The sequence below is a fragment of the Physeter macrocephalus genome, chromosome 14, assembly GCF_002837175.3.
Source record: "Physeter macrocephalus isolate SW-GA chromosome 14, ASM283717v5, whole genome shotgun sequence".
In the NCBI taxonomy this organism is placed as follows: Eukaryota; Metazoa; Chordata; class Mammalia; order Artiodactyla; family Physeteridae; genus Physeter; species Physeter macrocephalus.
In genome coordinates, this window is record NC_041227.1 from 115,423,602 (window position 1) to 115,566,624 (window position 143,023).

Below are 143,023 nucleotides of genomic sequence, written 5' to 3' on the forward strand. Positions count from 1 at the left end.
AGTACTGAATAGGAATCCATCATAAATTAAGTTTACTGGGTCTCTCTACACTAGGGCAACATAAAGTTCTATTAAACACCAAAACATATCTACTATAATAATTTCTTCCCATGATTAAGTTAAATATGAAAACTCTAAGGAGACCAATTCCTTGATTTTTCTCCACTCCTGTCCTGCAACAGTAACACTGTAGCTCTGCAGTTAAACTCTCCCCAACACTCCCTGTCTTGATCTTTATGGGTAAATTAAAATATTTTTCCCATAAGCATAAAAAGAAATCAAGGAATAGACTAAACTGAAGACCTTAGGTAACAATTTCATCCTCTGCAACTAGTTGGCAAGCTTCCTGAAACTTCTGTCTCACCGTCTTACAATTTCATCCTTCAAATGGAAATGAACAAAAACACCAAGTGAGATGTACACTGAGCTGTGAGTGATCCCAGGTCAGCCTGATTCTCGGCCAAAAAAGGCCAGGCAACATTTACTCTTCTTGCTGTAGTTTCTTTCTCTTTCTTATCCCCTCAAAAAACCTTCCCGTATATTACTATACTACTGTAATTCACCTGTAGCTACGATACTTCACTTCCCAAAGGAACCACTTCCTGACACCGACTACTCTCTAAAGACGCTTTCGGATGTTTTATTTCCTCACCCATTCCTTAATTCCATTACTATAAACCTCTCTCGCCAGAGGTGGAGTTCTTAGAGACAAAGAGACTTGAATGGATTTTAAGCCTCTCAGACGTTCGTCCCAATCTCAAAGCCTGTACACGTCTAAGAGCTCCCAGAAACAATGAGCTACAAAAGTACAGACTAAACGGGAAAGAAGAGGAAGTATCAGAACAATACCCAAAGCAAACAGCACCGAAAACTGGTCGTCTCTATCATCTCAGTCTACCCCCCCCCACTTCCCTAGTTTAACCAAGGTCTCGCAAACTCGGAGAAAAGCCCCCTGGCCCATAATTTCCCCCCTCGCTTCACGAAGAAAGTGGCAGAAAGAAAAGCTAGCTCCCTCCTGTCGATCGGAGCTGTGATGCTTTTTCTGCCGGGTGAAGGGAGGCAAGCCAAGGGTTGTGTAAAGAATGGAAAGCTGAGTGATACTGGGGGGAGGGGGAATTAGGGCGCCAGAGCTAATCCCCCGCCGGGGCCCCGCTGGTGGAAGAGGCAGGAGGCGACCGGTCGGGAGGAAGAGGGAAGCCGGGCTGCACTGGGCTTTCGGGTCGCGAGAAGGGGGAGAGAAGTCTGGCAGTCCTAGAGGCCGGGAGGTGACGGCGCCAGACAAGGGAGGAGGTTCGGTGCGGAGCGAATTTTTCAGGGCACGAAAGAGGGAATCGCCTTCCTCCCGCCACCCTAGCCCCCTCCAAGCGCACACCTCAAACCTGCTCTTGGTCACTCCGTTCACGTCCCTCCTCATGGGGCCGGCGGGTGCGGCCGGGGCCGGGCGCTGCGGCGTGCGGAGTGCAAAGACTGGGGGCCCTGGGCAGGCCCGGGAGTTCCGGCACCGAGAGGAGGCAGAGGTGCTGCGGATAGGGGCCGTCGGCGGGGAGGAGAGACCTCTCGACTCCGGTAGGGCCTCCTCCACCTCCCGCGGTGGTGGCGACGGCTGCTCCTCGCCAGCTCTTCTCTCTCCTCAGCCTCAACTTCAACCCAAAACAAAAACACTCCCCACCTACCAGCAACGCCGCTCCTCATTGGGCAGAGCCGACCAGGCCTCGGAACTGCGTGGGGAGGGGGAGGAGGAGGAGGAGCGCGCGGCAGCGGCGGCGGCGGCGCAGGACCACCCCTCCCCCATCCCCGGGCGCAGCCGGCGACCATCAGCCCGGGAGCAGCCTGAGCGCGGCGGCGGCGGCACGAGCCTGCTCTCGCCTCCAAGGCAGGAAAGCCCACCGCGAGAAGGAGAGGCAGGGAAGTGCCTATGTGTCTGTGTGTATTTATGTACGGGAGGGGCTGTGGGGCGGATGCGAGTGCGCGCGTGCTCGCCGACCGGTGAGAGAGAAGAAAGCAGGACAACTGCACACAGCACCCAAGCCCCCTCTCCTCTCCTCCGCGGGCAAACAACACGCACCAACTCACCAAGCACTTGAGCCGTCTTGTCCTCCCAGCCCCCTAAGTCTTGTCGCTTCCCCGGTAGCCTGTGCTGGCACACATGTCCTTCCCAGCCACCCAACTCCCTTCCCCTATCACTCACTGTCGCCTTGAACCCAAAGTGCAGCAGGCGGTCCCTGCTCGGAGCCATTTTCCTCGTCTCTGGTTGTCTCTAGATTGGGGCAGTGCTGCTGCCGCCGCCGTTGCCGCCGCCTCCCCCGCCCCCGTGGATTGCATTACCGGGTGTTGCAGGGAGGCTTGGGGGGCCGCTGCGGAGCGTGGATCTTCCTGTGCATGGATCAGGAGGACAGGGGGACAATTGTGCTGCCCTCTGCTCCGGGGACGTGCGGCAAGGCCGCACCTCCACCTCGTGCCTTGGGGTCAGGGGGTGCAGTGCAGGAACTGGGCGACCATTCCTTTAGCTGGGGGAGGGGCGCGCTTTGGTGGAGGTGGGGGCGGGTGAGGCAGAAAGGCCTTGGCTTCACCCGCTCCGCCGCCCGACCGCCGCTGGCACCCAATGGGCTCTAGTGCCTACCCGCCCTCCAATCAGGGCTCTGGTTGGTGAGAACCTGATCCTGACGCCACTTTGGCGGGAGAAACAAGCGTGTCTGAAGGAGCAGGCGGGGGCGCTTTTCCAGCCGTAACATTCATTATGACTCTTTCTATAGAAGCTAGATTGTGTCATATTATACTTTAGCAACCCCAGCCCTCAAGGTCTCAAAACTTATGATCTAATTTCTATGAATTAACGAATAAGAGTTTACCCTTAGAGCGACAAACTACAGAATTATATCCCAAAGATAAAATATTAGAAAGATAAAATACCATAAATTCTAGCAGTCCTGGCTGGACCACTTCTAATTATATTACAAAGTAGATGAGTTTGTCTTCATACCTCTTTTCACTTGCACATTCAGTGACTGGATTATTAGGAATGTCTGATTAAGAGATGAGCTTATTTAAGAGCAACTAGTGCTGGAGATCTTTTAAAATAGGCGTATTTTAGCTGGAAGGCTTATTAACCAACTCTTCAAGAACTTTTAAAAATTAACTATTTTATCCTAGAAAGGGCTTCCTAAGCAAGGAACCCAGCTTCAGAAACTCATTCTCAGGCCCACAAAGCCAGGTCTAGATGTTACAGCCTCCTCCTGTCCCAGATACTTTTACCGTTATTGCTTCACTTCAGTCAAATAAGAACAGCCTTTTGGTTGCATCTCATCTAAGAGCAGTTTTCTCCCAGCAAGCACTACTGATGAATTTAGTGACGAAGGCCTGCAAAAGTTAGTAAAACTGGCTTGAGCAGATAAATCAGATGAAAACTTTCACGGGTCTGTCTCCCTAATTTCAATTATACTTTCCAGTTAAATTCAAATAATACTCAGGAAAGACTTTTACTTTGTTAAAATTTTTTGACTGGACTTTTAAAAAGCTGAATAAACAAAAATTATTCAAAGGTTAAAAATTTATTACACATAGGCATGTTGCTTTTTATCAAAGAAATTTATTTGCATGTAAATAAACACGTTTTTGTAATGTTTGGGGAAAAAAAATCCCACAGATTTTTGTCTACTTTCAAAAAAATGAAAAACCCCAAAGTATTTACAGAACGGCCATATGCACAGAAAATCAAATTTGAAAAGATTTTAGAAAAGACCCTCCCATCTGCTCCTGATGTACATTTTTGAAACAAAATTTAAAGCTCAGCTTTTGCAACTGAGCATGTTTCCCAACCTAGCTTCTAATATGTTAAGTACTTCCTACCCCTCAAAAAACTAACTCAAGGGTAGAAATCAGAGGGGAGGGAGATTGGGCGGGGGGGGGGGGGAAAGGTAAAAGAAAATGAGATTGCTTAGGGATTGTGAATAATGAGCTTCCTATACTGGCATCTGCTTTAAGTGACTCAGCTGGATACTATGACTCACTGGCTCCCTGGAAGGTTTCTTTTAAGAATTCATAATAGTGCTGCCCTAAATTTTCAGACCTAGGTCTTAAGGAAAATCCTTCCAAGAGCCACCCACCTCAAGCCTAGTTTTGGCAATTATATCCTGCTTCATTCGCACCGCCCTCCCCCCCAAATACTTGTTTTAAAAGAAATTGATTTTTGAACCTGGAATCTTCATGTACATCAGAGCAGGTTTTGACCAAGAACCCCTAACATGAAGCCAAAAGACAGAAGAGGAATCAGGTCAAACTAAGAATACATAAAGACTCCAGCAGCAGAAGATAGGTAGAAGTTGACTTCATGTCCTTGCCGTCTTTTGAAACAGGAGAATGAGTACACCTAGACAGGAGGGAGGTGTCCCAGGCTTGGTTTATTCTGCCTCTTCTCCTCCACCCTGTGGAGAAATGCAGTGCTCCCTGGTTCTCAGGCAGGGTGAAGCAGTTTAGCCCCGGCTCCCTGTTAAGCAAGTTCAGATGCTGGGTCAGTGTGTGGGGTGTGCCCATCGACAAGTCAGGGGCTTATCCTTCATCCAGATCCTAACTCGGGATTCTTTGATCTGGGATGAAGACAGAAAGAGAGAAAAAGCTTCCCAGTTTACTCATTTTGGTATTTGTTGGCTCTGCTTGGGGGAGCTGAGCCCCTGATACTATGCAGTACATTCCCCATAAGATTTTCCCCACCCAGACAAACTTTAAAACCTTTTTTTTTTTTTTTTTTTCCTGCAGAAACCAATGGGATAGGATTCAAAACTAGGTGAGAAATCCAACCTGGTTGTATGTCTGAGAGGCTGCTACTGTATCAGCATCACAAGATAAAGCACTCTGGTATCACCTTGCCCATGTCCTCCTTAGTGTCACCCAAGACATTTGACTCTGATACGGTAACCGATAACTTTTCTTGCTCCACTTTGCAATGTTTCGTTTCCTACTTCTTATTACCTTGGGACACAAAAGTGGCAGAGTTGTTGTGAGCTGATGACCAGAAAAGGGAGAACACTAAAGGAAATCAGAGACAGTCAGGAAAGAAAGCCAAAGCTGATTTTCCAACTCTATGCTAACTCCAACCTGCAGAAAGGGATGAATATAGAAATCTTCAATATCTGATGAAGTCACTCCATTTATCACACACACATACATACATACATACACACACACAAATGAATCACCTGGCTTTTTTTTTTTTTTTTTTTTTTAATCCAGAAGAGTTGTGCTGGGGATCATGCCCCATCCTGCTGACACAGAACCTGAATGGAATCATCACACACACATACATACATACATACACACACACACACACACACACAAATGAATCACCTGGCTTTTTTTTTTTTTTTTTTTTTAATCCAGAAGAGTTGTGCTGGGGATCATGCCCCATCCTGCTGACACAGAACCTGAATGGAATCATCAGGAATGGCACAGTGCAGGTGTCAAAATCAAAGTAAGGCCGCAGAATTTTGAGAGGACCCTCCAAATACTGAGAACTTGTGTTGCACTCAAATGGTCTCCTGGATTTCTATATTTATGAGAAGGGCTTCTTATTGATGTCCCCCAGAATCCAGACTCAGACCTGTTTCTCCAAAAAGGTCCAATTGTGTTGCTACATAGTAGCAAGGGTTTATCTTCATACCCACCTAGCATTCCAGGCCCCCATTACTTCAAGTGAGCTTGAAACTGTTTTAAGTGAACTATGGCTGCAAATTTTTTTACTGTTTTATCTAAGGGAGCATACAATGGAATAATTAAAGTCTGGACTCCTTATCCTTGTGATGAAGGGAAACAAGGAGCCCAGCTCTCAGGAATGGCATCAGTTCTCCTACAAACAAAATGCTGGGATGTGGACTTTTGGCACATTGTAGAAATAGGAGAACTATTAATTCTGTACTGGTTTTCATGCCACTGGATCAAGGAGGCTGTCCCACTTTTAAACCTCACTGCATCTGAAAACACGTTTACATCCCAAAAAGCCAGCCCAGCTTTCTTTAAAGGAAAAAGAAACTGTAAATCAATACCTCCACAGAAAGATAACTCTTAATATTCCTATGATGTCTGAACCCTATGAAAAACCTCCTAAAACAAAAATACCATTTTGGTTTTCTACTTAACTCCAAAGGTGGACTCCGACTAATCTGCTTCAGCTTGATACTGCAGTACCAGCACAAGCTACAAGCTCCCTACCACCAAATAAGCCTCGTTCTTCCACCTCCCATCATTTTGAACCCTGAACCTCATAGAATTAGAAAAAAAACACTGTATAAAAGCAAACAGATAAAGGATTGAAATATTACAAATAAATAGCTAAAATCATCTTCCCTCCCCAATCACTCCTAAGAAACAGAAACCAAACATTACTTAAGTGTCCAAAATGACCAAAGTCCTTCATTTGCCCACGCCTCAAATGGACAACTACCCAAACAAAGGTGAACAACCTTCATGCAAATGCATCAAGGAATGTATTGCTTTTTCATTTTCTGCCCAGCCCTTCAAATACATGCACTAAAATGTGTTTAAAACATGGCCTAAAAATGGAAAAAGGGAGAAAAAATATATATGAATATTTCCCACAAAACTGTTTCCCACCCTTCCCTCTCCCTAAGCCCTTCCCACCCCCTCCCTTTCATAAGCAAGTATTTTAACTTTTTTTTTTTTCTGGCAAAGGAACAAGTGATTCGTGGTAACCAGAATCAAACCCTATGGTCTCTTTAGTAGGGTCTGGCTACGCCTTTCTAAACTCACCCCACTTGGTGTCAAAGCCATGCCATTTAAGATTCTTAAAACACAAAATCAGACCTGTCTCACTCCTTAGGTGATCTGCCTATACACTTAGTTTTTCTCTGGCCATGGTTTTTGCTTTAAAATGTAAGGTTCCTAGTTGCCAATCAGGGCCACATCCATAAGATCATCATCTTCCTCCCCAATCATAAAGTCAGGGCTAAGCCTTGAGGGCCTGTCTGTAGATAAGATTGTGTTACTTGTCATAGACAAGGACTGGTCTGAAGAGATGGGTGATTTAGACCAACTCTCTGGCTTGATGCTATGAGATTTTTTCTTGTCTCGGTCTTTGTCCCGGTCCCGGTCCCTATCTTTGTCTTTTACTTTCTTCTTTTCTTTTTTGTGCTTCTTATGCTTCTCTGTGCTGTACTCTGGAAGAGGTCGGATGCCATCATCTGAGCTGGGACTGTTCTGATAAGACTTCTCTGCTATGGAGGAGCCTGACTCACTCTCACTGTCCAGATTCTGGGGGGTATATGCTGGTGACTTACTATGACTGGGAGAGCCACGCTCATGCTTTGGAGTGGAACCACTGATGAGTGGAGAGCCATAGTTTTTGGAAGAGGCCATCTGAGGCCTCAGCCCTTCTCCACTACTTTCCCCAGGTTTCTGCAAAGTCACTTTGGCTTTAATGCTGGGGGATCCCCCATCATGCTTGCTGATGATAATTTTTGCCACACCCGTGCTCCCCACATTTTTGGACTCTGAGGTCTTCTTAGATGAATCCACCGAGCCCCCCAGGGTGGAAACCTTTGATTTGTCTTTATCACTTTTCTCACGTTTGCCCTGGAACTCTCCTCCTGACATGTTATGTTTGGAGGACACAGGATGGCTAGAAGAATTTGTGCTCACCCCCACCTGGCCGTCCATTGGGTCTTCACCCCCAGGGCCACTGGTGACAACCCCATGCTTCAGTTTATCTATGACAGCTGTTAAGGACGGCTTCTTATTTCTGCTGGGAGATTTCCCTTTGGAACTCCCATGCTGGTTCTGAGAGGATGACATGGAAGAGCCACTTGAGGAAAAGGAAGAGGAAGATGCTGTACAAGAGTTAGATGATGGGGGAGTTTTCTGAGACAATGAGCCTGAAGATCCTAACCCTGAAGATGACTTCATGCCAGTGCTTGAACTAGTTCCAGACATGTGAGAACCACCAGAACCTGAACTGATGGGAGACTTGGCTTTAGAGGATGGGGGAGTCCCAGGAACAGGCTTCATTGGAGAGGCAAGCTTATCAGAGCCTCCAGGTGGCCTTGAATGGGAAGGGGATATGTTTGGTTTACTCAAAGAAGGATTCATAAGTGATGATGGCTTCCCTTGAGGTTTCATCTTGGTGCTGCTGGAGCCACTGCTCAGTCCATGCTTGGTAATAGGAGAGGAGCCAGGCTTCCCCCCAGACTGGGATGAATTTTTGGACTGGCTAGATCCCGAAGACCCCTGGCTAGAATATATATTGCTACTTAACTTGGAACTTGATGAACCTTCTGATTTACTGCTTTTCATCTTGCCTGAGTTGGAAGCAGAAGATGAGGAAGAATGGCTATGGTGGCTTTTACTTCCTGAGGAAGACACAGAACCACTGCTGGTATACTGACTGTGAGAGGAGGGCTTGCCCACCATCACGGTTCCCTTAGGAATCTGAATAGTGATTTTGGGAATGGGTGGTGTGGCAACACCTGGGGGAGTCTGAGATCTTCCTGAACTGCCTGGAGATTTGGATCCACCTGTACTAGTAGGTGGGGTGAAAGGTCGGTTAGAAGAACTGTGAGATGGAGACTTTCCCTCAGTGTCTGCCTTCTTCCGTTTTGGAGGCTTATCTTTGCTTTTGCCATCATTAGAAGGGGTTCGACTGCGCTTCCCTGGTTTGCTGTCTAATCCTGGCCCTGATAGACTACTGTTACTGGTGCCATTGCCTTCCTTTACTCTCTTTTGAGTCTTTTCTTTCCCTAAGTCCCCAGTGGTCAATAAAGGACTCTGGCTACCACTGTGATGCTCCATAAGATCTGTAGGACCCAAAGCCTTACCAGCCACTGCTATTATACTGAAATCAACTGTGTCAGCTTGGCTATTGCCTTTAAACTTAGTCTCCCCATTATCACCTCCAAGCATTGGCACCCCCAAAGTATTTAGTGCCTGAGATGTGAATCCTTTGAAATCATCATTATCTCCACTTTGGCTGCTTTCATCAAAATATTCTTCTCCAAAACCACTTTGGCTCTGGCTGTTCAACAAATCAGGATTGAAATCTACTCCATCAGGAAAAAAATGATTGGTAGGAGAGTCACTACTGGGGCTTCCAGCAGCATCTGCAATAAGGTCAGCTGGATCAGTGTATGGATTTTCATTATTATTGGCTTGAAAGACATCAGGGTCAAAGAGGGCACTCTGAGAATGCCCAGAGCTTGAAGAATCTCGAACAGGGGTGCCAATGGGTGGACAATCGTCACTAGTGCTGGGAAGCTTAGAAGCTTCTTCTGCAATGTCTGAAAGGATATCAGTTACATCCGGGCCAATGCTGTCTGAACTGGATAGTCGGACCATCCTTTGAATACTGGATTGGGGATGAGGTACTGGTTGTGGGTAAGTTGTTGGGGGAGTGCTACACTGGCTTGGAGCTGGAGTGATGTGTGGCGTATCCAGTGTGTCAGCTGTCATGTTGACATCAAAGATAGGGTTCTGTGAGTCAACATCCATTGAAAATAGCTCCCTCTGAAAGTCATCTTCAGTCTGGTGCTTGGGTTTGTCAGGTGGTAATCTTGATGACTTCTTTTTCTTTGCCTTGTTGCTTCCCGAGCACATTTCCATCCGGGGTGAGCCGGAAGAGGAGTTCTGCCTTTCTAAAGGGCTGCTTCCATAAAGGGTTGAGAAATCCTGGGCAGGATTATCTTTAAGAAGGTTCATGAGCATCGGGTGGTTCTTGGTGTTGCCGGCCATCGAAGAGACAGGTGGCGGCGTGTGATGAGGAGGGGTCGGACTCGAGCCAATGGTAGACCCCCCGTTCCCTGTGATTTGCAACAAACTGGTAAGAATTGGGTTCTGAGATACCTTGCTGAAGTCCTCCCCATGGCCCACCGACTCATGCCGATCTTTGATGCTCATGCTCATATTAAACAAGGTGGTAATGGGACCCCCCGGAAAGGTGTTGGTTGGTGTAGTGGTACCACTCATTGGGTTGTTGCCTGTGGTCATGCCATACCCTGGGCTGCTAGCCGGGGGCAGGTTCTTTTTCACCATGTCTTCAACTGTCTCTGCAATGAGGGACAGTGCTGGAGTGTCGGCCTGAATGGTTTCAGCTTTCCTCCGAATAGCCCTCATCGTCACAGGGATGGACATACATCTGTAAAATAAGATGGAAAAAACAAAGTTAATATTGCACTAGCTGCTAATGAAACCAATTTTTTATTTGGGAAAACAGGCTTTAATTTTGCCTGAGACTTACATATGCCAAAAGGTTTACAATAAGCAGCTTTCAGGCAAGGCAAATAACCCGCAAGGCAGGAGCAGTTCTATGAAATGCCAGAGCTTTGGGTAAACTCATTCTAAAAAGAATCTGGGGGCTTCCCTGGTGGTGCAGTGGTTAAGAATCCACCTGCCAATGCAGGGGACACGGGTTCAAGCCCTGGTTCGGGAAGATCCCACATGTCGCAGAGCAACTAAGCCCGTGTGCCACAACTACCGAGCCTGTGCTCTGGAGCCCACGTGCCACAACTACTGGAGCCCGCGCACCTAGAGCCCATGCTCCACAATAGGAGAAGCCACCTCATTGAGAAGCCCACGCACCACAACAAAGAGTGGCCCCCGCTCACTGCAACTAGAGAGAGTCCGCGCGCAGCGACAAAGACCCAACGAAGCCAAAAAAAGATTAAAAATAAAAAGAATCTGGAAGGAATTCCCTGGTGGTCCAGTGGTTAGGACTCCATGCTTACACTGCAGGGGGCACGGATTCGATCCCTAGTTGGGGAACTGAGATCCCACAAGCCACACAGCGCAGCCCAGAAAATAATAATAATAATAATAATCTGGACCAGAGGCAGTCATCAACCTCTTCTGACGTGCCACCAAATAAACCAACCATAAACAAAAGTCCAAATAATTAGACATCATACTGAACTAAAATAAAACTGTAATAATGAACTCAGTAAGAAAATGTCCTCCTTTTGGGCTTTACATGTGATTAATGGTATATATAATTTATCTTAATTGAAGAACCATTAGAAAAACCTCTTGACCCATCAAGTTCTAAACTTTAATGGCTTAGATCACCCCAAAGCTATACTGTGAAAAGTGCTACCACTGGCAGGAAATCTTTTTTATTTTAAAGCAAAGCACTTTTTATGTTATAGATAAATTTATGTTCATAAACATGTATGAAAATATTTTGCTCTAGAATATGTCAGCAACCTTTCTTAAAGGACCAGATAGTAATGTTTTAGACTTTCAAAGATCATATGGTTTCTGTCCAACTACTCTGCCATCTTAGCTCAAAAGCCACCATAAACAATATGTAAATGAAAAGATGTGTTCACTTACAGGTATGTTTTATTGTGTTCCAATAAAATTTATTTACTAAACAGACCACTGGTACCTACTCCAAAAAAATCTTGAAATTACATATTAATGTCTATGGGAAGCTGACTGGCTTAAGGATCTTCCCACATACTGCCATTTGACACATTATATGTGTTTGAAAAAACAAATGACACAGAGGAAAAAGTGGAAAAAGATCTACATCTTATTTCAGCTCTCTCCCTCATAAAAGAACCCTAATTCGGGGCCTGAAGTTACCTACCTTACTTCCTATTACTCTCATAATGAGATTTATAAAACCAAAAGCTCATATTGCTTCCGATCCAAAAGCAGAGAAGGGTGAATTCAAAGCAGTGACTAAATGCTTTCCTACTAAATTTCCAATTCACTCTAATACTGAAAACAACATTCCTTGTACACCTCTTAATGGGACTCTGATGGAAAAGGGCCAGTGCTACCTTTGAACAACTTTGGCAATGAAGTCATCTGTGCAGATGAGTGCATCTGACAGCCCCTTGTAGAGTTTACAGCTCACATGTGTTGAGTCCTGCACATCCATTACCACTGAAAGACAAAATATGTAGGAGGCATTTAAGATAGATTCAGCTTCAGCTTTTGACTTTTCAAAAAAAGATAAAGGGACCAAACTGCTGCCCTGAGAGAAGTGCTAGCCACCCACATAACTCACCACACACCAGGGAGTCATTCACAGGGTGCTGAAAAGATATGCTGAAACGGGATTCTGAGAGGGGACACACTTCAAATTGGAGGAGCCCAGGAGAATCTAAAAGGCAAAGAAAAGGATCATAAAATAATCAACCAAATAAAAGACTTGAGACATGTAAATGGTAATTATTAACTATGAAATTTTCTCTCCCTCATTGGAAACTAAATCCCACACATTTTTTAAATACACCAAACCTACTATGTCACCCACAGGTAACTAAAGGTATCAGATTCCAAGGAATCTACCAGTATATGTTACAAATACTCCAAAACAAATAAGTAACTAAACTTCAGTTTTCTAAAATGAAGGCACTTAATCCCAATTGATAAAGTCCTTGGCAGATATAAACACCCTGCCTTGAAAGTGAATTCTGAAATTAAATGTGGCCAAGAGGAGTTTCTCATTCTATTTGATAAGCAGACATTAGAACCACTACCATAAACCCTGCTTTCTACCAGTATACAGCTGTTAGCTATACACTTCATAGTTTGATAAGCACAGATGTAGGCGCTACAATCTAAAATGATATATTTATGCCAAATACACTTATATATATATATATAAAACTATTATCATTGGTTTCTAAGCCAAACAGGCTGACAGCCCAGAGACAAGGATTATATACTTTCTTGGGAAAAAGCATGCATCTCTGTAGGACTAACTTCATAACTATCTCACAAAAACTCATTTTTAAATACCGTGAAGCTATGTGGAAAATTCTCCTAGGATTGAAATATATGAAATAGAAGAGTCATAAGGACACTTGCACATGCTCTGTGTCACTACTCCAACTTTCTAAAATTTCTCATTTCTAAAGCAATTCTTACTCCCATAAAAGATATCTCCTGATTTACCTTCCATTTCTTCTTGCCTACCATTTGCGCTGATACAGCTCTATCACTGAAGTGCTTTACAACTAAAGTAAAATATTAACTACAGTTAACTAGAGCAACCAAAATTCATATCAAGATTTCTAATAGCAAACTGTTTGAAAAACATCAGCATCCTGGGAGAAAAAAGAGAAGGGCACAGGTCTCATCCTTTTTTAAGCTATATGATTAAGTTCTCCAAAGAATGGGGAGAGGAAATATACTCAGGACTAAAACGTGGGAACCACTGTCCTAACAACCTAAAATTTAGATATCAAGAACTCCTCTCTTCCTGCAGAATCCCAAATTCTACCTTATATGTCTGCTGCAAGGTTCAGGCCCTTAGGTACCCAGTTACATTGCTGCATGCAGAAAAAGAGTAAGTCCATTGCAAAAAAATCCAGTGGTTTCCAAATGCCAGTTTACAGACTGGTTCCATCAAAATTATTCATGGAGCTTGAACTAGATTCCCAACTTCTCCCACATTAAGTTCATTTGGGTATGAAAACCAAATATATGTAGTTTTAAAAGCTCCACAGGTGATATGATGGGCCACAAAATTAGAGAACTACTAGAGTAATCAGTTTCCATTTACCAGTAAGTATTTCAAAAGGAAAGGCAGTACCTTCTTTCAGAATAGTTCTTTTGACACAGCTTCCAATTAGGGTGTTATAGGCCACTTGGTGTCTGATCAGATTCAGGATAAGAGGAACCCGGCCAGGGTGCTGAAAGGTGATTTTGCTAACAAGGGTTCCCTGTAGACTTCTACCATCTGGAAGAGGAGCATCCTTGTTGAGGAAATAGCAGTGCTGCTGACCTGGAAGAGCCTGGGCAAAAAGAACAAAGGAAGCGAATGCTATTTACTCACCCACTGTACTCCAACCACAAACTATCCTTAAAAAAACCCTACTCCTCAAAAATCAGCAATTTCTTGCTGAATATTAAAGCTCCACAGACAGTTCTTTGGTCAGCTCATGTTAAATGCCAAATACTCGCTTGGCTGAAAAGACCCCTTCTTTGTAAATGTTCTGCTAGTGGTTTCCTAATCTAGCTAACATAAAAATTACCTCAGAAATCTGTATAAAAGAGGTCCCTGGACCACAAGTGCAAAATCTATATTTTTAATAACACCCTATATAGCTATAACAGAGCCAGAATTTGGGAACTATTACTTAATCCAGACTACTGTCAAACATTCAAATAAAGTCCAGATGTGGTTTTAAAACGCTCCTTAATTTATTCATTCCAGTACTTTCTTCTCCGTTAAATACTTTGCAGATTATAAGCTCATGGCACTTGAAAGAATTAAACAGCAAGAACTCTTAATACCTACTTATATGCTTGTAAAAGTTCAGAATACCATTAAGACACTTTCACCTGAAATTTCAACAATGAAATGTACGTTGTTTCCTGACTTGGAAGCTCATGCTCTTTCTTCAGTATGTTTCAGAGATTTCTGTAATTTCCTGTCTGACTGAGGAAATAGGACATGATCCAACGGTCCAAAAGAACATCATCTGACCTCAGTTATCCTATAAAAGGAAGATTCTAATCTTGGGTCCAAACATAATCTACAACAATTCAAGGGCCTTACTTACAGCATAAAATCGCATGTTGTGATTCAAAGGTATAGGGTCAGGGTCCTTTGACAGCTCAAATTGAGTGATCAGTTCATAAAGGGGTACATAAGTTGGTTGGGTTTCAAACAATGGAATTCCTAGAAAAACAAAGATCAATACAATGATCACAGTAAGATGAAAACGTTGACAGCTCAGTTTTCCCTTCATGAATTCTACTTCATTTGCCCATTTATTCAAAAAGTACTTACTAATAAGCAAAAGCACCATGACATCTACACCCATCAGTGGTTTTTTGAGGCCAAGACTGAAAGAGGTCTAAGATAATCTGAATGTGAAGTTTGCTTTTCACTTTTATAACAATTATTAGCTCCTGATGCTTCTTAAAACTCACCTGTGCAGTTCTGAAGTTTCTGAACAAATGCTCTAGATACTGGGATTGGCTGGGGAAATTTCAAGAAGAAACAGGCAGGAAGATCAACACTGTTGGCACTGGTGATTGAGGAGAAGGAGGGAGTCCTTCAAAAAAAAAAAAAAAAGGTGGAGGATTGGGATTTTGAATTGATGTGAAAATGAAAAATCTAAACACTCATTCTTAGACATGTCTGTATCATATAACCACCTACTCAGAAAACCTATCAAAAGTTCACTCTTTGAACTTCCTTCCCCCAATTCCAAAATATCCTGTTTGTTAACCCTAGAGTGTCTTATCAAACATCTATCCTGAGGCAAGTTCTCTAATTATTATTCCAGCATAGCTCTAAATCAACATAAAGTCCCATAGGAAAATCCTGTAGAGCAATCATTAAACCAGTGCAAGTAGCACAGTTCTCTTCTTTCTCTCTCAGGATAAGAATGTGTTCTATGAGCAGACTTCAAAGAGGAACATGCAAATATTGAAAAGAGAAATTAAATGGGTAAAACAAAAAGCCCATCTCTAGAAAGTCAAGTGGGGAAAGAGCTAAGTCAAAGTAATACCTGTTTCTTACTGGGCTTAAGGTTGAAATAAATGGACATTGCTATCCTAGAATTATATTTAACTTACCATTTGTTGTCAACTGGATGTGACCCCATAATTAATGGTGCAATTGGGAGTTTATACATAGCAGATGTTCCTTCGATTGTCACTGATGCATTCATGCCCAAAGATCGAGTAACTGAGAAAAGGAAAGAAAAATGGTATTCTCCAAAGTAACACGAATTATAAGGATCTTGGGTTTCCCTGGTGGCACAGTGGTTAAGAATCCGCCTGCCAATGCAGGGGACACGGGTTCGATCCCTGGCCCTGGAAGATCCCACATGCTGTGGAGCAACTAAGCCCATGCGCCCCAACTACTGAGCCTGTGCTCTAGAGCCTGCGAGCCACAACTACTGAGCCCACGTGCCGCAACTACTGAAGCCCATGCACCTAGAGCCCGTGCTCCGCAACAAGAGAAGCCATGACAATGAGAAGCCCACGCAGCACAACGAAGAGTGGCCCTGGCTTGCCGCAACTAGAGAAAGCCCGCGCACAGCAATGAAGACCCAACACAGCCAAAAATAAAAGCAAATAAATAAATAAATCTATTTTTTTAAAAAAAGAAATTAAAAAACTTATAAGAATCTTAACATTTAAAAAAAAAGCTAACTTCTGTATAATTTGTCAGCCCTAATTTGTCAGATACTATAATACCTATATAACTCAGAAATGCTACAAGTTATCTTTCTAACCAACCAATATTTCTGTCAGTAAATAAAACAAAATACAGGAAACAATGCAGTCCAAGGAAAAAAAAATTTTAAAGGCTCATTACCAATATTTACTTATTTTCTCCAACTTCAGAAAGGATTTAAGTAGAATTATGATTATAGGATAGTCAATGATTGAAGTTAAAAGGGGACCAAATGAGGTATTAGGCCATTTCTCATTATGTTTTAGTCTATTAAACGTGCAAATATAGGGAATTCCCTGATGGTTCAGTTGTTAGGACTTCGGGCTTTCACTGCCAAGGGCAAGGGTTCAATCCCTGGTCTAAGATCCATCAAGCCGTGCTGCGCGGCCAAAAAAAAAAAAGTGCAAATTCAAAGTAAGATCCATTATTTTAGTTCTTTAGTAAGTTGGCTTATTTCTTTACCTTTAAAGTAATGATTAAAGGGGATTATTTCAAGTCAGATGGTTTACATTTTTTTATTCACTCATTTACTTATTCAAAAGGAATTATTAAGTTTTTATTATTATGTATGTATATGTACATATAGATATGTATATCTGTAGGAGTGTATGTGTATGTATCAGATGCAAACTCTGGTAGAAATGGAAAACTTTGGTAGGGATGGCAAATTTATTTGGGAGTAGCAAACCAGAAAGTACAGGCAGGTCTGGGCATTCAAATTTTTGAAAATATTTTTTAAACACTGAGCAAAACCTTCAGTTACTTTACAGTGAAAGTCTTACCGTTATTCTCATGCAAAATGATAGGGGATGTAGTCTTATCATCCAGCAGGTCAGAAGGAGAGGCATAATACTTCAAGTTCATTAAATGACCTAAGCAAAATAAAATTTATCACTACTTTTTTATCAGGTAAATTACAAATAAAGAAAACCATTCCCATTCCTATAAACCTATATACAAGAAAAGAGTTTCAGATATGAGGACTAATGATCCAAAGCAGCTTATGAAATATGACGGAAGCATAAATATTGATTCTAGCAGCAACAATTTATTTCACAATTAAAAAAAACACTAGGGGAGAGCAGGTGTTGACACCTTAGAAACCATTAAAAAAATACACAAATGAGAGAGGGATAAATTAGTAGTTTGGAATTGGGATATACAAACTACTATAAATAAAATAAACAACAGGGTCCTACTGTAAAGCATAGGGAACCACACATAATACCTTGTAATAAACTATTATGGAAAAGAATGTGCAAAAGAAAAAAAAATACATATATATATACATACACATATATATAACTGAATCACTTTGTTCTACACCAGAAACTAATACAACATTGTAAATCAACTATATTTCAATTAAAAAAAAACAGAAACACAAATGACTGGTAATTTTCACCTTCTGCTTATAAACCCAAGGTGAAATTGTAAGTAATAACCCCTCAACTAAAATTAGACATTTTTCTAAACAGGCAAAATAGAATCACATACCCCCACTTCTTGGAGTGAGATAGCCAACACTTCCATGAAGAATCTTATCCAAGGGACCAGCATTGGTTGCTTTCCTGCAAGACAAATGATCTATGTTTGCTTATATTTAAGCCCTGAAGGTATTAGTGTACAATGTGATAATGAGTTCAGCTCTTAAACATCTTATATTCTATCCTAATGACTCTATCTTTGTACTTGGGCATTTAACAACTGTATTTCAACTTCAAAGTGAAGGGATTATTTCTAAGAATACATCAGTATATAATATGGTGAACAGAAATTACAACTATACTATTATTTATCAGAAGGGAGGCCAGGTTTGTTTGACAAGTCTTCTGATAAAACCTAAGGAATACCAATCAACAACTTAGGGATAATGATACTCAGAAAATGGAATGCAATCATTTGGGAACTGAAAGGATATGGACAAGATGTACAATACAGGTAAAACCCAGATGCATAGTAACATACATCTATAATATATATTTAAAAAAATAAGAGCCTAGTAACCCCATAGACGAAAAACTTTAAGAACAAGGTCAAACAGAATTGACACTTTAGCCAGTCTTACCAGTACATAACTGCCATTTTAGATAGATCCTGTTCTAAGGATTGGAGAGCCAAGTACATTTTAGTCTTTAGTTTGCTAGAAAGTAAATAAAGAAAATAAGAATTAAATAGTTGACAAATATACATGTATACACACACACACAAACATGAAAGCCTAGAGAGCAAGTCTACCTTGGAGGTAACTAAGATATCTATTTAAAAAACAAAATAAAATTTTAAAATGTTAAAAAAAAAATCATTACTGATCTACCAGAGCTAATTTTTATCTCTACTTAAAAGAGCCAAGCAGGTATACAGAATCCCAGGTAGGTTAAAAATAAAAGTGGCAACCCAGTTCCATAACAATTTCTTTCAGCCTAGAAATCAGTATGTTGAAGATATCTCAAGGATTATCTTCTGGCACTATAATGCATTAATGCAGATATCTGTTTATTTAAAATACCTTTAAAAGACATTAAGTTGGAAGCTGAGCTATACATTGTCAGTATGAGTAGAAATCACAAATGAGCTAGGGCAGAAGACTTGGCAAATTACTAAGTACAAAATGGTTTATAGATTTATACTAATTTTTCCCAAAAAAGCAAAGAAATAAAAATACTTACTTGTCCCCTGGAAGGTTATAAAGATTAACAAGACCCTTAAGGTGCTTAGAAAATTCATCAAAATTTTTTTCCCTATAAGAAGTTCAAGGGAGAGGGAAGAGAATAAAACATACAATTACTATTCAGTCTTATCAGCAAAGTGCCAAAAATCATGGCTATATAAAACTAATCTTAATAATTTGCTTTACTCTTTTTCCCCCAAAGTTTTCTAGAATCAATCAAAAGTAGGAAAAGAAAATGCAATGTATTCCTTTCTCTGCTCCATTTTTCTGGAGGAGGTGCTAATAAGCAGTATAAAAGATAGTAAAAAAGATCTGATAACTCATATAGTAATTCGCTCTTAAGTAATGAGACTTGGTTTAAATAAATCACTTCTTCTCCTCTTAATTTGTAACTGAGATGATTGAATGTCATGAGGAAAAAAAACATTTGGAGAGAAAATGGAAATAAATAAATTGGGAAGATAGAACACTTTTCATGTAGACAGAACATTTTTCATGTATACAGCAACATAAGAGCAAAGAAGGAAAATGAACACTAGGAGAGAGATGGGAGACCTAAGGAAAAGGGGAATGGGTACTGTGGAGGCAAACCACATATTCCAAAATGTTCCTATGACTAGCTTTACCCCAGGAAAAAGTAACTACTACCATGAACCCCTGGCTTCCTAGAACCTCATATTCAGCCATGGATTCTTAGTCAAATAAGCTTTTGTGGGCAGGAATCCAACATAACTCAACAATTCTAACTCTACATCTTTTTTCAAACTTAAAAACAAAAAAAATATCTCTTGAAAGCTGTACTGCTCTGATAATATCAGATACTTGGTCAGGCATTTATTGAACACTTACTGCCCAAAGTGCCATGAAGATTAAAAGGAAGCAAGAGCAGCAGCAAAGGGCTTCCCTGGTGGCGCAGTGGTTGAGAATCTGCCTGCTAATGCAGGGGACACGGGTTTGAGCCCTGGTCTGGGAGGATCCCACATGCCGTGGAGCAACTAGGCCCGTGAGCCACAATTACTGAGCCTGTGCGTCTGGAGCCTGTACTCCGCAACGAGAGGCCGCGATAGTGAGAGGCTCGTGCACCGCGATGAAGAGTGGCCCCCGCTTGCCACAACTGGAGAAAGCCCTCGCACAGAAACAAAGACCCAGCACAGCAAAAATGGGTGAATAGATTGATAAACTCCTACCCCCGACATCAAAAAAAAAAAAAAAAAAAAAAAAGACCAGCAGCAAAATATATTCCCTACCTTAAAATTACCATCTATACAAAGTGATCAAAAATACCAGATAGGGGGCTTCCCTGGTGGTGCATTGGTTAAGAATGGTTTGAGCCCTGGTCTGGGAGGATCCCACATGCCGTGGAGCAACTAGGCCCGTGAGCCACAATTACTGAGCCTGTGCGTCTGGAGCCTGTACTCCGCAACGAGAGGCCGCGATAGTGAGAGGCTCGTGCACCGCGATGAAGAGTGGCCCCCGCTTGCCACAACTGGAGAAAGCCCTCGCACAGAAACAAAGACCCAGCACAGCAAAAATGGGTGAATAGATTGATAAACTCCTACCCCCGACATCAAAAAAAAAAAAAAAAAAAAAAAGACCAGCAGCAAAATATATTCCCTACCTTAAAATTACCATCTATACAAAGTGATCAAAAATACCAGATAGGGGGCTTCCCTGGTGGTGCATTGGTTAAGAATCCGCCTGCCAATGCAGGGAACACAGGTTCGAGCCCTGGTCCAGGAAGATCCCACATGTCGCGGAGCAACTAAGCCTGTGTGCCACAACTACTGAGCCTGCGCTCTAGAGCCCACAAGCCACAACTACTGAGCCCATGTGCCACAACTACTGAAGCCTGCGCGCCTAAAGCCCATGCTCCACAACGAGAAGCCACGACAATGAGAAGCCCGCGCACAGCAACAAAGACCCAACACAGCCATAAAATAAATAAATAAATTTATTAAAAAAAAAAAATACCAGGTAGGACTTCCCTGGTGGCGCAGTGGTTAAGAATCCACCTGCCAATGCAGGGGACATGGGTTTGAGCCCTGGTTCAGGAAGATCCCACATGCAGCAGAGCAACTAAGCCCTTGCACCACAACTACTGAGCCTGAATTCTAGATCCCGCGAGCCACAACTACTGAGCCCACGCACCACAACTACTGAAGCCTGCGCACCTAGAGCCCGTGCTCCACAGCAAGAGAAGCCATCGCAATGAGAAGCCCACACACCACAATGAAGAGTAGCCCCCACTCGCCGCAACTAGAGAAAGCCCACACGCAGCAACAAAGACCCAATGCAACCAAAAATAAATAAATTTTTTAAAAAAATACCAGGTAAAGACTAATATTCTTCCTAAGGTTCCCACTTTCAAACATGCCTACAAATTAACTTTAGAACACCATCAGTTCATAAATTGGTATGGTCTCCTACTCCACATTAGAGCCAGAAATATTTTTCTCCTGGACTATTCTGGTAATACACCTTTGCTAGACTTATTGAGTTAATGAAATCATAAAATGTTATTTTTTATGTTGCACTGCAATTTTTCAAAGCTCGTTCAAATCTGGTGTATTTGGCTATAAGGACATTAAACTGATCATTGAGAAGACTGAGTGTAAAACTTATTTCCTCAATATTAACACCCTTTCTAAGACTCCTCCATGTGATATCTGATAACTTCACTATAATTTAAAACATAAAATTGATGTAATGACTTTCTCAAATTCCCAGAGAGTTAATTCTGGGTTTAAATTTAAGTATGAAAATTTCCACTCAATTCAAAGAGGAAAGATAAGCCAATGGCAAAAAACATCAATTACTAAAAGAGACTGTCTTCAAGCCTAGCACTTTACTATAATGGGACCCATATACCTTAAATATAAAACAATTTCTCTCAAAGTTGAAGTGAAAAAAAGTTCTTTTCATGGTATAGACTCAATTTTCTCAAGCTTTCTCTGATTCAATAATTAGGTTCTATTTATTTTTGTTCCACACAGAATTCCTAAGGTTAGCTCAGTAGTTCTCAACCAGGAGTGATTTTGCCCTCCAGAGGACACCTGACAATATCTGGAGATATTTTTGATTATCATAATTCAGGAGATATTACTAGCAATTAGTTGGGAGAGACCAGGGATGCTGTTAAACATCCAACAATGAACTAGGTAGCCCCCAACAGCAAAGAATTTCCCAACCCAAATTTCAATACTGTCAAGGTTGAGAAACCCTGGGATAGACAGAATAGGGTAAAAAAAAATCAAGCTAAGTCAATTCTGAAAGTGAACAAGTACGGACTGTGAAAAATCTTGACCCAAGAAAATAAATTTGTTCCTCAGGAAAGTAACTTCTGACCATCCTCAAAACTTAGCTATAAAGAATAGCACTGTCGGGCTTCCCTGGTGGCACAGTGGTTAAGAATCCGCCTGCCAATGCAGGGGACACAGGTTTGAGCCCTGGTCAGGGAAAGTCCCACATGCCGTGAAGCAACTAAGCCTGTGCGCCACGACTACTGAGAATGCATGCCACAACCACTGAAGCCCGCGCACCTAGACCCCGTGCTCCACAACAAGAGAAGCCACCGCAATAGAAGCCCGCGCACCGCAACAAGAGTAGCCCCTGCTCGCCACAACTAGAGAAAGCCTGCGCGCAGCAACAAGAACCCAACACAGCCAAAAATTTTTTTAAAAATTAAAAAAAAAAAGAATAGCACTGTCTGCTAATATCAGGGAATATAAATGTCATCTGCTCACCTTAGCTGCTGTACAAGCTCTGGACAGCTCTGAAATTAAAGAAATTATGTTAAAACTTTAAACTACTTTAAGACGCTTTAAGACATCAAAATTTTTTCTCTTTTATTAATAACACATGCTTTACAACAAAAACATTAAAACTACAGAAGGTTCTTATATTAAGATATCAAAAATATCTTCTTCCTACTTGGTAAACCATGGGTTGGGTCAGGAAATTAAAGATTAAAATATATATGAAATAGCTTATAAAGGAATCAACTTTCAGCTGCTTGTTTAAAACATTAGGACCTCTCTTTAAAGCCATCCTTGGAATCCATATTCAACTGTCTGGTTATACACATTTTACATTCCTCTCTATTACAGGGTTTTTCAGAGACATTAGTTATATACAAGATTATCTGTCCTTCTTGATTATAAGTTCTTTGAGGTAGGAACTTTAAATTATTTGTATCCCCAGAACCTATTGTTCAATTGCGGCTCATGTTTGTTGATATGAAATGGAAAGGGTTCCTCTGGTGTTTCCTTTTGTCAAAGCCTCTGGATGATGTCAGAGATGGACCCAGATTATACTAAATTCCACTCTACGGCTACTGATGTTGTAGCCCATCACATCATCTCTATAGTGGCTCATGAAAAAAACCTAAACCCAAGCTATTTCAAACCCCAACAATTCCTTTTAAAATTAATGTCCCTAAGTAAACCCCACAGATTCCAGTGAAATATCAACAACACATACCACAGGATTCTCCCCATGGTGAGCCACTTTTACATCACAAAGCTGTCCTGCAGGATCTAACTGCACTTCCACATAGAACATATCTGACGTGATGTAACATTCAGTGCCACTGGCACTGAGATGAGAGCCCAGTCTAGCAGGAACAAATCAAAACAAAAATTAATAGAAGACACATAAATAAAGCCACCCAAAGTCAACACTAAGTTAAACATTTCTGCCTACAGATACACTACTTACCCATTCTGTCTTGCTATAGACTCCAAACGGTCAGTCATTGCTGGTAAAGATGTTACTACAAAAGGGTGAAAAAAGGAAATCACAAAAGATGTTCCAAATAAATTGTATTCTTCAGAGCCTGAAACATCCCGAGAGTACATCTATCCTTCCAAAGCCAGAAACACATTCAATAGTTCAAATGCTTATAATGTGCATAAAGTTCATTGGTAAGGCTTAGCTGTGGCCTAAGCAGTAATAAGAATAAAAAAAAAAAAAGATCTATTTGAAAAAAACGATTGGACCTTTCGCCTCTCTCTTTTTCATTACTCATTTGGGACAAGTTATCTTTAATTCAAAGAAGACACACTTAGGGACTTCCCTGGAGGTCCAGTGGTTAAGACTACGCACTTCCACTGAAGGGGTCGCGGGTTCAATTGCTGGTTGGGGATCTAACATCCTACATGCCGCTTGGTGCGGCTAAAAAAAAAAAAAAAAAAAAAAAAAAGATAATAAATAAATAAACTTGGCATTAAAAAATGCAAACCAGGGCTTCCCTGGCGGCGCAGTGGTTGAGAGTCTGCCTGCCGATGCAGGGGACACGGGTTCGTGCCCCGGTCCGGGAAGATCCCACATGCCGCGGAGCGGCTGGGCCCGTGAGCCATGGCTGCTGAGCCTGCACGTCTAAAGCCTGTGCTCTGCAATGGGAGAGGCCACGACAGTGAGAGGCCCGCGAACCGCAAAAAAAAAAAAAAAAAAACATCAAAACCAGCATAGAAACAAATATTCTATGTTCATAGTGGCATTATTTATAATAGCCAAAAGATAGAAACAACCTAAGTGTCCATCAATGAATGAATGTATAAACAAAATATTATTTTGTTTACATATAATATATACATACAATAAAATATTATTCAGCTTTCTTAAAAAGGAAGGAAATTCTGATATATGCTATAAAATGGACGAACCTTGAAGATATTATGCTAAGTGAAATAAGCCGATCACAAAAGAACAAATACTGTATGATTTCACTTATATGAGGTATCTAGAGTAGTCAAATTGTTAGAGTCAGAATATAGAATGGTGGTTACCAGGAGCTGGGAAGAGGGGAAATGACAAGTTACTGTTTAATGCGTTCAGAGTTTCAGTTGGGAAGATGAAAAAGTTCTGGAGATGGATGGTGGTGATGGTTACACAACAATGTGAATGCACTTAATGCCACTGAACTGTACAATTAAAAATGGTTAAAATGGTAAATTTTGTTATATACATTTTACCACAATTTAAAAAAAACAATATTCAGCTGAATCAGGTTCATTTGTGATAGTCAGAGTAAAATCTGCTTTTACTTTCATTTTCCTTCAAAAACAGACAGAAGTAGTAATTCTAAGCTTGAATAATCAAGCTCATGATTTGAATTTTATGTTTGCTTTCCTGAATATAAACACTGTAAAAATCTCTTACAGTCAAAAAGTCCATCTTCTTATTGAGTTAATTAGGAGAGAACATGTGAAGGGAAAAAAAAAAAAACTTTCTCCTGCTATCTGCAATCTTATAGCTACCCTCCATCAATTATCTTTTGAGTTTCTACCAACCTCCAAAATGGGATTAAAAAATAAATGTTTCAAAAGTTCAGGTAAGAGCTCATCTCAACTCCATAATGAAAGCAAGAACAACACCTAGCATAGAACGGTTGACCTATCTCAATTTATATTTCTAGTGTAAGTATAAAATGGTCTTTCCTAAACTGGGGGTTTTTTAAGAAATTAGCATATTTCAAAGATGTTTACAAACCTTTGAGAGCTTTCTGCAGCGTCTCCAAACAGCTGACCAAATGTTGGTGCCCTCCAGAACTCATCACAACCCTCTTCTCCTGTATTAAGAAGGAAAACATTTCAGGTAAAAACTAACAAAGCCAACAGTGTTTTGGGTAAACATACACATTATCCTAGAAATAACATTTCAGGATAGTCTATATATTATGGTATAGTCTATATACTCTATATTTTCTATATACTCTAGATAATCTATAGATTTTTAACTGTTAAGTCTGTCCATCCATCCAAAAGAGGAAAGGTTAACACACATGGATACAGGCATATCCATATCCATGCAAGTAGAAAAAGGTATTTCCAGATCTAGGACTTCCCTGGCAGTCCAGTGGTTAAGACTCTGCACTTCCAACGCAGGGGATGTGGGTTCGATCCCTGGTCGGGGAATTAAGATCCCACATGCTGCATAGCATGACCAAAATAAAAGCCTATACCAAAGGTATTTCCAGATCTAAGATAAGATAACTTTCAGGGAAAAATTAGGAAGAATCAAAATGTAATAAATGAGATCAGCCTCCTGTAGAAGTGACTACATCCTAAGATTCAATAAGTTAAATGGGGTGGCTCAGATGGGACAATTCCCAAATCTAATAAGGTGATATGCACGTAATCTAAGAAATACAGCCAGACCTTAGTCAAACTAGATTGACTCTAAGAAACAGGATACGTAGTCCAAAAAAAGCCAAAGGGCAAAAAATTTAGCATAGTTTTTCTAAACATATCCAGGGAAGAAGTTTCTCTTTGCACAACATTCTAGTCCCCAGAAGTATGAACAGTTTTATGATACAAGGATAGTTTTTCAGACTTCTCCACGCCCTAAATCCATCTCTCTTTGCTCTAATTCCACCCTTAAAAATATCTAAATAATAATCTAGCTCCCTTTGTACCTTGAATATATAAGGACCTTGTCCATTGCAAGGACAATGGATACCAGTACTTTGGTAGCTGGAAAGACAAACACTCTGCTGTAAATTAATAAACTGGCATTCTGATTTCCATGTTAATCTACTGAGATTTTGTTAGTATGTCAGTTGTTGAAAACTCTTCAAAATCTTTTACATACCAATAAAAGTAGGTTTCTGAATCTGCAAAGGTGAGAAGTAGACAATGGAAGCTATGGTGACCAAACCAAGAACTGGTAACCCAAAAGAGGGTCTCAGTAGCCACCTGGAAACCCTCTATGTCATAATGTCTCCCTAATGACAATATCACTTACAGACCGTATTTCAAACTAGAATATGGCTGCCTTATAGTATAAAAATGACAACCTCTGAATTCCCAGACTGGAAAAATTGCCATTCTTTAAGACTTCTAAAAAAGAACAAAAAACCTATTTTATGTACACAATCCTGAGCCAGAAGATATCTGTAGAACTTAGTTACGGAAATCTTTTAGCAGCATGACACTTTGGTGTCCATTATCTCATTTGATCCCTACAGCAAAACTGTGTGAAAAAGCAAACTGGTGTTGTGTGTCTCTACTTTCCAGATGAGGAAACTGAGGGTCAGAAAGAACAAATAATTTGTCCAAGGTCACGTAGGTAGAAGTACTGGAGTCAAGACTAAAATACAGGTTTTTTGACAGCAAATTCAGTTTTTTTACTAGGCTATATACTGATATGATCATTTTAAGTTCTAATAAATCTACTAAACTGAACTTACTCTGGACCCGGTGTAAGGTTTGGTAGAGGGGTACTTTAACTGAAGTATAACATGTATACAGAAAAGTATATGAATCTGAAGTGAAGAGCTCATGAATTATTACAAAGTGAACACATCCATATAACCATTGCCCAGGTCAAGTCATAAAAAAGTACTCCTATAACATTTTACTACCACTGGAATCATATGGATGAACTTTTAACATCCAGCCTCTACCCTCACCCCACTCCCTGTATTCCACCTAACTAAGGGCTCCCCATACTGGTGAATGACTCAGAAAGGAGAAGTAATACTGTAGAGAAAGAGGGCCACAGAGTAAACAGGTGAAGTTAATTAAAAATGAATTGCAAACTCAACTAGCAGAATAGATACAGTGACAGTATTAACACATTAGAAACAAGGAGCTTGACAGGAAGTGAAAAATAAATGTCTCTCTATATCAGTCTGTCATGTGTACCTTTTTTTTTTTTTTTGGCGGCACTGTGGTGCTTGTGGAATCTCAGTTCCCTGACCACGGATTGAACCTGGGCCACGGTAGTGAAAGCCAGGAATCCTAACCACTAGGCCACCAGGGAACTCCCTATCAGGTGTATCTTTTATAGGTGTATTTCTTAGCACTTTGCCTAAAGTACCCCAGTGTACTATAACTCACAATTAACACAATTTTATAAATATACCTCCTTCTTAGGTAGACTCTTAAAAGTTGAAAGCCACCATGTGCTTATGATGTTATGAGAAATAAAACTGAAGACACACCATAATAACTAGTTAGAAAAAGTCTACACAGGGAGCTTAGCTTATTAAATAATTATCTAAGCACAACACTTTATCCACTTCACCACAATCCTCACCATGACTTGACGCACAAGCTTAATGGTTTCACTCCAAGGTCTATTTTGGTTAAATTTTGCATGGAGCCGTTCCAAGAGAGAACTCATCTTACTCAGCTTTTCCGACTCTAAGATATAAATCAGAAAACATCATTAGCAACTCTTCTTTCAAGACCTTCCACAGTTTTTCTTGCAAACAAAACTCCCATACTTCATCCTGGTAAGAACTCAGTTAAAATCTTTTCTAATATGATTTACTTCAAAACATACGAAGAATTTGTTTGTAATGACAAGAAGACACACACAATTGTGGGTCTAGTCTAACGAACACCATAGAAGGGGACTGCTTTCTATTCAAACTTAATGAGAACCAAAAAAAGAACCATTTCTAATCCTGTTTAAGGATCAAGACTATCATTTAGTGACAAAATGATTTCATGATATGCGTGAAATCCCTTATATGATATATGCAGAGCATACATTTGAACATGGCCTTACTACGGTTAGTTGGTTTTCAAAGTGAAAATACAGACTTTCTTAATTTTTTCACATAATTTTAAAAGATCGATTTATAAGTATTATCAAGAAAACAGGCTTTATTTGCCATTCAGACTTTTCCTATTTGAACTCAAACTATATGAACAAGGAAGATGTCAATGACTAAAGGATGAGTTTCCAGCAAAGTTAAGAGAAAGGCAGAAAAGAATGGCTCCTGGATAGTGTGTGAAGGAACCTCCTATACCCTCCAACACTCCTGTAATTCTTGTAACTGCTTAGCATGAGCAAGGACCTGTGCTGGAGACCACCAGCAGTGCAAAAATACAATATGCCTGAGATGACACCTGTGAGGGGGTGTGGATAAGTTAATGTGAAAATAACCATCACACAAAGCAAAATGGGATTTGTTCTTAAAAACAGAGACACATTACTATTGAAATTCAAAGGAGAAAAAGTTTGTAATTAGTTGTGGGGATGTTACAGAAAAGGTGCCATTGAAAGATGAATAGAATGTCAGCAATTTGAGTTGAGGTAGTGACATCTTCTAAATCAAGATTCAACTCCTCCCTCCAATGCCTTCATCTTCTGGAAAACTGTTTTTTGGTTTGTTTCAGCCAATTTATAGTTCTGGAGAAATGTCTGACAATGCCCACTTTCAAGACTCATTCACTCAGGCACTATTTTACATGCTGGAGATACAGCAGTGAGCAAACTAGACAAAACTGCCTCATCGAGTTTCCATTTTACACTTGTCATTCCTCTGCACCAAGAAGTATACCTTTTTTCTTCCTCCCCTTCAAAACACACCTCCCGCTTCTTTCCCTTAAGAAGCCTGATGATAAATATCTTTACAAAAATGCTCTAATGAAACATTTTTTGAGCAACTATTATGTGCCAGGGACTATATAATGAGTAAGGCAAGATCCTGATCTACATAGCTCAGAGCACATTGAAGAAGACAAGTAAATAATAGTGAGCTGTATCAACAGAACTATGTCCAAAATGCTAAGGAAGCATTTAAACTGGAAAGTGGAACTTCAGAGAATCTACGTAAGGTTACACAGAAAAGTTGTTTTTCAGCAGTTCTGAATTAGTTCAGACATTGAAAGATTGAAATTCAACGCATTTTTAGAATATACAATAGCACAAGATGTGAACACTGTGACATTCTTGAGAACTGCTGGCTTTTAATACCTTAAATACCTAATCATTTCATTCACGCGAAAACATTCTCCAGTACTTTGACATACAGCGCTGTATTACTGTTTTTATGTCATCATTCACACTTCTCTTCTGGAAGGAGTAAGTTTTACATTCACTCGCCGCGTCTCCCATCCCTTTAGGCTAAAAATGCCCTGAGGCCCAAATGATTGCCCCTAGCTAAGCAGGAAACCTTAACAGAAGTTGGGAGCCCCCATCTCCCCAAAGTCAAAGCTCTCCATCACCAAGAAAGGCAGTCTGAATCTAAAACTCACACACATCCCGCCTCCTAGACTCTGAGCCCTCGGGAGAGTGGCCTCCGCGGAAGCATCTGCCCCCCAGCTCCCCTCAGAGATTGGCTCCCCCAGCTGTGTCCCGCCCCCTGCTTTTCCCCTCAGTCACTCACCCTCGGTTTCCCCCTGAGCCTTCATCCTGACAGCGGGAAGGGCCTCAGTCCTACACAAGAGGATATGCCCCTCCTCACCACTAACAGAGGAACCAAGTTGGTTCGGGCTCCCGGGACGCAGGGCGCCTGCAGTCCCCACTCTTCCCGAGAAGGCTCAGTCTGAAGTCCCCGGCGGCAAGAAGAGAAGGGTGCTCGCGGCCGCCGCCATCTTCCCCAACAGAACTTCCGAAAGATCGCGAGATTAACCGTGATCCTGCGAGAGAGAGGAAAAGGGCTGGGCACCAAATATCGCGAAAAATGGTTAATACGTTGCTACTCGCGAGATTCTCCCCACCCTTCCTTCTCTCTCAATTGTCTCAGACTTCTCGGCCCTAGGTGTGGAGTTTGCTAGTTGGTGGTGTTCGGCTCCTCTGCGAAAATTGGCACTTTCGTTTTGGCTTTTAAGCAGTTTGCAAATTTAAATCCCCAGCTCTCTTTACTAAAAGACTAGCTCTTCGAAGACTATTGTTACCTGGAATATTTTATTAAAATATTCACTTTCTTGAGATAATAGGTGGAAAAAAGATGTTGGGTGTTTGTAACAATGTCCCAAGCCCAAGCTAGCCTGGTACACTTAATTTACATGTCCTAATTTTCTTTTTAATTTCAGAAATATTTTTCTTGAGCAATTCCAATATATTTGAAGATCTGGGAGATTCTGGATTAAGAAAAACTTGTTTGCAGCACTCAGATCATCGGATGCTGTTAATTATCTTTAGGATCCCAAAGGTGTTCACAATTGATTGTGTCTTTTTTTGTAATCATAGTGAAAACAAGCAGTTTAGCTAATACTCTCCACTACAAATCACAAAGAATGTGTAGTCATATCTCTTGTATCAGTAAATCCTCACAAAGAGAAAGCTGGAGTAATGCCGAGAAGTTCGTGGCCACTGGAACAAGAGCCAGGCTAAAATACAGTTGTGCTAGCATTGGGTGGAAGTTCTTAAAATAGTTAAGGCTACCTTTTTTTTTTTAATGTTCTTTTTTTCCATACACACCCTTGAGAATAACTGCTGAAAAGTTGGATTTTACCTAGTTTGCTGTAAGGATATTAAGCAATGGATTGCCACTGGTTCTTTAGTCTCAGACTTTCCCCATATTTCAGAAATGATATGCAAACATCCTCCAAAGCCATTCCAGCAGGTAACTGCAGTTCAGATGAGCAGGCACAGCAGTGTAAATTTAATGAGAATCAATCTTTATTTGCCACATGCTTATTGCCACAAAGATATAAACCATGCTCCTTGAAAGTAGAACTTAAATTTTACTTCTTGTCTATTCCTCGTGCCCTTATACCTTTCAGTCACTACACAGTGAGTTTCTCGGGGCAGGAATTGCCTCTCATTTCTGAATCCCCACTACCTAGCACTGTACCTGGGCTTAGTAGACAAATGTTTTACTGGGCCTGAAAAGCCTATGTAGACCCAGCTCTTCTCCCCTTGCCAAACCCCAGCCACACTGACCTTCCACCTGCAGACAATTCCTTCACTCCTTCCTCTCCCAAGGTCCTTGAACATGCTTTTTTAACTTCTGGGAGGTCTTTCCCTACCCCACCCCACTCTCCTCACTGAAGCCATCTTATTCAGATCTCAATGTAAATGTCTCTTGCTCTGTACTAGAGAAGCAAGGCTTCTCTAACCCCTGACTTGATCAGGTCCTCCGTTATATTATTTCAAATTTCTCTTTAATACCACTTTCACCATCAAAATTAATTAAGTACATGATGATGCATTCAATGCCTGTCTTCCCTGTTAAACTATCAAATCCAGGAAGGGTGGCTGCTTTCACTACTGTCTAGTGATACTGCCTAGCCTAGCTCCTGGCACATGTCAGAGACTCAATGCATATTGTTGGGATAAACTGATAGTGTTGTCAGATAAAAAACAGAACACTCAATTAAATTTGAATATCAGATAATAAATTTTTTTTTAGTGTAAAAGTATGTTCATGTAAATCTAGCAATCTTAACATTGATGAAGTACAGAGAGCATTTATCCAAGTGAGAATTTCCAAAGGCAGTTCATATTTAAAATGCTGTGGGAATTCCCCGGCAGTCCAGTTGTTAAGAGTCCATGCTTTCCCTGCCAAGGGCCTGGGTTTGATCTCTGGTTGAGGAACTAATATCCCACAAGCCGTGTGGCACGGCCAAAAAATAAATAAATAAAAACAAAAAATGAAATAAAATGCTGTTTCCTGTTGTCAAAGTGCTCTTCATCCAACAAATATCTGTGGAGTCCTAATACTTGTGTATTAGGAGCTGGTAATATAAACTTGAAAGCACAGCCCCAGCCCTTGATAGGCTCACCTGATTTAGAGTTCTGAAAATATGACTGGTCACTGTAATTGTAGGCACCAAAAAAAATTTTGTTAATTTATTCTTATGCCCAAAGTATCACTGTTGGATACACAGTTACATTTCCCCATGGAAGCTCTCTGTACAAATAAACAATAATGTCTGTACTAAGTGTGTCTAGGAAATGTTAAATCATATAAAACTTGAAAACAGAATAAACTTTACCAAATTTTAGTCACAGAATAGAATAAGTTATTATTTCTCATCCGAAAATGCAGCTGAAATGACATTGTGGAAAAATTTGTACTCTAAAGATAGGAGAGACATGTCATTAAATAAGAAAAGCATTTAAGCTACACATGGGAGTAATCTTATATGCCAACAAGAGGAGGATGGACAAATTTTAAATGACTAAGCTTTGTGGGAGACTCCAGAGGACTCTTTAAACCAAAATCTAAACTAACAAATTGGCCTTGGGGTGGAGGAAAATTATTATAACTTTAGTTAAATATTTCCCCTTGTGTACAGCCTAAGGAGAAGCTTTCTGACCTGCTTTGGGGGATTTACAGGGAAACTACAGTCATCACCTGACTGATCACCTTGGGCTTCCCAGAGTTGCCCTGAATCCCTGCCCTGGGAGGTCATGCAAATAAAGCAAATCATGCAGTCCTGGAATTTCAGAGTTCAAAGTTTTTCTGTAGAGGGAAGCAACCCTTATTTTACAAAGGCACAATTCTCACCAGTTTTGGGGCCAATCTCAGCACTTGTATTTTAAAATTTAGACACACTCAAAATGGCTTGAAGGCTTAAAGACATAACACCATAAAACTCCTAGAAGAGAACATAGGCAAAACATTCTCTGACAATAAATCATACCAATGTTTTCTTAGGTCAGTCTCCCAGGGCAATAGAAATAAAAGCAAAAATAAACAAACAGGGGACTTCCCTGGTGGTCCAATGGGTAAGACTCCACACTCCCAGTGCAGGGGGCCTGGGTTCGATCCCTGGTCAGGGAACTAGATCCCACGTGGGTGCCTCAACTAAGAGTCTGCATGCAGCATGCGGCAACTAAGATCCCATGAGCCGCAACTAAGACCAAGCATAGCCTAAATAAATAAATAAATAATTTTAAAAATGTACCATATCTTTTAAAATAATAAAAAATAAACAAATGGGACCTAATCAAACATATAAGCTTTTGTACAGCAAAGAAAACCATAAAACAAAAAGACAAGCTATAGACTGGGAGAAAAATATTTGCAAATGATGAGACCGACAAGGGCTTAATTTCCAAAATATACAAACAGCTCATGCAACTCAATAACCAAAAAAAAATCGAAAAATGGACAGAAGACCTAAATAGACACTTCTCCAAAGAAGACATACAGATGACCAACAGGCACATAAAGAGATGTTCAACATTGCTAATTATGAGAGAAGTGGGGAAATCAAAACTACAGTGAGGTACCAGCTCACACTGGTCAGAATGGCCATCATTAAAATGTCTACAAATAATAAATGCTGGAGAGGGTGTGGAGAAAAGGGAACCCTCCTACACTGTTGATGGGAATGTAAATTGGTGCAACCACTGTGGAAAACAGTATGGAGGTTCCCCCCAAAAATAAAAATGGAGTTGCCATATGATCCAGCAATTCCACTCCTGGGCATGTATCTGGGCAAAACTATAACTCAAAAAGATACATGCACCCCTATGTTCATAGCAGCACTATTCACAATAGCCAAGACATGGAGACAACCTAAATGTCCATCAACAGATGAATGGATAAAGAATATGTGATATATATATATATATATATATATATACATACACACACACAATAGAATACTACTCAGCCATAAAAAAAGAATGAAATAATGCCATTTGCAGCTACATGGATGGACCTAGAGATTATCATAGTAGGCAAAGTAAGTTAGAAAGAGAAAGACAAATACCATATGATATCATTTATATGTGGGTCCTAGAAAAATGGTATATATGAACTTATTGGCAAAGCAGAAATAGAGTCATGGATGTAAAGAACAAACTTATGGTTACCAAGGGCAGAAGGGAGGGGGTAGGACGAATTGGAAGATTGGAATTGGCATATATACACTACTATGTATAAAATAGATAACTAATGAGAGCCTACTGTTTAGCACAGGGGACACTACTCAGTGATCTGTGGTGACCTAAATGGGAAGGAAATCTGAAAAAAAAAGTGGATATGTGCATACGTTCAACTGATTCACTTTGCTGAACAGCAGAAACTAACACAACATTGTAAAGCAACTATACTCCAGGGACTTCCCTGGTGGCACAGTGGTTAAGACTCAGCGCTCCCAATGCAGGGGGCCTCTGTTCAATCCCTGGTAAGGGAACTTGATCCCACATGCATGCTACAACTAAGAGTCCACATGCCACAACTAAGGAGCCAGCGAGCTGTAACTAAGACCTGGTGCAACCAAGTAAATAAATAAATAAATAACACAATGAGTTAAAAAAAAAAAAAGCAACTATACTCCAATATAAATTAATTAAAAAAAAGAAAGTTTCTACTGCTGGAATGATGGTGGATTAATTTGGATAATGAATTTTACTCTTCAAGATTTAATTTGACACATCATCCCAATTCCTTCTGCCATCCCCACTTTTCCATTTTACTGTGGGTTGTGGGTGCATCCTGGGTTAAAACCTTGATCACATTTAAAAGATAGAAAAAAATCAGAGTAATTTTGCTGAACTCATGCCAACGTTTAATGAGGTGGACCAGTCACTTCATCTAATCGGCTCATTAAGTCTCATGTCATCTGCCATCATGTTAGACACTGGTGGAGACCTTTACATCCAGGCCCTCTTGCAGAAATGAATGAGGAGTTACCACACCTGAGTTCGAGTACTTAATTCTATCCTCTTTTTTTCTTTCTTTTTTCTTGATAGTATTAATTTTACTTCCGTAGATGATTAAAAAGTTGTCATGAAAAACTTGGTCTTTTTCTTTATTTTGTTTTTGGCTGAGCCGCATGGAGTGTGGGATCCTAGTTCCCGCATCAGGGATGGAACTGGGGCCCTTGGCAGTGAGAGCACCGAGTCCTAACCACTGGACCGCCAGGAATTCCCCGTCTTTTTCATTTTTTTTTAATGAAGGTTTATGGACTCAAACATTTAAGTAAAAAACTTTTTTTGTACCCATGTGACCCAAAGCAACAAGAACATTTTCAGGGAGTGATTTGGAGAGTAGATTTTTCTGCCTTCATTCAGAATGTTTTCTGGCTCCTAATTTACTGGCTGCTCTTTGCATATACAAATCCTTATCTACTCTTTCTGGTCCAAGTCGAATGTCATACTTTTTTTTTTTGGCTGTGTTGGGTTTTTGCTGCTGCGTGCGGGCTTTCTCTAGTTGCGGCGAGTGGGGGCTATTCTTCGTTGCAGTGCGCGGGCTTCTCATTGCAGAACACGGGCTCTAGGCAGGCGGGCTTCGGTAGTTGTGGCTCGCGGGCTGTAGAGCGCAGGCTCAGTAGTTGTGGCACACGGGCTTAGTTGCTCTGCGGCATGTGGGATCTTCCCAGACCAGGGCTCGAACCAGTGTCCCCTGAATTGGCAGGCGGATTCTGAACCACTGCGCCACCAGGGAAGCCCCTCAAATGTCATATTTTTATAAAGCTTTCTCTTACCACTCCCAACCTTCTTTTGAACCTCCACACTGCTCTGTATCATTCTTATGACATTTATTACCTTATATTTTGAGGTATGAATATATTGTCTATATCCTCCTTGAGGGGCCTCAGTGGGCACTAGTACACGGAGAAGGACCTTAAAGTCTCACACACATATATTTATTGAAGAAAAGAATGGGGAACCTTGGACAAGCCACTTAGTTTCTCTGTTCCTTAGTTGCCTCACTAATGCAACCTATTTCAGGGGTAAGTTGTGAAGAGGCAAGTTGTGAATGGAATGAGTTAACATGTGCCAAGGAATTTTGAAAAATAAAAAATGAGGGTCAGGGCTTCCCTGGTGGCGCAGTGGTTGAGAGTCCGCCGGCCGATGCAGGGGACACAGGTTCGTGCCCCGGTCCGGGAAGATCCCACATGCCACGAAGTGGCTGGGCCCCTGAGCCATGGCCGCTGAGCCCGTGCGTCCGGAGCCTGTGCTCCACAACAGGAGAGGCCACAACAGTGAGAGGCCCTCGTACCGCACAAAAAAAAAAAAAAAAAAAAAAAAAAATATGAGGGGCAGTGTAAGATACTTTTTCCTGTTCATGAATACTGTGCTTTGCTTGTTCATAACTATAATCTTCTGTGTGAAGATAAATGGCTAAATGATTCCAAAAGAGCCATAAGATGATCTCAAGAGGTGATAAGCTTTCAAGGTTCTTAAGATTTTAAGCAGACTGGAGAGTGGTAGTACCACACAATGAAAGCTTGTAGTTTAAGGTCAGACATGAATTTTTTTTTTTTTTTTTTTGTCTGTGTGGGGTGTTCGTTGTTGTGCCCGGGATTTCTCTCTAGTTGTGGCGAGCAGGGGGTACTCTTCGCTGTGGTATGTGGGCTTCTCATTGCTGTGGCTTCTCTTGTTGTGGAGCACAGGCTCTAGGTGCACGGACTTCAGTAGTCGTAGCATGCAGGCTCAGTACTTGTGGCTCGTGGGCTCTAGAGCGCAGGCTCAGTAGTTGTGGTGCACTGGCTTAATTGCTCCAAGGCATGTGGGATATTCCCGGACCTGCGCACCCTGCATTGGCAGGCAGATTCTTTTTTTTTTTTTTTTTTTTTTTTTTTTTTTTTTTGTGGTATGCGGGCCTGCCCCCGCTGCGGCCTCTCCCGTTGCGGAGAACAGGCTCCGGACGCGCAGGCCCAGCGGCCATGGCTCACGGGCCCAGCCGCTCCGCGGCATGTGGGATCCTCCCAGACCTGGGCGCGAACCCGGTTCCCCTGCATCGGCAGGCGGACGCGCAACCACTGCGCCACCAGGGAAGCCCGGCAGGCAGATTCTTAACCACTGCAGTCCCCAGACGTGAATTTTAATCTCTTCTTTGGCCCTTGCTGGATTAGCTTTGTTACGCTAAGTAACTTACTCAACTTTTCTGAGTCCGGGTTTCCTTATCTGTAAAATAGGGATGAGGAAATCGTGTTTTGCAGGGCAGTACGAGAATTAGTAATAATGCACGTAGTAGTATATGCTACCTAAGTGGGAAGAATCGTTAATACCTAGAGACTTGGGTTGAAATAGCCCCACATTTGCCCTTTATTCTGTTGACAATATTTTCATCCTGGTATTTAAAGGAGCTGTTACAGAGTATGCAAAAATTAGTTTGCGCCAGAACTTGGGAATATGTATTTGTTCAATGAGTTATTCAATGAGTTATTAATAAAGTCTTGAATTAAAAAATTCCTCCTAGGTCCGTTTCAATAAAGTTTTGCTCAAACGGGGAGCTGTGATCTTGTCGCGAGAATCTGGCGGAATGCGTTTCTGGCCCGGGACTTGCTCTCGCGTTGTTTGAGCAAGCAGTGGCGAGAGGTCTAAGGAAGCACGAAATACCGCGAGAGTACTGCAGATTCTCGCGATATTTCCTGGGATTACCCCCCTCCCCCCTCTTCCCAGTGCCGTTTCGGTTTAACCTAGTGTGTGACTGTGATCTTCTGTGAGGGAGCGAGTGAGTGTGAGGTATTGAGGTGAGGCGGAAGCTAGAAAAGGGGCTCTTTCAGGAGCGAGGGACAAAGGGGGCGTGAGGCACCTAGGCCGCGGGACCCAGCGACAGGAAGCCGCCCCGAGCCGGGCTACCGGGTAGGGGAAGGGCCCGCGCAGTCCTCACAGGGCCCCAGAGCCGGAGTCGGCCCCACAGCCCCGGGCCGTCGGCTTCCTACTTCCTCGACCTCCCCGGCGCCTGGGCCTGAGGATTGGCTTGGCGTGGGGAGGAGGGGAAACAGACTCGAGCGGCTACCCGTTGTCTCGCAACTCCACTGCTGAGGAACTCTCATTTCTTCCCTGGCTCCTTCACCCCCCACCTCATGTAGGAGGGTGCTGAGGAGTCGGGAGGGAGGAGGAGCCTGGGCTACCGTCCCTTCCCTCCCCACCCCCTTGTAGGGGCGCTTTGGTAGGCGTGGGGCTGGGGCTGGGGGGGAGGGTGGGGGTTACTTTTTGGAGTGCTGGGGAACTTTTTCCCCTTTTTGAGGCCAGGGGAAAGGGAATGCCCAATCCAGAGAGACATGGGGGCAAGAAGGACGGGAGTGGAGGAGCTTCTGGAACTTTGCAGCCGTCATCGGGAGGTGGCAGCTCCAACAGCAGAGAGCGTCACCGCTTGGTGTCGAAGCACAAGCGGCATAGGTCCAAGCACTCCAAAGACATGGGGTTGGTGACCCCCGAAGCAGCACCTTTGGGTACAATTATCAAACCTTTGGTGGAGTATGATGACATTAGCTCTGATTCCGATACCTTCTCTGACGACATGGCCTTCAAACTGGACCGGAGGGAGAATGATGAACGTCGCGGGACTGATCGGAGTGACCGCCTGCACAAACACCGTCACCACCAGCACAGACGATCCCGGGACTTACTAAAAACTAAACAGTCAGAGAAAGAAAAAAACCTGGAAGCCTCCAGCAAGTCGGGATCGATGAAGGACCGGATATCAGGAAGTTCAAAGCGTTCAAATGAGGAGAATGATGACCATGGGAAGACGCAGATCTCCAAAAGCAGCAGCAACAAGGAATCCAGGTCATCCAAACTCCATAAGGAGAAGACCCGGAAAGAACGTGAGTTGAAGTCCGGGCACAAAGACCGGAGTAAAAGTCATCGGAAAAGGGAAACACCCAAAAGTTACAAAACCGTGGACAGCCCCAAACGGAGGTCCAGGAGTCCCCACCGGAAGTGGTCGGACAGCCCCAAGCAAGATGATAGCCCCTCAGGAGCTTCTTACGGCCAAGATTATGACCTTAGTCCCCCGAGATCTCACACCTCTAGCAATTATGACTCCTACAAGAAGAGTCCGGGAAGTACCTCAAGAAGGCAGTCAATCAGCCCACCTTACAAGGAGCCTTCGGCCTACCAGTCCAGCACACGGTCACCCAGTCCCTACAGTAGACGACAGAGGTCTGTAAGTCCCTATAGCCGGCGACGTTCTTCCAGCTATGAAAGGAGTGGCTCTTACAGTGGGAGATCACCCAGTCCCTACGGCCGAAGGCGGTCCAGCAGCCCTTTCCTGAGCAAGCGCTCTCTGAGCCGGAGTCCGCTCCCCAGGTGAGCTATTTGTCTAACAGTCCGTTCTTTCTTTCGGTGTCTTATGAGGAACTGGCGATTAGACATATTAACATTTTGTTGAAGCCCCCATTGTTCATCATTGACTAGAACACTTTACTATTGGCTAGTCATCATGTAGGTGAGTCTGGTCTCCTCTTAACCCAGAATTGGAGAAGTGCAGAGCCCACATGCCTACTGCTGCTAAAGGTAGGTACTTCCAGTGGTGGGATTTTCAGTTGTAAGCTCCCATGTGAGAAAAATCATAGGCTTCTGCTTACTGACTGCATAGGATTGATACTGGTCCCCAGAGTTTATCCAGCTATTTCGGTTGCTTTGTCTTAACTTTTTAAAAATCACTTTGGTATTAGTGCCTTAGGCTTCATTGGACCTGATTGGAGATGTAAGAAATTAAAATTTTCATTTGTATTATCTCGGGGCTATTTGCCTAAGTCATCTACCACTTGTGCTGTTCACTGAGTCTCCAAACTTGTAAGTTTATTTCCTAATTGACAATTTTTTTTAACTGACAATTTTTTGATAACTTACAAGAGACTCCTGTCTTTTATGTGATGTTTCTAGTGGAAATTCAGCCAGTTAGTTCTTTTTCCCTTTTATGGTATAACCTAGCAGAAATTGGTTCCAAGGATAATTTGATTTTATTTACAGCACCACCATTGACTTATTTGTGACCACAGGTGAATTTCAAAATCTTTCTCTTAAAAATTGGTAATAGTACCTTCACTGTGATATTTTTGGTGAGAAAGTCATGTTAGTTTGAAATTTAATTGTTGAAGTGAATTGTCTGCAGAAAACTGTTCTTGTTCCTAGGTGATGAGATGTATCTCCCTCTTTGTAGGCTTAACATTTTCCTCAAAAGCAGAACTTGGGCTTTGGAGTTATACCTGAGTGGAATCCTAATTTTGCTTTATGACCTTTGGCGTATAATTTAATTTCTCTGTGTGTGAAATGAGAATAATAACTACCTACTTCTAGAGTTGTTGTGAGGATTAATTAGTAAATATGAGTGCATAGCCAGGTACAGTGCCTGGTACTTGGAGCCAGTCAGTAAATTCTATCAATGAATGAGGAAAATGTTGTTGAACACTAGTAGAGAAATTATTCGAATTTGAAAAAATCCATGCATGTCTTTTATATGTCAATGTGAGTAATTTTTGTTGACTTAAAGTTATAATTATTCATAAACTAGTTTGAATTCATCAAGCTACAGGAGTTCCTAGCTGTCAGAGTCTGAAGTTCCTTAGGCTTTTCCCCTCCATTTTATTAGAATTTTTCAAACACAGAAAAGTTGAAAGAATTGTAGTGAGGACTCAAGAATGTACTACCTAGATTCTGCAATTCATATTTGCTATACATTTTATCATCTGTATCCATCTCTCCACCTTCATTTGTTTTGATTCATCTCAAAGTAAGTTGTAGACATCCGTATACTTCACTATAAACACTTTAGCATGTACACCATTAGCTAGAGTTCACTTTTTTTTTCGAAGGGATGAGGGGTAAATTTATATACAGTGAAATGGATGTCTTAAGTGTACCATTTGTAAAATTGCTTAGTTTTTAAGGATGCCTAAGAAATATTCTCAGAATATTTGTTTTCTTGAAGGAGTAGTTTCATTAAGGCTGTTCTGAGAATTTTTGATAGTTATGGGGTTTGGGAATACAGAATTACATTGAGGCTAAAACACTGAAACAAGTTTCAGTAAAAACTGCTACTTCGCAATGATTCCTTTTGGATTCAAATCTCAAGTTCTCTCTTCCTCTTCTCACTTAGTTGGAACTAGTGCAGTGATGGTAAAAATAAATCAAGAAAGAATTGGAGACACAGTATTATAGGACACAAATATAAACACTACATAATAATCCTGGAGTCACATGCACATTTTTAGTTGGCTTGAAAAGAGCATTATGTGTTTGTGTGTGTGCGTTATGTATGTATTTTTCCTCATTCAGTTTCTTAGAGTCAGTGGAGGAACATACAGATCCCTTTTATGGTATTCTCTTTTTTTTTTTTCCTTGAGAGAGACAGTCAAAATTAAACAAAAGATTTCATTTTTAAAGACTGAAAATGCTTTGGCAGAAACGCAAGGTCTTTGCATCCACCAAATTAGTAGTGATTAATGGTAGAAATTTCATTTCAAATGGTGGAACCTAACTTAATTCAGGGAAAAAATACATTTGTTTTTGAAGACAATTTTTTTTGTTGTCTGCATTTACCTACTTGTTGTTCCCTTTACCCCCTTTTTTCCTTGAAGAGTGGACCTGGACCTCAAGTGTAACATGTATATAACTTATGGCCATCCAAACGTCCTATTAACAGTAGGCTTCTGTTCAGAAGTTGAAGGTTTGTAGCAGAGTTCCTTAGGAAGATTTAGTCATGCTGAAAGATGAAAGAAACAGTGGTTTGTAGAGCATTGTCTCTGACATTACTTAGTGTTTTCCTGAGATAATGTTAGTTTAGACCAGCCTATAATTCAGAGAAAACCTCTTGTTTTAGCCACTTACATTCAAGAGAAGTATTAGTTTTCTGAAGGGTAAGTGGATATTTGGTAAATTCACTTAACTACTTTAAGTATTTTATATCCTCATGTTCATATATCCGTTGTTGTTGTTTGTTTTGAAACATTTTGAATCACATCAATCTGACCAATGATCAACGATAAAGGGAGATATTGAAGATCTGGAATGGGAACAATTTGTTTTACACTACTGGGCAAATTATCTTTTGTCCAGTCACATTTTTTTTTTTTTTTTTTTTTTTTTTTTTTTTTTGTGGTATGCGGGCCTCCCTCTGTTGCGGCCTCTCCCGTTGCGGAGCACAGGCTCCGGACGCGCAGGCCCATTGGCCATGGCTCACGGGCCCAGCCGCTCCGCGACACGTGGGACCCTCCCAGCCCGGGGCGCGAACCCGGTTCCCCTGCATCGGCAGGCGGACGCGCAACCACTGCGCCACCAGGGAAGCCCCAGTCACATTTTTTGTGCTAATTTTTTTTCCTCCTCACACTGAGGCCTGAGCACATTAGGCTTTATTAAAAAGCAAAAAATAATTAATGAGGGTTTGGGTTTTAATTTAGAATAATCTGCCTTATAGATTCCCAGATTTTACTTCCCAATCCTTCCTTAATAATGGAGAAGATAAGTTGAACATGCAATAATACCTTGCTTTGTGAATTCCTAAAAAGTTTATTGGAAATCATTTTATATTTGAAAGTATTAGAAGCCATCATAGTTTTAAGAACTTCTAATAAATTATTTTGGTAAGACAGTTTCTCCGGTTTATCTAGTTATTGTAAATCCTAACTCTTGTATATTGGGGGTTTGTTTAGTATAGGTGCAACTTAATTATAAAGTGAGGATGCAAGCAACAGAATCTTTTCCTGGGATTTCTCAATAAAATAGCTGTCTAGTGTAAACAATTTAGGTTTTGGTGAAGTGTCCTAGTTACTTTTAACTTCCTAATTGATATAACCCACGTTTAGCATTAAGTATGACTTTTAAAAATCATGTTTTCGCTTTACCAGATATTTAAACCAAAATGCTAAAAATAATCATTGTGAATATGGGCATTTTCTAACATGGGAAAAAAGTATCCATCCATCTTCCTTCAGTTGAATAAGTAGTGGATAATTTTTAGATTATATGATTGGAATATGTTGCCATGCAGGATTTATTTCCTTCTAATCTATTTTTTTAAGTAAAGAACAGTTTTAAATTTACAGAAAAATTGTAAAGATAGTACAAAGTATTCTTTTATGTCCTCAAACTCAGTTTCCCCTATTGTTAACATCTTACATTTGTTACAATTAATGAACCAATATTGATACATTATTATTATTTGATGGTACCTAATCTGTTTTTAAGATTGCTAAATACTCAAAGGGGGTTTTTTAAGTTACAGTTCTTCATAGTTTGTTTAACTGATCTATTCCATATTGCTGTAGTCTATTCATTTTAAACTGCTTTTTTCTTTTTCCAGTAGAAAATCCATGAAGTCTAGAAGTAGAAGTCCTGCATATTCAAGACACTCATCTTCTCATAGTAAAAAGAAGAGATCCGGGTCACGCAGTCGACATTCCAGTATCTCACCTGTCAGGCTTCCACTGAACTCCAGCTTGGGAGCTGAACTCAGTAGGAAAAAGAAGGAAAGAGCAGCTGCTGCTGCAGCAAAAATGGATGGAAAGGAATCCAAGGGTTCACCTATATTTTTGCCTAGAAAAGAGAACAGTTCAGTAGAGGCTAAGGATTCAGGCTTGGAGTCTAAAAAGTTACCCAGAGGTGTAAAATTGGAAAAATCTGCCCCAGATACTGAACTGGTGAATGTAACACATCTCAATACAGAGGTCAAAAATTCTTTAGATACAGGGAAAATAAAGTTGGATGAGAACTCTGAGAAGCATCCTGTTCTTAAAGATTCGAAAGGACAGGGAACAAGAGACTCTAAACCTGTAGCACTGAAAGAGGAGATTGCTACTCCAAAAGAGACAGAGACATCTGAAAAGGAGACCCTTCCACCTCTTCCCACAGTTACTTCTCCACCTCCTTTACCAACTACTACCCCTCCACCTCAGACACCCCCCTTGCCACCTTTGCCTCCACTACCAGCTCTTCCACAGCAACCACCTCTGCCTCCTCCCCAACCAGCATTTAGTCAGGTTCTTTCTTCTAGTACTTCAACTTTGCCCCCTTCTATTCACCCAAGGACATCAACTCTGTCCTCTCAGGCAAATTCTCAGCCCCCTGTACAGGTTCCTGTGAAGACTCAAATATCTGTAACAGCTGCTATTCCACACCTAAAAACTTCAACATTGCCTCCTCTGCCCTTCCCACCCTTATTACTGGGAGATGATGACATGGATAGGTAAGTCCTGTGGTTAACTGGGAAATTTTAACCCTCTTGTTCTAAGTGTAATGTATTTTTTGTTCTCAAGCTTTGTCAAAATTGCTCTAATGAATGGCTGTTTAGAATGCTTTCATGAATAGGAAATGCCTTTGATATTTGGTTTTCAGTGGAAAAGTCCTTATGTATGACATTTATTAGGAAAAGAGAATTACAGTTTGAGGTCTAGTAACGCTTTTTCTCATAAGCGTATTTATTGATAATTTTGATTCAGATTTTAAAAAATCATGTGTTTTTCTCCTTAAATTTTTATGTTGAAAATTTTAATATTAAATAGCTGCAGAGAAGTTAAAAGAATATAATTAACACCTGTATACTCTTCACCTCGATTCACCAGTTGTTAATTTTTTGCTACATTCGTTTTAGCTGTAGATATCATGACACTTCTGAATACTTTAGCATGTCTATAGGAAACTATGTAATCACAATACCTTTATCACCCTAAAAAACTTAGCATTCATTTATTAAATAATATCAGTAGCATATCAATAATAATAATATCCTCATTGGTCCCAAAAATGTCTTTTATAGCTACTTTTTTTTTCCTCCTGATGCTTTAAAAAAATTAATTATCCTGTAAGAAGAAAAGAACAATATGTAGAATCTTTGCTAATTAGAATATAAATTCACAGTGGGGTGATGGGAAGAGCTCTCATTTTAGTGAGTCCTCTGAGTGTTGAAAACTGAAATGATTTGAAGCATGAATCTGATGTCATGGAAGGCATTAGGAAATATATTTGTTTAATTTCTTGACAGGCCTAGCCAGGCAAGTACCACCAAACAAACATGATATAGCAGTGACATATGCCATGGCACTCTTTGTGTTATTCTTTTTTCTATGGAGATTCTGCCCTCTTGTTCTGGAGGATGATTTTCACTTATTGCAGCAAACTTCCATTGTAAGCACAAAAATAAGTATTACCGGTCTTGCATCCCAGACCAATTCCCAAACTTCCCTTACTTTCCAGGTGACATCAGTAGTTTGAACAGTGATACATTTCAGCCCTTTAGGTCTATATTTTTTCAGATTACACTCTGCTCTTTTTTTAGAAGGTGCAAGTGCAATAAATGAGGGGGAAAGAGATTATTTAAAAGAATGGCTCCATTACTATACATAGCTGTAAATCTGATTTTAAAGAAAAATTCCACACGCTCTTTCTAATATTAATAGGTATTTATGAATTCTGCCACATCCTGAGAACTGCAAAGGAGAACAGAACCGGAAATTTCTGTAGAAAAATTTGTTTGAGGTACACAATATACTTCTCATAGATACAAGCTATATATTTTTACAGTTTTTGTTGGAAAATAGTCAGTTGAGTATCATCCAAAGGGAACCTAGGCCACTGTCTAACCACAGGAACCTTGTTTAAATATTAGTTTACATAGTGGCTAGGACAATATCAGTGTAGCTAAGAATCTTCCTTTTGAAATGTTTACTTGGCTAACCAAATAGCTGTTGAACCTACCTACCATGCATCAGCATAGAGTGCAGGTTTCCAGAGGTGGAACAATTTTGTTAGAAAGCACATAGGAATTTTTATCTTTCAGATTGCGGATGAGGGGTAAAGTAAGACCATTCAATGCTTATTTGAGTATGTGTAGCTATCTTTAAAAATGTGTAAGAGAGAGAATGAAGTGAGAAAAATTATTTTTGTTATATATTTATTCTGATTCCAAAAGTGTAACTATTTTATAATCCTTATTTATTTATTTATTTTTTTTTTGCGGTATGCGGGCCTCTCTCTGTTGTGGCCTCTCCCTTTGCGGAGCACAGGCTCCGGACGCGCAGGCTCAGCGGCCATGGCTCACAGGCCCAGCCGCTCCGCGGCATGTGGGATCTTCCCAGACCGGGGCACGAACCCGTGTCCCCTGCATCGGCAGGCGGACTCTCAACCACTGCGCCATCAGGGAAGCCCTATAGTCCTTATTAAAGGTAGAAAAATGGAAGTGAAGATGTCTTCCACTATCAGTTTTATTTTTTCACTATAAAACTATAAATTCAAGATGCTTTTTCTGTTCTTGTCTTTATTTACTTATTTGGTGCCACCCTGTCCATGTACCAGCTGCACCTATCTTTCACATGAAAAATATTTATTTATTAAAAAAAAAAATTTTGGCCACACTGCTCAGCATGCAGGACCCTAGTTCCCCGAGCAGGGATTGAACCTACCCCCACTTGCATTGGAGGCGTGGAGTCCTAACCACTGGACCACCAGGGAAGTCCCGAAAAATAATTTTATGTAAGAAAACTTTTTAGGAAGGAATCTGAAAGTTGCACATGGGACTCATATTCCTCTCTACTTTCTCTCATGTGAGGCTTCAGGAGCTTAAATGTTGAGAATGTGACTTACACATCTTTTTATTGCCTATAGTGCTTTAAACATAGAACACAGAATGCAGTCATTAAATATTGATTATTTGAATAAGTAAAACTGCTGAAGGAGCCAGAGTCAGGGCTTGTGTGAAATGACATCGGGCATGTAGTTAAGAAATTATTTGCCACCTGGATGACATAAAGCTTGTATTAGAGGATTTGTCCTTTTGGGAAAAGAATGAAACTTTTCTTTCAAACATATATATTGGGCAGGAGTGTATTAACCCAGGTATCAAATGCAGGAGTGAATTTAATTAATGGTATTGCAAAAACCTTTCTGATTCATGGTCTACAATTCTTGGTTTCAAGAAACAAAGGCTGCCAAACATCCACCGTGATATAGTACATTCTTCATGAACATAGCTATTCATGGGGATCTGCTGCTTTTTCAAAAACTTTCAGTTAACCACATAGGGTTTTTTAAATATTGTTTTCTTTATTTTTTTGATAGCCTGGTTCATTTGGAGTTTTATCAGACTTGAGTAGAGTCTACATTATTCTTTTTTTTTTTTTTTTTACGGTACGCGGGCCTCCCGCTGTTGTGGCTTCTCCTGTTGTGAAGCACAGGCTCCAGATGCGCAGGCTCAGTGGCCACGGCTCACGGGCCCAGCTGCTCCGCGGCATGCGGGATCTTCCTGGACCGGGGCACGAACCCGCGTCCCCTGCATCGGCAGGTGGACTCTTAACCACTGCGCCACCAGGGAAGCCCAAAGACTGTATTTTTAAAGTACTAAGCTCGTGTAGAATAGACCTGGGTAAACATTCAGATTAGATTTTAGGATTTTTCTAATAGAATGCTTGATTTTTACTAGAATGCTAATACAATGTTTTTAATGTATTCACTCAAATTTTTAATAGAAGTTTATAAAAATATATCACTTTTTAAACAACCTGCTTTAAGGAGAAGGTGATAAATGATCTATTTAAAGTAGTTTATTTTACGTTTTGAAAATTAATTAATAAGAATTTTCGGGAATTCCCTGACGGTCCAGTGGTTAGGACTCCGTGCTTCCACTGCAGGGGGCTCGGGTTCTATCCCTGGTTGGGGAACTAAGAGCACTGAAGCCATGTGGTACGGCCCCCCCCAAAAAAAAGAATTAATTTCTTTTCACATAGTTCATATGTAAATTCATATTTTTCTCTTTATTAACAGTAAAGACTTATTAGAGATGTTACATTGTACCTACAGATTAAATCCAGCATCGTAAATTCCAAGAGACTATCTGGATTCTAAAATTTCAGCATCTTGGAGCTTGGCAACTTTTTTTTTTTTTTTAATTATACACAAGCATTATGCAACCTTGTCACTACATGTGAACCCATCTGCAGGTATAAATGGAGAACCAGGAAATACTGATATTGATAGGGTAGATCAGCACTTCCTGGTACTGAATCTTCAAGTAATGACTTAGATGTTCAGTATCTGTTCCAATATATTAGGCTCTCTGCATCTACTGTATGCCCTCAGAACTATAAAGAGCTTTATTTTAGTGAGTGCCCTACACTAAAGGCTAAAGAGCATAATGTTGTTAAGCATTGCAGTTTTATGGATCATCATTATTCCAAGGTTTTTGGTACATTTGGAAATTGTTGAAACAGAATTTGACCTCTGTTAACTTGTGTGCCCTGAACTGGTAGTACGTATCCCATCAAACACTCATTCTTTCTTGACATAAACATACTAAAAATATAATTTTTCAGGAGCAATGTACATTTTCACAGTAGCAAACAATATTTGAACCCATAAAGTAAATTTTGGAGAAAACAAGTATAAATATAAAATATAGACTGAACTTAAATGATGGTGAAAGAATTCAGATAATTTGATTCTAGTGACACAGAACCAAGATGGAATCTATTTCTGAGTCATGAGGAATTGAAATTCATAAAAAATATATATTTTAAAAATTTATTTATTTATTTATTTTTGGCTGTGTTGGGTCTTCGTTTCTGTGCTAGGGCTTTCTCTAGCTGTGGCAGGCAGGGGCCACTCTTCATCGGGGTGTGCGGGCCTGTCAGTATCGCGGCCTCTCATGTTGCGGAGCACAGGCTCCAGACGCGCAGGCTCAGTAGTTGTGGCTCATGGGCCCAGTTGCTCCGCGGCATGTGGGATCTTCCCAGACCAGGGCTCGAACCCGTGTCCCCTGCATTAGCAGGCAGACTCCCAACCACTGCGCCACCAGGGAAGCCCTATAAAAAATATTTTGACATTAGCTGAAAAATTAGGAATTTTCTTTCCCAAATGTCTTAAAAATTGGGGAAATTAAAAAAATCTGTATGGCATCCTGACTCAAGAGTTTTCTGGTAACAGGCTTTGTTCCTGGGGTAGAAAAATCTTAGTGCAAATTATAATAATGTTATGTGTTCATCTCTATCAGTAATTTAACAAAGTTTCAGGTGATTGTTTTGCTCTCCATTGACTACCCCATTTCTGGTTGATATGGTACATACTAGATTCTATTGTTCTGTCTGATTTATAAGAGATTAAAATGATGAAAATTGGTAGGAAGTAGTAGCTTTTGAGATTGTGTTTCACACACAGAGGGCAGCAGTATGCTTTAAAAAGATACATTGCAGGGCTTCCTTGGTGGCGCAGTGGTTAAGAATCCACCTGCCAATGCAGGGGACACAGGTTCGAGCCCTGTCCCGGGAAGATCCCACATGCCGCAGAGCAGCTAAGCCCGTGCGCCACAACTACTGAGCCTGCGCTCTAGAGCCCATGAGCCACAACTACTGAGCCCGAGTGCCACAACTACTGAAGCCCACGCGCCTAGAGCCCGTGCTCTGCAATGAGAGTAGCCACCCAATGAGAAGCCCGTGCACTGCAACGGACAGTAGCCCCCGCTCGCTGCAACTAGAGAAAAGCCCGCACCCAGCAACAAAGACGATGCAGCCAAAAAAAAAAAAAAAGATACATTGCAAGGGGTAGATCTGTTCTTCATGGTTCTGTGGAAGTATTCATGAAAGAATTTTTTAAAAAATAACCACTTGTTGAAAATGTAGATGAGGTTTGTACTGTGGTTAGGATTCTCAGATTCTTTTTAATCTTCTGATACTGTGATGGAATACAAAAACTATCTAGCATGGTTTTATTTGTAGGCATGAATTAGTATGCTGCACTATCTTTTCTGAGGACATGCATGGCACAAAATCCTTCCTTTACTCATAAATAGAGGTGGTTAAAAATTGGATCTGAAAACTGAATTTTCTAATCTATTCCAGGAAAGCCATCCCTTCTGTTTCCCCCACTGACTGTTAAAATTTGTTGATTATCATGAGAGACCTTCTGCTACCAGTGTTTTAATGATTCTGAAATAGTCTCTTGGACTCGTTCTCCTTAGATTTTTAGTTTGAAGGTTATTTATCCATTTTGGATGGTCGGATATGGTTTCCTTTTGCTTTCCAGCCAGTACAATAAATAAGTATATTTTTCACTTATTTTGATTTCCAGCTTAGCTGTATTTCTTACAAAACACTGTAAAATACTATTTGCTTTTTCCAAGTTTCTCTCCACATCTTTAGTAACATAATAGTATTGCCTTGGCCAAAAAGTTCATTCGAGTTTTTCTGTAACATAGAAAAACTCGAACAAACTTTTTGGCCAACCCAATATTACATTGCTGGGCTTTCAATCATTTAAATCTTTGCTGGTTAAAATATGGAGCAGGTTTGCTGACTTTGTGAGTTGCAGTGGTGCTTTGCAAATTTAAGATTATAACTTCCTGCATTTTATTTCATCTCAATAAAAATCCAAATAGAATCTTAGAAGGGACATTAAAGAAGTTTATTAAAGTTTCTACAAATAATATGCCAAGTTTTTTATTGGTTTTTTTAATATACTATAGATTTCTTTTTGCAAAATCCAAGTCTCTTTAACTACGATAAACTCCATTTCTTTATGTTATATTACTGGGGTTTTTTTCCCTTAAAAGTAAAATCTTTGTAATCTTTTAACAACTAGACAATATAATCTTTGAAAAGTTTTATTTGCACATCCTTTAAGTAATTGTGATCTTTTTCATTTTTTCCTCTCTGTTGTTTAGTCCGAAAGAAACTCTACCTTCAAAACCTGTAAAGAAAGAGAAGGAACAAAGGCCACGTCACCTACTCACAGACCTCCCTCTCCCTCCAGAGCTCCCTGGTGGGGATCCATCTCCCCCAGACTCTCCAGAACCAAAGGCAATCACACCACCTCAGCAACCATACAAAAAGAGACCAAAGTGAGTTTTTGGAGGGACCCATCCTTAATTACAGCTTTCTTCCTTACCTTTGGACCACAACCTACACCAGTAGGCTTCTAGAGGATTGGGCCTAATGTAGATCTTATTTTATTTTAATGGATAAAATTCTTTCATCTACACTCATAGATACCATGTTGTGTTTTTTAGAAAAACAATAATTTCCCAAATCCAAGTATACCATGAACATTGATCCCACTGTATCTTTTGAATTCATAATACTTAGCGTATTGAAGAAGGAAAAAATCCTTTAATTCAGAGGGTGTCAACCATGTACACATTAATGAAGAATTAATAGATGCGGGATTTTTTTCCCCCGAACTACATAAATTGCCATGCCATAAATGTAGTAGAATCTGAGTTTGATCTTCTGATTGTTAGCATTCTTCTCTTGGTAGTAAAAATAGTTGCCATTTATGGAGCACATATTATTGCCAAAGTTTTATATTTTACTTTCATAGTAACCCTGTGATGTAGGGAATATTTTCCCATTCTATGGTTGAGGAAGCCAGTACTCAATAAAGTAGCAAATCTATTGTTATTTGACCTTATGTCTTCCTGAAGCAAAAAAAAAAAAAAAAAATCTGTGAGAGATTAGCCACTGTGAGAGACTGTTTAAACTATTTATTTCATATCATTTGATTCCTGCTTTTTTAATAAAGAAACTGATAAAAGACTCAGGAGCCAGAGAAACCATCATAAAAGAATTCTGTTTTGTTGTTTGAATACATTTAGGTAATTCCTTGGCGTGGTTAGGACTCCATGCTTCCACTGCAGGGGGCACAGTTTTGATCCCTGATCGGGATCCCTCAAGCAGTGTGATGCAACCAAAAAAATAAATAAAAAAGAAAAAAAGGAATACACTTAATTTTTTAAAATAACTTTTTTGTTTGTTTTTTGCCTTTTTTAGAATTTGTTGTCCTCGTTACGGAGAAAGAAGACAAACAGAAAGTGACTGGGGGAAACGCTGTGTGGACAAGTTTGACATTATTGGGATTATTGGAGAGGGAACCTATGGCCAAGTATATAAAGCCAAGGACAAAGACACAGGTAAATATTGCCACAAAATTTTAGATGTCAGAAGGTTAAAAATTCAGCAGTACTGATGTCTTAAGTGGATTTAGCAAAAGTAAGCTTTGAGTTCTTATCTGGTCTCTAAAAGTTATGAAATAGACTAAAATTTTCCAAAAGAATAGTATAATTATTACTGTTTAAAAACCTTCCTCCTTCTGTCCATTGTAAATGTTTTATAATAAGCTTGCTGGGAATTTAAGAGAAGGTAAAAATAAAATTTGTCAGTTGCTCTTTGGTAAGGGGCTAGTCCTTGAAGATAAAATGAAGTAGTTGAATTATTGGTATATTTTAATAATACAAAATTTTTAAGCTTAACGGACTATTGAATTAAAATTTTAAAATCTTTAAAAGAACAAAGATAAGAAAGGGAACATGGGGATTTTTTTTTTTTTTAACAGTATAAAAGTATCTGCCATGGGCTTCCCTGGTGGCGCAGTGGTTGAGAGTCCGCCTGCCGATGCAGGGGACATGGGTTCGTGCCCCGGTCCGGGAAGATCCCACATGCCGCGGAGCGGCTGGGCCCGTGAGCCATGGCCGCTGGGCCTGCGCGTCCGGGGCCTGCGCTCCGCAACGGGAGAGGCCACAACAGTGAGAGGCCCGCGTACCGCAAAAATAAAAACAACAACAACAACAACAAAAAGTATCTGCCATGTAGCATTAAAGTAGGCATTAAGTCTATGTTTTAGAGCAAGAGCATATATTGGTTGATTCATGATGGTGGCCAAAAAATGCTAATTGTAATATAACAGTTTGAATTTGTTGTAACAGGAGAGCTAGTGGCCCTGAAGAAGGTGAGACTGGACAATGAGAAAGAGGGCTTCCCAATCACAGCCATACGTGAGATCAAAATCCTTCGTCAGCTAATCCACCGAAGTGTTGTTAACATGAAGGAAATTGTCACAGATAAACAAGACGCGCTGGATTTCAAGAAGGACAAAGGTACTAGCAAAGAATCATGTTTCTGCATGGGAGATTGGTACATTTTATTTCCCTTTCTTAGTTTGTTTGCCTGTTTGCATTTTTTAACAAGTTGTACTGAAGTCCAGCTTCTTTCTTTAATCCACATCAGAATTAAGATGTTAACAGATTGTTTTTGTGCTGAACAGTGCTTATTTTATAAAATGTCCGTTCGTCATTAGTGTACTCTTATACTTTTAGACATCATTGTTAATCATTAAAATTAGAGTCTGCTGTTAATACCTAATAAGGCCAGCACATAAACAATATAAGATTCTCCTCCAACCAACGTTTTGAAGTCGGTTTTTTTTTGTTTTTGTTTTTTACAAATTGTAATAACAATAAGGGAAATTAAAACCCAGATTTGACAGTTATTCTCATTTTTGCATCCTTCATTTATATGCATCCTTTTTTTAAAAAATGTAGTTTTGTACTCATACAGTTTAGAATCCAAAGCAGGTATTTCTAAAACAGTTTTCAGGTCACATAGTGGTTTGTTTTCCTGGATTTGTAACTTTTGTCTATGGGGGATACACTCGTTTGTTGTTTCCATACTTATGTTTGAAGTAGTCTATATATGACATCCAGCCTACTTTTTTTTTTTTTTTTTTTTTTTTTTTTTTTTTGATCCTCCCAGACCGGGGCACGAACCCGGTTCCCCTGCATCGGCAGGCGGACGCGCAACCACTGCGCCACCAGGGAAGCCCATCAGCCTACTTTTATTAAAGTAAATCTGAAGGTTTAGAGAGGGGCAGCTGTGAAGAGGTGGCATCTGTGAATACAGCCTGAGATGTTAACAGAGAATATGATTGAAATACATAAAATTAGGAGGGTAATGGATGAAGTTAAGTTGGACTGCTTTACAGAGCCTCAAATATATTAGCACTAGGGGAGTAATACCTCTTTTGAGTTTAGTAGAAGTAGTTTTAAAGAAAAGAGGATATCCTGCTTAGATAAATTTATGAAAGTTAGATTGGAATAGAATTAAGTATACTAGTTATATTTCTGGGTGTTTTTTTTTTAACCTTTTCTTATTATAAAAATAATACAGTGTATAACTAGTTTCTGTGAGGATGCGTAAGAAAATGTTAATTGGTTGCTTCTGGAGAGGTGCTTGCTTTTCATCCATGCCCTTCTGTACTGTTTAAATAATTTACCATGTACTGTTTAAATTCTTTTTTAAAAAAATCATAAAATAATGGGGGACTTCCCTGGCCAGTTCAGTGGTTACGACTCTGTGCTTCCACTGCAAGGGGCACGGGTTCGATCCCTGGTCAGGGAACTAAGATCCCACATGCTGTGTGGCACAGCCAAAAAATTAAAAAAAAAAATTTTTAATCATAAAATAATAAATGAATGAATGGAATGTGATACATGCCCATTGTGGAAAAATTGAAAACTAGGTGAGTAAGAAAAGGAAAATGGCAATCACTTCTCTCCCACTCCCAGTATACCAGCATCCGTAGAAGATCACTGTAGTATTAGCATGTTGGCATATTTTTTTCTAGTACTTTATATTTTATATATATTTATTTTAACATAACCAAGATCAAAGTGTATTTAGTGTTTTATAACTTGTCATAAGCAATTTCCTGTATCATTAACATGTTTTAATGACTGCATAAAGATAGATGAATCCAAATTTATTTCACCAGTCCTTGTTGAACAATTAGTTGTTAGTTTAAAAAATATTATAATAGCACTGCATTGAGCATCTTTGGGCATAAATATTTGTATTTTGATTTATTTCTTAATATAGTTTCCTAGAAGTAGAATTATTTGGTCAAAGGAATTTTCATATTTAATGTTAGATTGCTTTTAAGAAAGATAGTAATAATTTATGTCCCACCAGTGAGTCCCATCCCACTTTATCCTCCCTAACATTGAGTTTATCTTTTTAAAAAATTGTCATCTTATCTGATAGGTGAAGTATGAATGATATCATTATTTTGGATTGCATTCTTTATATTCTGAGTTTTTTTCCATGTCTATCAATTTTACTTATTTTCTCTTTTTTTGAATTGTCTGTTTGTGTCCTTTATCCACTCCTCTTTTGCAGTTTTAGTGTTTTCTTAATTCATACGAGGGCTTAGCTAAAACTAAGATATTCCTTTAATGCAGTGGTTCTTAACTTTTTGGGGGTCATGAACCTTTTAAAATATCTTATGGATTCACTCTTCAAAAAAAAATACATTTAAAATGTTGCATACACATGTGTTTAAAATGTTGTATGCTATTTAGAGAGTTCAAAGAGTCCTTGAAGCCTATCGCCTAGACTAAGAATCCTTGCCTTTATGCTACTGAGAGAAGAATTTTAGACTGGATGGATCATTGTCTAACTAGGTCTAGTATTTCTTATGTTACAGTATTTGCCTCTATCATGCACCCTGTTGAAAGTGGAAAGATAATGTGGATTTCAAATCTTTCACAATTCTCTTAGCCTTTTATCTACTTTTAAATTTAGGGAGTTGAATTAGATGATTCATTTTTCTTTCAATTCTTAAATACTATAAATTTCATTAATAATTCGTACTAAATGTACCCCTGGCGTGTTATGCGAGTGTTGTTAACTAGGGTAAAGATTTCTACAAAATAGTCTTAGACAATATGTAACAAATGGGCATGGTTGTATATTACAAATAAAACTTTATTTACAGCAATAGACAGGCTGGATTTGGCCCAAGGGGTCTGTAATTTGCCAACTGATTTAGATCATAAAAGACTAGTTATACAATCTAATTGGGGCAGTTGTCCCTTTAGAGAAGTAAGTAGTCCAAAGAACACTGGACTACGAGTCAGAAGACTAATTCAAAAAATAGTTCTGTTTTTTATTGTTAGAATGGGCAAGTTATTCAACTGCTTGAGTTTTAGTTTCTTCATGTGTAAAATCAAGTGGTTTTTCCAGAAAGCTTATGGTCAACTCCAAAATTATGTTAAAATTTGACGCATTGTCATTTCGGCATCCTTTTTCTCTTGTTTTTAATTTTTTCCTTCATCCTATGTAGGAGCCTTTTACCTTGTATTTGAGTATATGGACCATGACTTAATGGGACTGTTGGAATCTGGTCTGGTGCACTTTTCTGAGGATCATATCAAGTCATTCATGAAACAGCTAATGGAAGGACTGGATTACTGTCATAAAAAGAATTTCCTGCATCGGGATATTAAGTGTTCTAACATTTTGCTGAACAACAGGTAACACAGTAACCATATGAGGTTAAGCATTTTCTCCCTCTCTTCTGACACCCTTAGTTTCAGCTAGTTAATTGGGGTTATAAGTAAACCCAATAATGCACTTTTTTGCATTTATGTACATCTGATGTCTGTACCTTAGGAACAACTTGTGATAGGGGTACTCTGATCAGCAGAGTCTCCAGACTCAGTGTTGGTAAGGACTAAAAGAGGTAGGATTGTAAAGGTTATTTTAAATGCAGACATTTAAGAGAATTATTTACATCTTATAGGAATATTCAAAGAGCTTTTGCCATAGTTAGTAAATAATACTTTTGTGGTCTTAGGCAAATTCAAACACACATCAGGTTCTTAATGACATTCTCCTTTGTTTAGTGGGGAGAAACATACGTGCTCTTTTAACTGCTCTTGAGACTTTCTCAGTTATCGAATTTCAGAGTAAACACAGATGTAGTTGGTGACTGACCTTTCTGCCCAGCACTTAACTCCTGGGTTTTAATAGTATAGACAGACAGGAATTTGGTGAAGAACAGTGTTAATTCTTCAGAAGTTTTTATCATCTGCTTTCTTCCTCTCTGGCTATTTGCCTAAATTGCGTTGGTGATATCAGTTGCGTTACAGTAGTCTTTGATGATAGCCCTACATACTGAGGAATAAAAAGCAAGTCTGGTACCATTGAAATAAGGCCAGTGTTTGGTTCTGTAGGTAGTGGGCTGTTTATAGCCATCTTTGTCTGATGGCACCCTTTGTTTTAAATATTTTGGATCAGTTCTATTTAACAAACATTATCTAGATGGGAATATGGAATGGTTATGACATATTTCCTGTCTTTGTGGAGTAGGGTGACGAACTCGCCAGTGTTGCCCGAGACTGACCTGGTTTTAGCACTAAAAGTCCCACATGGGATGGTTGGTCCCTGAAGATTTCAGAGTTTAGTAGGGAAGCTAAACAAATAAGTTGCTCAATTCAATAAACATTTATTAAGCTTTTTTTTTTTCCCCTTGAATTTGGGAGCATCTGGGAAGATGCAGTCTTGAGGAATGAATAGGAATTTATCAGAAAGACTGATAACAGAGGTTCACATTTCTAGGCAAAAGAAGAGTGCGTGTACAAAAGCACATAAATGTGAAGATAACATGTTATGTTTGGAAAACTGTAAAGGAGTCATTATTGCTAGGGCAAGAAGAGTGAAGCACATAATGGCAAGACATGAAGCGGGACAGTTGCAAGGAGCCAATTTAAAGATCTTGTATATCTTGCTAAGGAGCTTAAATTTTATTTACAGGTAACAGCCATTGAAGGGTGCTGGTTAATTTCTTGTTTTTAAATTATACAATTAATGCATTATTATATTAATTGTACAAATTACTGTAAAATTGTTATTTGTACTTAAATACCTTTTTGAGACAAAACACGACATTAAAAATATCATTCCTTTCTGGAGACTTCCCTGGCGGTCCAGTGGTTAAGACTTTGCCTTCCAATGCGGAGGGTGCAGGTTCCATCCCTGGTCAGGGAGCTAAGATCCCACATGCCTCATGGCCAAAAACACCAAAACATGAAACAGAAGCAATATGGTAACAAGTTCAGTAAAGACTTTAAAAATGGTCCACAACAACAACAAAAAAGTCTTAAATATATATATATATACACACACATACATATATATGTCATTCCTTTCTGTCACTATCCCTGTGATCCACCACAATTCTCATTAAAGCTGGGCTTGGTTAATCTGTATCCACAGTAATAGTGCTTCAGAAATTTGATGATGGCTATTATCTTGCAGCTTTCTGGACTATAGTATTAATATGCTTTTTTCTGTTCCTTTTGCTCCTCTATTGGGGGATGTTTCAGGCCAGGGAATAACTGCAGTCCTGCTTGGTGTCCTTTCTGGTGGGTCAGGCCCCTTTCTGTCCCTGACTTCCCATATTCAGGAAGCTGATAAGGTTTTAGACTAAAGTGAATTTCCTTCTCAGGTTGCTAAGCAGGATGCAGGAGTCTCATGGTCTAGTCTGATCCAGCCAGCCTCTGCTCTTGCCCATTTAGTTCTGTCTACACAGAGACTTCTAGGTGAGATGGCCTAGAGAGGAGTTCTCAGGTAGACAAAGAAGAGAAAGCATTGATGAGAGAGGGAGGAGAGCAGCATTGGGCTCCATGATGTTTATTTTATCTTAATTACACAAGTATAAATGACACCAAGTTATTTTAGATATAGGAGAGACATAATTAGTCTTCTGTTTTAGAAACATCACTAAATGGTCACCATATAGCGTGTGAACTGGAGGCAGAGAGACTTATTAAGAACAATGTAAGAAATGGTCAGTGATTGAACTAACCAAGGCATTGCTAGAAGAGGATAGACAGGATGGACTTGGTAGATCAGCAGACTTTGATGAGTGAGTGAATGGTGGCGAATGAATCAAAGTACTTTAACTCAAAGATTTCTGACCTGAGAAACTATCTAGATGGGTGGCACAGTGGTCAATATAGGGAATACAGAAGGAACAGCAGGATGCGTCGGGGGAAGAGTAAACCCCTTTTGGATATGTCTGTTATATATCCAGGGTAGTGATATCAAATAGGCCTATGGTCACATTGGAGTTTCAAACTAGCATTGTAGATTCAGGAGTTATCAAGCATAGAAAAGATGTTGAGAAGATGGAACCCGAGGGGCTGATTAGACAGATAGGAAGAAAATAAGGAAATATGAATTCAAAATAGGCAGGTTTAAGAAATGAATGGTCATAGATGTCAAGTGATGCAGGTAGATTTTAAGACCCAAGGAGAGAATCTGAAAATTAAAAGGTCAGTGGTGAAAGTGTGGGGTAAGTGGGTGGGTAGCACAATTAATGGGAAGGTGATTGTAGGTGTGACTTCAGTTTTTTGTTTTTATTAATTTTGTATTAAAGAAGCAGAGGTTTGAGCATATTTAAATGCTAAGCAAAAAGAAAATGAGTAGAGAGGGGGAAGTTGAAGATTCAAGAAAGAACCAAAGTAATTTAAAGAAATGAGTTTCTAAAGGAGATGGGGTCAAGGCCAGAGGTGTTAATACTGATTATCCTTGAATAAGAAAAGAGATTGACTCACTTTTTCTGAAATCGAAGGGAAAGGAGAAAGCAAGGTTAGAGGTGTAAATAAGTTTATAGGTAAAAGTATGTTAAATTGGTCCCACCTGATGGCTTCTGTTTCCAATGAAGAAGGTTACTGAGAGTGAGAGGGGGAGGGGATGGATTAGGAAATATGCTAGGTGCTGGTGATGTTTAGGTCTAGCCTCATTTTCCATAACTTGTGTATCTATTGCCATTTTAACTTTCAGTCCTACCATAGTAGGACTTGCCTTGAGTCTTGGGATCAAAGTAAGGATGCCAAGAAATTTGAGGAACACTTTTTGTCTCAATATAGGGCTCAAGTCAGCTGTTTCTTTCCTTTTTGCTTCTCTCAGAATTTGCTTAGAAATCGAACTTAAAATGTGATGATGTCTGGGACAGGTGGGTATGGTGCCCATAATCTTTACTAGGAATGGTGAGAGTTGATTTAATGTAAAATTTCTTTGCTAGTAGCTTTTTTGTTTTACTATTTTGCCCCATTGCTCAGACTTTGAAGAGCACCTCCTAGAAGAACCCTTTTTTTCCTCTTCTATCTCACTTTTCTGCTTGATCTGAGCTATCAGGCACCTGAGATATCCCCAGTCCCTTAAAAAAGGTGAATTGGCTTTTCATTCCGCAAGACATAACGCAAACTGTAAATGTGACTAGATAGACTACACAAAAATTTAGATAAATATGATTAATCCAAAATAGTTAATAGTGGTTTTTAAATAGTTTCCCAACATTTTGTGTTGCATTTTATTAAAATATTGCTTGACATCACTGTCAAAGACAGAATATTTAGCAGAGTGAAACATGGATGTGATCCTTTTAAGGGAGTGGTTCTCAAAGTGTGGTTCTCAGATCAGCACCATTGGCATCACCTGTGGGCTTGTTGGAAATGCGGATTCATGGACCATGACCTACTGAATCAGCATCTCTGGTAATGGGGCCCAGAAAACATTTAACAGGCTTTCCAGGTGATTCTTATTTCATATTAACGTTTGAGAACCCCTCTAAGGTCATAATTGTGTATCTTTATGGTATAGGAAGTGATGGCAGTTTGTTGGTAGAAGGGGCCTTGTTCATCATAAAAATTGTTTGTTCAGATCAAAGGTATGTTCTCGGAAAAATCTGTTATAGCCACAGAATTGTTGCAGTTTACTTTTTGTTATGAAAAATGTCAAATTATAAGAAAAAGTTGAGACACTAATAATACATATACAATTAACATTTTGCTATATTTGCTTCCTTTTTATTTTTCTGCCTGACGTATTTTAAAGTAAATTACAGATATCATCACGTTTGATCCAGTGGTTAGGCCTCGGCACTTTTACTGCTGTGGCCCAGATTCAATCCCTGGCTGGGGAACTAAGATCCCGAATGCCCCGTGGCGTGGCCAAAAAAAAGCCTTTTGTATATATAGCTAGTTTCTTCAAACCAGAATCAGTCAAGGATTATGAATTGGATTTAGTTGTTAGACCTCTTAAATCTCTCTTAATCTAAAACAGCCCATTCCTTTTTTTCCCCAACAGTAGGTATTTAATCTAGCAGGTTCTAGCCACTGTTGTTTGCCAAGAAATAAAAGAAATATTTAGTTAAGGAGTCAAATCCAAAAATACAGTAGTAGTCAAAAAAAAACTCCCTAAGGCTTTGTATAGTGGAGTCGTCAAAAGAGGCTTAATCTGACAGAGTGACCATTAAGAGTAGAACTGAAAGAGCAGAGGTTAAAAATTCATTTTTGTAATTCCTTTAACTCCTAAATTAGCGCTTGACTTTTTAGGTGTAATTTGGAGGCTGCTGTTGTTACTTATGAAAATAATTAATTTTTGTTTTACAGTGGGCAAATCAAACTAGCAGATTTTGGACTTGCTCGGCTCTATAATTCTGAAGAGAGGTGAGTCATTCAACAAAATTACATGTGGGAAATAGAAAAGAATCTTTTTCATTCTTGGATATGCTAGTATTCTGCAAATTGCAATAACTCTCAGAGTTCCCTAATTTTCTAAATGTGTTTACCACCTAGATTTTAGACAGTAAATTCTATCTAAATTCTTGAATCTGCCTTAGACTGAAATAAATCAACCCAAATTGGAATGGAAGTTATTTCTTCATCACCTTCTGTCCAGTTTACTTTTGAACTCTTAGGTTGCTATGGAGCTGTTTTGATGATCCCGTCTCCAGTTGGCAGCTATTTTAATTTGCATTTAATTGTACAAGTATTTTTCATCAGAAACCGTTGTAACCATTGTAAATTTATGTCATGGTTATGTTTTACATTTCAGCCGCCCTTATACAAACAAAGTCATTACTCTGTGGTACCGACCTCCAGAACTTCTGCTGGGAGAGGAACGTTATACACCAGCGATAGATGTTTGGAGCTGTGGGTAAGGCTTTTTTCACTTTTTCTTTTGTTTGTAACTCACATACTGTTGAATTTGTATCCTGTTTTATCTCTACATTGGCTTTTTGCCACTCTTCTTTAAGTTCAAAAGGTTGGGGATCAACTTTTAGCCAGATTTCAAAGAAATCTGTTGAATATATCTTAATATCAGACACATAGTTTTTTTTTTTAACATTTCCCCAATTTTCTTTTTTTTTTTTTAAGCTTACTTTGAATTTGGATCCAAATACATTCAAATAAGGCTCATAGATTGTAATTGATTATCTCAAGTCTTTAAATTATAGATTCCCCCTCCATCTCTCTTAGGTTTTTTTTCCCCCCTCTTATAATTTTTTTTAGAAGAAACTGGGTCATTTGTCCTACAGAATTTCCCATAATCTCGACTTTGCTGGTTGCATTCTCATGGTGATCTTTTAGCATGGTTCTCTATTTTGTTTATTTCCTGTAAAATTGTAGGTGAATTCAGGTTTGATTCCCAACACCCCCTGACCCTGAAACTATTTTACAGGTGGTTTTGAGTACTTCTGACAGATTACATAGTCACTTGTACATCAGAGTTGGGGGTAGGAAGCAGTGGGAGCCTCTGCCCATAGTACAGGCAATAACTGGATACATTATCTGTAGAGAACTTAAAAACAATCTAAAAATCCATTACAAATTAGTCTACTTTTTATTATCCTCTTATACAAGCAGTTCTAAACAATGTCTAATAAAATATTCATCCCTATCAGAGCAGATTTACACATACACACACCACTTTATATAATACGTAATTGTCTCTTTTTGAAATGTTATTAGCTATTAATGATCCACATCCATCAATCCATTTGTGGTTGTTTTGTGATACGATATTCTAATCATTTTATTCTTTCTTGAAATAAAGACAGTTTATCTATTTGGCTAACCTTGGGTACAAATGATACAGAAAAGGTTTAATTAGGGAATTCCCTGGTGGTGCAGTGGTTAGGACTCCATGCTTTCACTCCTGAGGGCCTGGGTTTGATCCCTGGAAGGGGAACTAAGATTCCACAAGCTTCGTGGCACAGCCAAAAAAAAAAAAAAGTTGAAAAGGTTTAATTAAAGGTTGAATTCTTTGATTTTATTTACCTGTTTTCAAAATAATGAGGTGGCTTACTATTATCCTCCAAAGATGACCAAAGAGAAGTTATTTGGGGTTTGTTTTTTAGTTTCATTATGAATTCATGGATTTAAACAATTTGACATGTTTTAATTCATTGTAGCTATCATCCTTATTCCTCTTCAAACTGTCCAGTCATTGGTCAGTGGAAGTTTATGCGGGTTAATTCTTGGGACCTTTTGACTCAACCATATTAGTCTTTGATAGCCTTCATTGTTTCTAGGCTCATCCTGTTCATTTCCTGCCACAGACCTGAAATTGGCCATTTCTCTAAGGAGTCTTAGTTCCTTTTAGTACAAAATGATACTTAGAGGCCACAATTTGTATGTTAGGGGCATAGACATTTTAAATGGACTGTGTTAGTTGTTTCATTTTTTTTAATATGTAAATTAATTTAATTAATTTATTTATTTTTGGCTGTGTTGGGTCTTCATTTGCTGCACGTGGGCTTTCTCTAGTTGAGGCAAGCAGGGGCTACTCTTTGTTGCCGTGCGCAGGCTTCTCATTGCGGTGGCTTCTCTTGTTGCGGAGCACGGGCTCTAGGCACTTGGGCTTCAGTAGTTGTAGATTGCGGTCTCTAGAGCACAGGCTTAGTAGTTGTGGCACATGGGCTTAGTGACTCCGCGGCATGTGGGATCTTCCCGGACCAGGACTCAAACCCGTGTCCCCTGCATTGGCAGGCGGATTCTTAACCACTGCGCCACCAGGGAAGTCCCCTAGTTAATTGTTTCTTACACTGTATGATTTATGTATGCACACTGACCTTGACCTCCATACTTTAGGATTCTGACACACATATTTCCCAGTGGAGCATATCACTTTTTTCCATTCTTTCTCTCCTCTGTTAATGTCATTCTTTAAAAGGAGCAGTATAGGGCTTTTATTTCAAAATTCAAAAGGGTGATGGAGAAAGAGCATAATTTCTGTAGTAGCCTACCCAATTTAAATGAAGCTTTAGTTAAATTTTACTGACTCAAGCTGGGCGTGTTTGTGTTCTGGACTATTTGCTCTAACAGTATTAGCATTTAAATTGTCACAACTAGGCTCTAAAGTTAATGCCCCATTAAGATGCGCAGGGTAAGTTCATAGCTCTGTTGGTACTATTTCTGTGCAACCTGCTACATCAGTGCAGTAGCAAAGTGTTGATTACATAATGATGTCTTCCCCACCAAAGGACTGGAAACTGAAATAAAACACAATTGGAAATTAAAATTATAGAAAATTATACTTTCTTTAAAGCTCAGTGACTCATTGAATTGAGATTTTGCTTGACTTTTGATGTGCACTTACTGCTTTGGTGATCCATGGTAGTCTCTCTGAAGATATTTTTGTGGGATGTTCTTGACAGAATTAATTGATGGAGCAGTTCAGTTTGAAAATCAGGGGAGAAACCAGAAAGACCTAGTACAACACATTATACCTAGAGTCTGAAAACTCATCTGAGTTTGTTCTTTCTGAGTTTTATTTTACATGTTGTGATAACACTGTATTTGGAGTTTGATTTGGCAGTTAATATTAGAAACAGAATTAAATTTTACTTATACTTTTCTTTCTTTGGATCAGGTTTGTGAGAATATTGGAAATAAGAATTTGAGGTTAACAAATACTAGAAGAAAGGTGGTGCTAATAACTTTAAAAGCTGGGTTTGTTTGCTTTCTCAAATTTTGTCAAGCTAAAGAATTTCAAAGTTAAACTATATACAGTTGTCCCTCTGTATCCACAGGAGGATTGGTTCCGGGACCCCCTGCTTCCAAAACACGGGGATGCTCAAGTCTGTTATATTAAATGGTGTAGTGTTTGCATATAACCTACACACACCCTCGCACATATCCTCCACTATACTCTCAATCATCTCTGATTACTTATAATACCTAATACGATGTAAATGCTGCATAAATAGTAGTAAATACAATGTAACTGCTGTGTAAATAGTTGCCAGTGTGGCAAATTTAAGTTTTGCTTTTTGGAACTTTCTGGAATTTTTTTTCTAAGTATTTTCAATCCATGGTTGGTTGAATCTGTGGATAGGAACCTATGGATACAGAGGGCTGACTGAAAACATTGGTTTTGGGAATATTTGTTAATTAATCTCATTTCAGAGCACAGGTTAGAAGAGATTCGTTGTTCACTTTTTTCTTCCCCACTGTTTGAAAAAAAAATATTTCAGGCATAAAAAAAGTACAGAGTATTCGTGTAATTTTTTTCATGTTTTAAATTTATTTTGAAATAATTTTAAATGTACAGAAAAGATGCTAGTATAGTACAAAGAACTTTAGTATAAACTTTATCCAGATTCACTGATTTTTTTTAACCTTTCAATTGAGATTTACAATAAACTGCATATATTCAAAGTGTATAATTTAAGTTTTGGCATATTATTTATATACACCAGTGAAACCATCACCAAGGTCATCTCCAAAATTTTCCATGTGCTCCTTTGTAGTCCCTCTTTACTGTCCATACCATCCCATTCCCAGGCAACCACTGTTCTGCTCTCTATCACTTTAGATTGATTTCCATTTCTAGAATTTTATGTAAACAGAATCATACTATCTATGCTCTTTTTTCCCTATGGCATCTTTTTTTTTTTTTTTTTTTGGTACGCAGGCGTCTCACTGTTGTGCCCTCTCCCGTTGCGGAGCGCAGGCTCCGGACGCGCAGGCTCAGCAGCCACGGCTCATGGGCCCAGCCGCTTCATGGCATGTGGGATCTTCCCAGACTGGGGCACGAACCTGTGTTCCGTGCATCGGCAGGCGGACTCTCAACCACTGCGCCACCAGGGAAGCCCCCTATGGCATCTTTTACTCAGCATTAATTATTTTGAGATCATTTGTGTTAGATTCACTAATTTTTAACATCTTGCCACATTTCCTTTTATATTCGCATATGTATATATTATGTGGTGTGTATATGTGTTATATATATGTACTTATATATAATACAATGTACAATATATACATAGAATAAAATGTACATTTATATATGTATACCATATATGTTTTTCCAGAACTATTTGAAAGTAGTTCTATGTATCATGCTCCTTTCCCTCTTAATATTTAATGTACGTTTCCTAAGAACAAAGATATTCTCTTATAATCACAGTATGATTATCAAATTCAGGGAATTTAACATTGATACAATATATTTAATAGAGTATAACCTACATTCCATACTCTGATTTTGTCGGTACCCTCATAATGTCCTGGAAACAATACTTCATCTGATAGAGGATCCAGTTTATTATCATATACTACATTTAGTTTTCATTCTTTAATCTGGAACAGTTCCTTAGCCTTTTTTTGGTTTTAATTTTGGCTGGAATATTCCATAAGTGTTCTTTTTTAAGTTTAGTTGATTTATAATATTAGTTTCGGGTGTACAACATAGGGATTCAGAATTTTTGTACATTATGTTTCATTTAAAGTTACTATAAAATATTGACTATATTCCCTGTGCTGTACAATGTATCCTTGTAGCTTATTTGTTTTATACATAGTAGTTTGTAGCTCTTAATCCCCTACCCCTATCTTGCCCTTCTCCAAGTCCCTCTCCCCACTGGTAACCACTAGTTTTTTCCCTATATCTGTGAGTCTATTTCTGTTTTGTTATATTCATTCATTTGTTTTATTTTTTAGATTCTACATATTAATGATAATATACAGTATTTATCTTTCTCCGTATGACTTATTTCACTAAGCATAATACCCTCTAGGTCCATCCATGTTGCTGCAAATGGCAGAATTTCATTCTTTTTTATTTCATAAGTGTTTTTTTTTAAGGTATTACATTTGTATTTACATGAACCCTGTTTGCCTCTTACTGATGATGTTAATTTTGGTCACTTGGTTAAGGTGTTGTCTTTTTTCCACACTAAATAGTTATCAGTTTTCCTTTTGTAATTAATAAGTAATTTGTGGAGAGATACTTGGAGACTGTAAATATGTCAATATAGTTTTGAAAGGCCTTTTCAAAATGGTAAAAATGTTTAAGCATAATATGTTTGAAAGTCCTTTTGAAACTGATCCTGACTGATGACAATAAACTTTTCTTTACAAATACAGTGCCAAGAGGGCTGTACATGTACATAGTGCATTCTGCAGAGCAGATGAATGAAAAAGGCTAATATTCTTTTTATTGAAACTGCTGAGCATCTTGTAAAATTGAAATGTGTTTTTCAGTGTTTTGTTATTTCCTAAATTTACAGTGGAATTGATAGAAAAGGCTTCTTGACTCCTTTTTTCTGCTTATAGACTGTCCTTTATAGGTGGCAAAAGTTTGATCTACCAGCAAATCTAAATCCTTTGTACTATTTTCACTGCAAGAAATATTTTCTTCTATGAAACTCAGACCCTGAGTTTTGGGCTTATTTAGTATGTCAGATACAGTCTGATATACTATAAAAGTTTATTGAGACACACTTTAAATAGGCTCCAGGGATTTCTCTTCTGACCTCTCAATTTTATTCTTTCTAGATGCATCCTTGGGGAACTGTTCACAAAGAAGCCAATTTTTCAAGCCAATCTGGAACTGGCTCAGCTAGAACTGATCAGGTACAGCTGTGCATGTGCTCTGAGTGCCCAGGGGTGATAGGTAATCTCATCCTCTAATTTCTAACATTTTTCAGTCATTCTACTAAGTGAGTTTATGCTCCTTATGTCTACGTAAGTTTCTCTTCACTCAATCAGGTTTACCATATATTTTGTCATGGGTTGTATATGGAAAGAAGTTGTATTCCACCTACTTCTAGGTGTTTCTTTGCATTTTTTTTTATTAGTTCTTCATATAAAAGCATGCTGTTTTCAGGATAGCTGTTCCATTCTTACTTAGGTTAGATTAAGATCAACTTTATCCAGCAAACATTCGTTGAGCCTGTTCTATAACAAATTCCTATCTCTGTTAAACTTTAGGATTCAGAGATAAATAAGATAGGTCCCTGCCTTCAGAGAACTCAGAGTTTAGTAAGTGATGCATCAGGTAAACAGATAATTATAAAAGGGAGCCTGTAATAGAGGATTTTGGGAAGGTTTGGGGTTGGGATGGAATTTGAGTTTTGTTTTTTGTTTTGTTTTATTTCTTTTCAAAAAGATTAAGGGGAATAATACGACAGGCTAATGTAGACTTTTTTTTAAAGGTGGTGTGTAATTCATGTGTTATGCAGTAAATTCAGTTTTCCATCGAAATTCCAGTCTTAGGCTCTCTTCTGCTAGTTTTCCCTTTTAGGGACATTATAGGACCGGCTCAGCTCTTTGAAATTAATACTAACTGAACAGAACAAAATTGGTAGTTGAAACCTATGTGGAGGATTAAGAACATGTTTTACAAAACCAAATCTGTGGATCATTTTGGACTATTGTGCCAGTATTTTCTCTTCACTATCGTGTAACCAGGCTTTCTGTCCTGTTCCTTCTGTCCTTAAAGCAGTGTGGTCAGGTTTTACCTCTCTGCATGCCTTTTAACTTAATAAGCCAAGATCCCTCAGACCTGAGGAGGTAATAATTTCTGCTTCTAGAATCTCCAGAATTTATGATGCTGACTCACTCACTTCCTTGTTCTTGCTTTTTGCTTTGTTTTCAGTCGACTCTGTGGTAGCCCTTGTCCAGCTGTGTGGCCTGATGTTATCAAGCTGCCCTACTTCAATACAATGAAACCGAAGAAGCAATATAGAAGGCGCCTACGAGAAGAATTCTCTTTGTGAGTTTGACAAATGTGTACATCTAGTTTCCATCTTTGGCTGTTATTTGGACTTGACTTTTTCTTGTCCTAGGGAGTTAGTACTGTCCTAATTTATTATGAAAACACACCATAGGAAAACATTTTATTTTTGAGCAGTATGAGTTTTATCATAGCCCTTTGGTAATTTTCTCATATGAAGGCTTTAACTGATAGAAAACCATTTTATTTTGAATGATGTACAAGTTTTCTTATAGTCCTTTTGATCTTCCTAAAACAAAAAGAGTGAAACTGCTGGCTTCATGTTTTCTACCTGTATTACTATTGCATTTCTTGAATCCTTTGTGGAAGTAAATCTGCTTACTTGTTTAGCCAGGTTCCAACTCCCTTCCCATAGTTTTACATGGAGCTGGAAATTCAGAGACCTTTGACATAAGGTTACCGGTTTAAGAACTGTGGGGTCATTGTGAACTCATTCTTTCTCTCTTCCTTTTCACAGCATTCCTTCAGCAGCACTTGATTTACTGGACCACATGCTGACGTTAGATCCTAGCAAACGTTGTACAGCTGAACAGACCCTACAGAGTGACTTCCTTAAAGATGTCGAGCTCAGCAAAATGGATCCTCCAGAGTAAGTGCTGGCGGCTATGTAGTGACCCTAAACCTTCCCGAGGCTTCAGGAGATGAGAAACTCAAAATAATAGGTTTTTTAAAAAAGGAACTGCAGTGGCCAACCAAATAGAGAGGTGTCCTTGAGTATTACGGTTGATAAGAAGTTTATTGCTTTATGTTTTTTCTTAAACAAGGAATAGATTTAGATATGATATTTGTTCTAACTGGACTCATGCTATCTTCTTTTGTCCCTGGATCCCCAGCATATTGCTCTATATAATCTCTTTGAAAGTATTCCTTCTAATTTTTGCTTTTAACCATTTCATCTTTTTTAATTCCCTATATCTGCGGTGACCATGTTATCCCACACGTGCAAGGACAGTCCTAATTTTAAATAGTTTGTCTCACTATCAAGCCGTATGTCCTGAATTTTGATATAGAAAATATGGTCTATGAATGTGTCTTTCTTCCATCAGAATCTTATTAATTTCCTGTATTGTATGAGATCCTCAGAGGTTCTACACTCACATCTCACATTCTGACAGATAAAAATCTTTGACTCTCACTGACAGCATTATAGCTTTCATGTCAGAGTTTTTGGGCATTTCTTTCTTATAGAAATACTGTGTATCTTGAATGTATGAGATGTTAGTACAGGAACAGGTGATATCTACAAATCTGATAATCCGAAGAAATGTTCGAATTCATTTATTGTGTTTGAATTTTGATACATTGAATGTGATTGAAATATGTAAGCTTTTTAGTAAAAATTGGAAACTTGTTATAGAGAAATTTCGGCTATGATAATCTTCATTGTGGTAAGGTTTGACTTACTGGAATTTATTGAGTATAGGAAAGTCTGGAAATATATTAAAATATACTAATAAACCTCACAAATGAAAATATCCAGTCATGAAATTCAGTGAGCAGAAAGAAGAAAGAACCAGTTTTTTGGTCCTTACACACCAAGTAATACATAAATCGATTTTACACAGAGGTGATTTAATCATGATATGCTCATGTGGTTCCAAGATTTAAATTACCACCTTGCCTGGACTTTTTATAGATATTAACAAGGCAGTCACCTCTGTTCTATTTATTCCCAACTGAAACTTGACCAATAAAGGTCTCCTTTATTTTTGTTATGCCAAGCAAGAACAGTTATAAAACTTAACTGTTTGACTGGAATATGGGCATTTATATAGCAAGTGTGTCTCTGGTATTAGCAAGATATTCATTTCTCACTGTAGAAAGAAATTCTTTGGGCTTTTGGATTTTTAGTTTCTCAGATTACCATTTGCCATGATTCTATTTACACTGCTACTATCTGTTTACTAACTTTTCTGGTTATTTTTATATTTTCCTTATCCTTTCTATTTCCCCTTGCTCTTTGCCTTCCCATTTTATTTTATTTTATTTATTTTTAAAAATTTATTTATTTATTTTTGGCTGCGTTGGGTCTTCATTGCTGTGCGCGGGCTTTCTTTAGTTGCGGGGAGCAGGGGCTACTCTTTGTTGCGGTGTGTGGGCTGCTCACTGTGGTGGCTCCTCTTGTTGCAGAGCACAGGCTCTAGGCGCACGGACTTCAGTAGCTGTGGCTTGGCGGGTTCTACAGCGCAGGCTCAGTAGTTGTGTCACATGGACTTAGTTGCTTTGCGGCATGTGGGATCTTCCCGGACCAGGGATCAAAGCCAGCGTGTCCCATGCATTGGCAGGCGGATTCTTAACCACTGCGCCATCAGGGAAGCCCCTGCCTTCCCATTTTAATCTCTTGTTCCTCCATTCACTCACTACTGCATTCCCACACACATTTCTTTTGTCTTTTTCCAGCCTCCCCCACTGGCAGGATTGCCATGAATTATGGAGTAAGAAACGGCGACGGCAGCGACAAAGCGGTGTTTTGGTAGAAGAACCACCTCCACCCAAAGCCTCTCGAAAAGAAACTATCTCAGGGACAAGTGCTGAGCCTGTGAAGAACAGCAGCCCAGCACCACCTCAGCCTACTCCTGGCAAGGTGGAGCCTGGGGCTGGGGATGCAATAGGTCAGTGCTGGGTTGTGCTTTTACTAAGCACTTGGCAGATTTTGAAGGTCAAGTGCAAGTGTGTGTGTGTGTGTGTGTGTGTGTGTGTGTGTGTGTGTGTTAAGATTAGTGTACCCATGGCTCCCTAACATAACTGGAGCCCTGTTTATGTTAGATTTGTTAAGACCGTCCTAGAATTTAATCATGTTAAGTCACAATTGCTAAATGTAGTTAGTTCTGTAGAGTGTTGTTTGATCTAAATATATCAAAAACTGTGTAATAGTGAATTATTATAAACAACAAAGTAGCTCTTCTGTGGTGCAACCATTTTTTCTGAACTACAGCTATTCCTTCCTTGGCTCATTTTTCCTTCCTTGTCCACTTAAAACAGTGGTTTTCAATGCTGGCTGCACATTAGAATCATCTAAAAAGCTTTAAATATAAACACCTCCAAACAATTGCCAGATCTCTAGGGATGGGACCTGAGGCTTCTGAATTTTAAAATCTCTCCTGTTCTCATTGTAAAGCAATTATACTCTAATAAAGATATTTAAAAAACAAAAAACAAACAAACAATAAACCTCTCCTATTCTGATGTACAGTAAGGGTTGAAAATCACTGATCTTGAAGAATATAGATAAAATGAAGTCAATTTTACTCACAATACAGAGATGTTTTAATTAGTCCCTGTATTTTTAAGTGAAAATATAAAGAATAACAAATGTGTCATGACAGTTGGAGGCATGAAAAATGAGACATTCAAAATGAAACTTCATTCATTGGATATTGTAAGTTGCTATTGCCAATTGAAGAAGGCAAAGGTCCTTGCCTTGCCTCATCCTCTTATATTGGCTCCACTGTCTCTCCACAGGCCTCGGTGACATCACACAGCAGTTGAATCAAAGTGAATTGGCAGTGTTATTGAACCTGCTCCAGAGCCAAACCGACCTGAGTATTCCTCAAATGGCGCAGCTGCTTAACATCCACTCCAATCCAGAGATACAGCAGCAGCTGGAGGCCCTGAACCAATCCATCAGTGTCATAACAGAAGCCACTTCCCAACAGCAGGACTCAGAGCCCACGGCCCCAGAGGAATCTTTGAAGGAGGCACCCCCTGCCCCAGTGGTCCAACCTTCAGCAGAACAGACAACCCCTGAAGCTTCAAGCACACCAGCTGACATGCAGAATATGTTGGCAGTTCTCTTGAGTCAACTAATGAAAACCCAGGAGCCAGCAGGCAACCTGGAGGAAAACAACAGTGACAAGAACAGTGGGCCACAGGGGCCCCGAAGAACTCCCACAATGCCACAGGAGGAGGCAGCAGGTAAACAGACCGGTCATGAATCTCATTGAGCTCAGGTGCTGTTGATCCTCTTAAAAATCTCTAACATTTTCTTTTTCACATCAGTGGCCTCGGTTTCAGTCTTTCTGTCACCTAGTCTGCAGGAGAACATAGCACCAAGTGATGTATTTCTTGCCCAGCTTCTTTTATTTAAGTCTCAAAGCTTCTTAAAGCACCTTTCATATACTGATTGTTTTTCCATCTTTCCATTTCCTAGGAAGTAGGTAAGTAAAGTCCCTGTGTTCTCACACAAGGAAACCACAACTGTAGCTAGTGATGCATCTTGAACCACTGTGTGTGTGGTGGCCAGCTAGTATTGGCACTTGAAAATCTGCCTTCCAAACAAACCATTATCAGATTGTACAAATAGTCAATTGTACTCTGGTATAGTGGATGCTAGATACCAGAGTCTCGCCAGAAACATACAGTCAAGAAAGCCCTAATATATCATTGTTAATCTCCTGAAGAATAATTTGAGATTTCTAAGTAGATAATTAACAAAGTACATTTCCTTTCCAAAAAATGGCATATAAAAATGATTCCTTTAAATCTGTGTTCCTGAAAGAGATAATTAAATGGACCCCAGATTAGGAATTGAGCATTATATTAAAAAAAAAAATCTGAAAAAAGGAAATACGTATACCTTGATCTCACATGACCACAGCATAGAATTTATTATAGGGAAAAGAAGTTTAAATTTTCTAATGAATTCTGATTCACAGTCTTTACTTGCAAAATCTTTACTTATCTGAAAGAGATTCCAACTCCTTGGAAATTTTTGCTGTCCATGAAGACCCCATGAATTGGGGAATGAGAAGATGTACAAGGTCTGATGGGGTACACTAACCTTCAACTTTTAGGCTGTTGCATTCACATTTCATATGGGTTGGTATGGAGAATATATGCCTTATTTCCACTAGTACAAGGTCAGATATATAAACTATCATATGTAAAGTTAAAAAAAAACAGAAGGTAACATAAATAAAATTACCCCCTTACGGTATAGATAGGGAAACTGCAATCCAGGGAGTTTAAATAAGCCTGCCTATGGTCCCACTGCTGGAATCATATTATTGGCAGAGGCAGAACTAGAATTCCTGTACTTTCTTAATGTGTTTCTTGTTAATGTGTTTCTTAATTCACTTTGCTATTATGCCATAACAATTCCAGTTGTTTTTAAGAGACTCCAGGACGTGGAATAACAGAGAAAGCAAATCTAGAATTAAAGTAGGCCTTTTTGTCTCATCTCTCATACCTTCCTCCCTTGCACCACCACCCACCCCCCAACCAAAAAAAAAATTCAGCTGTAATCAAAATATCTGAAAGAAGTTCAAGTTCAATGTCATAGTGATTGAAAGAAATTCACCCAGTAATTGAGTCAACAAGCTATCAGCCAAATGATGAAATTGAACTAAAATTAAGGCCTGGCTCATGGCCAGAAATTGTTGGATTTACTTTTCAGAGGAGAGTAGAAATGCCATTCCTAATGATTACAGTCACTTTTGGATTATCCCGTTGGTGCCTCTCCAATGTCTCTATGTTCTTGTTTCTCCCCTGCTACCTCTCATTTGGCCATTTTAGTGTTCATTAGCACTTCCACCAGAGGGCAGACTGAGTTAGCCAGAGAAGGTAAAAATCTATCACTTTGGCTACTGTTTAGCTATTCTGTACTTGTTGGGAAAGGGTTTTGGTTGAAATCTAATGAGTAAAATGAAGTTTTAAGTTACTTGTGTATTTCATTAATCCCTCCCGCCATCGGTACAGGCTGTTAAGGATTGGCAATATTGTTAATACTTTGAATCTTATAACAGTATGTTTTTTTAATGTGATCTTTACTTTTAATTCTCTTAAGACGTTTTATTAACCTTTAATAGTTCTTTACAATCCATCTGCCTCTGCTATTTTGAAATAGTTTTCATCCTCTCATACATGTGAAAGAATGTGAGCTCAAGAATTAGTTCTGTTGAAACACAACTAGGCTATTTACATAAAAGGCAAATATGAAAAGTAGTATAGATGGAAGAAAATAAGTGTAGCTTTATCCATTTTTTGCAGTTAGGCATTTTTAAAGTTGTTTGCCCTTAGTATTAAAAAAACAAACAAACAAAAAAACTGGTGTTCCATTTCATGTACAGACCAAAAATACTTTAAAAAATAACTGGTACTGTGATTGATGTTCTTATGTAGTGAGATATGTAGTGTTCACGGCAAAAAGCTCTGAAATCTATAGATGTTTGTAGTCCAGTTAGCTCTCCTTTTTCTGGATGTCTACTTTTTAAGTTTTGAGTTTTCTATAACTAATTTTTTTGTCCTTTAATTCAGTTTTCTCTACCACCTAGTCAACCAGCCAGTCTGTTAACAAGTAACTTGGGTGCGTATTGTATATAGGATGACCACCTTGTCCCTGTACTGTCCTGGTTTTAAAACTGAAAGTTAGCAACCTGGGAACCCCCTCAGTCCCAGGCAAATTGGGACTCTTGGTCACCCTACTTGTATGTTACACACCGACCTTATCCTCCTACTGCTCAACAGTTTTGTAGTGTTTTCAGAGTACTTTCATCTGCACGCTAAGGGCATGCTTACTTTCCTGATTGTTTTTGCAAAATATAATTGTGGTAAATATACAACCAAAATACCTAATGATAACTATAAAAACTACTTTTGGCTTGCCTGAGTAATGACTTTATATCACTATCTCAGATAATAATAAAGAATTGATTATATGGACATTTAAAATATGCTTCCATAGGGAACAGAAAAATCAATCATTTGGAAGATATCCCAAAACTTTAAGTCTTTTCTTCAGCAGGATGACTCCCAACTCTCTAAAGTCACAGTTCTGATTGTACTTGGTTTTGTGTGTCCTCAAACTCACGCCATTGTACATTTCTAGTCTCTTGCCTTGGCAGGAGTTCATTATCAGACAATGATTGCCATGGTTAGGCAAAGTAATCCAGCAGTGGGGTGACAAAAACTTTAGGGAGTGGTTCTAGTAAGATCTTTGGAAAGACAGAGTGTAGTAATTAGTTCAATACATTTCTAAATACTTGTTTCTTGTCACTGTCTCCAAGATAAATAGATGTTTATCAACATCCCATTCTGCATGACATTGCTATAGTGATTTTTTATAATTACTGTAACAAAGGAAACTGAATGACAGTATGGTGGTTAATATCCTATTCTTCAGAATGTGATTATGGGGAAAAGGGACTCAAGTTGGGAGAAGCAAGTGTATAATTTATACATGACGGTAATGGAAGGTTTTTACTTTATTTCACCTCTCCTGTGTATTCTTTTAGTTCTGTTTTACGTGTTAACCTTATATCATCAAACGTTCTGTAAAATGTGTTAGCTAAGTCCATACAAGGTCTCCTATTGTACAGCAAGATTATGTCCTAGATATGTGACCACAGCATTTGTATTGTTCCCTCTCATCTTCCTTCCTTCTAATTTTCATTAATGTTTTGATCCAACAGCAAAAAAGGGGCGGGGAGGCTACCAACAGCCTACATATTAGAACAATTCCTTAAGGAAGGAAATGGAGGAAATCTCAGACAAAAATCAGGACAATCATTTGAAATATATGATCTTTTTACACCAGCTGTTAGATCCAGAATGCAACTGTTTTAATCACTTGATTTTATTTATAAATTGCGATTTCCTGATCCCAAGGTTTTATTCTTTATATATATTTGGTTACTTGTATTGATATTTGTTTATGTCGGGCAGTGTGTGTGTGTGTGTGTGTTGTGTGTGTGTGTGTTTGTGTTTGTTTGTGTTTATAGTCACATGTGATTTTAAAGATGGTGTTTAAAAGAAGTAACCCTTCCACAGCATGTCCTCCTCACATTCTTCCACCAGAGAAGAGGCCCCCTGAGCCCCCCGGACCTCCACCGCCGCCACCTCCACCCCCTCTGGTTGAAGGCGATCTTTCCAGCGCCCCCCAGGAGTTGAACCCAGCCGTGACAGCCGCCTTGCTGCAACTTTTATCCCAGCCTGAAGCAGAGCCTCCTGGCCACCTGCCACATGAGCACCAGGCCTTGAGACCAATGGATTACTCCACCCGACCCCATCCCAACAGGACTTATGGAAACAATGATGGGCCTGAAACAGGGTTCAGTGCCACTGACACTGATGAACGCCACTCTGGTCCAGCCTTGACAGAATCCTTGGCCCAGACCCTGGTGAAGAACAGGACCTTCTCGGGCTCTGTGAGCCACCTTGGGGAGTCTAGCAGTTACCAGGGCACAGGGTCAGTGCAATTCCCAGGGGACCAGGACCTCCGTTTTGCCAGGGTCCCCTTAGCATTACACTCAGTGGTCGGGCAACCATTCCTGAAGGCTGAGGGAAGCAGCAACTCTGTGGTACATGCAGAGACCAAATTGCAAAACTATGGGGAGCTGGGGCCAGGAACCACTGGGGCCAGCAGCTCAGGAGCAGGCCTTAACTGGGGGGCCCCAGCTCAGTCTTCTGCTTATGGAAAACTCTATCGGGGGCCTACAAGAGTCCCTCCAAGAGGGGGAAGAGGGAGAGGAGTTCCTTACTAACCCAGAGACTTCAAGAGTCCTGAAAGATTCCTTCCCTATCCATCCTTCCACCCAGTCCTCTGAACCTTTAATGAAATCATTTGCCAGAGCGAGGTAATCTTCTGCATTTGGCTACTGCAAAGCTGTCTGTTGTATTTCTTGCTCACTTGCTACTAGGAAGCGACTTATAAAATAGTGATGTTGGCACCAGTTCCCCCTGGATGGGCTAGAGCCAGAACATTTACTTCAGCTCTACCTAGTAAATATAAGTAGAGAATACGGAGAGGGTCATTAAATTGAAAAGTAAATGTTTAATTAGTTCATTGCCTGTACTTCTTGAGCAGAAGAAAAAGGAAACAGTTTCAATTTTGAGATGGTTCAGGAGAGGCTCTCTTTAGGTTTTTAAAGTTTTGTGTTTGTTTTTGTTTTTGTTTTTTTAAGAGACTAGCGTTCACAAAATTTGAGCTGCTCTTAGGCTTTTGCTATAAGGGAAACAGAGTGACTGGCTGATTTAAATAAATGTTTCCTTCCTCTCCACCATCTCACATTTTTTCTTTCAAGTGAACTTTTTTTTGCCCCATTGAGCATCTTGAACATACCTTTTTTCCAAATAAATTGCTTGTCCTTAAAGTTTGCTTCACTTTGAGAAAAGACATGCCCCGTCTCTCCCTGCACATGAAGCAGGTTGTAGAAAGTGGCATTCTTGGGCACGTAGGTAGACTTTACCCCATCTCTTACTTTTTTTACCCCATCTTTATAGTTTCTCTTTTGCTCACTCTCTCTCTGTCTCTCTCTTTTTTGAGGCATTTGTTTGGAAAAAATTAATTGTTGAGATGCCCAAAAACCTGGGATAATTCTTTACTTTTTTTGAAATAAAGGAAAGGAAATTCAAACTCCTATATTGTTCTCTGTAAATCTTCAATTCTAAAATGTTTTTTGGTTTTTTTAAAACCACGTTCTGATGGTGAAGTTGATTTGTAGATGCAACCAGCCTAGGACATTGCTGCTGAGCTAGGGTAGGAGATGATGCCTCCATACATGGAGGGCTACTAAGATCAGTTAGCATACATACTGTTTACGCATATATTTTTGTCAAGAAAAACCTTTGAAACAGAGCATTGTAATATTGTCAAAGAGAAAAAAATACATCCTGAAAATACATGGAAATGTAACTTAGTTTAGGGTGGATATTTTTCTGAAGATGTATCACTACCTGAGACCTTTTTTAAAAAAATAATTTTAAAAGAGCAGACCATAAGAAAGAACAGTATTGACATATACACATCTCAGCATGTATATCCTGCCAATTCTTTTAGGGATTTTCCTCCAGAGAGGTTTGATTTTGGTTTTGGTAAAAGGGGTTAAATTATGACTTCATGGCAAGAATTTTGCCTTATTATAAACAGAAAATGGAAGAGGGAAAGGCTTTCAGGGTGGGATAACCTGGGAGGTTTCTCATTCTGGCTTCCAGTTTTGTGTGAGTACCAGCATATAATGTGTTTTTAAAACATATACATTTAAATAAATTATCTGCACAGACCTAGACCTTTGTGAAACATAGGTTAGTCCCGTTTTACAAAGAAAAGGCAAATATGTTTCAGCATCTTGGAGAATAGTTTACAGACCTCAAGTAAAGTTTCATGTCTCAATGCCAAGTTCTTATATTAAAAAATAAACACTACTTGTAAGAGAGAGGTGCGTTAATTAAAAAATAAAAACAACAACAACAAAAAAAACTTTAAAGAAATGAAAGAAGAACCCTCTTCTGATACTTACATGAAGACTATTTTCCCCTGTTACTGAAATAGGCAGATATCCGGTGTGTGTATTTCTTTATTATTCTCTGGGTTTTGCTCTGGCCTTGCCCTGAGGGCCAAACATTGATTAAAAAGAGAACCTTCTAGCCATTTTGGCATTGATGGCTTTTTATACCAGTGTGTCCAATTAGATTTGCTAGGCTCACTGACATGCTATTGGTAAATTGCATTAAAGTTCATCTGAACCTTTTGTCTGTTGACTTCTTAGTCCTCAGACATGGGCCTTTGTATTTTAGACTATTTGAATTAGAGTCGTTGAGCCCTGCTCTCCCATTTTTGATTAAAGAACTTAAGCCTGGGATACTATCAAAAGTATCCAGTGAGAAAAATTGGTTTCCCATCAAATATGAATAAAATTCTCTATATGTTTTAATTGTACTTTGGTTATCAGCAGTCATCAATAGTGTTTTTCCCTCTCCACCCCTTATTTTTAATTATGCCAAATACTCTAAATAATATACTTAAGTCTCCATTCCCCCATCCCTACTACTAGGGAAGGGGGTGAGTGTGTGTGTGTGTTTGTGTATGTATGATCCCATCTCAACCCCCACCCCTATTTTGGGAGTCTAACCTTTAAAAAGAAAAAAAATTTTTTGGACTATTTCTAAAGGCAGAGGGATAAAGAAACAACCTGTAATCTGTCTGGAGGAAGAAAAGGTATTTGCTAATTTTTCAGCTATGTTATCTATAAACGTGATGGAAATACAGGTTTGGCAGAATTTTTGCTTGGCTATTAGAAAATTACAAACCCAATTAATTCAAAAGTAGTTTTGGTTTTAGTTACTGAACCATGGGAGATATTGTCCATTAAATACATTATTTTGAACAGATGAGAAGTCTGATTCTGTTCATGAATGAGAGGCAAAACTGGTTTGACCGTGATCATTTTTGTGTTTTGAAAACAAATTTGCCTGACCCAGTTTCTTTATTTTTTTCCTTCAACTGTCCATGGGAACGATAAGGATTTGAAAACATCAGATCTATACGTTTAAAAGCAGGGCAGTTAGCACGAATTCGTGAGTAGGATTTCTGTTAGCTTATGCCATAGACATCACCCAGCCACCTGTGTGTGTGTGTGTGTGTGTGTGTGTGTGTGTGTGTGTGTGTGTGTGTAATATGCATATATAGTTACAGTACTAAAATGGTTACCAGCAGGTTTTGAGAGAGAATGCTGCATCAGAAAAGTGTCAGTTGCCACCTCATTCTCCCTGATTTAGGTTCCTGACACTGTATTCCTTTCTCTCTCTTGTTTTTGCCCCCCATCGGGTTTACCTTGTCTATGTATAGATATTTTGTAATATATTAAATTTTTTCTTTCAGTTTATAAAAATGGAAAGTGGAGATTGGAAAATTAAATATTTCCTGTTACTATACCACTTTTGCTCCATTGCATTCACTTCTTAATCTGTACCCTTTGAGCAGATCTAATTATATGTATAAAGCGCATTTCTCCTCCACTTTATCCTAGGGGTTCTTTGTCTCAGAATCTCTGTAGACTCATAAATTATCAAAAAAAAAAAGTTCTCAGGATTTGAAGAGGTGCTTCAAAACACTAGACTAGGAACTAGAGAATAAAGAATTGGGGGAAATCATAAGATGTGATTTTCTAAAGTAAAAAACAGTTGCACAAAAGTAATGATGGTGCCAGGCCATCAAAAGAGTTGAGCTTCATGTACCCTGACTCCTCCTGAAAGGAGAGGTAAGTGGGTTTGAGCTCAACTGTCATCAAGAGAAGTTGGTAAGAAGCTGTTTAGACCAAAAAAAAAAATAGTCTCTTAAATCAGAAACTCTCACCCTCACGCCAGTTCCTATGTTACCTTGAGTAGGGCCAGCATGGGGATGGATTAGTGTTGCTAGTTCTGTTGAGATTTCCTGATACATTGCCAATCCAGGAAGTAAGTCGAAGTTATTTGTAAGGGTAAAATTCCTATTATTTCCAAAATCTTTTCCTGTCTCCACATGAGAAAATTGCTTTCCCTTCCCTTTCATGGTTTAGGACACTGGGGACTAAACTTTCCCTTGTAATATGTGCTACAGTCCTGCTAGTTATGACATAAGTAGGCAGAGGACAGGAAAAAAAAAAATGCATCAGGAGACAGACAGGAAGAGGGGAGACAGGTATCAGGAAGTTGTGAGTGGGGTAAGCAATCATACAAGGTTAAGGAGTACACCAGAACAAGGAAGTTAGGAAGAAATCCAATTCAAAAACGTGATGATGAGGGTTGCCAGCTTGTTTTTGAATCGCCACAGTTTAAGTAAGATGTTTCCTTGCCTGTGGGCTGTCGTGTCTTTACCCAGAAGGAGAATGGAGAGCTCAAGATTGTTCCAATTCCTGGAGTCCTGTGTTCCTTGTTAGCCTCCAGAGAGAAGGAATTCGTTTTTTATCTTTATGTCCTGCAAGTTCATGACTAGGAGTGTGCACTTCAACCTAGTAGAGAATATTGTTTCCACTTCATAGCAATGGCTGTCTTCAATTCTGGGCCTGACAGTTGAGGACCTAACTAACCTGGACTTTTTTCTCTATCACACTCAAGGCTATTTCTAAGTAGAAACCATACTGTTCAGTACCTAAATTTCTTGGGCACTATCTTTTCCTAGACAGGCATCCTTAACTGTGTGGTAAGATTAATGCCTGAAGGAAGTTAACAGTTAATATTCTTTGTGCTGAACTGGGATTTACATTGTTACTAAAGACTGCCCAATAGCTTGACTTTTTTTTTTTTGGTATTGAGTTACTTCTCTGTTCACAACTTAGTCATCCTGAACGGCTAGGTGGAATGGAAGTGGGGAGTTCCTCAAGTGAGTAAATATTCAAACATTCCAAGGGAGAAATGGAACTGCTGAGTCTTCTGGTTGTCCTGAGAGGCAAGGTGAGCATTCCTGGACACTTTGGTTAATTTTACTGTCCAGGTGTGGCATTTCTAGTGTTCCTATGTAGCCTTACTCCAAGCCACTTGGGGGAGGTATGACACCTAAAGGAATTACTTGTGGTACTCTACCACTCATCACCATGTGCAGCTATCTCGCCATCTCCTGTCTACCCACTTCCTTTCATTTCCTATTTTTCTCTCTTCTCCCCACTCACTACCCAACTCACATGCTTTAGTCCTGCCAGAGATATTGATTGATTAGCCCTGCAGGGTATTTAGAGTTATTGCTGCTTAGTAGTTTTGAAGGGTAGTGAGAAGCAATTCAGGAGACAAATGTCTATTCCAGATCCTCAACTTAATGGGGTGAGAGGTGAAGGAGAAAGCAAGATAACTTTCTTATTGCTAAAAGCTATGAAAGGAGCTTTTAATTTATGTTGTGTGGGGTACAGGAGATTGTTTAACTGGTTAAACTTTGCTTCTTCATTCTCTTCCCTCATCCTGAGACTGTTGCTTTTACTGATAACATTTCGAAGCTCGGTTGCAGATGGTGTCTATAGGAAGTAAAGCTTGATGAGAAGAGGGCCCTGCTATCTTTGAGAAAGCAGATGAGGGTTGCTTTGATGCCCTGGTGATTAATCACTAGGTTGCCAAAACACTGGACCACTGGGTTACTCTCATATCTCTATCTCAAGAATTACTAGTCCAAGGCTGAGAGAAAGAGGCTGATATGCAGTTAGTCTTTAATACTCTCTAGGTGGGTAGTTGTTAGCCAAGCCTTCTCAATATGCAGCCCTCAGCCACATCATACTTCTCTGGAATGAGAGGGTATAGCCGTGAAGTAAATTCATTTAGACATATGTTCCCTAGAACCTGGAAATAGATGGATTTGGGGATGTTTTGCTCTGGCATGGTTGTAACCTGAAGATAATGTTGATAGTTCTAAAAGAATGAAGGACATTTTATCCAAGCCAAACCATCCCTGACGCTGGCAACATGGAGAGACCTTAAAAAGGCTATAATGTAGCAAAGCTAAGTGACGAGCAGAGCCTGGGTCTTTGAGAGCGTCTTGTCTTTAGTTGAAGGCGCCTGCCTGATGGGTTGTCTCAAGAAGAGGATCTTTCTTCCTCTTGTGTTTGATGATGGACACCCTTGGTGAGGATCAGCTTGTAGACAGATAGCCCTGCCTGCCAAGGCTAATGCAATTTTGAATGCTTTCGGCCCTGGAGAAAGGAGGCTGAATTCAGAGACCTAGAGAAAGCCTAGGAGTCTGATCCCTTTTATAAATTCAGGAACTTCTAGGTTTGGCCTTGTATCAGTATTTGCAATTTCTGTTAGGGGACCAAAGGTCTCATATAAAATGAAGCAATATGAGAAGGAGATGGAAATAAGGGAAAGAAGGGAGAACCAGAGGAGTCTGGTGGTGGGGCTGAAGAAAGAAACAGTGTATCATTGCTTATAAAGAAGAGATAAGAGGATGGAAGGAAAAATTGTTGTTGGGGTACTGAAAGGGGATAACTGCCTTAAAGGTTCACAATTCATTTCAAGGAAGCCCCGTTAAAGAGTAAAGTGTCCCCTTGATTACAGTAGTGTTACCTTTATGGTTGGAGGATGAGCCTGGATCCCTTAAGCTGGGGGATGCTCTACAGACAGTTTCACAAGGGAAGCTAGATTATATTAAGCAAATAATTTATATCAAGGACATTTTGCTTAGCACTGCTATCTATGTAGTTCAAGAGAGTATTTCAGGAATAAGAAGGAAATGATATGGATGCATCAAGCTAAAATTATTTGTAATTTTGTAGTTCTAAAACTCTCCTGCAAGTGGTTTTATATGTTTTAGGCCAAACTGGAAGCTAATTATTCCTCTCCCCTTCATTTTAGACCCAAGTGAGGATGATGCATAGAAGAGCAAACAAACCGGAAGATGTGAATTAGAGTCACAGAATGTTAGAGCTACAAAAGGACATTAGTTTGTCTAGTTCAGTGCCATCATTAGCCAGTGAAAAAAAGACCCAAAAAGGTTGAGAAAGTGTTGGGAGGAAGAAGGGAAAGAATGAGGAACTAACATTGTCTGGAACCTACTATGTGTCAGGTACCATACATAGTACCTTTGCTTTTATTATCTGGATTATTAAGCACCTTGAGGCCAAGGGATGGAAAGAATAAAAGGCAAATCCTTATTGTCCTGAGCAATATGTAGGAGATAAAGGTGGGTGGCAGATCATTTTTTCCTGTCTAAGCACACAGGGCTAAACTAGAGGAAGTTGAGTCAGCATTTGAGAGTGAGGTTAATCTAAGGAAGTACTTGCTAAGTAGTTGAGAGAGACTCATGAATAACTTCTGTATTCCTAGGTACCTTCCAAAAATGTGATGGGTCAGAGGCAGGCTAGAGACAGGGCTGGTAGGAAACAAGATTACTATTGCCTCTGGGATTGATTTGCATTCTAGAAAATCAGGTCATTACCTGAGAACATAGGATTAATTTTAGGAATAGGGAACAAAATGGGGCTTCTCATCCTAAGGGGTCTTAAAAAAAATAGTATATATACTATGAATTAAGAAGATAAACAAAATCCTATGGTTACTGTATTTTTTTTTTTTTTAGGTTTTTGTTTTGTTTTGCAACACACTTTGAAGTCATGTTCCATGTTGGTGAGGGTAGGTGGCAGCCTGAAAACTGACATTGAGAATAAGATTGTATTTCTTGTAGTTGTTTGATATGATATCCCGAATTATACCATGAGGGCTGCTTCTATGGGGAGCAGTAATATCATTAGCTGGATCATGTCCTGAGTACCGGGCAACTTCTGGGGAAGATTATGGGAGGGTCCCAACTTTAGGAAGCTTCTGGGTCTAGTGAGAGATGAGGCTTATACCTGGTGGGAAGTAGGGAAATTGGTATTTATAAGTCAGTACATTAATGCAGGTTATAAAATAAAATAGTAACATAGTACAGAAGGAACCAAAGCAAAGAAGTAATCAAAAAACTGGAGTTAACCAGAAAAGATTCCTCGAAGGTAATGAAGATAGAGGACATGAAACAGAAAAGAGGAAGGTGATCAGAGGGAGAAAACTTATGGAAAGCTTATGTGTTTTGTGCAGAGGGCTGTGAGTGGAGTAGTCAGGGTAGTACAGGAAAGGAGTATTAGGAAATGAAGTTGGAGGAGCAATCTTGTTGGCTTGAATGAGGAATTTGACTTTGATTTGGTAAGCAGTAACAGAGCAGAGCATTATGAGATGAATATGACGTTGAGGCCTTTTGCAGCTATACTAGGTCATGGAAGCAGGAAAGCTTGCTAGAATATTATTGTTCTCGTCCAGATGTAAGGCCCCAAGAGCCAGGACTAGAGTAGGACAAGGGGAAGGAGAGGAAAGAGAGGGGGCAGTAGAATTAGCAAGACTTGATGATAGTTTGGATGTGAGGGGAGGAATAAAAGATAGGCTGAAGATGATAACCCCAGGACATATTTATGCTGTTGATGGTGATGAGAACTTGAAAAGAGGTAGCTGCTTTGTTTTTAATAAGTAGAAAGTGTTTACTTTATTAACCAATTGATGGAATATGTCTATGTTCATTATTGCCGAGTCTAGGAGGAGGCACAGCCCCTGGAAAATAGTTGAGCACATGCTATGTGCCCAGATGATCACCTGCACTCTGCCTTTTTCAGGTTGGAGAACCAGGTGAAAGAGAGTTTATTCCTGGGGTGTACCTGCAGACTTCAGGAATGCTATCCCACTCTGGATCTGGGAAAGAAAATACAGTTTTTTTGCCAGTTTCTTCCCCTTTAATGCTTTGAAAATGGGATATGACTAGCCTGTGGCAGCATGTGCCTGTGGATGCACAATTCTCTGGCTTGATTCTTGGAAGGCCTTTTTCTCTCCCTCCCTGGGGGTCATTTGTATCTCTGGTTCCTGCTCCCAGAGCCATAAAGTGGGAGCCCCCATTTATTAATTGGGTTGGGACTGGGGAAGGGGTCGGCAGGGGACTCTTTAGTGCAGCAGGCGGGGGTCTTCCCGAATGAGCCCATTAGCCAGCCCCAATGGCAGCTGAAACGGGGCCGCAGCCAAGTCCTCTCGGTTTCAAAAACCCTCCGTTGCCTGCAGCAGATCAGAACAAGGCCTGCGGGAGCCCTTAGCTTCTGATTGCAGCTGTGAGGAAGGACAAAACAATTTATAGGAAGCCAAGTATCTCCTGTCTCACTGTCTCTTCCTTTCTGACTTTGGGGAGGGAGAAGACTGGGATGTGGTGTCCCCTCCCACTATAGCTTCTTACAAGGCACGTATAGGCCTAAGTAGGAGAGAACAGGAGTGAGTGTATATGCATTGATCGGATATTTACGTCTACGCTCCTGAAGTGTTTACACATGTCCTTGCTTTCTTCTTCCATCCACACACAGTTGTATAGGCTAAGCAGTCACTGGTTATACGGGGCTCCTAGGGTGAGTATGCTCAGTGTGTTAGGGGGGCATGCTTATCATACTCTTTCCTGCCCCATACCTGCCTTTTCTCCTATCTGCTTTCAAGCTTCAAGGTTAGAATTAGATCACCTTTTTAACATGTTTGCTTCATAATAAGAGGAGTTTGGCCTCCTACTGGAACTCACTTGTTTGTCCCTTTAGTTAAGCCAGCATGAGAAAGGCAGGCATCTACGCGGGAGTTTCTTTATGCAGTGGCCCTGAGAGAAAGGTGTGAAGGGCAGAAATATCTCACTTCCTGATGGAAGGACACTTGTGTCTTCTTCCCGATAGAATCATAGATGGCCAGAGCTAGAAAGGGAACTAGAGACCACCTAATTCAACTTCTTAGTTTACAGGGCAAGAAACTGAGGCTTAGGGAAGGGAAATGCCTTGTCCACAGTCTCACAGTGAGTTAGTGGCAGCCAGCCAAGACTAGAATCCAAGAGCATCAATTCCTGACAGCCCTGTGCTTCCTCAAGAAAGGAAGGTAGGGCTGTGAGATTTTGAGGGGGGAAGGACAGATTAAGGGGGAAAGTTAGGTTAAAAAAATTAGTAGAAAAACTGAGAAGCTTTATATATTTTTACCTCCAAGATTAATCTTTCAATGACATGCAAATTGTACAACTGTAATTTTTATTTAGAGCCAAGAACTCTGGTTCATTGGGAAGCAAGTGGCAAGCCACAGCCAAAGATCATGATGCCTCAGACTTATACCATAGTTCAAGGAGCTCATTGCCAACTATCTCTGGGGGTTGGATAGTAGGAAAAGATCCTCTGAGGCATTCTGAGGAATTTACCCTAAAGCTCAACTCAGGCTCCTTTACATTATAATACAGCTATATTGAAAAATAAGAAGGAAAGGAGAAAGAAAACACCTCACTTGCTGGGAAACTAAGGGGAATTGCTGAATGAGAGAAGGGATTATAGAACTCTGAGTAAAATAAGATATTCTCTGAGATTACAGGCAAATGGGGGCAGGGCTGTACTCCTCCCCCCTGTTTTTTAGCTTCGGGTTGGTTTTCTCCTTTGTTGGGGTGGAAGGAAGGTGGTGTGCTCCACAATGACCTAAGCCCTGAATAGTGTGCTCAATGGGCTGACTTGCACAGCAGGTTCTAAAGTCATCTCACTCTGGTGCTGAGACTCCCCTCCCCTCTTTGGACCTCTCCCAGATGTTTCTACAGTCCCTTCCAATGCTTGTTTTCTGAGCATGAGTCTGGGAGCCACTGACGAGCAGGGAGGGGAATGCTAAGTGGAAGCAGTATCTTGGAGGGAGTAAGGCAGCTTAGAGATAGAAAGAATTATAGGTCTGGGTCAGAGGGGCAGGGAGGTTGCAAAATGAGTATTGACTGCTGTTGACAAATAGATCCCAGTACATATCTTTACGTTTTCTCCATCACACCCTGGTTGATAGCACAGGAGGAATGTGGAGTTGGTCCCCATGCAGATTCATCCCTACACAGGGAGTGTATAGACCTACCTGCCGAAATTGCATCAAATCTGCTGTCCCACAAATCTCCTTTCTATCTCATAGGACCTTTTTCTGGCCTCTGAGCCTTTCTTGAAGAAGCTGTTTTGGACAAGAGAGGTTTCAAATACAGTCTGATTATCTGATCTAAAACTAGATGCCCTCCTTTGAGTCACTTTCTTTCATTAACTTTCCATTAGCCTTGAACCTTCATTGCCCTTTATAATTCTGGGTTTCACGGCTTCTATTTCTGTTGAATTCCTAACTTTTAAGTATAGGAACCATGGTTTTTACTTTATCAGACTGGGAGCTAGTTCCCTGGAGCTAGGAATCTTAGAACACTTACAACTCTCTTTGGGAGCATACTTAAGGTTCACCAGAATCCTTCTCAGCTCTGTGAATTAGAAGAGTGGTGACCATCACCATCACTTTACCTACCAAGGCCAACCTCCCTGGGTGAAAGCCCATAGACCCTTTTTGGTGTCTAATCCCTTATCTCATTTCTAATATAACCTGTAATTTTCTTTTACAGGTGGCAGCAGCAGTAGGAGTGATGGCCCCTGAGGAATTTGGTAATGTCCATCAATTACCTGACATCCGGACCCCTGCAAAATTCAGTCTCTTTCACAGACTTTAAGGCCAGGTAGAGACCTTAAGCCAATCAGAGGCCACTGGCCTGCTTTTGTAAGGGATTGATACATACACACGCACACGCACACGCACACGCACACACACACGCAGTCTCAGGGAAGTTCTTATACCCAAAGATCTCCAGAGGAGTTTCCTTAGCTTTTTTTTTTTTTTTTAAATTCTTTTCCATTATGGTTTATTACAGGATATTGAACCTAGTTCCCTGTGCTATGCAATAGGATGTTGTTTAATCCATTCTATGTATTATATAATAATTTGCATCTGCTAGTCCCAAACTCCCAATCCAACCCTCCCCCCAACCCCCTTCCCCACTGGCAGCCACAAGTCTGTTCTCTATGTCTGTGAGTCTGTTTCTGTTACATAGATAAATTCATTTGTGTCATATTTTAGATTCCACATATAAGTGATAGCCTATGGTATCTGTCTTTCTCTTTCTGACTTACTTTGCTTAATATGATAATCTCCAGGTCTATCCATGTAGCTGCAAATGGCATTATTTCATTCTTTTTTATGTCTGAGTAATATTCCATTGTATATATGTACCACATCTTTATCCATTCATCTGTCGATGGACATTTAGGTTGTTTCCATGTCTTGGCTATTGTAAATAGTGCTGCTATGAACATAGGGGTGCATGTATCTTTTCAAATTATAGTTTTATCTGGATATATTATGCCCAGTAGTGGGATTGCTGGATCATATGGTAACTCTATTTTTAGTTTTTTAAGGAACCTCCATACTGTTTTCCATAGTGGCTGCACCAATTTACGGTGATACCTCATTGTAGTTTTGATTTGCATTTCTCTAATAATTAGTGATGTTGAGCATCTTTTCACGTGTCTACTGCCCATCTATATGTCTTCTTTGGAGAAATGTCTGTTTAGGTCTTCTGCCCATTTTTTCGTTGGGTACTTTGATTTTTTGTTATTGAGTTGTATGAGCTGTTTGTATATTTTGGAAATTAAGCCCTCATCGGTGACATCATTCGCAAATATTTTCTCCCAGTCCATAGACTGTCTTTTTGTTTCGTTTATAGTTTCCTTTGCTGTGCAAAAGCTTATAAGTTTGATTAGGTCCCATTTGTTTTTTTTTGCTTGTATTTCTATTGCCTTGGGAGATCCTTAGCTTTTTACTTGACCCTATTAAGATGTCCTATCTTCTGATTAGCAATTCCTCCCTCCTGGCTGGAGTGGGTAACCCCCTCAATTGGCATTGGTGGTCATTTCATTCCTGTTCTTTTCTCTTGGCCAGCTGTGCTAATGAATATTCCTCAGTAATGTGATGCTGATATTGGTTACTCTCAGCCTCTCTACAACACCTGTCCCACTCACCCACCACCTCATACGTACACATAGTCCTGCCTTCTTCTTCTCCAGGAAGCTATTTTCTCTTTCTTTCTTTTGCGTGAGGATAGGACATTGATATCCCTTCTTACTACCTCTCATCAGCTTCTCCACATCATTTCCAGGTTTGATGGGAGATCCCCCCTGTCCAAACACTGTGCAAAGACACGAGAAGTAGAGGTCTGCCAGCCTGCTTATTTCCATCCTCAATGCCTAGAACTGGGCAGGTCACCAACCTACTATGCCTACCCCTACCCTTCTTGCTGCCAGGTAGGTGTGCTCCTCTCCCTACCCACCAACCCTAAACAGGGTCATATTTCTCTCTGGGACTATTTCTCTCTGTTGTTAAATATCTCCAGCGAGGGGAAGGCCTTTGTGACTCAGCTCTCCACCTTGGTGACTTCCAGCCCTAAATTTTAGAAAGACCTTCCTAATGTTAACTCTCCACCCCCTTTTCTGTAGTTTAAAACCATTTCCCCCATTTAGTGCGTGTGGAAAGAAGGGAAAAGTAAACAGTAAATGGATGGTATTTGACACTGGAGGGGAAGGGTCTAATGACAGGCAACCCTTCTCTTCGAGCTGAAAGCCTGAAGTCCAGATGTGCATTCTGTCCAGTGGCCTGGCATCCTTGGGGAATACTTGCATCTTTTGAGGGAAAGGTTTTATCTGGTGTCCATTCCTGAGGACAAGGATCTCAGACTCTAAGAGTCTCTCCGTATTCATTCCCAGACCCCTCCAGGGGGTAGCGAATGGATTGCTACAGGAAAGAACCCACCAGTAGGTGATACTCTGTCTTGAGCTCGGGTGGCAGCTCTTGTCTGGCACTTGTAGGGAGTTGGCAGGGGTGCCAGAGCCTCTCCGGCCACTGGAGTTGACATCAGCTTACCCTTTTGACCTTAGGTCTCCTCTCTCAGCAATGCCTCTCTCACCCCTGCAATCCAGACAGCACAAGCAGCAGGCCTAAATAAGTGCCAGGTCTGGGTAAGGTGCTCCCTCCCCTGGTAGGCACATACCTTGAGTTGGAGGTGAAGCAGTTAGGATGGGATGGATGGAGGGATAGAATAGGTGTTAGAAAGTAGGAAATGTCTCTGGAAGTGGTTGAGTAGTAAGTATGCTTTGGGTACCTGGGGTACCCTGCCTACCTCTCTGTCAACCTGGATGTCTGATCCCTCAAAGCTGCTGGGCCACTTGGGCGGTTGCAGTCTTGTTTTCTGCCACACGAGGGCACTGCTGACCAATTAAAACTCCTGCCCCTCCGCAGACAGAGTTTGGGTGAGGGGAGAGGGGGACACTGCAATCTTTCCCCAAGATAGGGGTCAGAAACACCCCCAGAGAGCCTGAGACCCAGGGGCCCAAGGAGCCAGAAGAATAATTAGTTGTTCTTCCACTTCTTCTTCCTTAAAAATGGCCTGAGACACTGAATGCTCTTCCCTAGTGGACTGACATGTCACTATATTCCCAGTTGAACCTGGGAAGCCCCCTAGCTCTAGTCACAAAACACCTTGCACAGGTGTTTCTCTCCTTCAAGGTGTAGCAGGCTCCAGCTGTCCACCCCACTGTCCCCAGCCTCTAAGACAGTCTCTTTCTGGCCCAGAGGGTGGAGGTATCTGGTTTTTCAGAGAAAAAGAAAAAAATCTCTTAAAATTGTTTTAAGAGAAGTAGCTCTTAAAGAACTAGCTCTCTTAGGAAAGAGTTTTGGGGAGAGGACTCTCTCAGACTGAGAGACTAGGAAAGTTCAGTCTTCTATGCCCCCATCACCTCCCCCAGCACAAACCTGCAGAGCTCAAGATGGGCTGGAGGATGTTTACCACCTGAATGGCTGGAGGACACCCAGGACACTCTGGGGCTCTGCGACAACAGTGGTTTCAGAAAGCAGGATGGGGATGGCGGCTGCTTTGACCCTTGATCCTCATGCCGCCCCCGTACTGTGTAATGGCTCTGCTAGGGATCCAAGTGGCCATGGAGCCCTTATGGGGATGAGGTGTCCCATATTTGAGCCTCAGTCTCCATGAAGCCCTTCCAGGCTGAACAGGCTAAGGGAGATGACAGAGGTTCTCCTCCTCCCTCCTACCCCCATGATCGAGGGCCCCTCCCCAGGAGGACAGCTTGATTAAACAGTCGGTGCTGCTGGAATTGCTGCACAGCTGGCGCTCCCCCCAGCACCCCGAGCAGAGCAGCAGTGCAGATTAAAATCTCCAATTAGCGTTAAAGTGAAGTGAGGAGGTACTGAGGCTGCCAAGGAGGCCAGACGGGGGCCCTCGGTCGGCAGATACCCCCACTACTGCCTGGATTCTGAGTACCACCCTTAGTCACCCTTTTTTTCCTAGCTCCTCTCCCAACATCTCTCAGTGCCTACTAGCTTTGCATCGCTTGGGGCCAGAGGGCTTTAGAGGGGTGGAGGGTGGGGCCGATGCCTTACCTGACAAAATGCTGGGGACACCATAAATGTGGAGGAGAAGAGATGCCCTACTCACAGCCTGCCAGTTTGAGGTGACTTCACACTACTCCTGCTTCTTTTTGCCTAGAGAAAGGGCAACTAGGACAAGTCCCTCCAGATCCTCTTACCTATAAGGTGCTGCCCACACAAATGTACATGCTTGTCTGTTTTATCCTGTTTGACCCATCTGCTCCCACCCAAATTATGGCTCCTTCCTTCATCCCTCCGTTTTTTTCTCAGCTTTCCTGTGGGCAGGGGTAGGTACAGCCTGGCTTGGGAGCACTGCCATGCCCTGCCACCTGGGTCCCAAACAGCTTCTCGTTATCTTCTTTGCAGTTCAGGGAAGAGCAGGGATATGCCAAGAATGGAAGCCTCAGATTCTCCCAACCCCTGAACATCACACCCCCTCTTAAGGGCCCTCTACCATTTATACTTCCACTCCTTCCTTCACCAAGCCCAGAAGGAGGGCAGTAGAGCTAGACACACCCTTTGACTTCCCTCTGCCCCTTTAAGGGAAATGGAAGTGGGTACCCAGCTGACTGAACCTACTCACACCTCCAGAAATTAGACACCAGGGCACAGTGCCACCCTCCCAGGCTGGCACATGCTACCCTGGCAGAGGTTCAAATAGCTCCCCCGCCGAATACCCCCACCTCTATGTCTTCCTCTTCTCTCTCCCTCTTTCTTCCTCTCTCTCTCTTTTTTTTTTCTCAGCTCAAAGCACAGCTGAGCCTTAAAATGGGGGTGGGGAGGACCAAGCTGGGGCAGCGGGGTGGAGAGTTCCAATAGCACGTTTTCACCTGCCATTTAATTGGATGTATTTTTAATTAATGGGACCTCAGGGACCAACATGAGACAATCTGATCTCTGAATAGGGACAGGGGAGGGATTGGGTAAGGGAGGAGGATTGGGCCACTGGGTGCGGTTACCAGGAACCCAGGCCCATCAATCACTGGCCACTTTGCGTTCTGGCATGGAGAATAGCAAGGTGGAGGAGGAGGGGAGGCACTGGGGAGAGGTACCAGGGTTTCCCCCCAATGGCCAGGACCTCCAAAAAGGATGGAACTGTACCAGCTGACTCAGTTTTGGGCCCCAAAATTGCAGCCAGGATATTAGGTAAGGCTGTTTTCTTGTTCCCGAGGTTTTGTTTGGTTGAGCTTGTCCCCTTGAGTACTATAAAATTGTGAAAGGAAGGTGGGGCCAGAGCTTTGAGGTCCTTGAAGGGGAGGACAAGAACTAGGGACCGTAGAACCAGAGACTGTGGTGACAGGGAGGAGAAGGGCAGGGTTCAGATATATTTCTGTGTGTTTAGACATAAAATAAGTGCCGTGGAGATTACATGCAGAACAGCATGCAAATGAGGGCTGGTGCCTTTGGGGTATGAATCATAGACCCTTACTGTTGCAAGGAAGAGAACCTGGAGCTCATCTTGCCAAACGATTCATTTTACAGATGTGAAAACAGAGACCCAGAGAAGGGAAATCAGTTGAATCCTGCCCTGGAGTTGCTTTTGTTCCTGGATTTGGAGAGTTCCTGGGAACACAGGGAAATGTAAGTTGGTAGGGTGTGGGGAGGAAAGTCAAGGGAAGAGGGTAGGCAGAATATTATTCTCTATTGCTTGGAGTCTCGTGTCTCTGGCTCCTAAGTCTTGGAAGCAACTCAGGGGAGTCAGGTGGGTGCATTACTGGGGGGAACGTTTCCCTTGTACAGCCTGTTCCAGAGGTCATCTCATCCATTCCCTTGCTTCCAAATAGACAGATTCCCCAGAACCTCCCACTACCATGAGGTTATACCATATGCTAAAAGGTCCACAGGGAAGGAAATACACTAACTTCCCCAGTTCCTGAACCAAGAAATAAATCCCCCCAATGGTGACTAAATATTGAGCTTTTTCTGAGATCTTATCACAAGTTTCTCTGCTGCAATATAAGCTGCTAGAGAAAATTATGCCAAAAAATGTAGCGAGGAGTGGTCTTGTCCCATGTCTAAGCCAAGAAGAGAGACAGAATTAAAACTCAAGGCTCTGAAAGCTGAGTCAGAAATGCCCCTGTATTCACGTGGTGCCATGGCCCAGAGCTCTTATTCAAGCCCCATCTGGCTCTGTACGGTGTTGGTGCACACTGGAGAGAGGGGCACATTTCCAGCTGTCCCCATCTCCCACCCCCACCTCCTTCACTATTCAGACACTAGAGTTAAGAAAAAATGATGGGGGGCTTCCCTGGTGGCGCAGTGGTTGAGAGTCTGCTTGCTGATGCAGGGGACATGGGTTCGTGCCCCGGTCCGGGAAGATCCCACATGCCGCGGAGCGGCTGGGCCCGTGAGCCATGGCCGCTGGGCCTGCGCTTCCGGAGCCTGTGCTCCGCAACGGGAGAGGCTACAACAGTGAGAGGCCCGCGTACTGCAAAAAAATAAATAAATAAAAATAAAGAAAGAATGATGGAGAGAAGTGGCTTGCCCACCACGTTGCCAAAGATGGCATTTCCTGGCATCTCCTTCCTTCCTCAAAAAATTCAACATTCTTTGTTCTGTGCTTCATGAGACTAAGTTCCGGTCAGGGCAAGGATGGGCACAGAGCTTGGAAAGCAGTATGGGTAGAAACTTTGTCACACCCTCCAAACCCCCAACACTTATCCTTTACTCCCAGAATTGTCTTCTCCTCTATCTTAGTACACCATTTAATATCCCCAGAGTCCCTAGGGAAGAGCAAGATGCACCTCTCTAAGTGCCCCCAGACTTACCCTGCCCTGTCTTAGACACTCAGGGTCATCTCCTTGGCTATCTAATTCTCTGCCTTTTCTACTACCAACAAGATGAGAAGGGCCCCCTTGCATTGCCTCAGGACAGTCTGGGTAGACTCCATGTAGCTCCTCCCCTGTTTCCAAGGGCCTGCAGAAGTGGGGGTGGGGGAGGAAAACTGTGCCAGGGAGTTGAAAAGGAAAATTCTTTTGTGGGGGGAGGTGGGGGAGAAGCCTGAAAGAGGGGAGAAGTTAGAGAGGGGAAATTTGGAAACTGAGGCCTGTAGTCCCACCTGGGGGGCTGGCTACCTAACATAAGGCAGGCCGTTCATATTGACTATTGTTCAGGGGGGTTATTAGATGGCTCCTGGTTACAGAGCTGCTGTTTCTCCTCTGAAACAGAGAGCAGCAGAGGAGGAGCACGCAGTGAAGAAAGAGAGGAGGTGTCAGGCTTTCTCTAGGCCGTCTTTCTCACCCCTACTCCAAGATTAGAGGTATATTGGGGGGGCTAAAAGGCCCTTAAAGCATTCAATCTAGATTCTTGATGTTTCTCTAAGGAACAAGATCTCCCTCCCCTCGATCCCCACCAGCCCTGCCTCATACTCCCAAGGTTTAGCCAAGGGTATGAGATCTACAGCCCTGGAGTCAGAGCCTGGAGCCTACTCTGGAATCCAGAAGAAACCCTGAACTTTGCAGGGAAGGAGGGATAGACTTGAAGTAAGTAGAAGGCAGAGGTAGCAGTACCCAGAATCCCCTGCGCTCTAGAGAAGAGGGAATTGTTTAGGAGCTCATTGTTGGCCCAGGGTTTAGCTTTTACTCTGATGGGACACCTTTCCTCCTTCTCCCTCAGTGTGTCCCATTGGTTGGTGAGAGAGCTGGATGTCTGAACCTCCCACCTCAACACCTCGAAGGTTATCATGCAGATCCCCTCTCTAGCTCCCAAAGCCATGGAAGAAGTGAAGGAAGACATTTCAGAGGTGGCAGCGCCATGATGTCCATCAGTACCCAGGGAGAGAAGCCAAGGAGAAGAAACAGTGCCCAGAGCGGGAGCCAGGAGGAGATGTGTGCTCCTGAAACAGGCTTCTTACCCCATCCCCTCCCCTGCCCCCTCTAACATGCCAACAAGGCTCTGTGCCCAAGGTGTGCCAGCTCTCCTGGCTGGTGATCCTGCTGTGCGGTACAGGCAGCTGGCCCTCTGCTCCAGCACAGAGCACATGGTGGGGTCTCTCGCACTTCTTTCGAACTCATCCCAGTGTGTCTGTGGTGCAGATTCCTAGGGATGCAGGAGGGGGCTGTGGCCCTGCGAGTAGGAAGACAGTGGGCTCTGGGGCCCTTTAGGTGCGTATCTTCCTGGCTGGAGCGGCTGTGGGGAGGGAGAAGGCTGCTGGCAGCTCACCTGAATTCAAGGTTCTGGTGGCTCATAGCAACAGGGATGGCTCACGAAAACAACAGAGGGGAAGGGGGTCCAGGCCTGTTAGAGCTCTCTTTTACCCCATTTCTCCCCCACTCTGAGCTCCGGATAGAGGTCTCTCATCTGGATGGTGGGGCAAGGAGAGGCCCCAGCTAAGAAAGAAGAGAGGGAAATGGGAGAGAAGATAGCAGGGGAAGCTGATCATTCCCAGGGAAAGGCTTCCCAGTGAGGAAAGGATAGGAGAGGCTAGTTATTCTTGCCCCACTGTATCCATGGGCTGCACAGAGGGTTCTGTGCTGAGGAAGCTCAGTGCTCCTAGGCACCTTTCAGGAAAGGGGCTTTCCAGGCAGACACAGCTACTCCTCCCTCCTCTCACTTACCTGCCCAGAGGTCTGGGTACCCAGCTGACACCACATGACTTAGAAATTTAAAAAAAAAAAAAAAAAAAAAAGGAAAGAAAAAGGCACTATTACAAGACCAGAACCTGGAAGGATTACCACTACTTGGTCTCAGTACTCTTTCGCTGGAAACAGAGACCATGATCTTCAAAGGTGCTGATTTTCTCTTCCCTTACAGGTCAGGTGGGCAATGTGCATCTTCTCCTGACTTTCTGAATCAGGGGGATGATAGACTACTGTGTTTGAGGTCACATCAGCAGAACAGGGCCAGAAAGTGGACCAGGAGAATCAGCTGTGCTTCTGACCACAGTCCCAAGGGCCTCCCTGTTTCGGCAAAAGGAAATAGGGATCTCGGATACCAGTGTATCCAGACACATAATAAATATCCTCCTCCTAACCTCGAGAAGAATAGGAGGGGAGTTCTCTGACAGAGCCTAAGTTTTCATTTGCCTATTTCTATTCCTTTCACTGATGATGGCTCTGCTGTCCAGCTGGGATGAGGGGCCCTCTGCTGGGATGCTCCAGGGGATCCAGAGGCAGTTTTGATTGGAGGAAGGGACAGACCAGCTGCTCTTCGTGTAAGGAGATGGGACCAGCTCCACTCCCCCAGCTCTCCCTGGCAGCATCAGGAGCCCAGGGGCCCCTGCTGGAACACCCATAATAAAGCTCAATCCTGAACTGAACTGACATATCACCTGGCTCTGGTATAAAAGTGGTGCTGTGAGGGGGAGCCAGGGTGCACCAGGTGGGGTGTAGGAAGGTGTAGGGAGTTCAGCCCCAGGAGATACAAGGATCACTCCTCAATACCACGTGTTCCTCCTCTTAAACCTTCTCCTCAGTCCCCCTTTTCTTCCACCTCCCTTCAGCTGACTCCACTCCTGGCTACCTCATGCCCTCCAATCTGAGAAGACATGGTAAGTAGTTGTCTGTTCCCTATACTTTTATTTCTCTCACTCTCCTCCCTTCCTCCCAACTCCCAGCCAAGTTACCCCATTTGACCTCTTCCTACCAGTGAATGCCATCAGGATCCAAACCTGGAATCACCCCCTTCCTCTGAGAATGCCACTCTGGCTCTGAGACTGACTCACCAGTCGTCATCCTCCACATAAGTATAGCCAGGCCAAGACAGGTATGTCCACTGGCACCAAGGCCCCTGACCTGAAGCAAAGGGCTGCCCTAGGGGTACAGTGGGGCTTGGCCCTAAATGCGTATATGCCTGTGTATTGGGCACACTGGTTTATTAGTGTTATTTCAGCATTGTGATGCAGAGAGAGTAAGTGTAACAGCTGCTCCTTGCTTGCAGTGTTTATTGTTACCTAGAGACAACCTCCTGGCTTTTTCCCAGCTCCCCACCCCCCAGCCCAACCCCCTCCCTGCCAACAGTCCTCTCCCCACACTGATGGGAAATTTATAGCTTGCCCATACCATGCCTTTAACTCTCTCCTGTCCATAAGGTAGATGGGCCAAGGGAAGCCAAAGTGAGCTGTGAGCATGCTTAGGCCCTGGCAGGGTAGAATAGTGCGTGGAGGAGGGAAGGAAGGATGGAGGGAGGGGAGACACCTCTTGTTCCCAATCAATGTCTAGACTCAAGCCCCAGTTTCCCTCCTGGCTCTCATGTTGAGAGAAAAGAGCTTTGGACCTAGTCTTGGGATCCCAGGCTCCTCCTCACAAGATTATTCTTTTTCCTCAGATTATTCTCTAAGCTCCTCCTGTTGGGCTGGCTGGTCCTGAGCAAGTGCAGCAAGGTAGTATTGAGACGGGAGGAATAAATGCAGAGTGGCAGAACCCCCAGATCCCTCCTTTCTATAGAGATGTCACATTGCGACAAACAAGAGGCTCTGGCGTGAGGGATGCTGGCCAGACCTCCACAGCTGGATAGATGTCAAACGTGAAGCTGGCTGCTGAGCCTGGTGGGGAAAACTGACCACCTTAACTTCACCTTGAGCCCAGGACTTAGGTCCTGAAAGAGTCCCAGGCCATCCTCCAAGTTGGTCTCCTTGGTCTGGGTAGGCTACTCTCTCCGCTTTTCTTCCTGGTCCATTTTCTGCTGCTCATCTTTTGGTTTGATACCTTGGGGAAGATCCAAGAGACCAAGGGAACTGAGGCCTCAATAGTCCTGGGGAAAGAGAAATTCCTCGATCCCCTCCTGACTCAGGACCTTTCATGGAGGGGCACCATGTCATATATTCACCATCCCCACTGGAAACGAGAGGAAAAGGGATTGGATTTTAGCAGAAAGGATAGAGGTTAGACATGTGGAAAAACTTACTCATGAGATATAAGACTTCAGAGGGGACCTACTTCTCTTTAGAGATTTTTCTTTTGCCTGGTATGAGTTTAAGTCTGTGTCCACCCAAGGGGCATTGGAAGAACAAAGGGTACTTTTCTGGGGCTCCTCCAGATGTGGGCCTCAGTGCAGTTTCCTCCTCAGTTCTTCTAAGCGTAGTATGTGTGGTGGTTAGATTGTAATGCCAGTGCTGCCATTTACGAGCTGTGCCACCTTGGTAAGTCGCTTAACCTCTTTTAGCCCTAGTTTCCTTGTCTGTGAAATGCAAATAAACAACCTTTTAAGGCGGTGAAGAGAATTTAGTGAAATAATGTGGGTAAAGTACCTAGGACAGTGCCTGATACTGAGTAGGTGCTCAGTCAACAGTGGTTGATACAATAGAGTCTATTAATGTTATGGAATCATCAGGGCTGACACCGTGTCAAAGACTCTAGGAGTCCCCTGGAATTATAGGCCAAATGTGAGTATGTGCGTGTGCTGGGGAGAATGTCCATAGTTTTACTGATGATTTGGAGCAGGGGGTGGCAGTCTCCTGGAAAGGAAGTAGCCCCAATCCTTAGACTCATACTCCCAAAGGAGTCAGTTTCCCCATTCACATGCCTCCAGCTAGGAGTTCCTTAGATAGTGTTCTGCCTGGAAGTACAGCTTCATCTAGGATGGAGCCGGGAGAGACAGCCATTAAGATAGCAACACGGGGCTTCCCTGGTGGCGCAGTGGTTGAGAGTCCGCCTGCCGATGCAGGGGACACGGGTTCGTGCCCCGGTCCGGGAAGATCCCACATGCCGCGGAGCGGCTAGGCCCGTGAGCCATGGCCGCTGAGCCTGCGTGTCCGGAGCCTGTGCTCCGCAACGGGAGAAGCCACAACAGTGAGAGGCCCGCGTACAGCAAAAAAAAAAAAGATAGCAACACAAAGGAATTCCCTGGCTGTCCAGTGGTTAGGACTCTGCACTTCCACTGCAGGGGGCATGGGCTTGATCCCTGGTCAGAGAACTAAGATCCTACATGCCACATGGCGCAGCCAAAAAAGAAAAGAAAAAAAAAAGATAGCAACACAGAGCACTTGCCAAGCACTTTACAGTTTGTCAAGTGCATTTACCTACATTAGCTCTTTTAATACCCAGAACATCCCAGTAAAGTGAACTACCATTTATTGACTGCCAGGCATTGTGCTCAGTGTATGTTTTTTTTTAAGTATGTTTAAAGTCTATAGAGTATTTCATCACCTAGATATGCTATGATTTATAAAGCTTATCCACTATTTTAATCATTTAGACATGTTTACTGTTATAAATAATACCATGATGTACATCCTATCCTAAAACTTCATGCATTTTTTTATAGTAAACTCCAAGAAGTGAAATTATTGGGCCAACAGATACAAATATCCCCCCTCCCCATAGGTATGATCACTTTATTGATGTACCATAATAAGAATAATATTTTTTATCTTCCTCTTTGGAATTCTTCAATGGAAACACATGGGCAGCCCCTTCTTTCTCCTAAACCCAGCAGAAACATTAATAATCTGTCATATCCTTTTTAAAAAATTGAGGTAATTGTAGATTCACATGCAGTTGTAAGAAATAATACAGAGAGATCCCTTGTACATTTTGCCCACATTTACCTAGTAGTAACATTTTGTAAAACTATAGTATGACATCACAACCAGAATATTGACATTAGTTTGATCCATATTTCCCCAGTTTTACCTGTGTATGTGTGTATATTAAGTTCTATGCAATATTGTTACCTGTGTAAATTCTTACATCTGCCACTACAGTCAAGATACTGAACAGTTCCAGCACCACAAGGATTCTTCATGTTGCTCTTTTATAATCACGCCTATGTCACCCCCTTCTTAACCCTTGGCAACCACTAATCTATCCTCCACTTCTAAAATTTTTTCTTTCGAAAAATGGAGTCATACACTATGTAACTTTTTAGGATTGGATTTTTTCACTCAGCATAATTCTCTGGAAATCCATCCAAGTTTTTGAATGTATCAGTAGTTTGTTTCTTTTATTTATTTCATGATATGGATGTACCACAGTTTAACCATTCACCTGTTAAAGAACACTTTGTACACAACATTGTAAATCAACTATACGCCAATAAAATTAAAATATTTTTTTTAAAAAGGAACACTTTGGGGCTTCCCTGGTGGCGCAGTGGTTGCGCGTCCGCCTGCCGATGCAGGGGAACCGGGTTCGCGCCCTGGTCTGGGAGGATCCCGCATGCCGCGGAGCGCCTGGGCCCATGAGCCATGGCCGCTGGGCCTGCGCGTCCGGAGCCTGTGCTCCGCAACAGGAGAGGCCACAGCAGAGGGAGGCCCGCATACCACAAAAAAAAAAAAAAAAAAATGGCGCAGCCAAAAAAGAAAAGAAAAAAAAAAGATAGCAACACAGAGCACTTGCCAAGCACTTTACAGTTTGTCAAGTGCATTTACCTACATTAGCTCTTTTAATACCCAGAACATCCCAGTAAAGTGAACTACCATTTATTGACTGCCAGGCATTGTGCTCAGTGTATGTTTTTTTTTAAGTATGTTTAAAGTCTATAGAGTATTTCATCACCTAGATATGCTATGATTTATAAAGCTTATCCACTATTTTAATCATTTAGACATGTTTACTGTTATAAATAATACCATGATGTACATCCTATCCTAAAACTTCATGCATTTTTTTATAGTAAACTCCAAGAAGTGAAATTATTGGGCCAACAGATACAAATATCCCCCCTCCCCATAGGTATGATCACTTTATTGATGTACCATAATAAGAATAATATTTTTTATCTTCCTCTTTGGAATTCTTCAATGGAAACACATGGGCAGCCCCTTCTTTCTCCTAAACCCAGCAGAAACATTAATAATCTGTCATATCCTTTTTAAAAAATTGAGGTAATTGTAGATTCACATGCAGTTGTAAGAAATAATACAGAGAGATCCCTTGTACATTTTGCCCACATTTACCTAGTAGTAACATTTTGTAAAACTATAGTATGACATCACAACCAGAATATTGACATTAGTTTGATCCATATTTCCCCAGTTTTACCTGTGTATGTGTGTATATTAAGTTCTATGCAATATTGTTACCTGTGTAAATTCTTACATCTGCCACTACAGTCAAGATACTGAACAGTTCCAGCACCACAAGGATTCTTCATGTTGCTCTTTTATAATCACGCCTACATCACCCCCTTCTTAACCCTTGACAACCACTAATCTATCCTCCACTTCTAAAATTTTTTCTTTCGAAAAATGGAGTCATACACTATGTAACTTTTTAGGATTGGATTTTTTCACTCACCATAATTCTCTGGATATCCACTCAAGTTTTTGAATGTATCAATAGTTTGTTTCTTTTATTTATTTCATGATATGGATGTACCACAGTTTAACCATTCACCTGTTAAAGAACACTTTGTACACAACATTGTAAATCAAGTATACTCCAATAAAATTAAAATATTTGTTTAAAAAAGGAACACTTTGTGCTCCCACTTTGTACTCACTAGCAATTAATGAAATAGCCTGTTTTACTTGGTGTCCTGAGTGGGTTTTTTGGTGTTTTTTTTTTTTGTTTTCTTTTTGCGGTACGTGGGCCTCTCACCGCTGTGGCCTCTCCTGCTGCGGGGCACAGGCTCCGGACGCGCAGGCTCAGCGGCCATGGCTCACGGGCCCAGCCGCTCCGCGGCACGTGGGATCCTCCCGGACCGGGGCACGAACCCGCGTTCCCTGCATTGGCAGGCGGACTCCCAACCACTGCGCCACCAGGGAAGCCCCCTGAGTGTTGTTTTATAATCACAATTATTAAGTTTCTTAACCCTTCAGGCATGGCACCTATTATTATTTCCATTTCATAGACAGGGAAAATTGAGGCTTATTGTAAATGATTTTCCCACGATCACATGCTGTTAAATGGCAAAGAAAAGCTTGGAACTCAAGACAGTAGGGCTCTTTCTACTACACCAGGCTTTCTCAGACCTTGACGAAGGTTTCTGGGAAGAGGGTGTAGGCAGAACCAGAAGAGAGATGTCGGAGGCAGGAAGAGCACTGGAGCAGCCTGGGTCACTTCAGGTCCTCACAGCTAACTTTGGTTCATAGGTTAGAAGATCAGTGTCAATGAAGCAGGGGGCAATACGGCTTATGCCCTTCAAATTGTTTCCCCTTTGCCGCTTCAAGACTGAAGTGGATAGAGCCCATGAGCAATCTGCCCACAGACCTGGGGCCTAGAACAGGAAAGAGAGGACTCAGCCTTTGGGTGTCTATCAGAGGATAAATGGTCAAGGGTCTCCTTGGAAATGTGAAGTTGAGTGTATCTCTGATGAGGTCTGAGGAAGTTGAGTCCCATGACAAGTGAGCTCCCTATTCTGGGGCGGTGGGCAGTAAGGGAGAAATAGCATTTTAATTTTTTTTTAGTGCGGTGGGGAGCTATAGGTCATTTACACACACACACACACACACACACACACACACACACACACACACACACACACCTTGGGCAGGCTTGGTGTCTGGGACATGGTTCAGGGAAAGAAAAGTGGAATCAAAAATGGCAGTTCAGGGCTTCCCTGGTGGCGCAGTGGTTAAGAGTCCGCCTGCCGATGCAGGGGACGCGGGTTCGTGCCGTTCACTCTTGTTGCTGCGGCCGCAGGCATGAGTATGCTCAGGCTTCAGAAAAGGTTTGGCTTCAGTGTCCTCCGCTGTGGCAAAAAGAAGGTCTGGTTGGACCCCAATGAGACTAATGAAATTACCAATGCCAACTCCCATCAGCAGATCCGGAAGCTGATCAAAGATGGGCTGATCATCTGGAAGCCTGTGACAGTCCATTCCTGGGCTTGATGCTGGAAATACACCTTGGCCCGCCGGAAGGGCAGGCACATGGGCATAGGTAAGAGAAAGGGTGCTACCAATGCTCGAATGCCCGAGAAGGTAACCTGGTTGAGGAGGATGAGAATTCTGCGCCCGCTGCTCAGAAAATACTGTGACTCTAAGAAGATTGACTGCCACGTGATCACAGCCTGTACCTGAAAGTGAAGGGTAAAGTGTTCAAAAACAAGCGGATTCTCATGGAATGTATCCACAAGCTGAAGGCAGACAAGGCTCGCAAGAAGCTTCTGGCGGACCAGGCTGAGGCCTGCAGGTCTAAGACCAAGGAAGCTCAAAAGCGCGAAGAGTGACTCCAGGCCAAGAAGGAGGAAATCGTCAAGACTCTGTCCAAGGAGGAAGAGACCAAGAAATAAAGTTCTCTCCCTCTTCTCTGTTCATAGTGGCCTCGGCAATTACATAGATCACTCATTCAATAAAAAACAAGCCTTTATTTGCTTAAAAAAAAAAATGCCAGGTCACACTTAGTCCTCACTTTACCACTGCTCTTTCTCTCCAAATCATGGACAGCTAAGTCAGAAGGAGCTAGAGAAATCATTTGGTCTATCCCTCAGCCTCTGGACACTGGTAGAAGCTGACAGGTGGAAACCTAGAGTCAGCCCAAACGTGATGAATGGCAGAAATGCGAGCTTTCAGGAGAGAAGGTTTGGCTTTTCTCCTGGGAGCTATGTTTGGCCAAAGGCTGCCTCTTCCCACCTCCGGCTGGAACTGGATTTTTTACAGTTGATGTTACCATTGCTTCCTTGGCCTATTCTAGTAGCTGTGGTGGACTTACAACAACTTTCCCTGTCTACTTAAAGCTCCAGAACCAGGCTGAGAGCGCATATCACTCTTCTCCATCTTCCATGGCCCATCAGAAATGGCACATCTTCTTCCAATGGTGCCCTCCATCCTTATCCATTAATTCCAGCCATGGGGGATAAACACTGAGGGCCTCAGGATGTATAGGGAGTACTTTGCATTGTTGAAGCAACCAGAAATATCCATTCTAAACCTCTTTTTTGAGTGGAAGTTTTTTTTTTTTTTCTGCTGTGCCTAGGGGCTTGCAGGATCTTAGTTTCCTGACCAGGGATTGAACCAGGGCCCTTGTTTGTGAAAGCACGGAGTCCTAACCACTGGACCTCCAGGAAATTCCCTGGGTGGAAGTTCTTAGACAAAAGGAGACCACTATTTACTGGCTCTTATCCCCTCTGAGATTTCCTGATTGTCAGAGGTCCTGAATGTGGAGACAGCTACCTGCCCTCAAAGCCAAGATGGCGCCTTATCAGGAAACTTCAGGACCCCTGCTTCTTCCCTTCCCTTGGCTGCCCCTCTACTCCAGGTACCCTCCTCTCCTGCCACCACTCCCTTCCCATTCCTCCTCTCTCTCTCTCTCTCTCTCTCTCAGCAAGTTTTTTCTGTGATTACAGGCACTGCATGGTAATTAGTGCTAAACTCATTTGCACAACTACAGTTAATTGGCTACAACAATTAATTAATGTGTTGGAAATTTGGCACTGGAAAAAAAGTTTGTCATCAAAAAAGGGCAAAAATTGTAGAGTGAGATACCCATAAAAATCGAGGGCAGGCTTCAAAAGCCCAGCTGGGCCTCAAACTTCAGGCTGGCCTCAGATGCCTTCCGACTCTCAACTTCAACACATTTTCCTCTTTCCTCTTTCACTTTTTCCCTCTTCCTTTCTCTATTTCTCTTCTTGCTCTCTCTTTTTTTTTTACAACTTAAGCAAACTCATTTCCCTGATAAAATATAGCATGACTAATGGCTAGAGCATGTAAAAATCATTGGGAAAATGTCCTTGGAAGACGAATGCATTTTCAGCAGAATAATTAACTTAATTAACAAATTCACATGCATATTCATCAGGCTATTAATGTCTTCTCGGCTCAGCTTGATGAACATTGCGGTAATAACCATCTCATTTACATACTGCATTCTACTGCGATCCAAAACAGAGACAACATACAGGCGTATACACACACACACACACACACACACACACACACACACACACACAATTGCACCACTACGCACAACATGCCTCGGCCGATTTGACTTCCAGGTTGGCTGGGGGAGAGAGAAGGAGAGAGAGAATGGGGGCTGGGAACCCCGACTGGGTGGTGTGATCTTTAGAGGGTCATGAGTGAGGTGGGCTAAGGATGCCTACATGGGAATGTCTCAGAGAACTTTAATTCTCTCTCTGTCTCTGTCGCTCTCCCTCTGCCTCTTTTTCCTCGTTTCCTTTTCTCTGTGTCATTTTCTCCCTTCTTCTCTGCTGTCCCCCCCGAAACCATGTCTCTCTAGGGAAAAACTTGGTATCCGTGCCAACTTTTTCCCCCCTCCCTTCCTCCTTCTCTCTCCTCCTTCCCCTCTCCCAACTGCTGCCAGCCGGCATCAGCGCCGAATTGCCATCTCCTTCAGCTCTCTGTGGAGCAATCTCAGAGAGCAGTAAGGTGTGACGCGGAGTTCTGCCGGTTTCGCAGCACCGCCTGCGGAAAGAGCGCAGGATGGCGGAGGAAGATTAAGAGAAATCGCGAGCAGGGCTCGGCTGCCATTGGTGTGTGCAAACGCCGAGGAGCAAGGGAGAGGGAGAGCGAGGAGGGCGGGTAGAAAGGGAGGGGGAAACCAGCAGCTGTCGGCCTAATTCTTCTAACACTCTGCTTGTGGTCATATTAGAAAAACAGATTATGCCCCTCGGTGCCACTCACTTATACTTGACATACGTTAATGTTCTATATCTCCATTCTCGGGGCTTGATGACAGTGGACTTCAGGTCTAGGAGGATGGGGGTCTGGGCGGCCAAGGGGCAAAAAAAGACCCTGCCTCCTCATTCTTCCTGACCCCCAGCCCCAGCCTGTACCTGATCTTTAGAAAGGAAGCCTGGGCCCGGAATTTGCTTCTGATGCCACCACTTGCCCCTGCTTTTTTCAGCCCTTAGGAGGTGCAGAGGTCAGAGGACACCTGGAAGTCCTTTCCCCTAAAAGTCACTCCCCCTTTAGAGTCTTAATAGGTCACTTTAGAGCCAAGTGTACCAGCTTTGTGGCATCCCCGCCCCTAACCTTTCTGTGGGCCCTGCCCCTCAAATCAGAAGTTGGGGGTCAGAGAAAGGGCTCTATGAAAGTTGATGCTCCTTGAGGGGGTTACAGAGAAGCCATAAGCAAAACAAGGCCAGGTTTGTTTCTGGGTTGCTATGGAAACCAGGTTCCCTCCTCCTGGCAGGAAGGGAGGAGTGCCTGAGGCCTTCCTCCTTCCACCAATCCTGAAGGCTATAAAGGCGGAGTTTGCTAAGGCCTGGGTAATAGGGCTGGTCTTGGAGGACACACCAACCATTCCCCAGAAGCCCAGCCTTCCAGTCTATAGCCCTTCGACCCCCACCTTCCCTACTCTCTCACCCCAATAGTCAGTCAAAGGAGGCTTTTTCCTCTAGGTGCCTTCTCCTCTATGGAGACCTGTTGCTTAGCAACCACTAGAGCCTTCTTCCTAATAACTCGCAGGGACTGAGAGATATAATATCTGTCTCTATATTCAGTTTCCCTCCCTTGTCTATTTATATTTAATAGCCGAAGCCCTGTCTTGGGTTCCCTTGGCATCTGTTTTAGAAGGAATAAGCTGCAGCCTTATAAAGTTACACCCTAGGAAGAATTTCCAAACAGGGAAGAGTTGGAGAAAAGACTGGAGTAGGTAGGGAAGCTGTGGAATCATATTCTCTTAAGTATAGGTAGAGGAAAAAAACTAGTATTTAGAACTTGGAATGTGGGGAGGGGATGTCCAAAGGGATTCCCACGGGTCCACTCAGGACCTGGAATGGATGCCAACAGAGCTGCTTCCTGGCCTGGCATTTTCCTCTCCCCACACCCTGCCCTGTCGCTCCGTCCTCACCACTTCCAGTCTAGAGCGCTCTCATATTTCCGTATATGGGAGGCTCATCCCTCTGGGGATGTCCAGTTTTCTAATGTCTGGATTAGACTTTAGAAAGGGGGGTGCTGTGTCGATGTGTGTTCAACAAGGCCTGGGTTTTTCAGGGACGGAGATTTGAGCTCTCTACTGGAAAACCTCAGACTTGACCTGGCAGTGGAGGTGGTACAATAATCAACAAAAATGAAGAGCAAGGAAGGCCCAAGAGTAGCCTAATGGCTGCATATAGAGTCAGGAGACTTGGGTTCCGGTCCCCTCTCCTTACTCTCCTGTGATCCAAGTTATTCACTTAATCTTTTAAACTCCTTGTTGCTTTATTTATAGATGAATAATAATAATGTTTACCTCCCTGGACTTTAGCAGGATCAGTTAAAGTAATATGTGAAAGGAAACACCTTGGAAGCCATCCAATTTAACTAAAATATTATTTTAAGGTTTGGCAAAGGTCTGACTGCTGGGAAGAGGGAAATATCATGAATCCAGCCTGGCCCTGGGCTTAGGAACATCGTTAGTTTGTTAGCCAGAAAAGTGTGATTCTTTGCCCTCTGGGCAGTGGGGTAGGGAGCTTTAAATCAAAATCAAACACAAAGCTATATGGGAGAGTGGCATGCAGTGCCCCTACCCTCCCCACCTCCATTCCCAACCTCGGACCTCTAGTTCTTCCTGCCGATTCCCCGTGCTGACCCTCCACCTTCTCCCCAGTCAGCACCTTCGCTGCCATCGTACTCGCTTTCAGACTGTACAGTTTCACCCTCTGTACCCCCCTCCTCGGCACCTCCTCCAACCCGAGCCTTCTGTGGGAGACAGATGGGGTGTCTGCAATGGAAAAGGCTCTGGGCTCTACGCCGCCTTGGGTGGGCAGCGCCCCTCCTCATCTCCCCACTACTCCCTCTCCCTACCTAAGACACTCAGATTCACCCCGGGCAGCTTGGAGAGCTGCTGAGGATTCCAACTGCCTTCTCAGACTCAGCCCCAGAAGCACAGCCAGATGCCATCTTTCTCCAAGACCTAGACCCCAGCCCCTCTTCATGGAAGACCAGTGCAAAGGAAGAAGTAGTTTGGGGGATGGTAGAGCTCTATGTGAAGGGACTAATGTGGAGAGGCCCAGAGTCCCTCACTGACGACTGGATGGCTGGGGCTTGGGGCCTGAGTTGACAGAGGAGGCTAAGCCTAGGCAGTTCCTTTGTTCCAGAAATCTGGGGTCCCTGGAGGGAGGCTCAGCTTAGGGAGGGGGAAAAGGGAGCTAACATTACAGAGCACCAACTGTGAGCCAGGCACAATGCCAGAGCCTTTCCATACCTGTACTCACAACTAGCAGGTGAAGAATCAGGGCAAATAGGTGTCTCACGGGCTCGCAGCATCTCTCGGCACAGGTGACCACCTCCTCCTTTGATTCTGTGATGTCACTGCCAATTCTCCTACCACTCTAGCTGCTCTTTCTCTGTCTCCTTTGCAAGCTCATCCTCAGCTCCTTAGACTCAGCCAAGTCCCCCGATTATATACTTTCATGGTACTATATAGTCTTCTTTCATAACATTTAGTGCAGTTATTTCATACTTATTTGTGCAGTCATTTGAATAATGATCCTATTTCCCTCACCAGATGGAAAGTTCCTCAAGGACAGTGACCATGTCTGTCTGTGTTCACCAGTGCCCAGCACAGTGCCTGGTATAAAACAGCTCTCTGGTAAATATTTGTTGAGTGAATGAAAAAATGACAGAAGGACATCTCTCTGGCCTAAACTCAGCTTAGTAGCCACACCCCCACCCCAGGGCTGACTCACCTGCAATGTGTGGAACAGGGAACAAGGTGCCTGGGAGGCCAGGCCACTTCATTTTCCCTGGAAAAAGCTATCAGGACAGGACAGGCCAAGTCCCAGGATATGGGGCCCTTGCCCTGCACAAGCCTGGTCCTGCCTGTCTGCCCTCCAGCTTCTCCAGGGATTGAGAGAATTCAAAGTCCCAACAATGTCTCCCCATGTTGGGGCCTGAAATCACTCGTGAGCTGGAAGGGAGGAGTTCCACTGGGGAAGGGTGCTCTGCATAAAACCCCTCTTTTCTGCCTTACTGCCTTAGCTGAGACTGCAGAGACCATCTGCTATCACCCCTGTGTTTGCTTCTGTCTCTTCCCCTGGGCTTCAAGGAAGAAGATGGTTTGACCAAGTGGGAGAGATGGATGGTAAGAGCAGGATAGTCTGCTTGTTCCTTGAAATCTCTCGGGGGCTGGTGATGAGCCTCAGCCAGGTGATTGGAGCAGACGAACACAGGATCCAGCAGCCTCGAGTCCTTTGGAGCTGAACTCTCTAGACCCTGGGAAGCAGGGGTGGACAAAATGACCTCTAGGAGTGGCCAGTCCAGCGCTTTATCTGACCTCTTTGCTGCCCTTGCCATCTGACCTCAAATAATATTCCCGAGTCTGCAGAAAGTTAGAGTTAGGCCAGGCCCAGCAGCCCTTTGCTCTCCCTGGCCACTCCTCATTCTAGCCAACCACCCAGCCCAGAGCATCTCTCCCACCCAGCTCAGGACCAATACCCAGTCCTCATGGCAGCCTCTCGCCCAGCCCCCTCATCCTGACAGTGCCCCTCAGCACCCAGGCACCCGGGGTCATGGATCTGGAAGCCATTCTAGGCAGTGTTGTTCTCTCTGACCCCACCTGTTCTCTGGGCCCCTAATGAAGTAGGACAACTCAGGCTATGGGCCAAGTCCTTGTGTCCTCATCAAAAGCAACATCTGTCCCCTCCAAGAAGATAACCCTGTGGAGAGGGTGGTGAGACAGGCACAGGGTAGGAACCACCATCCTTCCTGGGCCCTCACTCCAGATTCCACTGCAGGCACAGATTGAGGGTGAGGGCCAAGACAGCTGCAGAGTCCTACACTCACATGTGCCCTGCACAGGCCTTCATGTCTCTGAGCCTCTGAATATGAGGGCCCCTCCTTGACTCACCCAGCTACCTGGGCTGCTGCTGCCGCCAAGCCAGCCTTCTTTTATTCATGCGTTGTTTTATTGCTGGCAAGTGCTGCTGCTTGCTGCTGTTGGAGGCGTTCCTGCCAAATCCATCCCAACATCTTGGCCTGGCATCAGGGCAGCATGCTAATGTGGAAATTTAAAGAGCCGCTCGGCTTTAAATCAGAATTTTAAATGAGCAGCAGTGATCCAGAGGGACCCGGGCAAAATCGAACAGTATCTGATCCACCCTTCCTACCCCCACTCCCATAGCATCACCCCACTTCCTCCCACCTCTCCCCTTGACTTGGACACTAGATGCGGGAATGGCATGGGGCACACTAGGGGAAGAAGGAATCGGTGCAGGATGGAGTCATCCAGGCCAGTAAGCAACTAGAACCCCCAACTCAGGACCAGGGAGGGATCCACTGCTTGCTGTCATGGGCAAATGGAGGCAGGGAACCTCTACACAAGGGAGCAGGGCTGGGGATGGTGAAACTGACATTCCTACCCCACTTCCCATTTTACCAGAAAACAAGAAAAGAAGTCCCAGAGCAGAGAAAAGGTAGAATTCCATGAAGACACTCACATGCCACATATACTTGGGCACACTGGGATATGTACACACAGCTGTGCACGCAGGTCAGAGTGCTTCCTGAGTCCCCCTGTAGCATGTATACACGTACCTCGTACATCACGCATACATGGAGAAGAATTATTCACATGTGCAGGTCAGTCTTTCTTCTCATATCTAGACCACTGTCCTAACCAGAGCAAGTTGGTTTCTGCAAGTTGCTAGCCAGAGCTGTGCCTCAGGTTTTTCCATGAATCCTAATGCACCAACATTCCCCAGCTCCTGGCAGCTACCTTGAGTCAGCCGTATTTGTGACAGAGCCCCAGATCAACTCTGCCAGGATGGGGTAGGGGGCACCTGAGCTCATCCTGTGTACCTGTCATGGCTACAGTGTGGTGCCTTCTCCGGTGACCATCAGGTGACAGGCTCAGACATCTCATCTGAGAGAGGTTCTGGGCATAACCTGGGTTTCGGAGAGAAGAGGGGGCTAATGGGAGGTGAGAGAGACAGAGCCTCTGCCTTTCTGTGACTCTCCTTCCTCCTTACCTGTCTCCCCTCATTATCAGAAAAACTTTATTGAGTGCCTACCCTCAGGAAGACACTGTGCTTAGTTTAGCACAGTGCCTCATAATTTTCTGGACTGGGTTAATGACAGCCCCAGAATCTGGATGTGCTGTCCCCATTGGAGGACCCATAATGACTCGCATGGTAATCTCAACCTTATCCATGTTAGGCTGCTAGGCCAAGGGATGCTCCCTGACCTTCCCCAGGATTCCCCCTCCCTAAAAGAAGGAGCCAGCTCTTCTGTGGGCTGGTGTGGCTGCCAGCCAAGAGGCTTGGGGCAGGCCTGGGGCATGCAGCTGGCACCTGCCCCCCAGATCCCCAAGGAGCACCATCCTCCCCCACTCCATAGCCCCATTTAGATGGCTCCTGGGCTACATGGAGACAGAGCTCACCGCTCCCCATTCTCAGAGAAAACCTCGAGCTGGAAAGCCCATCAACTCCCTTTCCACTACAACATGCTCCAAGATCCTCCATCCAGATTAGATATACTAAAGACACACCAGGTACTTTTTCCAGACAGGACCAAACACTTAATACAGTAGGGGTTGGGCTGGGGCTAGGTAAGGGGCCTTGAGGGGTGAGGCCTGGGCTGGAATTATAGGAGAAGTTGCTGAGGTCAAGAGATGGTTGAGGAAGAAGAACTCAATGGGAGTGAGATAGGACAGGGGGACATGAAGGGAAGGGGCTGAGTGAATCTGCTTCCCTCATCTAATTAACAGCATGCAAATAATATGCAAATAACCCCCTCTTTGTTTAGAGACCACAGGGCCTGTGCTTTTTGGAAGTGGGCTACCGAGGGACCACCAGGCAGTGTCTCTGAGACCCTCAGATATGGGACACCCAGGCTCAAGAGAGGCCAGAGTGTGGCCATCTGGTTCTAGCTTATTCCCCGGATGGACTCTCTCTATGGGCCTCAATTTTCCTATGTGTGAAATGGCAGGACTGGACAGGATGGTCTCTAAGGCTTCTGTCCATAACTGACAGTCTAGGATTCTCTGATCTGGGACCCAGTGCCAGCCCAGGGCAGACAGCTTGATTCCATTCAGGGGTGGAAGCTACTCGGCTCTCTTGCCCCTGCCTCCCACCTCAGCAGTTCTGTCATGCCACCCCCCACATCCCCATGTACCTGCCATTCCAAATGTGGGTAGTTTCCTGAAGGCAGTGTTTTCTCTTACTCTGTGCCTTTACCTACACTGTTTCCTCTGTTTGGAATGCCCTTCCTGCTTTAGCCCCTCACCTGGCTAACTTCTTCTCCAACTACAACAGCCTTACCTACCTTACCCTTCCACCCTCTGGGCATCCCTATGCACTGTTTACTTCTCTCATTTCCCACTAGACTATGAACTCCTAGAGGGCAGGTACTGGGTTTTGTTCAAGATGGAATTTCCAATGTATATGTATTGGTTTCCCCAGGTTGCTATAACAAATTCCCCCAACCTTGGTGACTTATAACAGAAATTTATTTTCTCACATTTCTGGAGGTCAGTAGTTCAACATCAGTTTCACTGGGCCCAAATCAAGGTGTCAGCAGGACTGTGCTCTCTCTAGAGGCTCTAAGGGAGAATCTGTTCTTTCAGCTTCTGGTGGCTGCTGGGCATTCTTTGGTTGTGGGCACATCACTCCAATTTCTGCCTCTGTCTTCACGTCGCCTTCTCCTCTTCTGTGTGTGTATAATCTCCCCTGCCTCTCTCTTATAATGACACTTGTGGCATTTAGAGCCCACCCAGATGATCCAGGATATTCTATCTCAAGATTTTTAACTTAATCACATCTGCAAAGGCCCTTTTTCCAGATAAGGTAACATTCACAGGTTCCAGGGATCAGGTTGTGGACATATCTTTAGACTACCAAAATAAGCAAAGACATCGTTAAATTTACCTTTTGATAAGCATTTGCCATGTGCCAAACACCAAATATACATTTTTCTCATTGCATTTAAGTCTCACAATAAAGGTATTGTGAAAGGTAGATATTAATGCCTCTACTCTACAGTTAAAGAAACTGAATAAGGCTCAGGGAGATTGAGTCACCTGCCCAAACTCACATAGCTGATGAGTGTCAGAGCAGGATTTAAAACCAGATGAGCTTGGTTCCAAAGCCAGCATGATTTTTACCTCACCAACAGCCTCAGAGCCTACCTCAGGCCCTGGCACAAATTTCTTACCTGAATAGATGTGCCGAAAGAGAAAGATAGGTGGACAAGAGACAGGAAGAGGAGGCCCAACATGCCTAATGATATTGACTCAGGTTTTCTTTTGCCAAAGACCCCTTACCACTTCTTTAATCCTCCCCCATCACCCTTGACCCCCTTTTTCAGAAGACTGGAATCTCCCCCAGTTTGTAGCCCCCTGCCAACTACTGCTGCCCAGAGGGGTGGCACAGTGCCTGGACTTCAGGCAGGAGATGTCAAATCACAGAACCAGAGGGAACTCTGGAGGTCACTGCTTCTAGCCCTCTGCCCACATACAGGCCTGCACATGAGGACAGGACAGACAGGGTCAGGGTAGTGGGCAGCAGAAGGGAGAAGTAGCCATCTCTTATCTCAGCTACCCTTTCTCCCCACTTCTTACACGATTTGTGTTGGTTGGGAAGTCCTCACTCAAGCCTAACCTTCCAGACATCATGCTGTAATGAAAACTGACCAGAGTAAGAAGTCATGTAAATCGTTCCTAGATTGTCCAAAACATAAAACGAGATTTTGGCTAAGTCCCTTCACCTCTCTCGGCCTCTAATTCTTCATCTTTAAAATGGGATCGATAATGATAATAATACCATCTCACAGGGCTGGTGGGGGTATAATAACAGGAAAGAAGCAGCTAACCCATAGCCTGGAGCAAGGCAGGTGCTGTGAGACTATTTTGTAACAGCCCCTCAGCCCTCCAGCCGAAGCCCTTCATCCTGGGTAACACAGGGCTTTCTTTGCTCACCTCAGCCAGTCTGGTCTGCCTTGCGCGCTAGACTGTGAACTCCTCTTGGCAGGACCTCGCTCAATTTTTAATCACTGCCCATTCCCCTCCCCAGTCTAGCCCTTGCTTGGGCGCGTAGGCTCAATCTACATTTGATAAACAAACGAGTGAGGGTATGAGTCAGACCCCCAAATCCCGAGAGGCACAGAGCCTGACTCCCACCACTAAGGGCACGCCCCTTTCCCCTGGGGTTCAGGAGGCGGAGGCGGCAAGGAAAGAGGCGCTGCAGCTTTAAGATTTCTCTTGGGCGTCCCGGTTGCCAAGGCGCGGTTGCCAGGGGCCTGCGCGGAGCTGCGTCCTGCCTCCGCGCGCCGACTCCGGGCTTCCGCCGCCGCCGCCGCCGCCGCCGCCGGTGCCGCCGGTTCGGCTCCTCCGAACCGTCTGGCGGACTTGGCACCGGCCCCGGCTCTTCAGTGCCCCCGCGGTGCGTGGCAGGCTGCGGCTTCATTATCCTGATTGATTCCTCCTGCTCCCCGACACCTTGGGGCCCCGGCCAAGGAAAGGGGGGGCCGAGGCCGCATCTGCGGGCCCCTTCCCCGGCCTTTGCCCCCAGTCGCTCCTAGGGCTGCCGTGTCCTCGGTGCCCTGCAGCGGCAGGCCAGGCAGAGCGGGTAGGGAGAGCCGGCCGGCCTTTGCCCCCGGTGGGCGGGGAGGGCCCCAAGGAGGAGCGGAGCTGAGTCCGGCTCTTAACTCCGTCCCAAGGGCCCAAGATGCCCTTCCTGGGCCACGAACACCGCCGGCCTCGGGCCTACCTTCAGCAAAAGTTTTGCCCCTTCCCCAGGAGGGTACGGATGGTTTGGGGTGGGGAGGGAGCACAGTGATGGACTGAGAAATTCGGTAAAACAAGCCTTGGCAAAATGGGAAATGTGACATCTTCGAGGAGAACTGATCACATGGGCCAAGACAGGGTGGCACATGTCTTATCAGATGCTTCCCTGGGTGCCTTAAGTACAGTTCTTAGGGGAAATAGGGACAGGGTCTGCTCAAACAACACAGGACACGGCAAGAATCTGAGCTCAAAGGAAGGCCAGGGGCCTCTAGAGAACCTGTCCCCACATCTAGCAGGGTTGGTCTGGCCATGAAATCCTGGCCCCCAGGAAACCAAGTGCGGAGGGGAGGCCTCAGTGGAAAGAGCATCTGGGGCCAGACCTGAGATTAGAGGCTCTTCTTAGGTCAGCTACTTGGTTTGTGACTTGGACAAGTGACTTTACCTTTCTTAGCCTTAGTTTATTCATCTGTCAGATGGGGTTAAGACTTCCCTGACAGTTGTCAATAGCTGAATGGGATAATATGTTGATGGCAGGACCCTGCCTAAATTCTGGCAAGAAAGAGAAAAGGAGATGAGGGGCTGGCTTCCATCCCTGCTGCTGTGCTGGGTGGATCCCTGCTCTCTCCTTGAAGGAGGTAAGTCTCCATATGCTTACATCCCTTTTTAGTTGGAAGAAGACCTGGAACCTTCCAGCCAGAGCTGCTTCCTTGTCAGGGTAAAGGGACAAAACCACCTCATTGGCATGGCATGGACTTGACTTCTACCCTCCTTCCTTCCTTCCTCCTCCCTCCCTCCCTCCCTCCCTTCCTTTTTCTTTTCTTTTTTCTTTTTTACATTTACCAGTTTATTATAAAGATTGCAAAAGAACAACAGACAGCACATGAACAGGTACACAGGGAAAGGTCCAGAAGGGTCCCCATGGAACTGAGGTGCACCACCTTCCCAGCACATGGATACATTCACCAGCCCAGAAGCTTATCAAATCTTGTTGTTCAAGAGTTCTCATAGAGCTTAAACTGTCATAGACTTAATTTCTAAATTCACATCAGGTTCTCCATGCCTCTCTGGGGGGGGGGGGGCCTCTCTTCCTACAAGCCATGACAGTCTCCCTCTAGTGCCTGGGCCCTGTCCTTTCCAAGGGCCAAAACTGGACTTTTTCTTATATAGGCTTAGGCTTTTTGGCTAACTCCAACCTTTAGCTTTCCTCAGCCCTGGGAAAGAGAAAGCTGGTGAAGGATTTGAGGCCAGTTTTTCCAGTGGCAGTGGGGTTTGCGAACCTGATCTGGGCCACTCTGGCAACTCAGTGTCTATCTCTGGGCGTGTTTCCTCCTGGGTGAGTTCATTTATTCTTCCAGTCTGTATTTCCTGGGTGACCACAGTGGTGCACCCAGCAGGTGGGAGTTTGGGAATAACACAGAGTGGGTGGGTAGAACTTTACTCTGAAGCCACTGATCTGGGGGCAAAACAGACAGACACACATGTCAACCTCTCTAATACAAGGGTATTTACTTCAGGAGGATCCCCCAGATTATAGAACATTCCACAGTGTCATGATGCTTCCCCCTTCCTTCCTGAACACAGCAGACTCTTGCCCTGGACTCTTGAGCCAGAAGCTAATTGCTTTCCTGTGGGAAAAGGCAGATCCTAAAATTTGAGCCTGGAGCTTTTGTTTATTCTGTTTTGTTGGAATTATCTGTTTCTATAACAATGATGCATTACTTTCATATGCAAGGTAAAAACACAATAAAAACATTCCCAGTTTGGGAAAAAAGATGTCAGGGAGGGAGGATTTTTTTTCCCCTCTGGTCACCAGACGTATCTAGGCATGCCAGGCTGCCCAGGGCCCTTGATCAATGTGGCCCTGTGAGCAGCTGCCTGAGTCCACCTACTGACCCTGCTGCCCACCTGCTCCTGGCTAGCCTGCTCCATCCTCAGCGTTTATAGGCCTGGGCGCCACTTCCTATTAATACAAACCATGTGGGACCCTTGCTGTGGTGTCTCTAGGCAGAAGAGGGAACCACAGCCGCCTAGTGGCTACCAGGGAGACTGGCAGGAAGGGGCATCTCCACTAGGCGTCTCCTGGGAAACAGCAAGCTCCCCAGAGCAGGGACACTCGGAAGTAAAATCCTGCCTCTGTGTGTTTGTGTGTGTGTTGGGGCGGGAGGTGGAGCTAAGAAACCCTCACCCAACCCCCTCTGCTCTTCACTCTTCAGGGAAAGCATCTCTCAGCATCTCTACTCACTCCCTCCCCAAGCTCCAGCCCCCTCCCCAGAAACAGTGTGGGTTCTGCTGGACAAGTGACCCAGAAGACATCCCTTCAGACTCATGAAGAGCAGGGGACTGAGAGCCAGAGGCCCACGTCCTCGGCTGCCTGCCTCACCCTGTGGCCCCGGTCAGTTGCACCCCCTTTCTGAGTCCTGGGTTCCTCCTCTGTACAATGAGGGCGCTAGGTGAGACTTCCCCGTCATTCTTAACCCCCGCATTGGAGCTCCTCCACAAGGCCCAAGAATGCAGTGAGGGCATTCTAGGCCATTCTTTCCTGCCTTTGGAGCAGGTACCTGATAGGAGCTAATGATTCCTTGTGTGACCTTGACTGGTCACTTAAACCAGCCTGGGCCCTTCATCTGCACGTTTATTTATTCTAGTATTTGTGGGTGCTTAACGAGAGTAGTCTACACTGAGACGGTCCAGAAATGGCCCAGATTTTCGTGAAAAGGCATCTCAGCCCCCCATGCTGTCCTGCACCAGAGACCAGCTGCATGCTTTATTCCTTCCATGATTACCCCCTTGACACGGAGCTGGAGGGCACTGGAAACTTCTCCTCCCTTAGTGCCCGAAGTCAGCCAAGGGGAGAAGCCATGGTACCCCCTGGGGAATAGAGGTGGTGGCAACGTCCCTGCCCCCTTCCCCTCTCTCACGCCCACCTGGTTCCCTTTGCCCTCCCATGCTCTTGAGGGACCAAGCCCCCCTCCCAGCCCAATCTACCCCTCGCCAATAAAAGATGGGATGCCCGGATTGAGGACAGGAGCCCTTTGGAATCCACAGGCAGAGGTCAAAGATGCTTCAGTAGAAGCAAGTGGCTCTCTCCCAGCTGGATTTTCCCTTCTGCTGGCCTCACTTCCTAGAGATCCCCTTCCTCAAGAGACCTTACCTTCCGGGCAGGGAGGGGAGTGCTGAGAGAAAACTCCATGCAGGAGATAACTCCCACAACTCTTGAAAGAGACAGAGGAGTTCCAGGAAGGAAGAGGGCTGGGGGCACTGCAGAGACCCAGGGGCCCAGGCCTCCTTTGGGTGTCCTCTTAGGAGGAGGTATTGACTGGCCCTCCTTGCCTGACCTGACCCTGTGGCTTCTCGGCCCTGTGTCTGCCCTGAGGGAGGGGCCGGGGAGTTGGAGGTGGGAGAGAAGAATGGGGTTAGGGGCAGGGGAGCAAGGAGGGGAAGCAGCAGAAGTGGGGAGGGAGGGTGTTGATCTGGATTCTGACTGTCGCCTTTATTGGGCACCTACTATGTGCCAGGCGATGGGCTCTGTCCCAGTTTTACCTGGATAGTCTCATCCAGTTCTCACGCTCAGAAAGCTCTGTGCCACGGAAGGAAACTGAGACTCAGAGGTGTTATGTAACTTGCCCAAGGTCACACAGCTCATCAGCAGTGAAGCCAAGATCCTAGCCCAGGTCTGTCAGCCTCCAGTGGGCTCTCCCTGCTGCCAGAAAGTCCTCCTCGTGGAGAAGCAGGTCTGGGGTTGGGGTTTTCAGTCAGAGCTCATCAGGATCCCCAGAGGCAAATCGATTGTCATCTGCCCTCCTCCTCCTCACCCATCTGCCAGGCAAGTCGCAGGTGAGCCCCCTGCCACGGCCCCTGCCCCAGCCCCAGGTGCTAGCTCAGCTTTGACTGGCTCCCTGCCTCTCCCTGGTGCCCCCAAGGTGGCTCTGAGGTCACCCCACACCCCAATGCCTTCCATTCTGCGCTTCCAGATCTCAGGATGCATAGGAAAAAGGAGGCAGAGAGAGGAGGTCACGTGAAGGTTGGAAGCTGGGGCTCTGGTTTTGGGCAAAAGATTGGGGGCCTGCTTATCTCCTTTGATTCAAATGAACCCTTTCCCTAACTCCCACCCCTCACCCCAGAGACAGCCAGAGCTTTGCTTAGTTAATGAAATACAAAAGAAGGAGTCAGGGGGTGGGAGCGGCTGGAGAACACTGGAAAGCAAGGGAGAGAGGAAAAGTTGGGCCTCTTCCAAAGAGTTAATGTTCCACAGTATGATCGATTAGGTGTCAGATGTAATTTCAAACCAATACAAGATGAATGGCATAATTTTCCCTCTCTCATTTTAGACAGAATTAAGAATCCATTAGCTAACACAAATTTTTGGCAAGTTTAATAGGAGCTCAAATCTACATTCGGAGGAAAAGCTCCCCGAAGCCTGTTTCAAGCTTTTATTCCTCAGGCTTCTGGCCTCCCACGTCCTTCCAGCCTTCACAGACCCTCTGCTGTCTGTCCCCACTAGCCGTCCTCTCTCCCTTCCCCTGGTCCCCCCATGCGCCCCTCCCCAGCCCAGCCCAACATTAACTGGCCTGACCCCTCTCCCAAAGCCTGGGCGCACCCATCACTGTCTTCCAGTGGCAATGGGTGGGGGGGGGGGAAGGGGCGGAGGGGCTGGCAGTAGGCCCAGGAAAGGGGGGAGGTTGTTGAATTGGCCCCAGGCTCCAGACAAACCCTAAGGAGAGGGGTGAATTGGGGCTTTGGGGCCTTTTGGGTCTCAGCTACTCCTCAGTTTCACCCCTAGAAAATTTCTTGTTTTTATCCTAGACAAAGCATTACCCAGTTCATAAGGGGGACTCCAACCTCATTCTTCCTCAAGATCTCTTACATTTACATAAGTTAATCTACACTGTAAACCTGAGACATGGGAAGAATAGCTATCATCCCATTTTATAGATGAGGAAATTGAGGCTCAGGAGCGGGAGGAGGAGGGGTTGATTGGAGTCATCTGGGTCCAAGAGTAGCCCTTGGCTCTGCTACTTGCTCGCTAACTCAGACCCCAAGGCATTTACCTCTGGGCCTCAATTTCCTCATCTGTAAAATGGAAAGAACATTAGTACCCAGCTCATAGAATTAACTAAGGGACAGACGAGAAAGCTCTTGATAAAGGAGAGCCTTCGTGACTGTCCATCCAGGTGGAGGTGCCAGGTATCTACTCTGCACCAGCCTATGATTCAGCTCCTGCTTTTAACCTCTGAGCTCACAGCCTAATGAGGAAGACACACATGTAGACCAAACCTTGCCCTGGAAGGCAAGAGAGGCTAGAATAATAATTATGGCAGCTTACCCTTACTTACCCTGTGCCAAGTGGGAGCAAATTCTTTACACGTAGTAACTCCTTTACTCCTCACACCCTTACCAGACAGATACTATTGTCATTATCCCCCTTTCCAGATCAGGAAACTGAGGCACAGACAGGTGAAGTAAACTTGCCTGAGGTCACCCAGCTAGGAAGTGGCAGAACTAGAATTCAAACCCAGGCTGCCTGGTGCTGAAGTATGTGGCTCTTAACCGGATGCTGAGCAGAGGTCTGGGCTGGGATGGTGAAGGACCGGAACGTGACTGAGCCTGCTCAGGGGTCTGGGAAATCTTTGAAGAGGACAGTAGGCTTGAATGAGGTCTTAACTGATGAGTAGGAATTTACCAGGAGGGCAAGGAAAGAGCATTCAAGGCAGCAAGAACAACATGTGCAAAGGCGCTGAAAGACGTCTCAGCATGGGGGATGGTGAGTAACACGCTGTGCCAACCACAACGTGGGGTTCATGGGGAGGATGGGGAGAAACGAGGTTGGACAGGCAGGCCAGCTGCTTCATCATGACAATCCTGCTCTAAAAACTGGAAAGTCTTTCCTATTGTCTGACTGGTATAGACAGCCTTGCATGCCATTCTCAGGAGTTACAACTTTTTCATATTGTTATGATAGGTAGAGCTAGCATCTTCCATGTGTCAAACACTTTATATTGATTGGCTTGTGTCTTCATTCAATAACCACCATAAGCAGGTACAGTTATTTTATGTTTAAGATGAGTAAACTGAGGCTCAGGGGTATTAAGTAACTTGCCCAGGAGACACAGCTAGAAAGCAACAGAACTGAGCATCAAACCTAGGTCTGACCCCAGAGGCCACACTCTTAATCCACTTTGCTTCCTGTGTCCTGGTAGGCAGTGGGGAACTCGGGAGGAATTTTCAGAAGGGAGTGATGTGTTTGTATTGAGTTTTAGAAAAAGAATTCTGGCAGGGTGTAGAGGTTGGATTGGAACAGAGTGAGACTAGAGGCAGGGAATCCAGTAGGGAAACCGTTGCACTGGTCTAAATGGAGAACAAGGCGGGGGAAACGCCCTCCTTCATCCATGGGGATGAAAGAGAGGGCCTCCTGGAGCCTAAGTAATCATATTCATAATAATTAAGTGTCTACCTGTGCCAGGAACTTCCCATGAGCCATTTCCAACTCGTAGAATGCTGTAGGGCAAATAGTGTTAGTCCCATTTTACAGATGAGAAAGCTGAGGCTCAGAGAGGTTGACCAGCTCCTCTGGACAACACAGCTGTGATCCGGAAGAGCTGGGACTGACCTGAAGCCCTAGCCTTTCCTCCCATCTCACTGCCAGAAGGTGGTTGGGCCACACATCAGAAGTCAGCTCTTCCCTCTTCATGTGGCTCAATATTCCCTGGGGTACCTAGGGAGCTGGCCCCCCTCCCCTTTGGCCCCAGCAAGTGGCCTTGAGCTGAGGGATGTGGGAAAAGGGGTGAGGAAGAGTGGAAAAGAGAAGTTGTGGAAGGATGAGCTCTGGAGCTCTGAGGGGAGAGCCGGCAGTCATTTTTACCTGTGATTGACCATTCAGGAAGATGTACAAGAAAGTGTACAGGAAGGCGAGTGCATTTAATTCTCTTAACCCTTAAGTTGGGAAGAGGCTTCATACCTTTACTTCATTTCCTAACTTTTGGGAAGTCCTTCCTGCTATCTAACAACTCTCATCTCTCCTAATGGAGTCACGAACAACCCCAGTTGCCAGTTTCAAGGGAGAGCCCCTGCCCCTCCACCCAGGCATGAGGACATACCTCATCACCTTCCTCGTGGGATGGGACTCAGGGGATGGGGGAGGATTCTACCTACTTACCTTCATGTCACTGCATCCCCAGAGGTGTCCCTCTGAAAGGAGCAAATGACCAGGCCACCTGGCCCAGCCCCTCCTCAGCAGAGAGGGGAAGGAATAGCAGTGTCTGAGGTGGGAATAGAACCAAGGAGGAGGGGGAGACCTCCTGGGGCCACAGCCTGAAAAATAGACCCAGGGCTCCTGCCTTGAAGGCAGGAGGATCTCTGAGTTTTGGTAAAATTTAGTAAAATTCATGGGCATCATAGCCAAGGTCATATAAAAGAAGCCATATCTCTGCCTGGGCTAGAAATTGCAGGAGCAGGGAACTCCTGGGTCAGCCCAGGGTCACCAAGGAAGAGAACATGGGGAGGGAGCTGGGGAGACTACTTAAGAGAAAATGGCTTCAAGGGAAAGAACTCAGGCTTTGGAAGCAAAGGGGCTCAAGTTGGAATCCAGCCCTCCTGCTGCAAAGGCAGAAGTACCTTGAGCATGTGTGTTCATTTATTCAACAGAATTTCATTGATATCCTACCATGTGCCAGGCACTGTTTGAGGCTCTGGGATGTTTCAGACAAAGATTCTTGCCTTCAGAGAACTTATATTTTGGCTGAGGAGACAGGCATAGTACATCAGTAAATTATTTTAGAAGGCAGTAAATGCTATGGTGGGGGGAAGTCATGAAACGGTGATCTAGATTGGAGGGTGGTCCCATTTGTAAAATGGGGGCAATCTTACTTACTCCTCAAGATAATTGTAAAGATTAAATAAAATAACATGTTTAAACCTGCATTGCCCAATCGGAAGCCACTAACCACATGTGACTGTTTTAAATTAAATTAAATTAAAAATTTTAAATGATTTTTTTAATATAAATTTATTTATTTTCGGCTGCGTTGGGTCTTCGTTGCTGCACGCGGGCTTTCTCTAGTTGCGGCGAGTGGGGGCCACTCTTTGTTGCAGTGCACGGGCTTCTCCTTGCTGTGGCTTCTCTTGTTGTGAAGCACAGACTCTAGGCGCACAGGCTTCAGTAGTTGTGGCTCGCGGGCTCTAGAGTGCAGGCTCAGTAGTTGTGGCGCACGGGCTTAGTTGCTCCGCAGCATGTGGGATCTTCCCGGACCCGGGCTCGGACCCGTGTCCCCTGCATTGGCAGGCAGATTCTAAACCACTGCACCACCAGGGAAGTCCAAAAATTAAATAAAATTTAAAATTCATTTCCTTGGTCATATTTAGCCACATTTAAAGTGCTTAATAACCTCATATTGGCTAGTGACTACTGTATTGAACAGAATAGAAATAGAGCATTTCCCAACAAATGCTGGAGAGGGTGTGGAGAAAAGGGAACCCTCCTACACTGTTGGTGGGAATGTAAATTGATGCAGCCACTATGGAAAACAGTATGGAGGTTCCTTAAAAAACTAAAAATAGAGTTACCATGTGATCCAGCAATCTCACTCCTGGGCATACATCCAGACAAAACTATAATTTGAAAAGACACATGCACCCCTATGTTCATAGCAGCACTATTCACAATAGCCAAAACATGGAAACAACCTAAATGTCCATCAACAGATGAATGGATAAAGAAGATGTGGTACATATATACAATGGAATATTACTCAGCCATAAAAAAGAACAAAACAATGCCATTTGCAGCAACATGGATGCAACTAGAGATTATCATGCTGAGTGAAGTAAGTCAGAAAGAGAAAGACAAGTATCATATGATATCACTTATACGTGGAATCTAAAATATGGCACAAATGAACCTATCTACAAGACGGAAACAGACTCACAGACCTAGAGAACAGACTTGTGGTTGTCAAGGTGGCGGGTGGGGAGGGAGAGGGATGGACTGGAGTTTGGGGTTGGTAGACGCAATCTATTCCATTTAGAATGGATAAACGACAATGTCCTACTGTATAGCACAGGAAAACTGTATTCAGTATCCTGTGATAAACCATAATGGTGAAGAATATGAAAAAGAATATATATAACTGAGTCACCTTGCTGCACAGAAGAAATTAAAACAACATTGTAAATCAAATATACTTGAATAAAATAAATTTTAAGAAAAGGAAATAGAGCATTTCCATAATTGTAGAAAGTTGTATCTGACAGCGCTGGTCCAAAGCACTCAACTCAGGGCCTGGCCAAAGTTGTATGCACAGTAATGTGAACGCTTACTGGAGGGCTCATCACTCTTGAAGGACCCAAGCAGTGAAGCCGACAATTCTTCCGATAGTCTGCCGAAGACCGCCCACTTGATGTTCTCCAGGCTTGAGTCTGAAAACAGAGTGGGGAAGAGCCGGGGATTGGTCAGGGCAGAAGGAGAGTAGGAGGAGGGTCAAGTCTCCAGGTTAGGGAGTTTGTGTTAAGGATTGCCCAGAGGGTGGAGGTGAGGGGAATATGTGCCTGAAGCAGGAAAGAAAAGAAGACCAAGAGGGAAGAGTGAGGAGAAAGAGAAATCCAGGCACCCAAGAGCTGGCCCCAGGGTGGGTCTTCATTGCCAGCCCCTAGAGAATGGATGCCACTTTTGAGATCCTTGATCTCGATACCTTTATTATTGAGTTCATTCATTCATGCAACATTTGTTTACTGAGCACCTACTATGTACCTGTTCCTGTCCTAGGTGCTGGGAGTGCTACTGTAAATAAAGACCCCCCCCTCAGGAACCTTGTTGTGTATGATGTTGCGGTGGGGAAACTAGACAGTGAGCATAATAAATGTGTAACATACATAGTATTTTAGGTGGTGATACGTACTAAAAAAAAAAAAAGCAAAGAAGGGGGAAAGGGAAACAAGGTACAGTTTTGGATGGGGTAGTCTGGAAAAGCTTCTTAGAGAAGGTGATGTTTAATCTTGTTTGCCTAGCGGGGAAATGGGGAGTGAGTGCTAACGGGTATGGGTTTCTTTGGGGAGTGGTGAAAATGTTCAAAATTGACTGTGGTGTTGATCACACAGCTCCATTAATATACTAAAAAGCCATTGACTTGTACACCTAAATAGGTGAATTATATCTCAATAAAGCTGTTATTTTTGTTGGCTGGTTTGTTTTGGCCATGCGGCTGGCAGGATCTTAGTTCCCCCACCAGGGATAGAACTGGTGCCTCCTGCAGTGGAAGTGCAGAGTCCTAACCACTGGACCACCAGTGAATTCCCTAAAGCTGTTATTTTTTAAAAAGTTACTCTTTGAAACTAATGTAATATTGTATGCAACTGTATTTCAAATAAATAAATAAATAGGGGCTTCCCTGGTGGCGCAATGGTTAAGAATCCGCCTGCCAATGCAGGGGACACGGGTTCGAGCCCTGGTCCGGGAAGATCCCACAAGCTGCGGAGCAGCTAAGCCCGTGCGCCACAAGTACTGAAGTCCGCGTGCCTAGAGCCCGTGCTCTGCGACAAGAGAAGCCACTGCAATGAGAAGCCCGCATGCCACAACCAAGAGTAGCCCCCGCTCGCCGCAACTAGAGGAAGCCCGTGCGCAGCAACAGAGACCCAATGCAGCCAGAAAATAAATAAATAATCACTCTGGCTGCTACACCAAAAAGAGACTGAAGCAGACCAAGGACAGAAGCTGTGGGCATCCAGGAGCGAGAAGATGGCAGCTTGCACCAGGGTGGTAGCAGTGGGGAGACGAGAAGTGCTCTGATTCTGGATTTATTTTGAAGGCCGAGCAGACAGATTTGCTTTTGAATCAGGTGCGGGTGTAAAAGAGCGTTATCAAGGATGACTCCGGAGTTTTGGGCTTAGGAAACCAGAACAGCTGAGGAACTAGAGTCCTGGAAAGGGAGAGGGGCTAGCCTGAGGGCACCCGTCGCCAAGGGCAGCACCAGGACTCTGAAAGGGGCAATATTATGAGTTAGGTTCTAAGAGCCTGGCCTTTCAATTTGGACTGTATCCCTACATATTGCAGAGCCCCTCGCAGCATGAGTTTCCTCAGCCTGTTTTCAGCAAGCTGCGAAGACTGATTGGGACAGACCTGACTCATCTAAGGTGCTGGGAGAGCTTTTATTCATTCTCTTTCTCCTTCCTCCCTGACCTTCCACCTGAGACAGCTCTGAGCCAGAAGCCCAGGAGAGAATGAGGAGGGGGGATCTTGCAGACCTCAGGTCCCAGACGGAGTGCTGAACTGGGGTCTGAGCTCTGCTCCCAGCTGTCTGAGTCCTGCAGTGGGGAGAGAAGAGGGAAAATATACTCGACCCCCTGAACCTGAACTGTGGACAGAGTGTGTCCTGTGCTTCCACCTTCTCTGGGGCAGGAAGGCTGATGCGGACACGTTTGGGATTGGCAGAGGATGATCTCTGAGCCAGTTCTTCCCAAGCCAGTGGGAGATTCTAGGAAGTCTTTAATTACAGCCTCAGAGTGGATGCTAGGTTAATGTGATGATTGGAAAGGTGTATTTTTCAATTACATTTAACGAAAAGATTTATAGTCAAGTAAAATATAATTAGGAGGCTGCCAGTAGACAGGCCCCCTGAGAGGAAGAAAGAGAGATGAGACAGACCCCTAATGGGGCAGGCTGGAGCCCAGGCTACAGGACCTGCTTACCCTTCCCCCACTCCTCTTCGAATATGTCAAAGTACTCATCAATTCAACCATACAAACACATTGGCTAAGTACCTATTGCATGCTGCGCCCAGAATTTACCGTGGGAACAGAACAAATACTACAGTCCCTACCCTCAGAGAGCTTACAGACCAGCAGGAGAGACAGACAGAAACCAAGTCAAGAGTTAATAAAGGACTTCTCTGGTGGCGCGGTGGTTAAGAATCCGCCTGCCACTGCAGGGGACATGGGTTCTATCCCTGCTCCGGGAAGATCGCACATGCCGTGGAGCAACTAAACCCACGAACCACAACTACTGAGCCCGCGTGCCACAACTACTGAAGCCTGCAAGCCTAGAGCCTGTGCTCCACAACAAGAGAAGCCACCGTGATGAGAAGCACACACACCGCAACGAAGAGTAGCCCCTGCTCAGCGCAACTAGGGAAAGGCGGGGCGCAGCAACGAAGACCCAACGCAGCCAAAAATAAATAAATAAAATAAATGTACAAAAATAAAATGAAGAGTTAAGTAAAGTGCTGCAAAGGAAATAACAGAATGCTGAACTAGAGAATAACCAGGGCACCACTTTGGATAAAGACATCAGGAAAGGTTTCTCATGGGGGTGAGGGGGCAACTGAGACTTGAAGGGTGAAAAGGAGCTGGTCACAAAAAGAGTGAGAGGGAGGCGAGGGGATTGATTTGGGCCAAGAAAGCAGCTCAGTCCCTATAGGGTGGGAAGGTGATCTTTCCAATGTTTGCAGAGTGGAAAGAAAGGCCAATGAAGCTGGAGCATGAAGAGGGAGAGGCAGAAAATGACACTGGGGAGGGAAGCAGGGACCAGACCCAGCAGGTAAGGAGTTTGGATTTTATTCCAAGTGCTAAGGAAGCCACTGCAGAATTTTAAGACAGGGAGTGAAAGGCCCAGCTTATATTTTTAAAAGATTACCCTAGCTGCTGTGGGAGATTGGATTGCAGGGGGGCAAGGTGGGAGGTAGAGCAGAGACTCAGATGAGAAGTGACATGAGCTGGCTTAGGGGGGAAGCATGGAGGAAGGAGAGAGGAGTCTGGACTCGGGGTACATCCGTGGGTTTTGGTGAGAGTCTATATGGAGAGTGAGAGGTAGGGACAACTTGAGGATGACTCCCAGAATTCTGGCTTGAACAACTAACTGGGTGGTGCCATTTATTGATGGGGAAGCCAAGTGAAGAAACAAGAGGGAAGACGTGGACAATGGGTTCAGACTTGGAATGGAGACCCTCTAGAGGCTTCTGAAGGACAGAGATCTGAATGCCCCCCAACAGTGGGGTTCCCTCTCACCTCCCCAATCCTTTGCTTCCTAGCTTGCCCTTCAGCTTTTCTGCAAGTCTAACTTCCGCTCCTGCTGTGCTTGGGAGTGCATGCCTCTCAAGTTTGGAGAGAGAATACTGTCATTCATCCTCAATTCCCTTTAACTGCCTAAATTCCTGAAATCCTACCACTAAATTTATACTATACTCGTATGCATTGAGCACCCACTGTGGGTCAGACACTGTGCTGGGAGCCTTAGCTACATTATTTCATCCAATCTGGCTGACCACTCTTTCCATAGTATTAATGTAACAATACTAATAGTGACCACTTAATGACGACTCTCTTGAGCTGAGCCCTTTACGTGAACTGTCATATTTAAATTACACTGAGCAATAACCTGCCCAGGGTCACACAGCCACTTAGTATTGAAATTGGGATGAGGAATCTAGGATTGTCTCCAGTACACCAGCCTCTCTGAGGAGGATGAGGACTTCATGAGGAGCGTGTGACTGATGGAAAGGAGGAGCCACTCGGATGCCCTTCCCCTCTCCCTCACTCGTTCTGTCCCAGATAAAGCACAGAAGCAGCAGTGTCCTCCCAGATTTACCTGGGTGGGTGCAGAGGGCAGGCGCTCCTGGTGACAACCCCAGGGCCTGCACCGCCCGTTTGTTGGGGAAGGAACAGTTATTATAGGAGCTACCAGACCCTTACCGTGGTTGCCTGGTATCATTGGAGGGAGGTGCCCACTCACATGGTGAGGCGTCCTGTTCTGTGACACAAAGCCTCCCCCACACTCTAAGAATGGCTTGGGCGTTTGTGTATGTGTGTGTGCGTGTGTGCAGGAACTGGTACAAAAAGGCCCAGGTGACTTACACACATGTGCAAGCCGGAATAGGCCTGCCTCCCATGCATTTCCCTCAGGATATGTGTGTGTGTGTGTGTGTGTGTGTGTGTGTGTGTGAGGTATCTGGCTGTCTAGGCCCTCACAAAGGCAAATAATCTGTACGTTTCTTCATGCCCGTGACTGTGAGTGGAGTTCATGCAGGATGGAAAGGGCCTGGCCGCAGAGTTGAGCGCTGAGCTCAGTTCCCACCTCTTCCTGCCCGTCTCCAGCTCCCTGAATCCCCCTCCACCTCCCCGCTTGCCGGGGCAGAATGCCCTCAGCCTGTGCCGGCTGGCACACATGCCACATGGTGACTGGAGCACGTCTGGGCAAGGATGACGCCCCCCAGGCCCGGCTGGGATACTAAGCCACCCGCTCCCTCCCCCACCTCCAGAACGGAGCGTCCCCATCCCGTCCCCTTTCTCAGCCAGGGACACAGGGAGCAGGCGGAGACACAGCACAGACAGATACAAACACACAGATGCACCCGGAAATGCCCACGGGCGTGTGCCCCAGAGAGACACAGACACGGGCTTCACACAGGCTTGGGTACACTCACACACACACACACACACACACACACGCACAATCACACACGCCGGAAGAAGCTCGTGAGCAGTCGCCACTTGCACAGATCCCGGCAGGCAGAAGTAGACCCGCTAGGGTCCGGCCCCGCCGGTCAGGCAAACCCACCCAGTGCCTCTGTCCGTGGTGCTGAAACCAGACAGACCTCTTTACAGAAGGAAGAGCTGGAGAGAGAGAGAGAGAGAGAGAGAGAGAGTTTAGAAGATACCAGGAGAACCAAAGTATTGTGAACACTGGGACAAGGAGAGGGAGGTGATAATGGAAGGTGATCTCCGTCCCCCATTCCTGCCCAAGTGCAGTATCAGGCTCAAGGATTTATCTATCTTTGCCTTTCAGGGCCAAGAATGAAAAGAGTTTGGTAGGGGTACAATGGCATGTGAGGGACCCTGGATGTGTGGTTTCTGTTGACCCCCAGTTGTCTTTTTCAGGGTGTCTTCTTGCCCTGGAGGATCTTAAAACAGTAGAGTAAGGAGAGAGACACCAGGGAAACCCAATAATGACCCTGCAAATAGCTCGCCACATGATTTCTTATCCCAAATGGTGTTGGGCAAGTGGACAACATTGTTGATCTGGATTTGTTCTGGGGATTGCAGGGATTTAGTGACTGCTTAATTTTATCCACAAGATTGGATTATGGGTTCCTATCTCCCTCTCTTGAGATAAAAGCTTCCCTCTGGTAGGATTGCCTAGTAAGAATGGATCTCCCACCAGCAGCCTCTTAGTTGTGAAATTTATGGAACATGAGTGATGCCCACTTTCCTGATCGGGAGGGGAGGATTTCAAGGACCAAAAGGTTTACCGTATAACTAGGCAAGAGAGAATGAAGGGGGAAATGAGAGAGAGAAAAAAGAGGAAAGGGGAAGAGAAAGAATTGTGAAGATAGACAGAGGATGAAAGAAGGAAGGGAAGAGGAAAGAGACTGGAGAAACAGGAAGGGGGGAGGAGGGAGATGCAGATGGCAGGAGTGAGAGAGGGCATGAATGACCCAGACAGACTACAGTGTCCAGGGAAAGGGCCGGGGAAGAATGCCAGGTGGAGCAAATTGCTTCTCTCGAGCTTCCCAGGGGCCCAGATTAGACTGGAAGTCCTGGAGCTGTTCCCAGTGGCATCGTTCACCTAGAGCTTCAAGCAAAAGACCCCATGGGCCAAGACTATGGATGTGAGGAGAAGCTGCCCTAGCAAACAGGGTGGGTGAGGTCAGATGCAATCAAATCTGCCTGTGTGATTTCCCCGTGGGTGGGATGGGAAGAGTGGGTGCCCCTTTGGGGGTATTTCCACCTATTTGCACCAGTGGCAGGAAGAGAAGGCAACGTGTGTGGATGATCACTGGAGAGTGGATATTTCACTTAGGATGAGGAGCAGGCAGAGGAAGAAGAGAAGCAGAAGGGGAAGAGCAAGTGGAAAAGAAAGGATACTGCATCTCCTAAAGTTTTTTTGACCTCGTAATTATTCTTTCTTTTTTTCCTATCAAGAGGGAAGAAGGCAAGCCTAGGATACAAGCTGGGCAAAATATGTGTCTTTACCTATAGTATAGGTATAACCAGAGTCCCAAATTCATAGGGTGGTTGAGATGATCATCAGCTCATGTATAATGCTTGTCAGTTACTGATACGTAATAAACTCCAAATATATGCTAGTTTCCGTGTTGTTGTTGCATCTTGGTCTTGCACTAGGATCAGCTGAGAAATCTTTCATCTATGACTAGACCTTCTTGCTACAGTCTCAGGTCCACCTTTGGGCACTGTGGTAGACTGTGATTTTCCCAGCTGTTCAAATTTACTCCTAAAGAGAAGGAGCCAGGAGGTTTGCTGGGGTACAGAGGGGGAACCTCATGGTCTAGGGAACAGGGTGCCCATCAGGGGCCATTAAGGATGTTTTCCTGGATTCCTGAAAAAGCTGGACCCTGGACCTACATCAGTGTTTCTCTGCCCAGACTGGAGCCTCAGCACCCCACCCTATTCAGTGCTGGTGCCCCGGTCCTGCTCAAGCCTGTACGGATGTGGACATGTGGGGCATTTCTTCTAGACTGCTCTCCCAACCTCGATTCCTTTGCCTTTTTTTCTACCTACCCCTCACCTTCTTTCTTCTCAGGAATCTAGTTGGGAGAAAAGGAATTCCCTCACTCTTTAGAGGTGTGGGATTTCCCCACCCTTCACAGGCCAAACGGATGGCCTCATTCTGGAGGTCAAGGAAGCATGTGGGGGCTGGCACAAGGAGGGGTGAGGGGTGGCAGGGCAGCCCCCATGTCCTCCCATTCCCCCCAGCTCCTGTCTCATCACTGTCACTATTCAATCATAGCAGATGGGCTGCAGCTGTGAGCGTCAGCCCGGCACACAGGCTGGTCCGTGCCACTTGGGAGAGAAGGAAGAGAAAGGGAGGGAGGGAAGGAGGAGGGAGAGAGGAAAGGGAGGAAGAGGAAGAGGAGGAAAAGGAAGAGAGTGGAGGAGGAGAGAGATGACTTGAAGAGAAAGAAGACTTGGTACCTTTTATGCCTCACCCATCCCAGCAGGAGAGCAGAGGCCAGGGCTGGGCTCACAAGCTGGGCAGTGCCAGGCGAGATGGGCATATGCCCTTGATTACTACCAGGACCGCAGGCCAAGCCTCCGCAGCCGCCACGGCCTCATAAATCAGTTTTTAAGTAGCAACCACATGGACATTTCCCAGCTGAGAGGCCTGGCCCCTGTTAGCCCAGCTAGGGCAGCCCAGGTGGAGGGGCAGGTGCCAGGCCAAGGCAGGGAAAGAGAGAGGTTGTCATCAAGGCTTGATGGGCAATGGGGTTGGAGCTTGTTCAGGGAAAACCTGGGGGCAGGGGCTCCCACCAATAAGGAGTAGGTAAGAAGGTGACAAGTGCCTCGCAGTGGGTCCAGAGCCCCCCGTTGGGGCTCCTAGACGCTGCCCTGGGTTCCCCTGGGGGAAGCTGCTTATGATGAGAAGGATGGTGCTGCCACTGGAACCTCCTCCCTCCAGCTCCCCCTCCCACTAGGAATCTATGTGAGTGTCAGGGCAGTGTGAGGGCCTGTGCGCTTGGATGTCTGAATGTGCTCACAGCTCCTGTTGGGTAAGAAGGTATGTCCCCACTATCTAGCCCAGGCCCAGCACAGACCAAGTATCTGTGAAACTGCTTGAATGAATAAGTGATTGAGTGTGAGGGGGGCCAGTTATGTGTGTTTACAAGAAGGGGAGCATTCATATCTGAGTGTGTATGATCTCTGAGTCTGTGTGTATGTGGAGGGTGTCTGTGGTGCTCTGAGGAGATCTAGTCTGACAGACATCCGTCCACATCCTCCTTTGCAGGATCTCCACCCCACACAGCCCTCCTGGGCCCTGATTTTCCCTTCCTGAGGACCCACCAGTAGCACAGCAGCTCCTGAATTTCACACCCCCAGCCCGATCCCCAGATTGGCGCCCCCCCTCCTCCTCCCTGTGCAGGCCAGCGTTGGTGGCTGGGGGTGGGGGCTTGGCTGAGGATGCGGGGAGGGTCGGGAGTCCCGCCCCTGGAACCGCGGGCAGAACCGCGGGTGGGGCGCCCAGCCTTCCTGCGCCCGGTGCCTCTTCCCTGGGTGAACAGATGTCTCGGAATTTTAGATGTGCTCTCCGCCCCTCCTCGCAATAACCCCCCACCCCCACCCCAAGCTGGCACCGGCTGTGGTGTGGCGCCCTCCCTTCCCCCACCTCCGACAGCAGAACCGGCTGATGGATCTGGGAGCGCGGCCGGAGGCCTGGGCCGAGGGGCGGCGGAGGCCCGCGGGGTCGCGGCAGCGGGCTGGGCCGAGTCTCGGCGGCTCCTGGCGCGGAGGGAACCGGGGACGGCGCGGCCCGGCCTCTTGCCTTCTCGCGTTCCTTCCCTTCTGCCGCAGCTCCTCGGCCACGTCTCTCTTCGGTCCTCTGTCCGCGATCTACGGTCTCTCTGCCCCACCCCACAGCCCAGCCGCGTCTATGCAGACCCCCTCCGCAAGGAGCCTCCCGCTTCGAGACCGAAACACCTCCTGGCAACTTCGGCGGAATTCTTCCCTCCAGAGACCCCTTTCCCTGCATTCCGCGAGCTACCCCATCCCCAGCTGGCCGCCCGCCCGCTCTCCGTAGAAACCCGGAGCTTATCCGGAGAACATGGAGGGAGGGCAGGAGGGGAGGGGCTCCAGATCAGGGAGGCCGAGGAGGCCGATCGGCCCGGGCTGAGAGACACCCAAATTCTCTGACCGCTGCTAATTAACGAGCAATCCAATTCCGCGGACCCCCAACTCGGGGAAGGGGGGCGGGACCCGCTGAGGGCAGGCGGGGGCCTTGGCAGGGCTCGGCAGCCGGGTGGTGCCAGGCGCCCTCCCCCACCCCACCCCCACCCGCCAGCATTCCGAGGTAACAGGCATTTGTTACCCAGCTCGTGCCAGGAGCGATTGGCAGGTTCGAGTAGGCACAGTCATTCCGCACACAGATGTCCCTGTGCTAGCTCTTCTGATATGAATTCTGTCAGCTCCAAATCTGACGGAGATGAGCAGACAGCCACACAGACAGTTCCAGACACACACACAGACACAGACAGTGCAATTGTCTGGAGGACACAGAACTCCACAGATATTTTTCCTCCCTGAAAAAAAAAAAATTGAATGAGAGAAAAATAAGAAAGGCTCCCACTAATTTGGGGAGACGTGTCTGAACCCCTGAGAGTGGCCCTCACTCCTTCCATCCTACCTTGGTTGCCTGCCCAGACTTTTCCAGCCTCCCCCAGCACCCTACAACAGCATCCCTGAACTTCAAATCATTGCGACTAGAGTTTTTGCAACCAGAGCTCCAGAGTTGGAGCCTGGGAGGTCTGCACCCTGACCCAGAACACAGAATTTCTGAATCCCTGCAAAGCTCTAGAATATCACCAAGGTGTAGCTTCCAGTCGTCTAGAATCTCTGAAATTAAAAATTCCACAGCTCCCACTCCAGGGCAAATTGCGCCGAGTGCCCAATCTTTGGATCACCTTCTCCATGAGAGAGGGGGACCTGGGCACTGCCTGGTGCCCTGGAATGGAGGGCCCCCGCATGCCTGGTACTCACCGGCTCTCCCCAGCCTTGGCAACCAGCCCAAAATGCAGCCTGCCCTTTGACTTAGGAATGTGGAAAGGTCAGGCCCCCCCACCCCGACTCCTGCCCCTTTCTGGCACTCTGTCCCAGCTCCAGTTCCCATCCTGACCCTCCACACCAAGGTGGACTTGGCTATTCCACCTCGGCCTGCCCGCCCCGCCCCCCCCCCGCCCGCGGCTGTGGGAGCGACCTGGTTGGTCACTGGGCATCTGTGAGCAGGGCGGGCATGAAGAGCCCCTGGGGTTTTGTTCTCCCTGGACAGCCCATGCTGGTGGAAGAAGGGGCGGCAGGCAAAGGGGCCAAAGAAACCCCACAGTGTCGGAGGAGAGGGCACGGAAGGGTTTGGGTTGTGGTTTGTTGGATTGTTTTTTAAATTTTTTCTTTCTTTCTTTTTTAAAGCAAAAGCCCCCATCCTGTGTCATCATTTTTATGGGATCTGCAATTCTGGCAAAAATCTGTCTTTAATTTAGCTGTCCATATAAAACTCCTCACTGTATAATAATGAACAGATGCCATGGAATTTAAGCTGGAGCCTCAGCTCCTCCCCGCTTTCCCCCCGCGCCTGGCACCGGGCAGCGGGCACCGGCTGAGTGGCACAGGCTGGCACCAACGCGCGAGCGAAGGGTGGGCAGGGGGCGACCTGGGCTCAGCGCCAGGGCGTTGGGGGTGGTGAAGGGGTGTCCAGGCGCCGGGCTTAGCCAGCCGGGAGCTTTTTTCGTGGAGGCACCAAGGGAGAAGTGTTTGAGGAATTTTTCTGTCTTTTGCGACAAAGAGATCAGTAGTTAAGGATTTTGTTTTGGTTTTGCTTAGGGGCTGTGTGGTTCTTCTCAGATTTTTTAAAAAAGCACCGCCCTCCCCCCAATATAAACCCAAGTGTTTTCGCTGTTTTAACTGAGTTGTTTTTAACCCACCCCCTGCGCGGCGCCCCGGCCTCTGCCTCAGAGCCCAGCCGAGCGCTCGTTCGCTGCAAGCGGGATCCGTTCCGCACCCGGCCGGCCCAGGGTCTCCTGGGCACCGGCGCCTCCGGGGACCCCCGGGCATCTCCCGCAGGGCAGGAGTACCCTGTTGCCCTCCAGGAGTGAGGCCGGAGGTGGCCTCTGATTAAGGAGCAGGAGTGATGAAGGCAAGAGAGAAATCCCTACTTGCCCCACACGATTCGCTCGCTTTTCCCAAGGGGAAAGAAAAAACTCTGCGAGTCCAGTGTCCCCTGCTGCCTCCGCCTTCGGTCGAGAAAGCAGGCATCGACTCGGGATTGAGGGGTTGGTTCTGAGCACCGCCCCCCCTCCCACCTCTCGCCTTTAATGCGACTCTGGCGAGAACAGATGTCCCAAGCCGGGCGGACTGCCCAGACCCCGCCCAGCTGTGCCCTTGGCGAAGACTTGGCTGAGGGTAGGAACTGGCACGCGGGTCCCCAAAGGGGTTTGGGGGCTCCCTCGGCCCTGGCGGGACCTGACTTCGCAGCCTTGGCCTCCTGGCTAGCACAGCCTCGGGCGGGAAGTGGAAGCGCCCCAGAAAGACCTGTTCCTAATTCAATTAATTCCGAAAAGAGGAACGAGACGCAGACAGAAGGGGAGAGAAGCCCAGAGAAAGGTTCGAATAACGGAACACCGGGCACACACTCTCGGCTCTGGAACCCTGCGACCGCGGTCCGCCTGGGAGGCTGCGCTGGGCTCCTGCGCTGGAGCGGCAGGCAGGTGGGCAGCACCAGAGCACACCCAGGCGCACATCTGGGCAGCGTCTCCACCCAACGCAGTGTGCCCCAGCTCCTTTGGCACAGGCAGCATCTAGGGGTTCCCTCGCCCTCTCCCCCGCCCCGAGTGCCCCAGCTTCCCCTCCCCGCACTAGGGGGCTGAGGTTCCCATTCACTGGCATCTGCCCCCCAGAAACAGGTTGCCCTCCCGCTTGTGAGCCCCGGCTTGGTCTGGGCGTTCTCATGCTGGCACTCCTGAGAGGGTGGGGTGCTCCTACCCCGTTGCTTTAGGGTGGAGAAAATTTCAGAGAGCATAACGACCCTCCCAAGGTGTCTGTGCCCTTTCTTACCGCTTCTCAACCAGGAAAACTTCGTCCAGAATTTTAAAAGAATGAGGAATAGAAAAGCAGAAGCCACTTCAGGATTTGGAAAAGGAGCAGGCTTTCAAGACTTTTCCCTGCTCAGGTCGTCACCTCCCCTCTGGGCCTGTGGCCAGTGTCTGGGCACCCAGCCCTAAAGAAAGAAAAGTGACAGTGTCTTGGGCTGTGAGCTGAGAAGCCTGTTGTGACAGCCAAGGCCCGTCTGCCCCCTCCTACATCTCATCAAAAGGAAAAGCTTTCTCCTCTGAGCACATATGGGCAAGTCAGGTGTGGAATCCTGTGCTCACCCCCGTTGTCACACGGGGGGGCCTGGGAGTGGAGGTCAAGGCCAGGGATGGTCAGGCCCGGCCTCCACTGTCTCTTTCTTCCTGTCTTCCTTGAGAATTAAACTGTGGAATCTAGAACCCTCCCTCCGTCTCAATGTTCCCTCAAATCAACAGATTCCTCCAAGGAGCAGGCAACTTCAGGTTAAAGATTTTGGGGAAGAGGAGGAAGAAAAGGTTGCCCAAGAGGGAATGAAACCTCTGACCTCTGAGGGGGAATCCTTGCATCTCCCAGCTTGTGGACTTTCCCATAGAAGGGAAAAAGAGAGAAGTAAACACCAGACAGTGGAGTCTAGGGTGTGTCAGGACTTCCCTGTCGCTGACTCCAACGGGGCTCGGTTTCCCTGGATTGTACTCAGTGATTTATTGAGCTGGGTGATGAAATCAGAGCTGAGCGTTCACTGGAGGTTCACTGAGGGGTCAGGGTCCAGATCCTGGCTGAAATAGGCTTAAACGGAGAGGGGAGAATCAGTAGTGCTTTCCCTCTCTTTCCCCTGATGTACAAACGGCCTGGACTCAGAGACATCTCTATTTCTCAGTCATTTCCAAATGCTGGACTTTGAACGGGGGTGGGAACATCAAGAGGAGGATGCCCTCCGGATTGATCTCGGCTCCGGCCTTCGGTTTGGCAGCCCCGGGGTTGAGCTGAGACGGCTGGTTCCTGCTTGGAGAGCCCGTGGCCCAGGCTAGGGCAAGGAGGGCATGCGACGTCTCCCCTTGCCCTCTCCCTCCCACCGCTCTGGCCCCTTTTTTTCCTCCCCGTCCCCCAAAACACACCTCCTTCTGTTCTTGGAGCCTCTCCGTGTGTGTGCGCAGAAGCGGGAGAGCAGCGAGAGAAAAAGACCTGCGAGGGGGAGTTCGGGGCCGTGTGTCCGCGCGCATCTTCTGCTCATCTCGCCATCTCGCCATCTCGCCAGGGAAGTTGAGTGCTGGGGAGGGGGGGGCGACGGGAGAAGAGAGCGCAGCCGGAGTGCGGAGAGGTGGGGGAAGGGTCAGGAATTGGGAAAAGGGCGGCTCACGAGGACGCCGGTTTCACAAGGAGCAGAGGCGCTAGGGATCCCCGCCCCAAAAGGGGCCCCGGGCACTCCGTCCGCCCGAAGTGACCACAGACGCAGCGGCCCAAGAGTCGTCAGCATCCTTGGAAAGGGCTGGGATCCGGCTTCAAAAACAGAATCGAGCCGCGTGGAAGAGCAAAGCGCAGGAGTCTGTGGTTTGGCCCGGGGAGCCACGTGGAGGGGTCTTTTGCCTCGGGCCCCAAGCCACTTGGATGCCCCCCAGCCCGGGACTTCAGAGGGCGTTCTGGGAAACCAGCTGAACGGGAGGGTATCCCATTAACCTTGCTCTTAGGGCAGGATAAGACTCAGGCCTCGGGATGTGTACCGAGTTCCTTTTCTCTCCAGTTGCCCCCGCCGGGCCATGACCCATGCCATGAGCAGACCTGACTCCTTCAGATTTGGGTCTGAGGTTCTCACCTTGGTCCATACTCCATGCAAGAAGTGAGGGAGATTGAAGGTGGGCCGACTTCTTTCTCCTAAGAATAGGGGTGATTTAGAGGTCTCTAAGAGCCCCCCCCCCTTAGACCACCGACAGGGGCGAATCCTCAGAACGAAAGGCCCAGTTCTACATCTCACGCTAGAGGAGCGATCCTATGAGAATTCCAGAGAAGGCGGTGAAATTTGGAAAGGATTCCAGTGAAATTCTCCGAAAACTGTGGGAGAATTCCGCCCAGAATTCCGGCAGGCCAGGCATTGGGAAGGGCCTCACGCTGCGCGGCAGTCCCGGGAGCCAGGGAAGCTCGGCCTCCCTCTGGGGCAGGAAGGAAGCGCGAGGCTGGACGAGCGTCAGCACCCGGGAGCGGACAGCTCCCGGCCCGGCCCCTGCTCAGCCCCATCCATCCCGGGGTGGAGGGAGGAGGGCCACGTCTCTACTGGGATGGTCACATAGGGGAGCCGCCGCGCTCAGGGTCAGAGAGTCTAATCCGATCTTCCCTTTTGCACCTAGGGAGTCCTTCTTCAGCTACCTTTCCCTTCCCCCCTTTGTCAGGGCGCTCTCCTTTTGGGGTCTTGGATCCAACCTTTAAAAGCCTCAGCGTGCCTGACCTCAAGCCGCAAACTCAACACTACAACGCCCATTTCTGCTCTAAAACGGGCAGAAATATTTATGAAAAAATAATTTAAATAAGCAGAGTCAGAAACAGTCTGGTCCTTGTACTCCTAAGTGTATTCAGGCTTTGGGATGCGGGGAGGGGGGGCTTTGGGACTTAGACTCCTCTCCAAATATTCCAGGGGTCACTGATGTCTGGTGGCGGGGGGGTCTTTCAGGGAAGTCAGTTCAGAGCAGCCTCTGTCCCTGAGGCTCGGAGAAAGAGAACTCTGGGGCTATCTTGCCTGAGAGGGGGAAGCGGCTTGGGCCGAAGGCTCCTCCGAGGCGCCCTTCCTCTGTCTGCCTAAGTTGAGGGCTTCCTTCTACCGGGAGCTGCACCGGGCAGGAAGGGGGTGTCCCTGTGTAGACCACAGGGCTTCTCGCGGCCCTGTCAGGGGAAGCTTGTGGCTAGGTCAAGCTCCACTCTGTCTACCTGGTGGACTCCTAGACTCAGGTCCCCTCATAGAACTCTGGGGTGTTGCTCCAACTTCATCAACACCCCTACAAATTTCAGCATTCCTGAGGCTGAAAAAGGCTGATTCCCTTGAGTCCACTGAAATTGCAAATTTAAGACTGAAAAGACTTCTCCCATTAATATTTCATCCTCATAACCTTATAGTTTTTTGCCTTTGTTTTTTATTTTAAAACACTCCTGTCTGGCTCAAATGGTTGTCTCTTCATTTCTACACACTCGTTTTTTGCAACAGTGAACAGAGGGTTGTAAAATGACCGACTGCTCCCAACTCGGTCATTTTTCAGTGATGACAAGATATTTTGTTTTCGAAAGAGGTGCGTGTGCGTGTTTGGGAACTGAAGGAGTGTAATGAGATTAGTGCAATGCTTTGTGCTGGGGGCGTGTGTGAGTCTGTGTAAGGTCTGGGAGGGGCAGAAGTATAGCTGTTTCTGTGCCCAGTGGGTGGGTGGGAGGGGGTTTAGTGTGGGAATCCTACCCAGGAATGCCCAGGGTCCCTCTACATGGCCACTGCACAGTCACTTGACTCTGTTTCTCCATCACCCGGAGTCCCAGCTCAATCCCCCGAATGAAATGAGGCCACCGTGAGAAACCGGTCCGGCTTTGCATCTCATTTACATAAATATTTATTAATCGTCATTAAACTGAACAGAAACACGCAATGCACTTCGGGTGTCCGACGGGAGTTTCATCTTCACTACAAGAGGAAGGTAAAATTGCGTGTGAGTGTGTGGGTGAGTGTGTGGGTGTGTGGTCTGTGGGTTTGCATCTTTGCAGAGTGTGTTTGGATGCCTGATCTCCTGCCTCCTGTGGGAAGAGGTTCTCCTTTTGCCCCCTTTTTTGGGAAATTTCCAGAAGGAGCCCTCAGCCCTCTCCCTGCCCACCTGCCAGCCAGAGCCAAGAGGAAGTCTCGGACAAAAACCCCCTCTCCAGACACTGGAAATCGCCGGGAGCCTGGCACCCACCGAGGCACAGTCGGGCAGGGGCGGGGCTGCCTCCAGTTCTCGGTCTCCTCCCTCGTCCCGGGAAGGGACGGCGTTGCCTGCGGGGAGGGGGGTGTGCGGCGAGCTCTCCTCCCTCTGCTCCCGGACGCCCGCGCCGGGGCTGCGTGTGCGTGCGGTGTGGTGTGCGTGTGTGTCTTCCATGCAAACCCTCCCTCCCCAAACCGACCCCCCCAACAGTTTGCCATTCCATACAAATTTGGAAACAGATTTTTAAAAAACAGCAGGACGCACAACGGGGACGGGGCGGGGGAGGGCAGTGGCACTGGGGCCCCAAATCTCCGAGTCACTGATTGTAAGAACCTGGGGAGGGGAGGGGGCAGCGCCGGCCCCCACTTCACCAAAGTGCACAGATCCGCGCTTGGGCGGCGCGGCCCGTGGGCCGGGGGTGGGGAGCATCCCGGGGCCGGGCCGGGCCGCTAGGCTCAGTCAGAACCTCCTTGCATAGATATTTGTGTCTTTTTATTATTGGTAGTAGTATTTTTTGCCTTTTATTGCTTCTAAAAGTTCTTACTGCGTTTTCTCTCCGATCCGGACTCTGCGTTCGGCCTCCGTCGCCTCTTAGCTTTTTTTTTTTTTTTTTGTATGTTTGTTTGTTTGTTTAAAAAAGGGAAAAGGGAAAAATGGATTCTAGTTACAAATTGTCTTGGCCTCTCTCTTTCCTTCAATCCACATTCCCTCCCGCCAAAATTAAAATCACAAAACGCTTAGACTAGGGGTTGGGGACGATGAGGGCTTCCAGGTCCAGGCTCCGTGCCCTGACTTCTGCCCTCTTCAAGAAAGAGGGGGCGCCCGGCAGCTCGGTGTCTGTTCTAGTAATAACAATAATAATAATAGGGGGAAAACAGTATCCCACAGCTCAGCTGCCCCTTACCAAAGCCTTTGGGCCTGCAGGGGGAAAGGGGAAGAGAAAACCTAAGTGCAGGGATTGGGAATTGGTGGGGGGGGGGGCGCGGATCTCCAGGGAGTGCCCAAAGAGGGGTCCCTGTAGAAGTACTCCCTGGGAAAGAGGAGGAGGGAACCCCTTGGGGAGAGAGAAGGCAGTCCCCTGGGGGAAGCGAGGCCCCTGGGACGGGCCACCCACAGGTAAGAGGACCGCGCTGCCTAGGAGAGCGGCAGGACCGGCAGCCCGCTCCCCGCGCCCCGCGCCGGAGTAGGTGGGGTGCCCCTGCGCTCGGGGGGCCTAGGGGCAGGGGTGCGGGCAAAGGCAAAAGAAAAAGAAAGGGGCGGGCGCGAGGTCTCAGTTATGGAAAAACGCATTGAGCTCCTCGTACACGGGGCCCCGGTCGTGGTGAAGGTGCATATCGTAAGACAAGAGATTCTCCGAGTGGACGCCCCCGCGCACAGCTGACGAGCCGAAGACCAGCCCGTGGCCCGTGGGCCGCGAGCCGGGCAGCGCCGAGTAGTGCATAGAGTAATGGTAGCTCTTCTCGTGGTCGGGCGACGAGTCCTGCTTGAGCGAGAAGTTGCCATTGAGACAGAGCGGGGGGCTGAGCGGGCCCTCGTACTCGGAGCTGTTGTAGTCCGGGCTCGCACCGCCGCCGCCAGCCGCCGCGTACAGCGTCTCGTAGGCGGCGCAGTAGCCGTGGGTCCGCAGGGCGTGCGCCGCGCCGCTGCCCAGGCCGCCCGCCGCCTGGCACTGTGCGCCCGCCAGGCGCGAGCACGGGTACGGGTAGGGGTGCATGGCGAATGGGCCGCCGGAGCCGTGGAAGCGGCCCGTGCCGTCGGCGCCCTGCTCAGTGAGGAAGTTGCGCGAGTTGAGCTGCAGGCAGCCGGCCACCAGGTTGGTGGTGGGCTGCGACAGGCCCTTGCACAGCGTCTGCACGTAGGACACCAGGTCGGGTCGCTTGCCCGAGCGCAGAATCTCAGAGAGCGCCCAGATGTAGTTCTTGGCGAGGCGCAGCGTCTCGATCTTGGACAGCTTCTGTGTCTTGGAGTAGCAGGGCACCACCTTCCGCAGGTTGTCCAGC

General features: G+C 44.1%; 4 protein-coding genes, 1 long non-coding RNA gene, 1 other non-coding gene and 1 pseudogene across 22 annotated transcripts in view; 3 read left to right on the top strand and 4 right to left on the bottom strand.

Moving 5' to 3' along the window:
- FBXL20 (F-box and leucine rich repeat protein 20) overlaps positions 1-1,659 on the bottom strand; it is a 119,719-nt gene extending 118,060 nt beyond the window's left edge. The window contains exon 1 of the mRNA XM_007112552.4: positions 1,373-1,659. Within this exon, the coding sequence (XP_007112614.1) occupies positions 1,373-1,414 (42 nt within the window). The 5' untranslated portion in view covers positions 1,415-1,659. The remainder of the gene's footprint in view (positions 1-1,372) is intronic.
- A 3,629-nt stretch (positions 1,660-5,288) lies between these two features.
- Positions 5,289-30,158, bottom strand: MED1 (mediator complex subunit 1). The gene is made up of 17 exons (XM_007112550.4): positions 29,941-30,158; positions 27,858-27,964; positions 25,308-25,386; positions 23,535-23,589; positions 23,298-23,430; positions 22,562-22,590; positions 18,817-18,888; positions 18,216-18,290; positions 17,645-17,718; positions 16,930-17,019; positions 15,541-15,652; positions 14,890-15,014; positions 14,517-14,635; positions 13,544-13,745; positions 12,011-12,106; positions 11,781-11,886; positions 5,289-10,132 (listed from the first exon to the last, which is right to left on the bottom strand). The coding sequence occupies exons 1-17, from the start codon at positions 29,963-29,965 to the stop codon at positions 6,892-6,894; spliced, it is 4,740 nt and encodes a 1,579-aa protein (XP_007112612.1). The 5' UTR covers positions 29,966-30,158; the 3' UTR covers positions 5,289-6,891.
- Positions 30,159-37,880: 7,722 nt separating this feature from the next.
- Positions 37,881-100,774, top strand: CDK12 (cyclin dependent kinase 12). Of its 17 annotated transcripts, none has more exons than XM_028499652.2 (20): positions 37,881-39,503; positions 43,498-44,379; positions 50,839-51,015; positions 51,944-52,083; positions 52,876-53,046; positions 56,070-56,259; positions 61,186-61,242; positions 61,631-61,732; positions 67,360-67,437; positions 68,462-68,578; positions 69,057-69,188; positions 71,000-71,211; positions 72,062-72,514; positions 76,367-77,172; positions 88,200-88,310; positions 89,787-89,931; positions 93,551-93,649; positions 95,684-96,171; positions 97,509-97,556; positions 97,655-100,774. In XM_028499652.2, exons 1-14 carry the CDS (start codon positions 38,455-38,457, stop codon positions 77,077-77,079), a joined length of 4,473 nt encoding a protein of 1,490 aa, XP_028355453.1. In that variant the 5' UTR covers positions 37,881-38,454; the 3' UTR covers positions 77,080-77,172; positions 88,200-88,310; positions 89,787-89,931; positions 93,551-93,649; positions 95,684-96,171; positions 97,509-97,556; positions 97,655-100,774. The 17 variants fall into 17 exon arrangements, with proteins under 17 accessions (XP_028355453.1, XP_028355454.1, XP_028355450.1 ...); XM_028499653.2 differs by having other exon boundaries at positions 95,684-95,895; XM_028499649.2 differs by adding an exon at positions 95,391-95,550 and having other exon boundaries at positions 95,684-100,774.
- TRNAW-CCA (transfer RNA tryptophan (anticodon CCA)) lies at positions 46,567-46,640 on the bottom strand. Its single transcript has one exon. It is a non-coding gene; the product is annotated as a tRNA-Trp (tRNA).
- A 2,796-nt stretch (positions 100,775-103,570) lies between the features above and the next one.
- LOC102992964 (60S ribosomal protein L19-like) lies at positions 103,571-106,394 on the top strand (annotated as a pseudogene).
- Positions 106,395-109,352: 2,958 nt separating this feature from the next.
- LOC114487747 (uncharacterized) lies at positions 109,353-119,761 on the top strand. Its single transcript, XR_003683098.1, has 3 exons — positions 109,353-109,419; positions 117,762-117,940; positions 119,178-119,761. It is a non-coding gene; the product is annotated as an uncharacterized lncRNA (long non-coding RNA).
- Positions 119,762-140,654: 20,893 nt separating this feature from the next.
- The window catches only part of NEUROD2 (neuronal differentiation 2), a 4,150-nt gene continuing 1,781 nt past the window's right edge, over positions 140,655-143,023 (bottom strand). The window contains exon 2 of the mRNA XM_024130415.1: positions 140,655-143,023. This exon is cut by the window's right edge and continues 424 nt beyond it. Within this exon, the coding sequence (XP_023986183.1) occupies positions 142,294-143,023 (730 nt within the window). The 3' untranslated portion in view covers positions 140,655-142,293.

What these genes read in the sequence shown, in the direction of transcription:
- MED1 (XM_007112550.4), bottom strand. Translation starts at nt 29,965, where the DNA reads ATGAAGGCTCAGGGGGAAACCGAGG. An exon ending in CATCCAGTTGACAACAAATG is followed by an intron (nt 15,015 to 15,540) that starts GTAAGTTAAATA and finishes TTTTTTTTGAAG; the next exon opens with GACTCCCTCCTTCTCCTCAA. An exon ending in GAATGACTCCCTGGTGTGTG is followed by an intron (nt 11,887 to 12,010) that starts GTGAGTTATGTG and finishes TTTGTCTTTCAG; the next exon opens with TGGTAATGGATGTGCAGGAC.
- CDK12 (XM_028499649.2), top strand. Translation starts at nt 38,455, where the DNA reads ATGCCCAATCCAGAGAGACATGGGGGCAAGAAGGACGGGAGTGGAGGA. An exon ending in CTACGAGAAGAATTCTCTTT is followed by an intron (nt 68,579 to 69,056) that starts GTGAGTTTGACA and finishes TCCTTTTCACAG; the next exon opens with CATTCCTTCAGCAGCACTTG. An exon ending in AGCAAAATGGATCCTCCAGA is followed by an intron (nt 69,189 to 70,999) that starts GTAAGTGCTGGC and finishes GTCTTTTTCCAG; the next exon opens with CCTCCCCCACTGGCAGGATT.